At 41.1% G+C, this 135,739-nt stretch overlaps 4 protein-coding genes across 5 annotated transcripts; 1 reads left to right on the top strand and 3 right to left on the bottom strand.

Moving 5' to 3' along the window:
• Window positions 1-77,157: 77,157 nt before the first annotated feature.
• On the bottom strand, window positions 77,158-81,688 carry mrpl46 (mitochondrial ribosomal protein L46). The gene is made up of 4 exons (XM_076741730.1): window positions 81,426-81,688; window positions 80,159-80,360; window positions 79,570-79,740; window positions 77,158-77,545 (listed from the first exon to the last, which is right to left on the bottom strand). Exons 1-4 carry the CDS (start codon window positions 81,684-81,686, stop codon window positions 77,301-77,303), a joined length of 879 nt encoding a protein of 292 aa, XP_076597845.1. The 5' UTR covers window positions 81,687-81,688; the 3' UTR covers window positions 77,158-77,300.
• Window positions 81,689-82,208: 520 nt separating this feature from the next.
• mrps11 (mitochondrial ribosomal protein S11) lies at window positions 82,209-86,176 on the top strand. Its single transcript, XM_076741619.1, has 6 exons — window positions 82,209-82,379; window positions 82,574-82,672; window positions 82,833-82,931; window positions 83,805-83,934; window positions 84,855-84,920; window positions 85,609-86,176. Exons 1-6 carry the CDS (start codon window positions 82,291-82,293, stop codon window positions 85,714-85,716), a joined length of 591 nt encoding a protein of 196 aa, XP_076597734.1. The 5' UTR covers window positions 82,209-82,290; the 3' UTR covers window positions 85,717-86,176.
• An 854-nt stretch (window positions 86,177-87,030) lies between these two features.
• On the bottom strand, window positions 87,031-99,823 carry pdpr (pyruvate dehydrogenase phosphatase regulatory subunit). Its single transcript, XM_076741500.1, has 18 exons — window positions 99,724-99,823; window positions 98,770-99,043; window positions 98,350-98,483; window positions 97,769-97,850; window positions 97,239-97,402; window positions 97,001-97,122; window positions 96,545-96,662; window positions 95,450-95,599; window positions 93,946-94,138; window positions 93,657-93,781; window positions 92,898-93,053; window positions 92,314-92,447; window positions 91,828-91,976; window positions 91,638-91,750; window positions 91,149-91,243; window positions 90,820-90,909; window positions 90,499-90,681; window positions 87,031-89,828 (listed from the first exon to the last, which is right to left on the bottom strand). The coding sequence occupies exons 2-18, from the start codon at window positions 99,030-99,032 to the stop codon at window positions 89,421-89,423; spliced, it is 2,679 nt and encodes an 892-aa protein (XP_076597615.1). The 5' UTR covers window positions 99,033-99,043; window positions 99,724-99,823; the 3' UTR covers window positions 87,031-89,420.
• Window positions 99,824-102,473: 2,650 nt separating this feature from the next.
• On the bottom strand, window positions 102,474-118,252 carry pnoca (prepronociceptin a). 2 transcript variants are annotated; one of them, XR_013077726.1, is made up of 4 exons: window positions 118,125-118,252; window positions 106,557-106,690; window positions 103,652-104,725; window positions 102,474-103,515 (listed from the first exon to the last, which is right to left on the bottom strand). XR_013077726.1 is itself a non-coding variant. In XM_076741342.1 (3 exons), exons 1-3 carry the CDS (start codon window positions 118,189-118,191, stop codon window positions 104,105-104,107), a joined length of 822 nt encoding a protein of 273 aa, XP_076597457.1. In that variant the 5' UTR covers window positions 118,192-118,252; the 3' UTR covers window positions 102,474-104,104. The 2 variants fall into 2 exon arrangements, 1 of the variants encoding a protein (XP_076597457.1); XM_076741342.1 differs by having other exon boundaries at window positions 102,474-104,725.
• Window positions 118,253-135,739: the final 17,487 nt, after the last annotated feature.

Raw genomic sequence — 135,739 nt, 5'->3', positions numbered from 1 at the left:
ACTGGGTAGATATCCATAGTGGGTGAGTGGTCTCATACGTCTGACAAACTCTCTTTGTACTGGTCCAGCATAGCTTTGAGTAATACTGACACTGCAGTCAAAAATTTCCACATTCACATCCTTTCTCTGCAGGGTCTGTGCTGCTCTTTATGCTTCCCGGAGGCTAGAAAGAAAATAAAAAATGAATAACAAGTGATTTCTGGATGGCTCACAATTAGCTCATGGGCTGTGTGATTGGAGTGGAGAGCTTCCTGAAATGGTTTAAAGATGGGTTCATGAGCATAAGGTTGTGTATTCAAGTCTGTGACCTGCTGGGATAATTTGGGCTGGAAAAATGAGAACAAAATGCCCTCATCATTCACTCGTCTCTTGTCAAGGTGCTGTTAGGCTGTGTATTTAACACCTAAACGACTCATCGAGTGGGAGCTTAAAAAAACCTGTGGTCACAGTGGGCAGATCCAGGTAGAAGTGTTTTGTAGAAGTTGAAAAAGAGCTTGGTGGTCAAAGCAAGCTTCCATGAGATAATACCTAAAGTTAACTTTTAGTTGGCATTACAAGGACGAAGTACCAAGTACAAAATGGTTTTACCAAGTATGGTTTGGAGTCACCGTAATTGTTGCGTGGACTACAGGATGTTCGCTGTCAAAGCTTTTTCTAGTCTACATAGTTGTACCTGCATTAACTGATTGTTGAGGGTATTGGAAACAAGTTGTAAACACAACAGTTTGATATTATCATCTTTTAAATTGATATGGCAATCATGTTAGTGAACAGTTGCTTATTTACTAATCCAACTTTACCATTAATTTGCAGTAATTTGGCCACCTTATGAACTGCAGTCTAATATGCATGCCCTCTTTTGGTGCCCACCAACTCTTGATAGAGATATCTGACTCTTGAGCATCTGTCAATATGACTTTGTAACAGACAGCCTAGATATATACAGACAGCATTATACAGCAGTTGCATACTAGTGTGTACATGCCATTTTTAGGAGACGGCATTGTATCTACACAGTCATATGATGGAAAGGTTATTCAGAGAAGTTGGCATGGTAGCACGGTGGCCTGAAAAACCTCCTCTCCCTGTAATGTCATGCGCTTATGACACTGAGGCCCCTGACTGTGAATTGAGATACTGGTTTGATGAAACACCATTTTGTGTTTTGACGTCCATATTCTCAATATTGACAACCCATCTCATATTGTGTTTCAGTCTCTAATCTGGTTTGTATTAAACAGTGCAGAACAGAACAGTAGCATATGTGTTGCATCACCCTGCAGGGAGTGTGCGTCATGTGTAAAAGGAGTGCGTTTCTGCATGTGCACTTTTATCATATGCATGTTTTTATGTGCATAAAAACGAGGTTTGAATCTGTACCTGTAACTCCCCATCTCTCTCTGTCTCTCTTAGGATCTGGCTCATTAACACAATGCTGAATTCAGACTTAATGCTCTGATGTGTTGCGATGGAAGTCCTGTATTCATCTGCCAGAATCAGCTATCCAGTTGCTGAGATGCAGCGGTGCGATAACTGGTAGCCAAACTCCTCTGTTAGCTCCCAGCCAAATGGGCCGCATCTGCTGGCAGCCACACCGCAGACAGATAATATTCTTATTATGTACACATTCCCACTGCGGAATGATTAGATTAATGTGAGTGCATGTGTGCTGTTATTGTTGCATTAATTATTCATTGGATATTTTTACTTCTCTGTGAATATGTGTTTTATCCCTCAGGATCTCGTATTTTTCTTGGAGCAGGCATGCATGTCCGCTGCATGGCGAGCGAGGGCGAACACACAGTGAGTCATCACCACCAGCTAAGCCACACAAGTCGATGCCTGCCGACTTCTACCAACCAATTACTCACCAGGTCATCTCCATGTGAGCAGGCTGACTGAGTTGTCAGCAGTGCCACTGAGCTTGGATCGAATGTGGATGAGGAAGTGAGGAGGGTTGAGGGGCTCTTTCCATTGTGTTGGGCTGACAGACCACTGGACAGCTCGGCGGCTAGGCAGCGAACATCAGCGCCACAGCCCCTGTTCCACAGCAGCGGCAGGTCACTTCCAAGACCTTGAGAAAATAAGGGAGTCAGACTCCATTTGTTTTCCGTCTCTGTTCCCCGGGGAATCAAAGGGGAAGACATTTCCAGCCGTCCCGCCTGACTGGGTCCGACTCACTTAAGAGGTCCGTTTTCGCCTCGCTCCCTCCAAGCTTTGTTCACACATCCAGCAGACATGGCATGTGGGACAGTTGTGGTTTAGCTTGGCTAGAATAGCAAGAGGAGCAGGGGAGTGGAAGAAGCAGTGCTGGCTGGCAGGGAGGCAGCTGAGAGGACAAACAGCACTGTGGAGAAATGAGAGGAAGCATTATAAAGGCCAAAAACCCAGAATGAGCCTCTTTCTTTTTCAGAAAGCAAGGAAATTGGCTGTATGAGCGTGTTTGGGATGTGTTTGTGTGTGTGCATTTATTGTTACTGTAGTGTCACTCCTTTACATGCACCATTTTCTCTTGATTTTCTGTCTCTCAAACATCAAGCTCTATTTCTTGTAAATTTCCACTGGTGAAAAGTGAATACAATTTTGCTTTTCCTCTCAGTGAGGAAGCCAAAGTGAATTAGCAATGGGGCAAATGTCAAGCGAAAAGTGGCACTTCAATAATGATTAAGGGCATATACTCCTGGAAATTAAAGGCAGGAAGAACAACTAGAGTACTGAAAGAGACAGTGTGAGATAGCAACTTCAGAGTCGTTAGTGAGACAGGTGTAGAGGTAAGAATGTGGTTTCTGTCACCTTCACTACATTTCAGCACAGAGTGTGACAGGACGAACTAGGCGAGTGTGGGCAGCTTAGAAATTTAAAGACTCCAAAATGAAATGTCCATCACTTTTACAAGTACAACGCCTGCTGTCAAAGAATGACTGCTGTCACGTAAGCCAGGCCTGTTTAAGATTTCTTTCTCCTCCTTTTTAAAAGACATATGCTTGCATGCTATGGAGCTTCGGAGGGTTGTCTCAAATAAATGTGCATGTCAGGATGAAATATACCTTTTTGTTTCGAGTAATAAGACTCAGTGTGATGTTACATATTGTTAACATCACACTGTTGAAGACAAGGTGCCCAATCACACCTCTCACAAAGTGATACACAGCACAGCGCAATTGCTAGTTTCTGGCACATTCGCAGTTGAAAGTACTTGGTGCAGCGTTTTCCTGTTATTTAGAAGGCACATTATTCATATAGTAAGATGCTATTACACACTGCTTGTTACACACACAGGGACACACACAGCAGCACCTCCTCAGTTAAATATGGGTGCATTTGCTCATATACAGTCAAATGAAGTTCTGGAGACGGTGGAGGGCAAACCAGGCAAGGACCTGTCTCGCACAATCTACTATAAGCTTTGCCACACATGGAGTTATGTCAGGCTTCACCAGACATTCTAATAATTTTTTTCAATTCTCCATGACACCAGCTTGCCAAGAAAGGGTTAAACAGGGTTTTTTTTTGGCAAAATTTCGCGTTCCCTGTCATGCAGCACGACGTTATTTAGTAATCATTTGCTTTCTTTCTTTTGAAAGTATTTTGATAAATGATATTTGGCTTTGTTTAGACAATAAAACACAGCATTACTATCTTGCCTTATTTGTTGCAATAGTGTTGCAGTAATGCTTATTTATATTCCTCATAGGTCTCCGTTATAACACATGTCCCTCTTGACTGAAGTTGGAGGCTTGTGACAGACCCATTTTATGACAAATCACACACCAAATGCTCCTTGTTTGGTGAATACACATAGAGGCTGATAAAGAAAACCTTGGTTGACAGAGAAAGTTGATCACATCTATCGTGATACCCATGCTGTCTCATTTGGGTTTTAGGTTCTGTCAAGCCACCTCATGCAAAGAAAGCCTGGCTATGTTTAACTTGCTTCGTAGTATACCCCTATTTGTTCTGTGGGACAAAACACAAAAGTAAATGAATTGATCAATCTGATATTTTGTTCATTTCACTGAATAAAAGTTTTTGTTTTACTGGAAAAAGGTCTACTGCTCTGAAATCTCAGTATATGATTTACACTCTTTCTTCTTCTTCTTTTTTGGCTTTATATTTGATTGGACAGACAAATAGAGACAGGAAAGGGGGGTAAGATAGTGGGGATGACATGCAGCAAACATGGACCACAGTTTGGAATCATGTCCAGGCTGCTGCAGTAGGGACACAGCCTTAGTGCATGGTGTGCATGTTGTACCAGGTGAGCTATCAGAGCACCTACAAATTACATTCTATACAACACTATCCATTGATTTATTGTTATCACTGAATTACCTTGAAACACTGACCTCTAGTCTTCCAAATCCCTCAATACTCTCACTACAGAGGGTAGAGGCATATGTCCTCAGTGGAAGTCAGAACCTCAGGAGCCCTAGTAGGTGGTCCTCCTCCCATATCCTCTTGATCTCTCATTGAGCGTCGAACTTTTGTTTTCTCCATTTCCTGACATCATTATCACGCTTTCGCCATTGTTCGGCCATTCTGATGATGCCAGGAGATGAACATACACTCACTGCTATCTCCTCCCAATGGTTGCTGCATCTCAGGGAGCTTTAGTAGATTTCTTCTTCTACTTTAACTTCCCAAATCCACCACTTAAATAGCAGTGCAGCAGGTGCAGGCACACCTGGAAGATGGGAGATGAAACTGATTAGTTAAATTCACGTTACACCCAAAACACACCCATAAATAATGAAGAGACAAAATACAATCCTTTGTGCCTTGCGCCTTACTTTGCGCCCAGATAATGCGTCATTTCAAAATCAGAAAAGCAATTGGACATGCCCTAAACACACCTGCGGCATGCACTTTACACCATACACTATGGATTGTTTAGATAGGGCCCAAGGGCTAAATGAAGACTGCATATGTACATGATATCTTTAATATCTGAAGGCAAAGTCTAATGAAAAATACAGTATTATTAAATTATTATTCTGAGTATTTAAAAACTATTTAAAAAACAAAGAGCATACAAAATATTTCATTACCAAGCCCAAGATGGCTGCATATCAACAGCAGAGCCTCAGTACAAGCAAGAGAAGCAGAAGTTTGGTGTCTTGAAACAATCATGGTGCAACTCTTCTGCAACCAACCAGCATCTGCTAGTTCACCAATGGATGGATTGCCCAGAGGACCTACAAGGCAAAGGCTAATGGGCTTATGGAGTCAGGAGGTCCCTAAGTCAGAGCCTCCATGTGAAGTGACTGCTATGAAAAACTCACATTGCGAGGTTAAAGGGCACAAAGTCCCCAGCAAGTTTTCAAAGTCAGTGTTTATCCCCTCAGGTTATGTGTAGGATGTTCAGATCTAGTTCAGTGTTCACAATATGCAATATGGGCTCTGAATCTGCTGAAAGAAATCATACAACTATATATCTGTGTGGTCACCTGGCCACTACTGATAATATATATAGGCCCAGGGGCCCCTTACCTGATAATCCATCCATTAAAGAACCCTGGGGTTTTTTGATAGAGGGAGCTCACATTGGGAGCCGTCCCGGGTCCTGATGCTCTAACTCAAACACATTATCTACACAGGCTGCATGGTGATAGCAGCACATCAGAAGGACAGGAGCTGCAGCTTCAGTCCTCCATCAGTGTGTATGCAGGATGCATTTTAGGCACGGTGCAGTGTGTAGGTCACCAGTGTTTTGGCATCACTCACAGCCCAATACACTGCATAATGTGTGTGTAAAACAGAAGACAAAATAGACTTGAAACCTAAAATTTGTACCTGTGTTCACAGCCATATTGAACACTGTAACACTTGAAGTCGTGCATTATAATAATTTCTTGTGGCCAACTTATTTGCTTATTTGGATTTTAGTTGTAAATATGAATATATTATTGAACTAATAATAATAATATTAATAATGATAATATATCTGAAATCTTGTTATTTGTCCACTAACTCAAAAAAAATGTGCAGTGTTTTGGCCAATGTGCAGCTCCATCAGGACAATTTAAGCATTTATAGTGCTGCGTCTGCAGCTTCTGCACTACTATGCCACCATTAATTTACTTCATATAACAACCAGTGTTATGCTTGAGGGTTAACATTAGTTTAACATTTATTTCTTCCTCTCTTTCCTTGGTTGTGATCCTGAAATATACTGTATTTGTTACACCTAATTAAAGGTTTCTGCTGTATGCACACAGTGCCTAAGCCTCCTACTTTTCTTGATTGTTGATCATCAGAGTGAAGCACGTTCTTCTTTTTTATTGTTGCTCTCTTTGGTTTCTTGTAGTAGAGATCAAGTAATTAATGCCCAAGTTTAAGACTAAAATGTTTTCTTACACCTCCGGATTAAAGAACTATCATGTCAAGTCTAATCATGGAGGGCTGCAGGTTGCTTTATTTTGCAGGTTGCAAAATAAAGCAGTGACCTGGTTCTCTCTCAGCTAGCATCTTCAGTAGTCTGGTATCTGATACTTCTGTATACTTATATCGCAGCAGGTGGTGTCACACAACGTTCCACCACAGTTCCCTGCAATTAGCCCCCTGTGCATCGCGGTGCATGTTGGAAACATACAGCCACTGTCAAGTAGATGTTTCATCAAGTAATGGCCTGTCAGTCTAAAAATGTGAACTATTATTCGACTCAGTGGGATTTTGAGTATTTGTTTTTTTCTTTGGGAGAACTGTGTGTCTTTTCTCTGTTTTATCTCCACCAACCAGACAAGAAAGTCCTATTGGAAAATAACAAGAATGGAGAAAATATATTTAACGAAGAAGACTGGTATATATCAGACAGTCCATCATTATCCTTGTCTATATCAGCCACCGATCAATGATATGGTGCAGGCCGGTTGTATGTGTCTGTTAATGTTCAAAAAATTAGCCTGACCAGAATGAAGAGAATAAATAGAAATGACATCTTAGACATGAAAAAGTCTCGATCTTATTCATTCAGAGGTGAAATGACTTTGTGTTACCGAGATAACCAAAATTGGAATCTAATAGAGGCCTGTCATGGTGTGTTCAGACAGTACTTAACCAACAGTTTGAAGAGACATGCCACCATGTTGGAGGAGTGACAGCAAAATCAAAGACTGAAACACTAACGCCTGCCCCCTTGTACCTGTATGCTACCTGCAAAATTAAAATTACTGTCATGTAACTCTTCATCAGTGGACTGGTATTCCTCAGATGTTTCTGCCAATCTTGCCTTCATCAGGGAGGTTAGTTTTTAGTTCGAGTTTAGAAATGATTTTTATCTTAAGCCACAAGAAATGAAAGAAAGTCTTGGTAACCAGCTGAGTTTTGTGCAAAAAAAAAGCTGTATTTTGTTATCAGCGCTAATTAGCAAATGTTAGCATGCTACCACACTAAACTAGCATGGTGAACATGATAAACATTATACCAACTAAACATCACCATGTTGGCATTGTCATTGAATACATGTTAGCATCCTGATATTAGCATTTAACTAAAAGCACCACTATGCCTACATGCAACCTCACACAACTGCTAGCATGGATGTAGACTCTCATTTCAAACTACAGTGGTCATCTAGCCCTTCTTTTTGGCTGGCACACTCAAGGATTATTTGCCCTACTCTCTCAGGAAGGCAAAAAAAATAAATAAATAAAAATCAGTCATAGCTCAGAGGATGTGACAGGGGCACAGTGGTTGTGTAGTTGTGATCCATTCAATATACCAAGTTCATATCCAGGGCAATTAATAATGAATGAACATATGGGTGAGCTTTCTGCTTGAGGGCACAACATGTTGTTGGACACAGTTCCAGGCCTTGAACGTGCAGCCATCATTGTTGGTGCAACCCAAGGACATCAATATTGGATGATTCTGCAAAACCCTGGAAATTATCACTTTCTACAATATCTGTGTCTTACCTATGGTGTTGTTCAGGTTTGGAAAACATTATGGTTATGGCAAATAAACTGTGGTGAAGGTGTGATAAGGATTAGCCAGCTAGCACACTTGGTTAAGGTTAGGGAAAGATCATGGATAAGGCAAATGTGAGGTACGAGATTGTCCAACACAGACATAGCTGCATGCCAAGCTGGTAGGTTAGAGGATAGCCACCCCAAGTAAGAAGCCAGTCCACTCCCCTAACCTGCCAGAACAGAAATCTATACACTGCAGAAGGACCACATTTTTCCTTAGCACACATTTCAATTTCCAGCTTGAAAGAAGAGGTTTAATATAATACTGCCAATTTGTGAGAGCACAATTATATTTTTAGAAAAAAAAAAAAAAAAGACTAAATCCTAAACACCTCTCCCATAGATCCTGTTTTGTGTAAAAAGATGCTGTTTCCTCATTTGCACCACAGTGCCCATCCAAGAGAGATGCTTGTTCAGCAAGAAGATGAGGCAGCAACTGGAGTGCGACATGCAGACAAGCAGACAAGGTGTAATCCATAGATAAACACTGACAAGGAGCAAGCAAACAGGAAGCCTGCAGGAGTAAAAGATGGCTGTGCCTACAATACACATTGCTGCCCAGCCAAGTCAAACAAGCCAGCTGGAGGTTGCTACCACAGCTCCATTTACATTACATTTTACATTCACTGTTTGATTGACACTGAGGGGCTCCAGCAAGGATACAGTACAAGTCCACACTGTCTGAGGAGCGAGGGCACGTTTCATAGCAACAAACATAATGCATTATGAATTATTGCACATTAACATTATACAACTACTTTCCAGTCATTCATAGATAGATAGATAGATAGATAGATAGATAGATAGACATGCAAAGAAGTCTTTCAATCCTTCGACTTGCTGTGTAACTCATTGATACCTGATCAATGAGCATGTGGGTTAAACTCAGTGAAGAGAGTCCCTGTGGAGCCCAGTTGAACTCTGCTGCTGCTGGTCAAGTCCTGTTTGAGCTGCAGTGCTCATAATCCTGAACAGCAAAAGAGATGAATTTAAATAAATGATGCCAATTGCATATTCGTAGGCTGGAATCTGATGTGCTTTTAGAAGAGAAACCAGGTGAAAGATGTTATGGGCAATAATGAATTATAACATAACTCAGCTGAGCTCTGCCTGTCTTTCACTCGGTCCCTGAAAAAAAAAAGTTTTTTTTTTGTTGAGATTTTAAATAACTGATTTTTTTTTTTTCTTTTCCAAGACGGCAGCCATTTTCAATATGCACTGGCTGTGACTCTGACTGGATAAGCTAATCAGCTCTCGCCTCAGGGATTACATTCCTTATCATATCTCTGCCACCAGTCAGGTTAAGCATGCTGCCACATTGTAACTCTTTTTAATAAAGCTCCATTTTAATCAAGATTTGGGTAAAGCCACCCACTCAGTTAATTGGTTTCTATTATATTAGGAGGGATTGTATGGCAGCCAACTCAGTAGGACCGGCTTGGGCTAAAGTGCGTGCCACACTGCTGACTCACACATGAAGACCACACAACTCCAATCTGCACCATCATTGAAAAGTGCTTGGAAACAACTTTAATGCATGTCTGATAAGTGAGAGTGCTTAGGCTTTTTTTTGTTTTGTTTTGTTTTTTGTTTTTTTGGGAATGTCATTACATGGGTCATGGTGACTCTCTCGATGGCTGTTATCAGCTCGGCTGCTAATATCCAGCCCAGAAGATTGTTATAGTATTGACTGCAATCTTTCTAAGGGCGAAAATAGTTTGAGGTCCCCAACAAGTTATTCTGCAAATACAGGCTTTAGTTAATGATGAAATGAGCTCACAGATACATGCCTCAAACACTTATCTAATTTCAACACAGTATGATTGAAAGTCTAAATAAAATTTCTTCTGAAGGCTAAATGGACTTCGTACACACACACACACACACACAGATAACAAGAGAGAGAGAGAGAGAGAGAGGGGGAGAGAGAGACAGACAGACAGACAGACAAGTAGAAATATTTCACTCACAAATCTGTCAGATAACTGACATGATCAGATGAACTTTAACATGTGGAGGGGATGGACTGCACATACACTCCTTGCACAGTTATGAGGTTAAATCCATAACAACCTTTATTTCACAAATCGATATGGATATTGTTCACTCACTTGTTGTTCAACTGACATCAAGATGTCCTTTCATTAGTGAAAGGTACAAAGTTGTTATACAGGCACAGCCGGCTATGCAATCCAAGGTGCAGACTAGACACTCTGATTGCAGTGGGAATACTCGGGTCCCTGATTCTTTTATTCTAAAGTTTATAGTTTCTCATACTCTGTGTCTGTGTTTCTGTCAGCTTCTGCCTTATCGAACAAGGAATTGAACAGCCTCGTTAGGTCATTTGAACCTCTCCTGCCTGCATGCAGTGTCAAATTAAGTGACACTTTAAGGTTCCAAAACATTGCCTTTACAAGCTTTAAGACAATATGGTTAGCATTGTTTCAGTAATAGCCATTCAATATACAGTAATTGCATAATGTAATTACCTCTCTGTATCGTACTTTTCATTGTTTGTGGTGTGCAAGGGGAATTTAGAGGATTGGAAGGCTGCAGCAGTTACTGGTTACTATAAATTTATCTCATCATTATCACACTGTTTCTTGTTCCCTCTCCTAATAGTGTAACAGAGTTGTATTAAATTACGCCTACTGCCAGTGCAAATTGAATATTTCACATTTAAAGCATTCAACTGGCAAAACATGAGGCGGCTTTTATTGTGAAGCAGAGTCACAGGATGTGCAAAGTATTCGTCAGCTATATTAGCACTGACCAAGATCGTAAAGGACAGGGCGGGGCATGTGGACAGGCAAGCCAGGCAGATGCTTGGAGCCCCCGGCCACTAGGGGGGCCCGGGCCACTTATTATTATTATTGATAGGCCTGGGCTTTCAGGGACCTCTGCTGGTGCCTGGACCTCACTTTGAGAACCACTAATCTATTTTTTCAGCATTCATTTCAAATGTCCCAGAAATTGTGCATTTATGTGTGCAAAAAAACATTTCTTGTTTGGAGCCCCAAGAGATCCGAGCAACGCCACTGGTAAAGGACCAACATGAGCCGATACCAACACAACCAACTCTAACTGAACTGTTAACTGAACTGTTGGCAATCGAGTTGCATTTTGAGTAATGTAGGCAGAAGGTTTTGGCAATGAAGAAGAATGTGTGGAATATAAAAGACAGTTTCTGGTTTTAATGCTTTAATTTAAAAAAAAAGAAATATATATAGAGAGAGAGAGGGAGAGAGAGAGAGAGAGAGACAGAGACAGAGAGAGAGAGAGAGAGAGAGAGAGAGAGAGAGAGAAATATCTATAAGTCTAACAATTTTAAATCAGTCGAGCAGGCCTACTCTTTACAGGATTATAGATTTAAGGAATGTGACCAGAGCGTATGCCTTGAAAAGTGATATCTGATGTATTCTTGTGATGCTGTCTTAAAACAACAGCAGAGATGATGTATCTGGTGTTTCAGGAAAGTCACTGGCTTTAAGGGGAAAATGAGTCAGACATCTTGATAATGTAACATTCAGTAAATCAAGCTATTTCTAATTTGGACCCAAGAGGCAGAAAAACAGCACAAGAAACAAAGGGAGCTGTTAAACACAAACGGTTAATTACAATCAAAGAATAAACACTAACTACAAACCAAAGACCCAATGTACCAGAAAACACACGATCAGCCCTAAACATAAATTTCTACTACACTGTGGTGAGCAGGTAGGAAAACAACCTGGCAGCGAGACGATGCCGCCACGCTGCTTAAATACAGGGAGAATTAGTGGAGTCAGCCTCAGGTGTGCCATCTGCCCGCAGCACCACCAGGCCACACCTCCACTGCAGACACACAGAGAGAAAAAACACACACAGACAACTACACACACTGACATAACTAAATCATAATCACACACACCATAACAGATAACGCTAATGCTACAAGTCATAATAGTACAATATTTTCATTAAAGAGAGCATGAATTCTTTAAGTGTGGGTGTATCCGTGTATGTACAGGTATCACACAGAGAACCAAAAGCAGTCCATAACTCTGACACTTATTGCCCAGCACTTGTCATCATGCTATGCAGAGAAGTGGACCAACAATCCAAGCAGTGTTGGTGTCTGACTACACGTTCATTCACACAGCACCACAGGATATCCAGACTTTTCTTTTTTAACAAGGAAACATTATGGCTGTTAAGAGATTTTTTAAATAGGGCATAAAATCTGAGTTACCGTGTGCTACTTATTTGTGTCAAGCAAGTGTCAAGTTTCAACTTTTCATATCTGATGACACAGTTGTACAGGTACAAAGTGCAGTTATGCATGTACTGTGTGCTGTGGCTTGCTTGATTATGCTGTCCCTCTGAGATGTGAGGTGGGTGGAATAATCCAAACATTAAGAAGCTCCTACACAAATTAAAAGAGGCCTGTCACGGAATGCTCACTGAATAATTTCCAATGGTTAAACCAGAAGAATGGCAGCAAAGTGAAAACCTTTAATATCACTATTGTTGCATTATCTTTTTCACACAAATATATCATTTCTATGCAGTGGTACTTTCTCAACAACAGCAAAGGAAATCATTAATCCTTACAACCCCGATTTCAAGAAAGTTTGGATGCAATGCAATACATAAAGAAAACAGACTGTGATCATTGGGTAATCCTTTTTTGACATGTACTCAATTGAAAACAGCGCAAAGACAATATATTTAATGTTTTACTTCATCAGCTTCATTGATTTTTGTAAATATCTGCTTATTCTGAATTTGATGCAGCAACACTTTCAAACAATTTGGGACAGGAGCAACTAAAGACTGGGAAAGAAGTGGAACGCTCCAACATTCCACAGGTAAACAGGTTGATTGGTAACAGGTGATAGTATCATGATTGGGTACGAAAGGGGCATCCTGGAAAGGCTCAGTCACGAGCAAGGGTGGAGGGAGGTTCACCACTTTGTGAACACATGATTGTATTGGACAGATTGGGCTCAGGAACACTGTTAAACTGTTGTTGGTAAACATAGTTTGTTTGCAAATGATTGCATTCTGTTTTTATTTACCTTTTACACAGTCTGTGTTATGAGGGGTTATAAGAGTGCATGTACAAGAGCTTAGCAGGTTTACAGCAGCATAATTTCAAGCAGCATAATTGTGCCTTGCTGCACTCCCATGAAGTGGCAAGAGAGACTGAACTCACCCGATGGCTCTCAGGAAATGAGAGTTCTGCCCCGACGCTACCTGATCACTGATCACCCTCACCTTCTTTTCACAACCTGCGGCGTCCTTTGAGGCGATGAATTGTTTGCCTACAGCAGACAAATACAAGCAGCCTTTCAACACAACCTTTCAGCTGAGCATTCAGATATCATCCAGACTCTGACAGTGGACAGGGACATGACATGATCCACGATAGCAGCAGCAGCCTCAGTGAGCATTCAACACTTCCTCTTTGAGCCTCAAAATGGATTTATACTTATTCCTCAGGTTTTTGCACAACCTGTTTACAATGTCCTCCTCGCACCTTCTCAAAAATGTAACCACCATAGTAGCAAGATCTTGACCTGCTTTGTGTTGTCTGCGACAGTACATCTCTCTGCTGCTGGCAAAGTGTTTGTTGACAGTGAGATGTTGACACCATGTAGCAGGCTGAGGAAAATGCTCATTAATCTACTACATAGTAAGGCTGGACAAATTTTTGTATTTACATATTCAGGGATAGAGCGTCATGCAGTCCGTAGCACAGAGTCATCTTGGGGATGAGTGGAACTCGAGCTCCAGGGAGTAACCAAAACATCTGTAACACCGCCGACACCTCTCTGCATAAAGAGCACTCGGCTCGTCCACGCCACACATTAGTGCTGAGACACTTGAGGCATTGCTCATGGGGATAAGGAATTACCAGCAGACCTGAGGATGACAGCTGATGGAGTTTCAGACCAAGCTGTCGAAGTTTTTTTTTTTTTCTGCAGGTAAAGAAAAGTAGGTGTAGGAATAGAGTTCATAACCGTTGTTATACCTACACTATGAGCTGAGAAAGTCCATCCATGACATTTAATCTTACCTTAAAGCTGAACTAACTAATATTTCTATATTAAAAATCTGTCAAATTATGTGTAAAATGAAAGGGGTTGCTTGGAATGAACCCACAGAGAATGACCCAAATCTGCAGTTCCCCTCTGCTCTGCTGAGTGTTACAGTGCTTTAGTTAACTGTTTGAGGTTTTCTGCTCACAACTTAAGGGTTTTAGTTCTGTCTCACATCACTCATCACCACTTTCCAGAAGCAGCAGCAGGCTGCTGTTTTCAACAGAAAAGTTCTGATTAACCTACTGTAGGTCTACACAACCTGCCCAGAAGACAGACTAGGTTATTGACTTGAGCATAGTGGAGCATTTAGCTCCTAAAAATCCAGATATTTCCTTTAATAGTTGATTAGAGACCAAAAGAAATATGAAAGTGAATATTGGACTGTTTGCCAGTTGAACACAGCACGACTCCAGATGAATGCCAATGCTGCTCTGCTAGATGTGTAGGCTAAGTAGGCGATGATGTTTGCCATATCAACTATGTCAATGTGTTTGTGGGTTGTGCTTCTTGTTGCAATAACCACAAAGTGGACACAACATAAAATCAATTTTGAAGATTTAACCTAAGCAAAAACTATTCTTAAAGAACACAGTTAAATAAAACAATGTTTATCTGTAGAGCTTAGGATCGTTTATATTTTTGCTTTGCTTTTTTCAAATTGAACCCTCTCTCATACCGTATGCTGACTGATCTTCAGGCATAGTTTGTACTCCAACACACTCTCTATTGTAGCTTGAAAAGGTTGCCCCAGTTAACCTGAACAAACAGTTGGTTTTCGGCCTCATTAGCTGGCTAACTACCCATGGAGTTAATTTAGCACAGCAACTGAAGTGAATGAAAACATGGAAGTCTGCTGTCTTATTCAAGATACGCTCCATCTGCGCTCTGTGCAAGCCAGGTGTGTTTACAACAGGACTTAGCCTAACTACCTGAACACATAATATTACTGACAAGCCTATATTAGATGAAGATCAACTATTTGCGATGTATCAGTGATGATCAAAACAGACATCACAGATCTGGCCTAAAACTTCCATTTCCTCCGTAGCCGATATGAGAGGATGAGTCCTTCCTCTGATCCTCCTTTACCACTTAAAGACAGACGGAAAGGCAGAACGGAAGACAGCCGCCTGTCATGCGCTCGCGTTACTGTTTTTGGATGAAGATGTCCACAAAAAGATTTGAGCTGTGAAATTTCTTAATTCATAAGAATCGTACTAGATCGGTTTTACCTTTTGTGTTGTGGATTTTTCGGTGCCATCAAACCATCTGGTCGTGAACATGTTGGAAAGGTGATTCATGAAAAATGCCATCTGCCCCTCTGGTGCTTTAGTCAGATGGTATACTATTACTATTTCTGAAATCAGCAGTAAGCATGACAGATTCCTGAGGAACGTGTGAGTTTCCCACCACCTCCTCACTTAGAATCCTGACTTCTGCTGATGACAACTCTGACAGCCGTCACATCCACTGCAAACTCTCAAGCCGGCACAAAAAGCCAGCACACTGTGTGTTAAATATGCATTACTGGAGTAGAAGAAATCATTTCTATCACATCAGTATTATTTTAGATGTAAACAAAAGTCAGTATACACGAGCAAAGCCTCTTTTGACTCAGTGTTTTATGTTTTTAGTGGCTGAGCTGAGCATAATCAAATTGTCTCAAGCAGAATGAGAGCCACATCTGCAGTTTCTTCACTCCCCTCTCTTTTATAAGTGCTTTCCATCTTGGAAAGACAATTTTGGTGTTATAGTTTTGACTCTGAGACTGTCACTTTTCCCTTTTAGCCTGCTTGATTTGCTCCCTGTGATTAATCCATTACTTTTTCCATGGGACTCCTGTTGATAAAGTCAGTGTCCCAAGCCCAAGGCAGAGCTGCAATAACGGAGTGGTAGGCCAAGTCTTCATCACAGCAACAGTCAAGGTTCCTCCTAGGTTCTTTGATGTGGGCGGCTCTGAATAAGCAGGTGGGTGGACTGGAAATATGTTCATTAAACAGCACTGGAATGACTACAGCAACTACTTTGATGTGGAAAGGGAGAGAGGCGTACTGTAGAAAGAGTGGGACATGGGGAGGAAGATCTCCTTGATCATTAAAAAAAAGTTCATTTTGTTTTGGAGAATTTTTCTGTATTTTTAGTCATTACTTCTATGTCATATTAAACTGAATTATTTTAAATGATTTTAATGCTTTAAATAGTAGTCACAGTTTACATGGCATGTGATGTCATTGTGGGATTTTTCCCCTCTTTTAAAGCCATTCTCACATTTATCATTTCAAGTCAAGACAAAGAATAAAAAGTGATTTTCTGATATTACACACCCAGATCCCTCGGAAAAAGAAAACAAAAAACAAAAAACAAAAAAAAACTCTGACAGCACCAGTTTGCATATTTTCTCATAACTGACATTTGAGTCTTTCCCTGCACACTGGACATTGCAGTAGAATAAGGCAGGTTGGCCATGCGGTTAAACTGTGTCTTTACCAATACTGTCACAGATCAGTGTATCACAGCAAGCCATTTAACTCACACCTCATCATTTATTTAAATGTGTCAGCATTAATGTCAAATGTGAAATCATTCATTACAAAATTGACTGAACAGATTCAACAAAGCTTCAGAAGGACTGATTTTTAGATTTCAGCAGACTGGGCTAATAAAACTTCAGCCATTACCCTAACAGTAAATATGATCCTTGAGGAAAGCCTCAGAAAAGTCAGACCAAAAGGGTGGAAAGTTGAAATGTTCAGACCGGCTTGGACTATCTGAGACTGCACATTTCAGTCCACGACATGAAAAAACTGCACCCCACCATACTAAAAGCCTGCCACTATCCCACTATCCTGTCATGCATGAAAAAAAATATTGTTACCTCCTCTGCATTAAAATCTAGGCCTACACCGTATGCATGACTGAAGAATATAAAAGAATGAAGCAAGACTTCCACTGACCAACCACTACTTCCTATTTCCTTACCATCTGACCTCCATGTGTTGCCAATTTCCAGGTCCCCTGCTCTATGAAACACAGCTAGCATTCAAGCTAATAGGGTACTGGTATATGACTGAAAACTTGGAGGAAGTTGGACTATGCAGTAAGGCAGTGGGGTTCTGTGGGTTCTTCTTGGGGTTTTCGGATCATTTTAAAGACAACAGAATCACACATATTCAACACATTCAACAAATATACACTGAACAAAAATATAAACACAATACTTTTGTTTTTGCTCCCATTTTTCTTGAGCTGAACTCAAAGATCTAAAACATTTTCTATACACACAAAAAAAAACATTTCTCTCACATATTGTTCACAAATCTAGGGGGGGGGGGGGCATGCTCAATGGGTGACATGTCCAGTGAGTATGCTGGCCATGCAAGAACTGGGATGTTCTCACCTTGTGTAGGAATTGTGTACAGATCCTTGCAACATGGGGCCGTGCATTATCATGCTGCACCATGAGGTGATGGTCATGGATGAATGACACAACAATGGGCCTCAGGATCTCGTCACGGTATGTCTGTGCATTCAAAATGCCATCAATAAAATGCACCCGTGTTTGTTATCCATAACATACGCCTGCCCATACCATAACCCCACCGCCACCGTGGGCCACTCGATCCACAACATTGACATCAGCAACCCGCTCACCCACATGACGCCACACACGCTGTCTGCCATCTGCCCTGAACAGTGAAAACCGGGATTCATCCGTGAAGAGAACACCTCTCCAACGTGCCAGACGCTATCGTTATGACGACGAACTGCAGTCAGGTCAAGACCCCGATGAGGACGACGAGCATGCAGATGAGCTTCCCTGAGACGGTTTCTGACAATTTGTGCAGAAATTCTTTGGTTATGCAAACCAATTGTTGCAGCTGCTGCCCGGGTGGCTGGTCTCAGACGATCTTGGAGGTGAACATGCTGGATGTGGAGGTCCTGGGCTGGTGTGGTTACACGTGGCCTGCGGTTGTGAGGCCGGTTGGATGTACTGCCAAATTGTCTGAAACACCTTTGGAGACGGCTTAGGGTAGAGAAATGAACATTCAGTTCACAGGCAACAGCTCTGGTGGACATTCCTGCAGTCAGCACGTCAATTGCACACTCCCTCAAAACTTGCAACATCTGTGGCATTGTGCTGTGTCATAAAACTGCACATTTCAGAGCGTCCTTCCATTGTGGCCAGCCTGAGGCACACCTGTGCAATATTCATGCTGTCTAATCAGCATCTTGATATGCCACACCTGTGAGGTGGGATGGATTATCTCAGCAAAGGAGAAGTGCTCACTAACACAGATTTAGACAGATTTGTGAACAATATGTGAGAGAAATGTTTTTGTGTGTATATAGAAAATGTTTTAGATCTTTGAGTTCAGCTCATGAAAAATGGGAGCAAAAACAAAAATGTTGCATTTATATTTTTGTTCTGTGTATTTCGAAGATCTTGCAAAATAAACATGAATGCGTGCAGATCTGCAAGAAACACATTTAGCCAGTTTCATTAGCCATTTGCAAAATGATTTCCCCATTGCACATATTTTATGGAAATTAAGGCCCATCTGATGACTCTGACTGGTTCAAAAAGTTTGTCAGCGTTTGGGCCAATTGCTCTGAATAATTTCTACTGGCTGACTCCCCGTTGTTGAACCATGCATGAGATGTTGTGTGCAGTGGACTCAAGGCAAGAAACAAATGTTCAACAAAATGCTCTTAATTCAGTTGCGCATGAGAGGAGCCTTTTGACCCTTTTCTTCAGCTTTCCATCTGGAAATGAGTAACGTGTTACAGCGTTACAACTTGAACTTGTGAAATTGTGTTTATTCCTGTAAAAGCGCTGTGAATGATTCTCATGGTGGAAGTAGTAATTACCGGTTAAATAGTGTTCCCTGTAATATTTTCCATAGTGTCTGTATACTCTGCTGTGAGAGGAGGAGTGGGAGTATGGAACTGCTGTGGCAGGTTGTACTGAGTATGGTGTGTGTGCCTGAATGTCAGAGATAGCTATTTGCTTGACTTGGAGTTTCATTAATCAATGATCAAGGACACACAAAAAGGCTAGTCACTGGCAATATACTGATAGTTTGGAGGCAGGAAATCCATCTGGTTGACTTTCAAGTGGGAAGTGTCTTCTTCAACCTTTGTGAAAAGACGGTCAAGCAGAAAACAGAAAAAGTTTTCTGTTTCTGACTTTGCTCCCCAGTGGTCTATAAGACAACAATGTCTATAAAGAATATAAAACAAATCCCTATATAAAACAGCTAGTTAAGTTGAATTCAATTCAACTGAAAACTGACAGGCAGAAACAGAAACAGACGAGACAGAGAGATAGAAATGTGACTTTGACATGGAAACAGGGATGGAGACTGATAAAGACACAGACAGGGAGAGAAGGGGGTGCCTGGCAATGTCTGCATACCCTGAGCTCCAATTAGAGTAATGCAGAGCAGAGAAGGAGATGCATATATGTGTGTGTGTGTGTGTGTGTGTGTGTGTGTGTGTGTGTGAGAAAGTGTGTGTGTTAGGGGGAGATCAGGTGGAAAGGAGGTCACTCTCTCCTCACTGAGATATTTACAACCCAGCATGGATGCCCTGACCAAAAAATGGACGGTGGCATCAGCCCACAGAAAAAAAAAAAAAAAAAAACATCCTCCAGATTTGGGGCCTGCTGACTTGACAAAATGAAAAAGTCTGCGTCTGTCCCTTCCCAATGTCAGAGAGCAGCAGAGCCCGGATCCATCATCACCTGAGTGGGGGAGATAATAAGAAGCCTCATCTGCCCTTTCCCCATCCTTGAGATCATTATCATAATTCTGTATTAATCAGTGCCGCCCCCGCCACTCAGCAGCAGAGATCTAAAAATGACCCAAAACTTTGACTCTGCCTCCTCCTGCTCTCAGAGAGGGAGATGTGAAGGTTTGGGGATGGAGTAGGTGCTGAAATATCCCAAGGATTGTGATCCCACTCCTAGTATAAAAAGGGAAGCCTTTGATGTGGCAATGGAGTTGTGTTCTAATGAGGCTCGTTACGGAGCGATCTGTCCCTGCCAGACTAGAGGTGGCATCACAGAGCGGCAGCCAGCCTGCTAAAACACTCCTGCTGTTCTCGGTTTGTTCAGCCAGGCTCTATCACAGCCGGCCCAGTGCTACACTTTGTGGCTGTACATCCACACTTTCAATTATTCATCGGCCTACAGCACCTTGCAAACAGAGACTGGGATGCACATCAACTGCTGTTACCACTCAACAGCTCTCATTTTGAAACCAATGTTATGTTTAACCGTATAGTTAACCTTGCAAGTGTGAAAATGCTTGAAAATCTTTGAATCCAGTTAGGGACTTACCAGTGCGAGGCACTGTTACGTTTTACACTATTGCAGATTTTCCATTACTGCACTGTAACAGTGCATCTACTGCAAATGTTGAAGTACACGGAAAACACTATGATCTTATAAACAAGTGTTTATAAGTGAACACAGTGACAAATAATTACACAGTATACACAATTTTTATGACCCAAAGCCAAGTAATATTGAACTTAAACTAATCTCTTTTTTTAAGTTCAGGTAATAGTTTTTTGTTTTTATTGATGACGCCTGTGTATTGCACCATTTGTATAAATTATATAATAAGTGATTCAAATTTCTGTTAAAGTCAGCCATTTCAGATCATATTAAGTGACTGAGGGAGACAGAATTTTAATGCATCTTATAAATATCTAATGATCCAAGCTGTCAAACGCCTCTGTCAATGATTGAGACATGTCAGTGTTATTCATAGTTTAGTATATGACATATTTTACTCATACTGTATATGAATAGAGCAGAGATATAAGGCAGCACATCTGTCATACATGATCTCGTTCAAATTCGTCTGTATAGGCCTTTTCAGACATCTGTCTTTAAAGTGACTTTGTTGTCATTCATAAATAGGCACCTGCAGTGTAAATGTTCCTTACCGCTTTATCTAGACATGACAGAACCAATAAAGAGAGAGTCACAGAGCTCTCATAATATTTGGCATCTGATGTGAGAGAGGAAGCGACGGCATTACTGGGCACCACCCATGAGTTGGAAAGTAATTATCAGGGAAGAAAAGTGTGTTTACTCCTCTCAAAGGATCAATCAGTGATGATTTCTAATTGAAGCGGTAATTGTTGCACCTGAATGTTAAGTTTCATGATCAATTTCATCATTTTAATTATGCTGCCTTTTTCATAATGTCTGAAAGTGCGTAAGCAATGATCTTTGTTTTTCCTTTTGCCCCACATCTCGAGCAAATCCCTTTGGAAAGACTGATATTAAACTGACTGATATTAAAAGAATCTGCTCCTCAACTTAAAGGTACCAAGTGGGTCCCTGTTTTGTTTGTATCAGACACACACACAAGCATGTGGGCACAAGTCACGTCGTACAAGAAACATTATAACACACTAAAACTGTTGTTTTGACAGTAGCCGGTGGTGGTGTGTAAAGAAACATAGCAATGTTTCAATAAAGACGGTGAAGAAGGCAGCTGGCGAGCCAACATCCACTGTTTAAAATGTTTTAAAATCAGCTTTGCAGACGTTTTATGAGAGGGAGGAAGTGCATTTTTACATGAAAGTGACTTATTCAGGCAGGAGATTGACATGTTATTCCATTTATCATGTACATGTCAGAAAGGGGTCTTGTGTAAATGATCTACATATTCTCATATTCAACATAACACAAAGTGGCTGAAATTCATTCATTCATCATGTGTCACATCAAAAAAGTCTCTAACCAGTACGTATAGGTGGAGGTTTCCTGAGTGTGTGTGTTCAGTCATCAAGTGCTCCTGTCTTGTAAACTGACCACACACACTTCTTCACTGTGGAGTGATATAATTCGATGTATTCCTACTTAGGTCTAAATGACCTCAGAATTCTTCCACTGGTCAGTCAAATGAAATGAAGTATTTAACAAACTGCACAAACTTGGACATCGACATGCTGTTTACCTCTGTTGATTTTTAGTCTCTGAACTCTGCACTTTCTTATTCAGCATTGATTGGTTCTGGCTGTAAGTCAGTTTGAGCTGCAGTGCCTTGTTTTCTGTTTCTTCTCTAGCACATCAGACACCCGAAGTTAGTTTACAGTGTTTTCTACAGGCTACAGGCCAAACTGTGCTAATAACACCTCGTTACTCCAATGGACAAAACCACTGACACTGCAGTCGGGAATATGCTAACTGATCAATTCCATCGCTACATTAATTCCAAAGGTCTTTAGAGGGGTGTTGCTAGAAATTCTGCATCCCCTGACAACAGCTCAATTGGGACCTTGGAACAGTAATTGTGTGTGATGTTTTGTCCAGGGCCCCTTTCTCACACTGGGTGCCCTAAATCATTTAGCTTCCATCATCGGCAGTTTCTTGAACAGGATTGTATTACACCCACAAGAATACCTCTAACAGACTGAATAGACTGCCACTACTCTAGCATGGACATTTGTGTATGGATGGAGTACGTTATAAGCATAACATTTTGTTTCCTCCTATGGCCATGATATAGCAATGAATAAAATTTAATGCTGGAAACATGTTATTATGCAGCAGTACCTTGACCCATGCATGCATCACAGAGATGGTTTATTTGCTTGGTGTTTTATTTTTCTCTATCAATATATATGATGAATAACAGCACCAATCTCTACAATTCTGCAAAACACGCATGGCCTAATGCAATGTATGCATACGATGACTAGAATGAAGAACCTGTCACAATGCACTATGTAATTTAGTGATCCGTGATGAAATCTGATATAAAGCAATGTGACATATTCAACTAATGTCAGCGTGTATAGCAGATCCACATCTGGAGTGGAGTGCAGCAGTTTGTACTGGAGTATTCCTGACCATAATATCACTATTTCTTCTCTTCTCTGGTCCACACCTGGGATCAAAAACAGCTTTCATTCTCAACAAGTAACGGTGAGTACAGTATTGAAAATCTATACTCAAGTAAAAGTACAATTACTCCCATAAAAACTGACTCAAGTAAACGTGAAAATTCCCATTTGAGAACCCTACTCAAGTAAAAATAATAAAGCACCTGCTATATAAACTACAAGTAAGTTAATTTCCATCTGACTACATTTTCACCTACAGTAGGTGAAACACATTCAGTCTCTTGCAGAGGTTACAAGAGGAGTTTTTTTTTAAGCAGATCTCAGTGGTTCGTGGGTGGCACAGCAAGCGCTTCATTATGTAGCTGTTGTCTTTTTTAGATTTAAGTGTAACAAGTGCAGCCAGTATTGGCCAGGGACTGACATCAGGAGCTACCTCTTGTTCTGGGTTTTGCTCTGTCATGATCACATCATGGTCACAAGACAGGTGGTGCTACTTTTATCTTACCGGCAACTTGGCATCTGCAATGCATTTAAAACAGATGAGTTGTAACAAAATGGTAAATGTAGTGAAGTAAAAAGTACAAGCTCAAAATATACAGTTTGTAAAAAAGGAAGATGAAAATTTCTTGTTCCTTAAAAAAAAATAAAAATGTATTTTCAGTCAGGTGCATGATTTGTAATGCACTGCTACACACCCCCAGACTATCAGTCTGTCTCTGCATAATGCTAGCTTCTAATGTTAGACAGCTACAAAATGGCCGGCAGCTTTCTTAGTTACAGTATATGAGGCCCAATAATATTGTCCATCATATTCCCCAAGCACTAAAACAGTAAAGGATTTAACTGATGCCATGAACATGGAGATGCAAAATGCTCGTCTGCAACAGTTCTTTCAATGGTATACGAGAAGTGGTGCAGCATGGGAATGTGAAAACTATGGGCCATGGTCAGGCACAGCTCAAAAGAACAGCAAGCAGCCACTCTATGGGCCCATCACCCACAAGGACAGGCGCAGGGGTCAGGTGCAGGCTGACCCCTGGCATTGCAAACTGGTTCTAGGGATGTGGACTGTCAGAGCTGGATGTGGAGCAATTGTGGACTGCACTCCTTTAGAGTTGGGGTTATTTGCAAATATAAAACATTTCACCCCCTCTAACTATGTGGTTTGAATTCTTAAACATATTTTACAACGAGTTCATGAATAAATGAAATCAAAGAGCTTTAGTTTCTTGCACTGGGGCACCATGGCGTTCTATTGACTGAACTCTGAGCAAAATGTTTCTTATTTGAATTAAAGCAACACTCCAAAATGATGAATCAAGCTTGGACATATTAAATGATCTGACCCAATTTCTGCTTGGACTGCTTGCTGTTTACAGCATTATTTTGTTTATTCTTATGTATTGTGTTGTGTGATTAACTCACTGTCTGAGACAATAAAGGATTGTGCCTGAAAATGGGTCTTGCTATTTAGGTTAAAGGAGGCTACCTCATACAGGGCAGCATGCACGCATTTTGGGCACAAACATAATTTGCACATACATGCAAAATATAGATGTCCATTTAAATGGTGTTTATCTGAACGTTTGTGTCTGCATTATCTCTTTTTCTTCTGTTATCTCTGTGTGTATGGATATACAATATGCTGCACGCGTGTGATATTTTATTAACACTGTAAAACACATACATGTACACACTCAGCTGGAAGCTGAGAGGTGATGATATAGGTGGAAGTGAGAGGTTATAGAGGACAGGCTTTACCAGCAGGCTTATGATTACCCCGACTATCACCCCTCTAACACATGCACACACACATATCTCACTAAGTCACTCCTACATACCCATCTGTACTGAGAACACAGAAATAGATGCCAGCTCTCTGTGTGTGTTAGTGTGTGTGAACTGTTACATGTAACATACTTGAATGTATATGGACGCATTAGTCCTGATTTATACATCCCCGTCAGAGTGTTGCACAGCACATGGAGGCTCCACAGCTAACGTGAACCTCCTCAAAAATGGAACTATATGTTGGGACCACAGAGATGCCATGTGGAGAGCACAAGAATAGTGAGTGGTCTGCTTGGGTTGCTTGCAGTGACAGAGCTGTGGCAGAGGGATTGGGAGAAATCCTGTTGACATTTCGATTTAGTTACTGTCGGCTAACTATTAATATGAAGTCAGAGAGCAGCCTGTCCAAAAGTGGTAAAGTCTTACCTTGATGTGACATCTTGAGAATGGCTATCTTAGTCAAGTTTAGCAGGTGGTAGCAATGAGATATGGATTAAAAGAAAAAAAAAAATTCTGCAGCGGGATACAGCTCCAGCGTATTAAAACAAGACCAAGAGTCTACAGCCATGCTCGCGGCTCAGTGAGGTTGCACTTACATTCGGCTGTGTTTGAGGTAAATGCTGCTGTCAGCATGCTCAAAATGGCAATTTTAAGAGGCTGATATTTTACAGGTATAATGTTCGCCGCGTTCACCATCTTTGTTGAGTGTCAGCATTCCAGCATTTGCCAATTCAGACAAAACACAAAGTATAGCTGAGGCAGATACGAGTGTCATTAGCTCTGCAGGTATTTGGTCATAAACCAACATATTGGACAAATTACAATTTTGACCTAATGATGGCGCTGAATGAAAAATTAAGGCAAAGTGACCGCAGTTAAGTAGTTAAGTCAAGGGGTACATGACTGTCCATACAAAGTTTAATGGGAATCTATGCAATAGCTGTCCAGCTATTTCACTTAGAACCACAAATGTCAATATCATGAGAGCGCTTGAGGAAAAGTCAAGAGATTAAAAGATTTAGCCTAATGCTCTGGGAACTGTAAATGTCAATATACAGTTTCATGGCAATAAATCCAATAGTTTTAATAGTTAAGATATCTCAGTTTGGACCAAAGTGATGGACCGACCAACCACCTTGACATTGCCATCCCTGGAGCCACACTGTTACCATGGCTAATAATATAATATATGCCATGCAGCTGAGCAGCGATCATGGTCACATTCACCAGAATGCTGACTTAAGTGCCCCAACTCTGTGCAATAGCTGGACAGCATTTGGTTTTTCATAGAAGAGTTTTTCAGCAAACTTACCAGGACAGGCTTTTCTACAGGCGATTGAGAGGTGGCCTTTGGAAGTGAATTTTCCAGTTCTGACTAAAAACTTTGTTTTTTGTTTTTTTAAATTCTGTTTCCTGCCAGCAGGTACTTGCACTACGCCTCTCCATCGCTGGAAATTTGAACTCACTCAGTTTGTTGAGGCTGATTGGACCATAGCTGCAGGGGAGATAAAGCTGTTGCATGGGATAGTTCACAGGAAACATGGACGCTGTTGTTGGTGAGAAGTTACAGAGTAAACACTTGGTTTGCAGTGTCACTATCCATTACCTGCGAGTCATTTCTCTACATAATCCCAGACATTTTGATTAGATATTATCATCTGAGTAGCTGCAGCTTCTTTGCCTCAGAGGTGGAGACAATGAGAAAGTGGTGCAAATACATAATGTTAAATGTCTGCCCCACATTTAGCTTTACTGTGTCTTCTCTCATCAGTTGCTGAAAGTCCCATAGTTTCATCTGTGCAAGCCACAACATAGAAAAATGGCACTTTCTCTGAAATGTGCAGAACATCTTTTAACTTTTAAACTATTCAATTGACGACTGATGTGAATGGAAATTTGGTTTTGTGTGTTGGCTAGAGTAAGTCCCATCTCTAACTTTTGAAAAGTGATATTAGTCACTTTTGCTTCTCTGTATCTTGTTGCTCACTCGTCCCTGGTGAACTCCCTCTTTGAATTGGACTGCAATTTTCTTCTCTCATTCTCTAAACATTCATGCGGCCAGGTGTGTGAAAGTGATGAAGGGTTTGAACTTCTCTCTCAAGTTGTCTTTTTTATTTGTTACTCAACTACTTCCTTCTCCTTTACTGTGCCATGTGCAATACTATGAATGCCTTAGAGGAAAGACTGTCCAAAAGTATGAAGCGTCATCCCTGTCTGAACAATTATCGCATCTCACCCCACTCTACGGTGGCAGGCTCTTTACCCATTTACACATTCAAGTGTGGCCATTCAGAGCAGCTATGGATGAAAAGTGATTCATTTTGAGCATATGGACACCTTTAGGCAAACCGGACAATTTAGGCCAGCACACACACTTACACAATGGGGGACAGAGAGACGGACCATAACAGCATAACAATGTATATAGTATTTATTTGTAACTTTATTATGAAGAAGTTGGTATTGTAGCTTTTCATCAGTGTCCCTTTAGACTTTCACCATTATACTGGATGCGCTGAGCAGAATAAAAACATGTCCCTCAACAACCTTTAAGCTTTTAACCCATTCTGAATATAAAGCTGTTCTACACTCATAAATAATGCAGGATGTGTAAAGCAGATGCATTACGTAGAGCTCTATTGTTCAGACACTCTGTTTAATGAATAGGCGTCCCTAAGAGCCATTACCTGAAAGCAAAACCTTCCCCGATGTCTTCTCCTCCCATGTGCATTAGATGACCAGAGTTGTTTTGCTGGGAAGGCAGGGGCTCTGGCCTGGTTCTGACAGTCTAATGTTCATGCTCAGTAAATTGTGTTGGAATTGCTCCCTTGGGAGACATGAACGTGACAATGGTCTGTGGGTTATAAGTAGTCGTTCACAGACAATATTGTGAGTCTGCTTGCCCTTTTCCTTTGAATAAGGAATTAATTATTCATCCTGCAATGGATAAAGAGTGCAGAGGAGAGAAGAGGAGGTGTTTTTGTACACAATAGATTCCAAAACTCTTTTTAGGTGTCAGTAACGCTGAAATTAAGGCGTCAGGATAGATGGGAACAGTGGAAACATCTTTTTTTCTAAATGAAAATGTCCTTGTGTTGCTGACTAAATCTAATGCGCCAACGGAAATTAAAAAATGCTGAGTGTAAGCATTCATGCCATCATTTCCCTATTTCCTTCTCTAACAATAATCAGAATTAGATCAGTCCCACCCATCACCTGTTGGCTGTTTACGATGTGATATATTTCACCAGAAGCCCAAGATACCACCAGCAGTCCTTTGTTATTATCATTATTTATATTTCTTTTTTGTCCAGGAGTCAGACTGCAAGATCATTTATCTCTCTAAATCTGCACTATTAAAACACATCGTCATCATCATCATGCAGTGATGGCAATGCATGGAGTCACGTGTTGAAATTCTAAAATGACTGCAATTTCATTTAAATTGCACTTTCCTTATCAAGTACAAGTTAGTCATATGGGGTTGCAATAATTGTGTTGGGATGGAGGAGGCAAGATTTCACTGTTTCCTGATTTTGTTTTCCAGAGCTAGATGTGAGATAATTTCCGTTACAAATGTTTCTTTATCTCACCTATTGTCCCAAAAAAACCTTGTCTTTTACCGGAATGCATTTCACTATCGCTGAATTGTTTTGACTCTTGGAGAAAATTAGCCTACAAGAGAAGATCCAATGTTGTTTTATGAGAACGGCCAAATGCTCCATCTCCTCGTCACTAACATTGTCTTTGGTGACCAGTGTTTGGTTGTGGACAGGTCAGGTGCTGAAAACTGTGGCTGGAAACAAGGTCAATGAATGCACTGAGAGCAAAAAGTCACAGGCTGTAATACCAAAATAATTAGCCAAGCTGAAAAATCCTAAAACAGTGGAGCTTAGGGGAGCTGCAGAGTCTAATTCTCTGTGGGTTTGTCACTAAAAACGATGCACCTTTCACATTACACATAGTGTTTTTGTCCGTGGTTACTATAAAAATATTGTTTACGAGTAGCTTTAAAGGCCATTGCTCACCACTGAGGCAACTTCTGCTTAGATCACAAATTAATAAACTGCTCCATAATTATGTCCTTCATTGCCACAAGGCTGAACACAATCATGATTTGTTCGATCCTCACTCCTCCACTCAATATGTGCGCAAGCCGGAAGCAGTGAGTCGCCAACAGCGCCATCCTGGAGCACCATGGACGCCAGGAACCGCTTGCAGGAAAGGCGGGACAGCTGGCTACATGGGTGGCATTATATCAGATGTAGGATCACTGAGACCAAGGGAGGTGAAGACGGATAGACAAGACAAGGCTGAAGGGGTGGAGGAGGTGGTATTGAGTGTGTATGTGTGATAGCGGTGGTAGGTTTTCAGAGAAATTGCATGGCGAGGTGCAGGAGAGGACTATAAATACAAACCTGCTGCCAGCACAGTGGGCAACCTCCAGCCAGGTTGGAGTCGTTTCCATAGCAGTAAATGCCATTTATCTAATGTATTGGCCTATTACGACCTCTCCTTTATGTCCTCCTGCTGAGGGATCCCCTGCAGTCTCACAGCAGGGCCACCAATGCACAATTGATTGGGGAGTCGTTCTATTTCTGCGAGCAGACCCTCGCTCATGCTTCTGTCTCTTCCTCTTCCTTTATGCCACCCCTCCCTCGATCTGCCTATTCTTCTCCCTCCCTCTATCTGTTGTCCTCTGCCTTTTCCTCCTTATCTCCCTCCCTGCCTCCGTCTGTCCCTACGCCTTTTTCTGCCTCTGTCTCTTCACTCTCCGAGGACTGGCTACAGGCGCATTGTCAGGCCACTCTTGCAAAAATCAATAATATCATTCTAATTCAAACTGATATCAAAAGGCACAGGGCCAGCAAACCATTTCTCTGTAGACTTATCATAAGCCCATGTTTTTCCACGCCGTTTATTTTCTGCCGTTTGGTCCCTTCGATCTCCTCTTTAGAGGGCTCCTCTGGGCTTCACTTGCCCAGCATGTCTGAGCAGAGTTTAGATGTTACATTTGACGCTGACAAATTTGGCAGAGTAGCCGTGAGTATCCATGAGCTTCCGTTTATGAGATATCTCTTTCTGTGATAAGTACCCCAGATATTGGCATACAAAAGCACTTCTGCAACAACACAGGGAGAAGCCTGCCTTAAACGTAATTTTAATCTTTCATAAGCTAGGCCAAGAGTAAAACAAGTAATTATGAATTCTCAGAAGCCCAATTTCTTAAGAACAATGCAGGGGGGATGGGAAGCATAATGCAGGGGTGCATTAAGCACTCATATTTATTCCATTTTATGTCAGCCAGTATCACTTTCTTAATGTAATTGTTGCAAATCACCAATCTCTTTCCCCCTCTGGCTATACCAAACCACTAATGCTATCCCACACAACCCCTTAAAATGCACATCAGCATGTTTTGTCCAATCACGGAGTCATTTGTGGAGCTAAAATGCAGCCCAGTCGTATGACGAGTTGTTTAAGGCCTCGAGGCACTGTTACAGTTCAATATTAATGAGATAACTTGATGAAGATAGCATCAACACAGACATTTTGTGGTTGGATAATTCACAGTCCATATGGCTTGTAGTTGGTTTACCTTGAGCCTTTTGGAAATGCAGTAAGCTGTTAGACTGTTCGTAATGGGCAAGTCAGCAAAACAGCACTCTACTTATTCTTAAGCCAGATGTCAAACTTTTTTTTCCTTCTAAAAGCATTTTAAAGACAACAAGTGCTGATTGAGTGAGACATTTTCATATTTCTTTGGAGTTCGCCCTTTTTTCAATGCAGTGTCTGGGATTTTTTTTTTATTATTTATTTATAGGTACTACAGGCACAAGTTTTACAAAAAACACATTACTCAACCTGTTTCAAGACACTGTCCTGTATTTCTTGAAAGCAGTGAACTCTATTACACAATGATTTGCAGTTAACTGCTGCAGTCATTTAAAGAGTAGTTGTAATGTTCACAGGCAGTCACATATAATTCATGTTATGTGGGGTGGGCGCAGTAAGAGTGTGCCACCTATTTGTCATTGTTTATATGCACCAGGTCAGCCTGACAGACAGTCACTACCAGTTTGTCACACTGAGAGCACATCAGGCAAGTCTATCTGTATAAAAAGCTGTTGATAAAATGAAGATTAGATTTTGACACAGACTCCATCTGTGGAAAATGAACAGTTTGTTGGAGAACAAAACTACCACCGGTCTGATTTTGTCTTAATGTTGGTAGTTGGATTGCTGATTAATGATTGGCTGCTGACAGGCTTGCTTAATATAGCGTGTAACGGACTTTAACATGATATAATAATATGAAAAGAGGAAATGTTATGTTTGCATGCACACAAGAAATCAGGTTATTAGAAGAAATTCAATTAAGGAGTTCATATGCACTGCAGTTAGCTTGTTGCTTTACATTCAGCTGCTCAGTAATCAGATTCCTCATCTATCCTTTTACCAGATTTTTCAGCTAAGGCTGTCTCATTTTAAGTGAATTAGTGATATGAGTATGCAGTCTTTTTGTTGGAACATTTGGACTGACAGTGCAGTGAGAGGACAGGCTGTGGAGTGAGACTGCACAGCTTTTCCTGACAGTGTGCTCGTGTCTGGATTTTAAAAATGCTCTGCTGTTCAGCTTCAACAGACTGATTTTGATTTACTTATTTCAGATTTACTCAGACTTTAGATTCAATTATTTTGGATACGAGGGCACATTGCTAATGGCTCTTATTGTTATCCTACCACACCAGTGTCACCCCCTTTACTTTCTCTATTTACTTTCTCTATGTGAAGTCTATGTCCTGCACATGCACACATGTAAAAACTCTTTTAGAGCCTTAAGTGTACATATGGACAGGTTTGTTAACTGGGTTCCTCGGTTGTTTTCACTTGGCCCTGTCAGCCTTCTGCTGAGGTTGGAGTTTGGTGGAGGTCTGCTGGAATTATATGAGGTCACCAAACTACATAAAATCGCCAAGACATAACTTTTCCACCTTAAGGGGAACAACAAAGCTAACAGGAAGCCCTAGCAGACTTCAATCAAGCTCAGTCTGTACACACCTACACTGCTCTCAGAGGTCTAATCAGGCACAGTAATTAAAATGACCTGTCTGGGTGGACCATAGTTGCAAAGGCCTTTAAGAAAACCAGGTTTCTCAATTATATCAGATTACTGCAGAAAACCAAGCATTGGCAGGTTACTTCAGTGCATGTAAAAACAGTGAATGAAGCAGCCCTGTTCTTGTCATAAAAGGTGACATAAATAAAATAAATGGCAAGCTCAATCTGTTTTCCAAAAAAGATAAAAAAAAAAAAAAAATTGCAGAGTGAGAACACTGCTCATCTTATAACTAAGAGAGATGAGAGTCAGTCATGCATCTTCAGCGTGACATTACGAAACATTGCTTTGATACCCAAAAACCTCACAGTACAGACAGAACATTTGATGAGTTGGGCATACAGGAGGCATTTACACTGAGTTTAGTCAGAGAAAGTGACGACTGGGTTCATACAAACCAATCTAATAACACCAGTACTTAAAATACTTTCCTATATCTAGTATTGTTTTTAAAGACAGTCTTGCGGTGTAAATTCATGTTCATAATTATTTGCAACTGCACCAGCTCCAACATAAAATAAACCACATCAAATGCATCCTACGAAGGAAAGTTTGACCACTATGGAAATTGTTTAGTAGTTACATGTTTTTGTGTGTTTTCACTAAATTGCCTTGAAGTTAGTCAGTAAAGCAGTAGTTACTGACTATTAATAAAGAAATGGCTTTTTTAAATGTCAAAATAAAGTGTTTATTTCCACCTTGTTTGATGGAGTCCTGGATCAGCATGAGAGTAGTGAATTATTGGCATCCATATTGGTGCATCAATGAGTCACAGCATGCTTCAGGAACATTTTAAGTTTGAGATGTAGTCACCATTAATTATTCCTGACAGTAATCATAGTAGGCTCATATGTTAATGATGTTACTGTTTTTCCTCAAATGCTCGCCTGTGCCATTAGCTTGGCTGAGAAATGAAGATCATCTTTGGAATAGAAATGACCTGTGCGCACGTCTTGTAGATTACCCACAGAAAACAGCCGAGCAGCCTTTTTATCTATTGTTTTATTTTTAAAACATTATTTCCTGTATTTCTTTGACAAATTTTCTCTTCATATTCTAGGATAATTGGTGACCTGATTTTAATTTGCATCAAGTCTCTACGGGCCCCCTCTAAGGAACAGACAGGTTCTTGCTTTTTGATTTATATATTTTTTTTTCCTCACTGCTCACATTCTAGACACTTTATATGAAAACCAGTCTATTTGCTAATCTACGTGGAGCAATGTAACAGTCATTTCCACTTCAAAACTAGAATGAATATCTACACTGCACAGTTGCCCCTCTCTGGTCTTCACATGCAGTATATAACACCACCACACCTCCACTCATAGAATCTGTTACAGTACGTAACTAACATTCTATTTCGTATAGGCTTCGCCCTCTAAGGGCTGTGGCTATTGAGTTGAAGGTGAAGCTGATGTAGACAATGCCCACTGTGACACCAAGCTCCACAACATATAGCACTTCACTGGTTGACTGCTTGAAGCTGCAGTAAATGTGGGAGCAGAGCCCAGGTCCTGACAGTCTTGTATACTGTACAAGAAGACAGTGGGGGGGGGGGGGGATGTTCATGACTGTGCATACACTTGGGGACAAATCCCATAGCAACAGGTCTTAGAAGGCAAAGCCTGTACAAAATAGAATTACTTGTTTACCACTGAGTAAATGCTCCCTCATCTCACCTTTCAGCCTTCATTTAAATAAAATCATTGTGTAGGTCTTAAAAAGGTCTGTTATGGTCTTTACTGATATTCTAAGTTACACATTCAGATACAGTTACAGCATCACTATCCAGTATGCTGTGAGTGCATGACATATACTAAACTATTATAATCAATACAGTCCTTGATCTAAGTGTTGCCAAGTCTTTCAGATGTGATTTGCAAGTCAAAGAGCAAGTTTTTCCAGTCATCAATGCTACTATGGAAATTTCAATTGCATAGTAAAGACATTTCTGAATGCGACTGTATTGTTTAATTATTATCACTTTAGCTTTACAGCAAAACTTTGTACTGAATAGGCAGCGCAGGGGATCAGACTTGAAACAGCTTTAAACAGTGAAAAAGCTGCTGTCAGTATAACTTGGTTGTCAGTTTTAAGTTCAGCTGACTTTCTATGTTTAATGATAAAATAAATGAACAAATTTTACAAATTATTCAGTGCTAATTCAGTTAAATTTTAAGGCAGACAAAGCAGTGGTCATTCATATTTTTTACAGTGTAATGTAGAGTGCCCTGAATGTTCACAGCTGAAGCAATGAGCCAAATGTCAACAAATGAAGAAGGATTAACGTTGGCCTTTGACTCAGAAAACTCCTTTTCACTTCCTGTTTCCAGCCAAGAGTCAGCAGTTTCTGATAACCATTACCATGACTGTTCATTAACCTCAACCAAGTAAAAAATATTCTAATCATGACAACTAAGGTCCTCTAACCTTAATCAAGTAATTTTTGTGCCTAAACCTAACCAAATCTTGTAGCATTGTCAGATGAGAAAAAGTTACTTTTGATATTTGGAAGACCCTCACAAGTTATGTTTTTCGTGCTGATAAAAACATCAGATTAGAACAATGCTTACGTGTGGAGGGAAGCAACATGATTTATTTTGCCATTAAATTTGGAGGAGTTCTTGGTTAAGACACATGAATAAGTTGGTTGAGGTTAAGAAACAATTCTTGTCATGGTTACAAGAACTGCTTGGTTTAGGCAAACACTGCAACTATGGTGAAGAAAAATATACATATGGTCAAAAACAGGATGTGAACAGTGGTCATTGGTGTCAAAGTCATGGGCTTTGTTGATCTAATTCTCCTCTCTTTTGGGACAGGAGTTGAGGGTGGGCATGGTCACGTGGTCACGGTAATTGTGGCCTCCAGTAAATTACAAGCAGTGTCAACGTTAAAACATGACAAAACTCGATGCAAAAGCTAATTATTTTTGTTCATGAAGGCAACAGTCTGTCAGAAGGAAAAAGACTGTTGACTTATTGTGTTGTATTCAACAATGTGTAAATCACTATCTGGTACATAAAATTAATTTGTTTTTATTCAGTTCATCATTGTGGTCCCTATCACATCTGTCTGTGCATGGAGATTGCTGCTTCTCCATGGACATGGCTTTTGAATACTAAAAGGCTACCCAACAGTCCCTGCTGTAGCCAGACGAGTGTCCGTCTGTGGGCAAAACCAAAAGGACATTTCACTGCCACCAGTATTGATGTTTTATTATATAATATAGAATGATTGATTATATTATATTTTAACTAATCAAAATTTGGGTTTTGCCTGAATTCCAGGACAAAAGGACAGGATTCAGGACTCAGGACAACTGCATGTAATTTGGGACTGTCACAATTGTTTAGCCGAAGGTAAATCTCCAGTCAGTGTAAAAATACTGCAATCTATGTATTGCAGTACTTTTTATATATTGCAATACAACAATCTTTTTATATATTTGAACAAATGACAAATACTGTAGCAGCAGGATCACCCTACATTCACAAGTCCTGCTTCTAAACAATACCATACGTCTATGTGATGTAAGCGTAGATTTTTACTTTGACAGTATATAGCTACATATATACTGTACTTACACTTTATGTGTGTCAGAAAACTCCATTTCTGGCCACGTTTCAACATCCATAGGCCAGTGACCAGGGTCTGTTACTTCTTATGGATCAATGTCAGTTCTGATGGCCAACACACACTTTGTACTGTGCACAGTGCCTGCTGGATTATCTCTGCTAGCAGCCACCACACATCACTGTAATACTAAGTAAAGCAAATGCATATTTCTTCCAAGCAATTCTCTTTCATTTCGTGAACGACAGCATTAGTTTGTCTGCATTTTGATGCTCTCTTCAGGCTGGGATTAAAGTGAGGGATTAGATGTTACATTCACTCACTGTGACTTTAACTTTGTCTTACCTTCAGGTTAAAATGAAGAGCTTCCTCACGTGTTACACCAGAGATCTTTTTTCCCCACAACTTTCCCATCTATGCTATCGAGTGCACAAATGTGATATGACTAAACTATTGACACTCACATGACTTTTCAAGTAATTACCGGAAGGCCTGGTGAAGAAGTCCTGCATTTCATGGCAAGTTTCCCGCACTGCCTCTGAGGAAAACAGTTCCAAAATATTAAATACGATTTTTAGCCTCGGAAAGGCACTTACAGCAGGTCTTACGAGAAGTAGTTTGAGCTATTTGAGTTTAATGTTACAAAATTCAATTCAGCCTACAAAATATGATAAAGAACAGGCTACAGTGACGGATGTCTGTCTCTCCCAGTACTTGAGTACCCTGCCACCCCTATCAGCAATACAAAGAGCATTAACATGATAAAAGACTCCCATCTGCACAATAAAGTGTGCTACTGTGATGTCACGTTTTGATCTGCACATTACTCTGTCAAAGACCTCCAAAAGCACACATTAGATCGCAGACGCCAACTTGAAACAGCTTTATGCCATATGGGAAGACTAGTGCTATTATTTGGTATAGATTTTTAGCACTGTCCTGTCTCCTGACACGTGTTTCTTAAAGCCCTCCCTAGATCAATCATACATGTGCTAGCTACAGGTATTGCTCTGGGCCAGCGGACCTCACAGTAGCCATCTGTTTGGTTTCTTCTTAAACTCCCTGCTATCTATTTCAGTGAAATAAGCCTGTGCCCTTTACAGTGACAGTGTAATATCCATCCATGTAGAACTCTAATCATGCTTACAGATTAACACAGATGGCTTCAAGCGGTAAACAAAAAAGAACACAATCTCTTCCGTTCACTGAATAAAAAAGGATGCTGCCTTAAGAACCATCTGGCTGATTGGAGGCTGCTGCTGATGACTTAGCAATAAATGATGATAACCAATCATCCGCCAGTGTTGCATTGATTGTTTGCCTGATATCATGCTTGTCAATGAAAACATAGACTAATGAAGACGGGCTCCTCCCTGCATCACTGTTGATTTACTGAGAACAGCTTTTAAATTGGTGTGATCATTGCCTCAAAAATCATCCTGCAGCAGTTTGTCAACGCCGTTCAAATGGCAACAAATGTTTGAGGCTGCTGCCAGTCCATGGAAGCTATGTCATCTGTACAAGTAAGGGAATGGGTATGAGCCTGCAATGAGCTTTCTTTAATAGGTCCAACAACAGCCATATGCTGATTGATCTATCATCTGCAGCCTGACTGTCCTGACACCCTCCGGAGCAAAGATGCTGTTTAACCTGCAGACCTGCTGTTTAAAACCTTGAGTGGACGTAATTAGCAGCCCCGACTGCTTCTTCTTCTAGTTCACCCGTCTTCCTCCTGTTTCACCTCCCAAACATTCACTTCCTTAAACCTCCATTAAAGGATAATGCTAGCAGTATTTTATATTTTGCTATTGTCAACAAACCCCATGAATAGATCCAGGCTGTGTCCAATAATCACTCAGAAGTTGGCCCTACAGTGAGCAGTAAATTGAGATTTTGGACACCCACAAATCATTATTATTATATTGCAGCTTCACTGGCTGATGTCTCGTCCCATGACTGCTACGACGCATTGCATTATGGGATTGTTAGTAGAGTGCATGCTGTGGACTACTTTTTACATGCTATGGTGGCAATATTAGAAGGCACTAAGGCATACTACATTTCACATGAATCTAGAGACTCAGATAACACAGTGGACAGTAAATTTAGTGAACTATTAAGTAAATATGGAGTGATTTCAAGAGACGTCAAACCATCCTCCAGTACTTATCACCTTCCTTACCCTGTCACAGGTCTATTTTCAGCTGTGAATTAATGCACATTTGGTGTCCTAGTGAGTATTTATGGCAGCAGGATGCCGTACGTGGGATTGAGTCAAAATAAACTGCAGTATGTGTGTTCATGGTAATGAAAACATCACCCAGTGCAGCAGTGTGGCTCAGTGATGTAGCATTAATAGTTCTTGGACAACAGTGGCGCTTTAAGCAATGGCAACACCAAGGAGCGGCGGGGTGGTAGGGGGGCATGGCCACCCTGATACGATCACTGGTCCCCCCTCGCAAGATTGTTGTGGAACTCAAAATGTTAAATGTACTGGAATGAGTTTATGCACATCAGATAAGATAAGATAAGACTTTATTGATTCCACACCAGGGATCAAATTGAGCCATTACAGCCAGCAAGTATTACAAGAAGCCGAAACAGTGGCACTGAAGGCTCAAGACAAAAAGTATACAGGATATAAATGGAAAATCATCTATGTATATGTACATTATATACAGATTATAAAAATACTAAGTGCCATGAAAATACTACTGCCCATAAAAATACAATTGCCAATATTCTTATGAGAAAACTGCTAATATCATGTCATGTTGTATTGCACTTGAGAAATACTGTTGCACAGAAAGGACACTGAATTTCACTCTGTCACTGAGTCTATGTATTGTGCAAAATAATTAGTTTGTAAAAATACTGTTGCCAATATGGATAATAAATAGTGTCATTGCACAGTTGAGGAAAAAAATATATACAAGTTAAAAATGGCACAAGATGTAATGGTAGATAATAACAGTAACATTAAGTGTGAAATAAAAACCCAAAGTATATCAGTGTGTGATTTCTCGCCTCTGATATTGACATAGTTTTCAACTACTCTAAATTACAACGGCATATTAGAATTCCTGAAATTCATTTTCGGCTTTTGCTTTTGCTGCATCAACCAAAGACTTTCAGAGGCCCAATCTGGCCCCCCTCTGTGAAAAACATCTGGGGGTGCCACTGGATCTATAACACAGTGGGGTAAAATATATCAGGCTGTGGATGTGGATGACTGTTGTTTCTAGTATCTCTCGGGATTTGTAAGAAACTATAAATATTACCAGACATATTCTATAAGATAAGATGTCTATTCCTCTCTATTGCCAATCAGGGTAAGATAATTGTAAGTGCATCACCTACAGAAACCCATCAAAACACAAATTTAAAGATACCTTTGTCACATTACTCCCCAGACTGTTAGTTTGACAAGAGATCTCAGGAAAGTGAAGTACACAACACTACAGCTATGACAACTTAACACCAAAGGCAGTGCTAAAATTAAGAAGAAACAGACAAACAAGCAGAAAAAAAAACAGGAGGAAGCAGACTGAGACTTAAAATGAAAGGTAGGAGGGACATGAACCTTTAAGTCTTGTAAAAGTGACTCAGGCTTAAGAGTAAATGACAAAGATTCAAATAAGCTGTTTAGGAGGAACTAAGTGTCAAAACAATCACTTAATCAATTCATTGAAACCTCGGCCCTGTCTTCTGCTGCACATTGTCACCATGTGGCCCCTGCTAATCAATTACTTTGATCTAACACTTATGTCTGTCACTTTTAATACCCATAAATGTTAAGTCACTGTCGCAGCGTTCGGGGACCATGAGCCCTGACCATCTTATTATTGCTTGGATTGTGGTGGATCCATGAGTTTATTCTACTTAAGGCTGTTGGTCTGGATAAGGGATTCAGCTAGATGCTTGAAATGTGTATGTAAAAACACAGCTTGGCAAGGAGGGGCCAAAAAAAACAAGTGACATGCTCAGGGGATATTAATGCAAGCTGCAATTTAGTGTGCATGTACAGTAATTGCTGTGATTATGTGGTGATTGCGTTATGTAGATTACACACCTGTTATGGGCCCCCCCACCGGCAATTTGTATTTGACTGAGAGATTGAAATTATTGTCTGACTTTGATTCAGGTTTTGTTAAACTTTCTTTTTAACACAGTCACATGGATGGGCCTTCAGAGCCCTAAAAAAAAAATAATAAACTTTCAGCGGGGTCAGTGAATGCTTACTTCTGATTTAAAGTCTTACCATTAGAGACATCAGTAGGTATTTTATGCATCTAGCCGTTACCCAAATTCAAGTGCATTCGAGTGCAGCAAGCTGCAAATTTAAGATCACCAATGTTACAAGTAGTAAGAAATACAGGACATTAAGTAGCCTGACAATATTCCTGGGACAGATGTGCTTTAAATATATAAAGAAACAGAGCAAAGGAGAAAGGTAGTTAGGCTATTTCTTCAGTGCGTTAGAACAAGGAGGAAGATGTGGGTGGGGGTATGAGATGCAGTGTGGTGATTCATTGGTTTGCTGACCCAGTTTGGAAGAACTTCAGCATGTGTTTCAACAATTCACCCTGACAACCAACAATATGACCAGCTCCAAACTGGTCATGCTGTAGAGCTGGTTGTCAGGCTTGTGAGTGTAATAATGTCCTGTGTCTGCGTTATGATGGATGGAGCAAGGCTTTGGCACGCACACACTCACACACAAGATTATATTAACAGGTCCTTAAACAGTCAAGCAGGGAATGCCTAGAAGTCCAGTTTCAGTCAGTATCAGTGTTGCCAGTCCAATAAGAGCAGGCTTTTCAGTAATGCTGTGTGTGCTGCGGCAGAAACCGTAAGAGCTGATGGTTTATCACCTATTTGGATGTACTGGTTATCAACTCGCCCCACCAGTCGGCTGGGCCGCTGCTTTGCTCCCAGTCCATACCACACCACATTTATCACCCGCTTTTTTTGATCAAAATACTGATGTGAATGAAAGTTTAACTGGGAGGTCCTGAAATTGATGCAGTCAGCTGGAGAGAAGATGCATCACTGTGTTGGAGTTGTCTGAATTGCAAAAAAACACTCATTGTTATACAGTTGTGTTCCAGAGTGAAATTTCTTCCCTCACAAATGATCTCCGGCTCTGTACAGACACCACTTTACAGAGAGCACACAAACCAGGCACCAGCCGAGTTTCATTTTCATTGAGTTATTCGGTGAGCATTAGTTAGCCACAGCTGATGTGACCTTCGAGTGGTTTGTTGTTTTCACTGGCAAAAGGTCACTTTCAGTTCTTCCGCCTGAAGGTTCTGCACACTGCTAGTTACTAATAAGAGTCAGCAGAAATAATAGATTCAGTTAGTATTGGAGCTCACTGAATTCATGTATTTTGTCAAACAGACAATTTTTCACTTTCACAAAACTAGAGCTCATCTAGTTTCGAATGCCGGGATCAGACTACACGATGTGTTTGTCTTTGACGATAGTCACCATGTCAGATCTAATCACAGTGCCATTGTCGTGTCTTGGGCAGGTGACTGGCCAGACTACACATAGGACCCCAACCAGTCACAGCAAGTCTTATTTCATGATCAGGCACAAGTTCAGGCGCCTAATTGTCATTAACAATCGGCCGCGATGCTGATAATTGGTCAGCTACGACAAAATCCTCTCAGAATCAGCCTAGAATAGAGCAGTCTGAAGCAGGCAATCGGGCACCCAAACACAGCAATGACTTTACAGCTGATGCTTATTAAATCTATCACTGCTTTAAAATTTCCTCTTATACATTCTTTCATTAAAACCTTTTATCTCAGTGCATTTCATTTTTTAGATTTTATTTTTGTTTTAATGTGCTGTTAATTTGTTCTCTTTTATGTGAAGCACTTTGTAACATGGTTCAGCCATCTAAATGAAGTTAATGTCCTTAAGCGTAGCCCAAGTTATAAACAAATTCATGTCAAGGACCTTAAGTTGATTGATGTTTGAAAAGAAACATGCTGCATCAGGTTTCAAACTTTCTGAAAGGCACAGTTGTATATATTTACTGGAAACGCTCAATTCTCCAAGGAGCTCAGAACTACCCCCAGCGTGCTCTGTAGTGCACTTGGCTAACATTATTTGATCTGTAAAGACATAAAGAGAAGGGCATATGGAGGAGAAGAAAATAAATGAAGAGAAGAAAAAAGACAATAGGAGGAGTTGGACCAAATGAGACAAAATACAGATGTTAGCATAGTCAACAAAAAAAGAGATTGAGCATGTGAGTTCAGGGGAATTGCAGAGCGCTGTTTACACTCTCTGCCGTAAGGGTATGATGAAATATTGAAATATTGAACCAGATATTTTGCATGGCCAACAGGCTTTCATCAGTGCAGAGTCTCTTCCCTGTAATGAGGCCAGAGTTAGTCCTCCTATGGTGCAATGAAGACAGGAACACAAGAAGGATACAACTACACCAAGCATGGTGAGTCTAGTGCTGTAAGGTAGTCTGCTGGGGCTCTTTGAAGGCGAGTTCACTCCAGGGTCTTGCTGTGGACTTTATGGACGAAAGAGAAGGAACTGTTCTCTACGCTGATGAGACCTTAATGCTCATAGTAACTTGAGTTTCTTTCCAAAATGGAAACATTTTTTATCATCATTTATTCATGACTATGATCAAGCCCACTCACTAGTTTAATTCCTTCGCTTGACGTTTCCCCGCCACAGCCAAAACACCACCAAACACGCTGCTATTGTATTGAGCTGTCATGCATCTTTGGATATACTGCACCTGTCCACCCCCTTGCCCTCACCTCGTCCCACCAGGTCTGAATATGATAATGGTCATTGTGAATTTATTTGCTGAAGAAGCATTTGCAGTCAACAGTGCATAATCACATCTGATTACAGGCAGAGAGCAGAGAGGTCTGCTGGCACGGGGATGGGAGATTTGCATAATGTCCCAGAGCATGTAGCACAGGTGAAGAAGCCAGTCATTTAAAATGGACAGAGCTGCAGTTGATGCCTATGGAGTGCTGGATACTATGGTTGCAGGCTGCGTAGCAAGAAAGATGGATGACGCCTCATTAAGACCTCACCTGTTATATGCAGACTACCACAATAAATGAGCCATTTTCTGTCATTATACATATCATAATGCTTTGTCCCAATTTCCCACATAAACCCTCCCTCGTTGTGTTAGAGCTGGCTTTAGTTTAGAGTATCCCTCTTGAAAAAGAGCTACAACTGCTCACAGTAAAATAATTCCTCTCTGCTGGTCATTTTTTTGACCTGTTCACAAAGTGTTATAATTTGCCTCAATGTCAGGTGCAGTGATGGAGGGAGAGGTTTTCTGCTAGGACACATTTTACAAGCTACGGTTCAGCATTTTACATCATCACTAAAAGAGGACACAATTAGCAGTAAAGGCATAAAAAGTCACAGTAAAATTAATGCTCAAATAGCAAGTATACCTTTGGAAAAAAAATCAAAATGAGAGAGAGAGAGGCTTTTTAGTATACACACAGACTGAGTTTGTGAGTTAATCAAAATAATACCTACATAAAAAAAACCTCATTAAAATAATTCAATAGAACATAAATTAAAATTAAAGAAATGGAAAGGCTCTAAAATAAAATGTTTGCACTCTCTTTAAAGCTTGTTAGAAAGCAATGCATCCGGCCCACGTGTCGGACAAGCTGCAGCATTGAGAGCAATCAGCAATTTAACCACAGTTAAGTTTCTTTAACTAAGACAACATATCCACCCTAGAAGGGACAATGTAAGTCACCTTTTAGTACCAGCTCAGGTCACTTATCTGGATCAAATGAGTAAAAAAAGAAAACTGCTTGCCGTTGCTGGTAGCTTGGCTATTTTGTACAGGATCGTTATCCTGTGGTGTGCAAGTGACAATTCTACCGATGATCCCCTCTGACCAATCAGTGGCCTGCAGTGTTTTCACATCACAACTCCACTTGACTCATCTCACTTGGAACCTCAAATGAGGTGGTACCAAAAAAAAAAAAAAAAAAAAAACCTAGGCTATCCACAATGTCAAAACATTTCACTCATAACCACAACTGACTTCTGGTGGTGCGAAAGGAAAAGACAGAGGATCACATCAAGTCAATAAGATACATCCTCTGGGAACCGTGGATACAGCAACAACATCTTGTGTTGATCCACCCTGTAGATGCTGACTTATTTCACAGGATTAATTGTTATCCACTGGTGACACTAGAGTTAAAGTCAGGGAGTTAACCAAAGTTATTAGGATTCATCTATGGACACCGTGGATGTCTATAACTTTATAGCAATCCACTCTATCGTTATGGAGATAATTTCATTAAAAAACTAAAACACCTGCCTCATAATGGAGCTACAGGGAAGGGATCACTAAAGTCAGTAGGTTTCATCCTCTGGGGACCAGAAGGGTACAACATTTCACAGTAATCCATCTAATAGCTCATCTAACAGTCTGAACACAAGTAGTGGACCAACTGTTCCGGTTTGTGATTTTTAAGATATGCAGGAAAACTCTGTTAATGGTCTTTTGTTGAAATTTGGTGGGGTTCAGTAAATAAGATTTTTTAAAGAACAAAAGAACAGTTTGCTTATATGTGGGAAGGAGGATGAATGCAATAGAAATTAAAAGTTGAGATACCATAGGGTTTGTACTGAAAAAGTCTGACCAGAGTGCAGCATCAGCCAAATGTCAAAAGAGTGAAATAAAAGAAAAGTAAGTTAGAGGATAGTAAGGAAGAACTTCTGGTTTAATAGTACAGCAGTGATTGATGGTTTGATATCTCAGCGGAATAAAAAAAAAAAAAAAAAAAAAACAAGCATCATGGGGCCATTAGTATACAATCTTACCTTCTGTTCTTCAGCCCTGTGGCACTAACAACTTTCAGGATTTGTGAGTGCAATAAAGAGACCATAGATTCAAGGTAATTTGGTCCACAATGAGGTGAGACCCACAGCGCTCGCGGAGGGCTCGCTACAATGCCAGAGCAGTTAACCTATTCATCGGTCAAAACAAACAAGCTTCACCGTCAACTTTTATCAGCCCTTTATTTCATAACCTTGGCGCAGAAATGAGAGCCTCTCTGAGTGGTTTATAGGGAGACCGTGTTGAATGCTGGGAGATGGTAGCCCGCCTGGGCAAAAATCGCTCTGATCTACAGCAATCTATTGATCCAGCAAGCTTGTCCAATCAATACAAAAGAAGAGAAGAGGGGAAACAACATTAGAGGAGAAAATAGCCTATTTAAGGAGCCTGAAGAGTGGAGAGGGGCTGCATACACATTGTGATAGGACAGATACTGTATGTGGATCCTGCACGCACACATAGGGCTAGATGAAAGGAAATGCATTTTTCCACAGAGACCGATAGAAAAGCTCTATATTATTTCCTTGGGAGTGCCAGGAATGTAATGAGAAAGCTAGCAGAGGGGAAAAAAAAAAAAAAAAACGAAAAAAGAATCAGTAGAGAGCTGGTTGGGATGAGATATGAAATGAGGCAATGGAGCATAGCCGGCACGCTGCGATTGAGTCGTCTGAGTTAGGTGGACATTCCAAAATACGCTACTGCACCAGCTAGAACAAATCAGATCTGTCAGCTCTGCATACAGATGTCTTCATATTGGGCACCGGGACGACCAAGTGTATAAAAAGATTATAATTGTAACATCACACATTTGACCCACGCAAAAGCCAGTGCTTCCATAAACGGCCATGCGTTCTGTCAGTGGAACCATGAGCTGAAAATCACATCCCCTTCCTCTTCATTCACCATCCATTACTCTGCCTTTATCATTATTTAATTATGAAGAGACACTGAAGATGGATGAGTTATTAAATCAATGCAAAAAACACAAATAAGGAGATTTCCGTGCATCCACAGACGGGGTAATCAGGCACAGGATGGATGCAGTCATGAATGAAGCTAAACATGTGCAGCAACAAGTTACTCCATGCATGATATATTGTTTGATTGGGGATGTAAAGGGATGAACAGAGTTAAAAAGGATTTTTTTTTCTTCCAACAGGATCAAAACAAGGGGAAAAAAAAAAAAAAAAAAAAAAAAACATCCTATTGCTAAAATGTAATTTGGAAATTGTCTCAAAAGGGGCAAAAATAAATACTCTGGATGTGTAAGATAATACCATAATGGTTCCATTCATATTGCCTACACATAAAATCTTGAACAATATATTAATATTTAAAACATCAGTACTGGCACCATGGAGGGCAAGCAGATGAGATTTTTTTAATTGGTTTTTGTGTAACTTCATCCTGACAGCATTTTAAAAACCTTAACCAGACCTTATTTTGTTAATTGGCCGTAGGTGACAATTCCCTGGTTCAAATTAGAAGAGGCACGACATTGTTTAAAAGCAAGACATCTTTCTATTACCAAACACTGCCACCACTGTCACTGCAATTTCTCATCTTACAGAATTGCCACATTAAGTTTAGCAAAGAAAATGTTTAAAGTTCCTCTCCAGAAATTGATTAAACCCCTAAAAACTCATCTCTGCTCATCAGTTTTTTCTATGAAAAAAAAAAAAAAAAAATCAATTCATGCGTTACATGGCTCAGATGCACCTCTACAACTCTGCCTTCATATGGTGGATCTCCACCCCTCCACTGCTCGCCAGCAGGTTCGACTCTGCTTATCAAACACACACCTAATCAGCAGCTTCACTATCTGACAAACTTTGTCAAGGCATATAAAATGTCAGCATTTCATATGAATCATGGAAATTGGCAGGCTAACATTGGCTAACACTTTCTAGCACACTGTAGATCTGATGGATACAGTCAACATGTTGAAGGTTTGGCTCGCCAAACACTCAACTGTCACAGACAGGCAAAACACCAAATTTCAGAGTCTCTTTCAGTGTTTGGTGAAGCACACACCAAACAAGCACAGGCAGACAAAAACAGGAAGTGCAGGGCAAAACGCTTAGTCAGGGACAGAGTGCTGAGGTATTTACCGTGTTACAGGAGAACAGATGTGGTCAAAGACAGGCAGGTTCAGCAATGAGAGATTAGTCCAATCAGAAGTGCTGGAGAGTCTTGCATGGAAACAACAAACAATCTGGCAAAGAGTGAGTGTGAGAGAGCAGCTTAAATACTGGGCTAATTGGTAATGAGAATCAGGTGAGAAGCAGGTGAGTGGGCAGGTGGGCGTGGCTGGCAGGGGGAGGCAGAGTGGAAAAGTACTGGCTGCTCAGGTGAACAGAAAGGAAATGGCAGCAGGTAAGAGACTGAAGGCAATGTGACAGTTTGATAAAAGACAGAAGGTTGAATTCAGAACTAACAGCTGTATTTTTCTGCTTAAAAGGGAAAATAGGCCCAAGAATAGTTCTTTTCTTGACATTTTCTGAGTTTATTTCATTTATTTGACAAAAAGAGAGCTTGTGAAATAAAGCAAACTCACAACTCGTATACACCTCCGTGCTGAAACTACAGGTGGTATCATGTGACAGGATGGGCCTCGGCTAACTAGTTAGTGTGCTTATTTCAGTAGATATCTCTACAATACAATACATAGACGTCTGTGACATCACGTCTGAACTGTTGCTTCTTCCCATTCTGTTGATAATGTTAGTTTATTTTTTTTAAATGTTTAATTCTGGCCACATCTTTTTCATGTCATTGCAAGGTTGTTTGAAATGGACATGCATACTTCAGTGCATGTTTCCTCAGACTGGGAAAACCGTCAGGGCCTGCATACAGTTTATAGAGCAGAGGGAGGTTGCTGTACCTGACTTTGAGCTTGTCTTTGCTTTGCAGCTCAATGACTTCATGTTGTAGGTTGTCAGGAACATCAACTGGCTCCACATTAAAAGGCATCGCAAACATGTTCATTTCCTTTTGTTTACTTTTCATGTCCTGAAACCTCTCACCAAATGCCTGAAGGAGTTTTCACACTCAGCAGCATATTCAGATGTCACAGCAGGCTTTAGTTCTTGCACAGGAGTCAGTGTTTCCTCTTTCGGGTTTAAATTACTACTGCACATTACTAAATTTCACTTTCTGAAACTGGGTGTAATTGCACAAACTGACAGCCAGCAAGCTAGCTAGCTCAGACAGGGCTTGCAACTATGATTAAGACTGAGTAGTATCAACATGTTATTAGCTGGCCAGCACGTTACGTTACCTCAGCAGCTGAAGCAGCTCAGAAATACAGCTGCGAGTAGTCACTGCATCACCAAGCTTTCAGCAGCAGCTGTTTGGTGAGAACATGCAGATGAACTTGTGTGCCTGTGATCTTGTGAACACTGTGCCACTTGGTGTGACCCGGCCTTGCTGTGGTGGGGGTGGCGGAAGGTGAAAAACTCTCCTGCGTGCCTTCCTCATCAGCCACTGGCTAGACGTGAGCAATTGAAAATGCAGCTACAACTGTTGCAGGCTATTTCAACATCCCTCCAGCCAAGGCCTCATCCTCTAAAGATTTCATGTTGAAATGTTAGGTGCACATTATTAAATGCTTTATTCATAACCGTGCGTTTCAGACCTCATCCTCCTTACAGTTGAGGAAAATCATTAGTTATGTGGGAGAAGAAGAGCAGATGTGTCGCTCCTGCTGATTCACTTCCTGTTAACATGGCAGACTGTTTTCTCACTATTCCCCTGCGTTAAATGTGTTTTCGATAGTCATGCAGCTCAGCTCTTGCAAGATAAGGTGAGTTGTCCCCTTTAAAGCCTGAATAATTGAAGCTGATATATAATTAATGCGACCATGCTTAAAATCAAAACAAAGAATCCTTGCTGCACGTCACACTGATGCTGTTCACCAGAGAATCTGTGGAACTGGCACACGAAGGCAATGCACTATAAAATCCTATCCAACATGCTTTCTGTCTAGGAGGTCGTTGTCAGTTCCAATTTTTCCATATTCCTTCCTCTGGAGCGAGCAGCAATGTGTGCAAGAGACCACGTTTCTCTATCAGCAATCACATAAAGGAGTCTTTTCTGCTGGCACAAAGTCTCAGACGGCAGAGAGTTCAGGGCTGAGAAATTGTTAGAAGAATTTATTTCAAAATGAATTATTGTAAAATAAACCAAAACTCATTCTATAGAAGGAGCTTAAACTACTTTTCTGATGGATAGTGATTTCTTAAGTTCTTTGCAAAGTTGGAATAATGTGTGGAACTATGTTTATTAGACTGATAGTATATTAATCTTTTCAGAAGAAAAGACGGAGTATCCGTTGAACAGTGAACCTAAGTTTTTGCTCTCCTCCAAAAATCGATGCGTGGCATTTGAGAGAACTATTCATTTCACTACCAGCTTGGAAGGATACATATACAGATGTTTACGATGATCTTGTATTCTATGATAATCTATTCTACTTTTGTTTCATGAGGATTAGTCAGGTAGTTGCATGCGCTCACATTATTTTTCATGTACACTTTATGTACTCAGTGCATGTGCTGTTGTGTTATACAGCACACTGAATTGCTTTGAGACCAACATGGAATGACTCTGAGCACACACGGTTGGTAGAACCTTGCTCAGTGACATATTGCTGTTACTTCGTTCATATCACCTATATGATAGGAAGGCATTTTAGTTTGAAAATGGTCTCTCTTAAAAGCTCATTGAGGCATATTTGTGATATGTGACACTGGGCTAAATAGAAAATACTGACTTCACTTGACTTGACTTGACTCTCTCCCCAAACACTCGTGGTTTAACTCATTTTCCCTGCCGTCTTGGTAGCTCCACTGTCGAGCACACATTGATTTCACCCTGTCCAACAGTGTTACAGTCATTTTTCATTATTCATTAAATGTTTAAAGGCTCTAAAACCTTTGAAATTTTTACCCTCTTAGACAAAATAATACTGGGCCTGAAAGTGTCTCCCATAAAAGCTTAAATATTACATACGACTCAACAGCAATTAGCTCTCGTTCTCTGATGAGGGCCTCCATATTTAACATTGACTGGGACAGAGGAGGTGCAAAGCAGGCCATTGTATGAAGATCTCATTATGCTACTAAGAGTTTCGTTCCAACTAAATCATGCTGCTGACATGTCTAATAGGGTCCAAATAAAGTCAGCTCATTTATGAAGCAGTTAATGTGTTCATCAAAATTCTAGTTATAGGCCTCTGTTTATGGCCATTATGCTACTCAAGACAATGTTTCTCATTTTTCAACATGCTACAGGGAAAATCCTCTTCACAGCAGTTAGCTAGAGTCTGTGGAATAAAGTGAAGCCGCGGCTCTGAGCACATCTCAACACCAGTTGGGAAAAAATATTGGCGGCAACTATTTATTTGGGGGATAAGGCATTAAACACATTTGCATAATCTGAGCAGTGCTGCAGCTGGCCCGCAACAACATCAACTCATACAGCCCTAATTTCACTCTTATCATTTCTCTGCTAGAAGAGGAACAGCAAAAATCAACTATTCATCTCTTTTACATTTATTAGCATGACTGCATCCACTGAGTCTTCAGCTGCCACTGTTCATTTAGAGAGTGTGTCTTCAGGGAGAGATATCATATGTTGTTTTATGAGTGTGTTAAAAACCAGTGGCCATGAAAAACCACAGACATACTGTAAAGGCAACCTTTTAGATAAGGTGACACAAGGCCCTCAGGAGTGCTTGTGTTTGCACAGAGGTGCATTAATGCCACGAAGACATAAAACAACAATGAAAGGTGTACAGGGGCTAAAAAAAAAAAAAAAAAAAGGTGACCAAAGTCTTTTTATGTGTAAATTTATTAGTAGGTTCATTGAAAACTGCAACAAACCAGAAGAAATATGCTGCACATTTGTCAGTGAGAGAAGCACTCAGATCCCTCACTTAAGTGAAAGAAGCAATAGCGCAGTGCAGAAATCAGAATCAGAATCAGAATTCCTTTATTGATCCCCGAGGGGAAATTGCTTTTGTTGCAGGTGCTCCTTACAAGAACAAAATTAGAAAAGAAAGAAAAGAGAAAGAAGAAATATATATAAAAAGCAAATACTCTGTTACAGGTAAACGTCCTGTATTCAACATTTTACTAACTATTAATGGATTCATTAATGAGTAAGCATTACTTTTGTCTTGCAGCTGGTAAAGGTAGGCCTATTTACAACTACTTTATATGATGATCGTAGCACAGTCTATAATAGTATATCGTCATTTATTAGTTGATCATGATCTGTATTCAAAATTCATATTCTGCATAGTAACTAGAAACCAAAATAGGAAAAAATTGAATTATTAAAGTGAAGTACATTTGCTCACTACCTGTACAACACAGGTATTTGTCTGTTTATTCATATCATGTTATTCATTTATTCAGTCCATTTAATGAAAAGGCAGGTAATGTTTTCACAAAGTCTTAAAACATCAGTCACAATGAAACACAATGGTGGTGGAAAGATAAAGCAAACACACAGGAATATAGCCCTGAGATACCGTTGATGAAACAAGTGCTTATAACACATAAACAAACAGCTGCTTACTTGCATATCCAGCAGACACAGAGCAACATGAGGATCCCAAAGATTGAAGTTCTGTTTGCTGTTGGAGGCAATACTCCACTGATTTAGCATTGCACTCTAATAAAACTGTCAGTATCATGATGGACAGCTAAAAAGGATAAAACAAAACAAAAATAAAAAACCGAGATTTCATCTTTGTTATTCTAGGGGGGGCTACATGATGTGATAATCATATTTACTATTACATAATGTAATGCAACTTTGCACTCAGTTGGTGTGTGCTGATGAACAGTTCTTACAAGACTGATACAAGTCACTTCATGTCCACAGCGCTTCACACCCACTGCAACCCATCACAAAGTCATCTGCATCAGTGTCTGTCACGTAAAAAAAAACACAAGCTCAAGCCATACATTTACCACAGTGCCAGTCGGCTATCTTCATCACTAAACCTGTTTGCTCCACGTTTCTTCCTTGTGCATGATGAAAAGTGCAGTAAAGAGGTGACATAAAATAGTTTTTTATATTTAGCCCTTGTCTTTTTCTTTCTTAGATTTTGTATTGTTTCTGCATTTGCATCGTGTCTGTTTCATTTACAGCATGTTTCCATTGTTGCTTTGGTTTGGGATTTAAATGAAAATATTTTAAGAGCAGGACAGTGGGTAGGACAGGTAAAATACAGGAGGGCTGACAGCTCTGCTCCACATGGCGCTTGGTTAGAGCACCCTCAGCAGCAATGACAGTCTCAAGTCTTCTTGGAAACAGTTCTACAAGCTTGGCACACCTTTCTTTTGAAATGTGTTGGAGGAACCATTCAAGCTTAACCAGGGTCGATGGAGAAAGTCGCTGCCATTTTCACATCTCTCCAGAGATGCTCTATTGGGGTCACATCCGGACTCTGGTTGGGCCGCTCCACTCCTGTGTTTTGTTGGTGGGATGCTTTCAGACACTGTCTTTTTTAAATGCAAACCTCTGCCTCAGCCTGATAGCCTGAGCACTCTATGAAAGGTTTGCACTCAGGATTAATCTAGATTTTTCTGCATCCATCTTTCCCTCTATCTCGACTAGTTTCCCAGTCCAGTCACTGAAAATCATCCACAGAGAATGATGCTGCAGGAGGAGGAACGGTATTATAGAGGTGATGTTCCGTGCCTGGTTTCCTCCACTTGCATCTTCATTTCATCAAACTGGAGGATTTTGCTTATCATAATCTGAGAGTCATTCAGGTGCCTTTTGGCAAACTCCCAGTGGGCCTTTTAGTGAGGAATGGCTTCCGTCTGGCCACTCTAACATAAAAACCTGATTGGAGGAGTGCTGCACTGATGGTTGTCCTTCTGTAACGTTCACCCATCTCCACAAAGGAGTTCTGGATCTCATTTACAGTGATCAGTGGCATCTGGGTTACCTGTCTGATTAAGGCCCTTCATCCCCAATTGCTCCCTTTGGTCAGATCTAGGAAGACTGCTGGTGGTTCCAAACTTCCTCCTTTTGAGAATCATGGAGGCTGCCATGTTCTTGGGCATTTTCAGTGCTGCACAAATGTTCTTGTACCCTTCCCCAGATCTGTGCCTTGACACAATTATGTCTCGCATGTCTACAGCCTATTCTGTCAACCTCATCACTGGTTTTTCACCTTGACATACACCATCAACTGTGAGACCTTATATAGACAGGTGTGTGCCACAGGTGGACTCCAATCAAGTTCTAGAAGCATTTCAAGGAATGCTGACAAAAGTCAGATGCATGTCAGTATTTTCCTTGAAATAAATTAACAAAAAACTCAAAAAAAGGAACTTCATCCAGTAAGATGAGTGTGAAATATAACCTAATGTAGAAACCTTGAAAGGGTCCACTAAAATAATAAACCACTTGAAAGAGAAAATTGTTACTGTACACCAGTTGTTTCTCTTTGTCTCTCTGTTTCTGTTATTGGAAATCAAACAAAAGAATAGCCTTGTAACATGTCAAGTTAAAAGACACCAGCATGTTGTGTCACCATTTGGTGCAGCTTTGTAACATTTAAAGTACAAGATAGCTGCACTACATACAGTACATGATGGTGGACTTCACTTGTCACTACTATGATGTCATCTGCATCTTTTGGGGATTAAACAGCACACACATTTTCAGACATGTTTAATCACAGACGTGGCTTTGAGAGGAGACCTCTCTCTTCTCTCATCCTCATTTCTAGAGTCTCATGATGTCCCAGCTGTAATTTCACCAAACATTTTCTCTCCTTGTTTGATTTTTCCTCAAACAAAGGAAACTAGAGACCACCTTGCATCAGCGGTGACACCAAATCGGTGTGTATGGTACAATGGAAAACCGTGCATGCATTGTCCATTTTGCCATGATGGCACACACACACACACACACACACACACACACACACACACACACACACACACACACAGAGACTCACAAGGTGAAAACAATACCAGCCACTCTGTTGCAGCTGGTAATACAACAGCTAGGAGGTGTGATGATTTTTCCTCTTTTTAGCTCAGTTGCAAATATCAATACAGTTGGGGTCAGTTGGCAGTTATGTGAGATTTCTATGTCAACCGATTGAAGAAAATTATCGAAATGGGTTCATGTACCCTAACGGGAAGAGGGATCATCACACTCCCACTGCTCAACATTTTTCACTTATTTTAAGAAATAATATTTTTTTCAAGACTTACAATACAATTCTATCCAATCCCCCCACCCCCCACCCCAACCTCCATGCAGCTTCACACTCCATAGAGCCCCAGCCCTTAGGGCTCCGCGCTTCATCCTCATCTATCATCCTGAAGGGGGGAAAAGGGAGATTCGCGTCTCCTTAGGGCGGACGCCATTGCTGGGGCTGTCAGCCAATGGTGATTGATGGGCGGGGTTATGACAGGGCACAAAGCTCATCCATGGAGCATGTTGGCTCCTCAACACCAGCTGGCCACCGCTATTCCCTCTACACTACCTACTGTCTGGAGCAGAATATGTAGCAAGGCGGTTGAGGCGCCTATAGGAAGAGCCATGGGTGAAAGTTCTCTGTCAGCAGACCGATTCTTGTTAACAGCAGTATCGTTTCAAGGCAGCAGACATGGCAGCAGCAGGGGGAGAGTCGTGCAGACACCCACCACTGGGAGGATGACACATACAAACACAGACACTGACGCTGCTGTTGCAATACAGTAACTAAGCAACAGGAAACCTCACACACTGACCACTGACACCACATAGTAATAGAAATATGGGTTAGCATCTCACTCTCTTTCCTCTCTCTGTCTCTCCCTCTCTTTATTTTTTCTGTCAGACCCAGCAGACCTGACTCTATTCCAAACAGAGCCTCCTCTGCATCTTTCTCTTCCTCCACCTACTCCTGCTCTGCAACACTGTTATACAGCTCCTCTTTCTTCTATGTTCTGTACTTCCCTCCTCTTTCTCTGTAGTGTTCTACACCCCGTCCTCCTCCTCTACAGACACTTCCACCACCTCTTGCACTGTTTCCTCCCTCCAGCTCCTCTGGTCTTCTGTTTCCGTGGTGTGCTGCTCCTCCTTTTAATTCTGCATCTCTGTCTCATTTCTCCAGAGCAGCGTTCACATTGTCCTCCTCCTTTTTTTCACCTCTACAACGCTCTTCTCCATCCGTTCACCACCTTGTCCTCCTTCTCTACTGTGACTCCTTGTCCATCTTCACAGAATTCAACCTTCTCCTTCACTCCTCTTCCGAGACTCAGTGCCACTGCAGCAGACAGGTGTGCATTTCAAACGTTATTTGTTTCCCTGTTTTGTCATTCTACCAAGCTCCAGCGGTCATCATTAATAACCTCAGTCCCTCCGCTGCCTCTTTCTGTGTCTCCAGGCTGATGTTTCCTGCAGCCTGTTGGCAGCGCTGCCAGGCTCAGAGCCTCTGGTGCACAGAGAGATGGAGGAGTTAGATCAGTCCAGACACATAGGGAACTAAATCCAAGCTGCACACGGCAACACAAAAAGCAAAGCGGGCTCTTGGAATACTAAAGGATATGATGATGGTCTTACAAAAAATACACAGTGAATTCAAAAATATGTAGGGGTGTAACAATTAATTACATTGTCTCATATTGTTCTACAAAAGGCTGTTGAACTCATTTCTTTATGAATGTGTTGAACAATGTGTTGATTGAAAATGATCCAGTTATTGCTTCTAACATTGCTTTTGTTGTGAGTTATAAAATGCTGCTACTGGTAAACCTGACAAAACGGTTTTAATATCTAATGTCACAACATCATGTCATGCATTGGCTTAGTGGCCAGTCTCATGTCTTTTATGCATCCAGTCAGTGTGTTGCTTAAAATGTCTTTTCCATGTCGACTCTGCGCAATCATCATATGTCCATGTTCTCTTTGGTTTCCTTAACTGTCAGTAAGGTGGACGGGACGGGTTGGGTGGTGATACCCAGTTTTATTTTGCTATCCAGATCAGAGTATCCAGCTGTGTTAAAGCCCCTTTTTGCTCAAAAATGTGTTTTGCTTAATGTTTCTTCACTTGGATCTTTCAGCTTTACTGTGCAGAATGATGCATGTGCAGAGTTTCACATTGACATACTGAAGTTTTTCTGTGTTTACATTAATTCTAACTTTAAGATGAGTACCTACAAGTAATTTTGTGACATCGAAGCTAGTCTGGAATCCAGTTGGCTGTACTTTAACTTAGTGAGTGAAAAGAAGCATCACTCTTCAACACCACTCTCTTCACGCCCATTTTCCTGAGAAATGATGGAGCTAATCATGCCATCATGATTTCAGAAGAATCTCAGGTATCATCAATATCAATGCTGATCAGCTTAATACTTATGAATTAGGACCTCCATTATTTGTAGCTCATGAAAAATAAGGTGTGGAAGTGATTTTGCTGTACCTGTTATTTTAGTGTTTCAGATACATATCTTCTGATTTTCATCTTCCACCACCACTGTCTCAGGCAAAAAAGGCTGATTACAGAGCAGATACAGATTCCTTTTAGTTAGTTAATTAGTGAGTAACTATAGGTACTTGCAAATGTTGAATTAATTGGATTCAATAAGGGACTGCATGTTGAATTTTATAAAATCAAACCCCAATTCACATCCAAATCCCCAATGCACAGTGTAACTCTGCCCTGGATTTGAATATGCATGTGTGTTTATCTGTGTTGGCCCCATAATGGACTGACAGGTCATCAAGGTTGTTTTTATTTTCTCTAAACAATGTGCTCTGGGACAGTCTGGAGTCAATAGTGTGGGCTAACACCACGATTCAGTGCCAACCTTTGATTGTCTCTTTGTCTAATATCATTTCCTGTGCTGGGCAACTGTTCCCCTACGGCCACGGCAACAAATACAATCACCAGCCCTAAGTAGTTTATTTAAAGGACCATATATTCACTTGTGGCAATTCTGCACCTCCCACACAAGGACATTAGTTCCCTTTTGAGAGAGGCTTTTGTGATGCTCTGGACAACTACATCACAAAATTATCAAACTTTAAAAGGAAGGAAAAGTGCTTATCTGATTGATCATGACTGAAGCCAGACGCACATATAATGTGTTTCTCTAAATCCAACCTAATTTCCAGCTGCACTGTTTGCCTCTGGCCTTAATATTACCAAAACTCAGTAACCACACCCTGTGCACTCATATCCTGATTCACAGACACAAAGCCTGCAGTGAGATACTAAGGAAATATGTTTCTCTTTTTATCATCTGTTTTATGACAGCAGCCTTTCTTCACAGTTAATGTGTTCAAATGGGGTCATACGTTCTTACCTTCCTCCTTCCTTCCTCTTTTCTTCTATCGCTCCCTGAAGCCTTCCTCCTTTCCGACTGTTCCTTTCACTTCCTCTATTCTTCTAATTCTCCACTCCAAGCCCTCCCTTCTTTGTTTTACTTTTCATCTTCCACGTCTTCTCTCTCTTAATCCATCCCTTCCTTGCCTCCTCCCTATGCTTGCAGTCTGGTTCAGTGAGGTCATGAAGGGATCTGTGTCCCTTGGCCTCTGTGAGGCAGTGTCCGGTTGGTGTAATTATGATGGATGGAGTAATTTCCAGAGGCGCCTTTTGCCAAGAGGGTTTAGCCCACCATGCTTTCTCTTAGCTTTAATGACTTTTTAATAGAGCTCACTCCCAAACCTACATCACACAGTGCCAGTGAGAGTCACCGACAAATCACTGCTGTTAAAGCAGGTAATGGCACAGCAGGACATGGGTGGTCCAGGCTCTTTAAAAGCAACTGCCCCCTTAGGTAACAACGGCTCTCTGTAGATGTGTGTTGGCTCCCGGTTACTGGGTCCACACTCAGGACGACTCCTCGACTTTAAGACAACCTGCCCGAGGAGCTTAGGCTGACAAATCCATTAAAAGACAGTGTTTACAATTTAGCATCTGGAACTTCAGTCATTGTCATATTTGGGTATTGTACTATACAGTCCTCAGGTCCAGTAATGATGTGATTACACAAATCAATAAAGAAGTGGATGGGAGAGTAAGAGCTTAAAAACCTAAAGACCTTAATACTACAACAAATTAAATGAGAAAATACATTGTTTGTCCCTGCCAGAACAACAAATAAAAGAGCACGCCCCCTATCGGCTCCCATATAAGGTCCCATATTGTAGAAAGTTCTCATCTTTTTTGATCACAAAGCAGGTCTAGGTGCTGTATAAATACTGTGAAAATATCAAAACGCTCAATAGAGCGGAAACAGGTAGAATCATGTTTTGAGTGGAGTATCCCTTTTATTTTTATGACACTGTGATACAATACCAACACCATAAAAACAAAAACAAGACTGTGATATTCATTTTTGGTCATATCACCCATCCCAAGGGTACACAGAGGTGCTGCTGCTGCAGTGGATGGTATGAGAAAATAGTGTTTTTTTTAACATTAAAGCATGTAAACATTTTCTACTAGACACCCAAAATGAAAGTATGAAGCTGAAAATAAGTATAATATTGGACCTTTAAAAGAAGTAGGGGTGTTTCATTGTCAATAATAAACACTTGGTTAAGGTTCGGAAACAACGCTGCTGGTTTGAAAAGGGAAATGAACAGTGGACTCCATGTCAAAGGTCAACCTTGTCCATAAGTTGATGTTGTCACTGTAAAATAATGCGACCTGACTCCTTCTTTTCTTCCCATCATTATTATTGTGGCCACGAAAAGGGCTTTGTCACTCGAAGGTAAACATATGCTGTTTTGGTACAATTGCTCAAATGACAGATGCTATAATCTCTGTATATGCCATTTTCATATAATGCAACTGTTAGCTGAAGTGCCTCTGGGGCCTTGACATGCAGGATCTGTGTGTGCAGATTAGTGTATTTGACATGATTATTTGTCTGGTTTTTGAAAGTTAATGTTTTTGTACCCCAGAATTCCAAATAGCTATGAGTAACTTTCTTGTCATTAGAGTACAAACCTCAACATTACTCTATAAAACCTTATGGCTCTGAAAATCATCATCACAGTTACTGTAAAAAAAAAAAAAAAAAAAAAAACTATCATCAACATAGAATGCTTATGTCATGAACGCAGTAGCATACATGCCACCAGTACAGAGGACTGGGCTTGATATTGATTCTTATGGAATTTCTTTAATTACCTTTCATAACAGTGATTGTACTTGTATACAAGTACAATATATATATCACTGTAAATAGTAGTAGCATATACATCTTTCACATGCGTGTATTGAGCCAGAGCTGACAGATTATTTGATTGAGCAGCAGCCACAATAACCTAAGCTAAAACAGAAAAACATTTATCATCCAACACCGTCACACTGTCTTTGACAGGCAGCATGGTTCTTCCTGCTGTTGCTGTTGCTCACATCACAATGTACACTAATACTGAGATAATACTAGATCTCCTCAGACACTCTCTCACGGACCATGGGGGAGTGCAGGGCAGTCTATTCAGGAGACAATGTTCAGTGTACATATGTGAGCTTTTAGCTTTTGTCCTTGTAACAGGCAACGTGTCGGCAGTCCCAGTGCGTTACTGGGTGTCCACCTCCTCACTCCTGATAAATGCCTTCAATATAAGTATGAAAATGTCAATGTGCTGCAGTGCTGACCAAGGTTTATGTAACGAGGGCTTTTGAGACTCTGAAATTGTATAGACTGAATTAGGCTACAACATCAGCTCTTTTGCCCAAATCTCCAAGTAACCATTTACCAAAAAACTATTTACATTCCAGTCCTTCTTAAAGTTATTAATTTCACTGTAAAAGCTGGGTAGGCAGTTTCTTTTAGGTGTCATTGGGCCAAAATTTCACAATAACCTTTTAGCTTATTGTGATTCAAGTGCTCAGTAGAGAAAAGTGGACTTCTGAACCTCCTCTTGGCTCTGTTTTCAGGCTTTAGAAAATCTAGCCAGTGACAGAACACTTTGGCCAACCATTTTGCCTTAGTGGAGTGAATTGTTGCCCGCTGCAGCTTTGATTTACGTTTATTTTGTGCATATTATTATTCTTAATAATAATACATTTTTATTTGTATAACTAAAAATATACTGCAGCAATTTTTTTTTTTTTATCGCTACAGCTAAATATAACTTTGAATTACTTATGTTTTACAGTAAATTTTCAAATAAGAGCTTGTGTTCAAATAAAGTCTGTGTCTTCATTATTAGCCAATGAGCATGAGTGTCTTGTTTTGATGGTTTGAATTTGAATTTGGTGGTTTACATATATGGAGTGTGTGGAGATGGAGATCAGGTCTGTGCAGAGGAGGCTAAGGTCCTTTGGAGTGCAGGGGGCAGTCCTGAGGACCTTTTTTGACTCTCTGTTGGCACCAGAGACCACCTTCTATGGAGTGGTCTGCTGGGGGAGCAGCATCTTGACTGTTGACAGGAAGAGACTTAACAGACTGGTTAAGAAGCCAGCTCTGTCCTGGCTTGCCCCCTGGCCCAGTGGTTGTGGTGGTGGGGAAAAGCTATAATCCCTGATGGAGAACATGTCCCACCCAGTGCAGGATACTCTGACAGCACTGGGCAGCTCCATCAGTGACTGGCTGCTTCACCCACGGTGTGTGAAGGAAAGATGCTGCAGGTCCTTCTTTCCTGCTGCTGTCAGACTTTACAATCAAAACTGCTCCCAGTAGACCACACACACCTAAACTGACCACTCATCTGCAATATCAGTGTATACTTAACTGTTCAATATCAGTATTTCTTATGTGCAATAATGTGAACTGCCACCTTGATTTTACTTATTAGTGAGTTATTCATCATTTCTGGCTTTTCTATTTACTGATGCTTCTCACTATCACATTATCGTCTTTGCTGCTGTAACACTGCAAATGTTGCCACTGTGGGATTAATAAAGAATTATCTTATTTTATCTGATCTTGTCTTATCTTATCAGGAAGCAGAGAGTTCATTACTAACAAAATAAAAGGACAAAAACAGTGGAAAATTAAGAACCAAAGCTGGTGTCTGATGCAGGGTTGGGCCCATTCAACTGATAAAAGCCAATTCCAGACTTCAGTGACAGATAAGGTGAAAGTAAAAAATCATTTGCTTTTCCTCACAAACTTAAGAATAAAGATATTTATTAAATTCCTGACAAAGAAAGATAAAAAGATCTTGAATTTAAGAGCACCCACTGATGAATAGATTCTAGGTGAATGAGGTACAGAAACACAGATGAGCACACACCTCCTGAGACGTGCTCTGGAGTGACTGTATCATAAATAATACATGAGCTGAGGCAAAATTCAGAATAGGGTTGTCTAAGCCTATTTACTGTATTTGATCTGAACATTTGATAGGATATTACACTAGGTTTTGGTATTGTTATTGTTTGTTTTTTTTAACACATCAGATGTGTAAAAAACAAGAATAATGCTTCTATTTTTTGTTTGTTTGCCATTACTTTTCATGCACCTTCAGTCTGCACTCATCAATATCATATTCACTTCTACTAATAATTTCTCTGTTGTTCCTCCTCTGCCAGTCATAGAATTTCTTTCCTGCTCCAGCTTTTGTTTTTGTTCCTATTTTAGCCAGTTTCCCATTTTATGCATATGTACAGTGATATAAAAAAAAAAAAAAAAGTTTGGGCGCTGCTGGTCAAAGTTTCTGTTCCTGTGAAATGTTAAGTGAGTAAAAGATGGATTGGTCTCCAAAAGGCATAAAGTTATAGATTAAAGAAAAATGTTTCTTAAGCAAGATTTGTGTATTATTTTGGATTTTTTATACAATTTCAGCGTGAGGAAAAAAAGGAAAGGAGCATGATACAAAAGTTTGGACACCCAAGATATCTGAGCTCTCAGATATGTATGTTTGGAAAAAAGGGTGCAGAATTTCATGAAAAACACCTGTCCTACTGCTAAGCTCAGGAGTGGATCGCTCATGATTTGGGTTTGTGTTTCTGCTTGCAGCCGGTTGCAAGTGGAACTTTCCACTGGAGGGAAGAATAAATTCAAATAAATAACAGTGAAATGGGTCATCTTTAACTATATGCCAATTGAAAACCACGTCATTTTTTACTTGTTCAGCTATTCAGAGAAACACAAATTTTTGACCGACAGTACTTTTGACATGTCAGTTGTTACTGGAGATATTAAGGATTTCTCACAGCTGAAAGTGAACATTTTTACAAAAATAAAATGTGATCTTTTCCTCTTTTTAGCAGAAACACATATCACTGAGTTAACATTATTTGGCTGTTTTTTTGAATGAACAGTGTGCATACAGATGGGTAAATCCTTGTCTCTGATTGGCTATTCCTGCACAGAACATGCATGTGGTTAATTATGTGATGTTATTTCAGACTTGAGCTTAAATGTTACTCTCACACTTGACCAAATGTAGAGACAGAGGAATAATCATTACTTTCAAAATAATCGTTATTTTAACCTTTATCTGCACAAGCAAAGACTTACTATCTTCATCTCAGTGATATTTTGCCACCCCCACAACCATTCACACATTCACACTGGGGAACTGACCAGTGTAACCACAGTGTTATTTTACTTGCCACTGAGTAGCTCCATTAAAGTAGGCGTTAAGCTGCCTTCAGATGATAATAAATTTCCTCTTCGCTCACTGTGAGGTAGGGCACTGAGCATAGTGCAGACAGAGGAAAAGTGCAGTGTAAGTATACATCATCACAAGGAAACTGTTCGCCACAGACAACAGCAGCAGTTGCAGACTGTTTTATGTATGATACATTAGAGTTTATTGTAAAAGGTACTTGTGATTTGAAGCATAGCCCCTGTCACTTTTTCTGCCTGGCATAGCTTGTGCACATAAACAGCTAAGCTAACATCAGCTCTGCATTTTGCTTTGATTGTAAGCTATATGTCTATTCAGAAACCTGGTAGCCCCGTTGTGTTATGGAGTTAGAGGAACTCTAAAACACAGAGTTTTTCTTCCATCACTTCCATCCTCCCCTGCTTGCATGTTTTGCCTCTCGCCACCTCACACACAGCTGTTATCTTACTGGTCGATGTCAAAGTTGAAATAAACTGAACTTTGAGCACAGCGTTTGGTGGCAAATTCAAAGGAGTGCCACGCCAAGGGGAGCACTCCCCCAAAGGAAAACAACAGTAGCTACTGGGGAGGCGTTGTGACACATCAACGTTAAAAAACTGAGGTGTCCGTACTTTTTTAAAGAGGCAACCTTTAAAGGTGGGGCAGTCATCGGACTGCCCAAGCAGCATATCTGGGAGCAGATAGAACTAAGCATATCTTGGAACTATAGAACTATCATAAGAGAGGAAATTTCAAATGGATTGCCCTTCTGGCCTGAATTTTCAGGAGCGGCTCTGTGGTGCCCTGACTCATTTGGTTGGGGCTTGGGCCAGAGGCACTGCAGCTGCCTCTGGACCTGCTTGGACACCTCACTTTCCACAAATTCCCCAAACCCTCATCTCAGTATATTCTCTCTTTTCACATCTCACTTTTTTAAAGTTTCATCTGAACTTGTTAGATATCAAAGCATAAATCAAGACAATATTTCTGCTTAAAGAGCTTAAATATTCCCACATACTCACCCATAGCACACAGCTGTTTTGCAATAAGTGTCTTTGATTGACATCTCCTTGACTGTTTGTTGCACATTTTAGGCCGGGACAACATACAGTTGCAGGAAACTCTGCAGCCAACTCCGACCATAACTTCACCCAACTTCAATCTAAAAAGAGGTGTAATCAGCCAGAATAAGTGAAAGACATATGCAGAGCCTTTAAGCTTATAATTCCTTTAGGATTTCCCTTAAGCAGATTCACAGCCTGAAAAATGACTATGAACTACATGGACTGCCAACAGAAGTACAAAGTCAGATTCTTCATTTTATTAATATATTAACAAAAATACATTAAGATCCCAAATCTTGTCAGTGAAAATTTGCTGATGCAAAATGGCAGCTGTTAAGGCCCAAACAAAAGACTCAAATGTGGTAATTGACAGCTTGGACAGCTTATAAAGTAGTGTGTCAATCATATATCACATTTTGTGAGTACATATCATTGGCCTTTTGTTGGACTCAAAGCATTGAAACTTATTCTTCAGCTGTCAGTTAATACAGAGATTAAAAAAAAACCCTTCCATTTGGAGAGTTTCAATGTCTGTTTCCAATGTCTGTAACTTTTTCTGTAAGCTGTTATCTGCGTGTCACCGAGCTCTGAGGTCCACCAGTGTCTTCTTGATGAAAGTGTACAGGGACCTTATCCTCTTCTGTGATTGAACGCTGTGAGGTGAAAATGTCTCACTTTGCCTACAGTGCTCTTATTTTGGTGGCCTGAGTCTTGTCGAGGCTGATTTATTCAATTGTGGATCACTTAATGTCGCATCACAAAAAAGGGGTGTCCTTTGTCACGTTCTTGTTGTTGAGTTGTGCATTGTCTGCTGCAGTTCTCAGACTCGGGGAGTAAAGAGGTGGAGCTGTGGCTCGAAGTCGGACACACTTTGGGTATGATTCACCACAGAGTTAATCAGTGAATTCCAGCAGTGGTTTCAAGGGCTCATTGATGGAGTCTAGCACATCAAGTGCCCGGTCTTCTTGTCAACACTGAGTGAGATAACCTTGTGATGGTTCAGTGACTCTGCCACCAGCTTGAGTAGGGAGGTAATGTTTTCCCTGAACAGCAGCCAGATCTCTCCAGTTTTTCCCGAGTATATGTTTTTTTGTTTTTTACCCAGAAGTCAAAATATGTCAAATAAAACATTTCAGAGATGATTAAACGTATTAAACACATTTTTTATCCACCTTGTATTTTCTGATTAAACACTGCATTTTGTGTACTGATTCATTCTTTCAAATGCATTACCATTTTCACAGTAATTGTACATTTGACAATGAGGCGATGAAACAGTAAGACGAGAGACCACTTACCAACTGCTGAGTTCAGCCGCTGCTCACAGCACTGCAGTTGGATCCACTTGTTTTAGTGAAGTGGCCTTCGCTATATTTGTCTCACTGTCAGTGCACCATGCACACTTGTCTGTCTCGACTCAACGCCCAGGGTGCCAGTGTCTTAGAAGGCTTTAGGCAACAGCATGTAAAGCGTGGAAGCAGCAAAAAAATAATGATAAAATTGGAGGTTATGAAAACGCACATGAAGTGAAAAATACAAAGGGGTTTCGTCAGTGGCTGTGGTTTTTCATGGACATTTTCTGGGTGGGAGTAACAAAAATTTCTTGCTGTTTATAATATATGTCAGTTGGTTATCATGTTTTCACCATGTTATGATATATATATATCTTAATTAAATGAGCTTTATGAATGAATGAAACACTTGATATTTTATCGGTCCAGTTTTCATTCCACATCCATTATTACCTCTGTGTTTTTCAGTTCACATGCATTTTCATCGCCTCCAATTTTATCAGTTCATTTTGGTTACTTTCACCCCTCAGATCCCCCTCAGCGTCGCCTGTGTGGTCTTTCAGGAAGTAAACTCTTTGGCTGCATTTCTTTTGAGTAGTGGATGCTGAGACTCATCTGTGGATTGAATTTACACAATAAAGCTGGTGGAGAAGTAGAGTAGGTTTTTGAGCTGTCTTTTCAAAATAACCCAGATGAAGAGAGACGTTTGTGAGCTCATATCTCGGATCAATTATTTTCCACGGCTCCTGGTAACAAGGGGAACCATTACAGCGTCTGTATGTTAACAAACCATTTGCCTATTCAGCACTTAAGTCTTTATCGTTAAGCCTGTTAAGGAGTCCTGCACTCTTTAAACCCTATTCAAACTGTAAGCTGAGGCCTGTGATGCTCTAGTGTAGCTCCAAAACATACTTTTAGTTGCCAGCAAGCTAGCTTGTCAGCTAGTGTTCACTCTATTGCCTAGTTTAAAAAAATAGTAGGGGTGGTAACTGCTGTTCTCTACCAGTTCTGAGTTCTCTCTGTTTCCCTCTTGTTTGTATCCTTCTATCAGCACTCTGTTCTGCATCCTTTACACCATCCCGTCCTGGTCCTCCACCTTCTCGTGAATCTCTGTGTTGCATTGCGCTCAGCTGTAAGGTCGGAGGCTGTGTGACAGACTCAGATGTTCACTCCCATTAACCAGTTCTGGTAAATGCTGGCCTATTTTGGGGGCGTTACTGTCTCACCATTTACAAGAGTGTGTTTCTGCCTCTTCCCGCCGCCTACACTGACGCACAAATAAACCACAGCCATTAACTCATGAGTACCTTACAGTGGTGATGCGCATTAAAACGTGCAAAAGCTACCCAAACCTCACTGAGGCCAAGCAGCGCACGGCGACCCAAGACATGAAAGCAGCTGGTCAGCAAATTGTCTGAGCCCTCCACCTCCTCCCTACATCAGCCCTTCCCCTCCTCACCCCACAGTGCTGAGCATTGGACTTGTGGCCTGTAAAGAGGTTTAGGTGCAAACAAACAGCCCATTTAGTAGCATCTCTCCTCCATTTAGGCCATCATTATGGCCCTCAAGGCCCTGGCTCAGCACTGAATTATGAATTAAGTTGTCAGGAGAGCCTCTGCTTATGAGCTGAGGGGGTCATTTAAATTTAATTTGAAAAGGGATTCTGTTAAGAATGTATGCTCAGCAACCTCCTGTGGAACTTCTCCATCAGAGTGAAGAGGGGTAGGTACCGACAAGGCCAAATGAAATAAAAATGGCTGAAAAGAGCATTGACTAGCTATAATAATGCATAGTGCATGATGGGATGAAAGCTACAAGACATTGACATTACCAGAGATGGTGTTTGAAATTATTATCAAAGGCAGAATAAATGCCTTGAGTTGATCTTTTTTGTAGTCAGGCTGTTTTCTGCCGGCAGATGTCTTGCATGAGGTGTTGCTTCACCTCAGCGTTAAAAGTTCTGCTGAGCTGAAAGGAACTTTGCAGTCCCTCCAGGATCTGCATTTTGAGTGATTATTGCCATCCAAGATAAGATAGTTAACAAGAGCTTTTCAAAAGATTGTGCTAAACAACTATTTTTGTGTTCATTTTGAGATAAATTACAATAACCTCGACAAACAGCAACTCAGCTGTAAAAAAAATTGCAAGTGATGAGAGATCTTACTCAAATTAAGTTTTATAATCTCTTAGTATTTTAGGTTACTTTAGTGCTTTCTGACATGCTGTTTAGCATTGCAGTTAGGCCACTTAATAATGGTTAGTTAAAGCAGCAGCTGCCTGAGAAGAAATAAAGTCCTTTAAACTGTAGTAACAAGAATGGAGATTGATTTTGGTTTGAATTTTATGTGACTTTGGCTTTTGAAAGTACTTGTGATTTGGATTCTTTGTATCTGTTGAACTGCATTGATTGGTACAACTGGCAAGCTTTCTTAACAATTGTACGGAGGCCGAGAGCTCAACTGCAACTTAAGAGACGGAAATGGGCACAAGTAAAGGGAGAAAACATCTTCATCGCTGAGATGACACATTGGCTCTTTTTCTTAAAAATGCTGAAAACAAATACAGTGAAAAGGGCACAAAAAACAGCTAATAGAGCTAATAGAGAAATGCTGCAAGCTGCACAGAACACAACAGAATTTTTTTGGGGACAGGCTGAATTTGAGTTTATCTTTATGTTCACAGAATCCTCAAGGGATTGACTCACAACGAGTTACTCTGTTTCTCTCAGTTATCAAGTGCATCGTAAATGTCCTCTTTCATGCCATCACAGGTTTTATTCACAAAAAGTCACACCTGCCTTCTTGTGACTCTGACGACTTTCGATTAACTTGTCGACCTAGATGTGACCCTCACCCACAGAGATTAAATATATGAAGGCAAAACGTTCATAGTGATTTCTCACAAGAAAGAAGCTGGACTGCAGCAGTAGTTCAACAGGCAGACAGTATTAAAGCGGGTCTTCTACACTGGCTGCCACCATGCACGCAGTATGCAACACAATCTAACAAAGTCCCTGAGGCCTTCCGATCAAATGCGCTGCGTCTTTTATCATTGCAGAAATGTTCAGCAGCACTTTGAAGGAAAGATTCAGATGACTCCTCCGTCTGGGGAATAGTCTGCCGTGCTGTTTGCGGTCTCTGTTAACCATGGCAGCACCGTCTCACATGATCCTCGGTGCCACCATCTCGACTAACAACCTTCCGGACAAGACTTTGACTTTCCTACCTTTCTGCCAGATGTTTGGTCATGCTGCAGCAGCTGTTGTCCCTCTGATCCCAGGGGACATGGACAAGAGCTGCTGCCAAAGCAGAGCCATTCAGAAATCCCTCAGGGACCACTGATCGTCAGCAGAAAGGTCTTTGGAAGGGGACTCGCCCCTTCACAGGCCACTGCCAACAAATCATCCACACCAATCAATGAATATACTGGGTGAGAGTTCATGTGTGAAGGTTTCCTTTTTTTTCTATTTACTGATGCCTATCTAAATCACTCATCTGATTCAGATGAATCATTTGATTTTGTGTCAGCAGTTGTTCTACATTTGTAGCTCTTTGATCACAATGAAAGCAAACACCTCTGTCTCCTCTCTTTCTACATTATTATACAGTATTGAACCAGTGAACTTGTTCCAGCCTTCCTTCCATATGCTACCAGTGACCTGAAGGTGTGATGATGCTCCCGTGCAGCTGGTGGTTGGTGGTGACCCTCTAACCCCAGCAGCCAATCAGACGGCCTGTAGACTAGAAGGAGAGGAGGGGGAGTGTTGTGAGTTGGTGATGGTGATGGAGGAAGTCGGGGTCAGTAAAGGGATCATCTGTCCTGACAAGATGCCATCTTACTGCATAGTAGGATATGACCTTAACCCTCCTGCTGTCCATTCACACTCTTTCTCCTCACCCCTCCTCCAACCCCGACACCCCATTTGTCATCCATCCATCCTCCACCTCCCCTCACCCAACCCACACAACAGTCTGTTTTGGATTGACAGCTTCCAGGGAAGGGGAAAGGATCTGGGGTGATACGAAGGAGGTGGCGGATCCAGACAGTCAGAGGAGGGGAGGAGGACTCGCCCTGCAGGCCGGAGGTCTGCCTGCCAGACACAGTTTGAACGGATCTGCGTGTGTGTGTGTGTGTGTGTGTGTGTGTGTGTGTGTGTGTGTGTGTGTGTGTGTGTGTGTGTGTGTGTGTGTGTGTGTGTGCGAATGCCAGTGTGTGTGTTGGAGGGAGTCAGGCAAAGAGAGATGAAGCAGATGAGGGTTGGATGGGTAAATGGTGAGAAAGGGAGACAAAATAAGAGGAGTGAGAAATAAATACAAAGAGAAAAAAACAAGAAATTTGTGTTATAGACATATTCAGCAATCCATTGGACAAATGTATGAATGACAATATATGATAAATATCCAGTCCACACGTGTGTGTGTGTGTGTGTGTATACATACATGTATATATATGTGTGTGTGTGTGTATATATATTTATGGATGGATAGAGGGATGGAGAGAAAGAAGGCAAGAAGAACGGATAGATGGAGGTGTGGAGGACTAAAGATTCCCCCCGCAGAGTGGAGACTGGGACAGGAGGAAGCAGGAGGAGCGTCTGCCATCTCCAACTGTTCCATCCCAACAACATCGCACAAAATCTCTCGCTCCTTCCTAATACATGCAGATTCACTCAAGCTAGACTTACAGCGAGCAGGAACAGCCAAAAGTGAAATATGGAACAATTAATCTGATGATTTAATAGGTTGCTTCTACTAAAGATACAGCATCACAGTACACTAACTCTGTTGCACATAAATCATCTCTGCTAAATTCACATTCATGCATAAATTCACACATTTCCATTTTTCAATATTAAGCTTACCCATTCGAAAAAATATGCATTTTATAGGTTAGGAAATATGGTCCAGGAAAAGACACCATTTATCGCTGATGTAAGTCTGTATATGTTTTCTCTGTGGAGTGCTGGATCATTAGAGTGACGTGACCTCTGCCTCTTCATCTACTTACATGCAGTAACTTGCTTTAAACATTCAGTGTGTAGGATTTAGGTGGCTCTATTGGCAGAAATGGAATATATTCATAATTATGTTTTCATTCGTGTATAATCACCTGAAAATCAGAATCATTGTTTTTTTCATTACCTTAAAACAGTTGGAATGGCATGATTTTTCCACTAGCTAGGTAGCTCTGTGTATTTTGGCCATGAGTATGCATTTTAAAATGCAGCAGTTTAGAACATATGCAACAATGGGTGATTCAACAGAACGTCATAACTCATTATTCTGTCAAATCTCAATACATAATCATGAAACAGCGTGTCTTTTACGTCCATATATCCACTTAGAAATTAGAGAGACAAGGTGCTTCAGAACTTACCTGAGAATCATCACATTTTTAAGTTTTCTTTAGTATCAAGGCAATAGTTGTCTGTAAATAGATGTCATGCATGACTGCATCGTGAGCAAATACGGAATACAGTTAATGGCATCAATTTTGTTTTCAAAATAACCATTGATGCTACTAACCCATCTGACCAGCTGGAAGCCAGCTGGTGGTTGACCAGCCTGGTTAAGTAGCCTTCTAGCTTCTTGTTAGTGTTGCCAGGTTTGTTCGAACATATCTTTATTATCCAGACAAGAATATTGAACAAAATAAGAAAATGTCCATTCTATGACAAACCAGGCTAAAAGTTTGACCCACCCAAACTAAGGCCAGGGGTCTCCAATTGGTCACAGTCTGTAATCTCACCACTAGATGCCACTAAATCCTACACACTGGACCTTTAAAACCTGACTGTGGAACATTTGCTAAACAGCTATCACTGTGAATTTGTCTTTTCTCCCCAAAATTCTCTTGTGTAAATTGCTTTAAAATTGCTATAATTTTACTTAATTCATTAACAATGGATCAAATGACAGAGTATATGTGATTAGGAACACGTGAGACAAACTCTCCAGTAACTAGAAGAGTGCACTCAGTAGAGTGCAGATCTCCACCAGGTGTGTCTCTGGGCACGTAGGTGGGGAACAGGGAGTGCAGGGCAGGCTGTGTGTCCAGCATGAGAGCAGTGGAATGAAGGGGAGTCAATATGCAGGTTCCAAAAAAATTTAAAATGTCAGTTTCAGGATGAAGATTCCAACAAAAGAATCCACCAACACTAAAGAGCTAAAAGGAGAGTAATTATTGCACATAAATTCATCAAGCTGACACAAACACAACTTCAAATTAATACCAGTGTCACTCTGTATCTGCTTGATGACAATATGTCAGTGTTTTGTTTACAGCTTCCTCTGCTGCCCCTTGGTGTCCAAAAAAAAAGGGTATTTAAAGCCAACATTATGTTTATTTGTGACAGTTTAACATGTAGTGTAACAGAAGCACAAGCTGAGAAGAGCAAAAAAGTCAGTGAATTCGCTCATTAATGTCAGTCACACAGCACCTAGCTAAAGTCTGCCACCATTAGCCAACATTCGAGTGTATTGATGTGAGCATGGGTGCTTTGTATTGCGTACGGATTCAGCTGTATTTTCAGATATTTGTAAGATGAAGGTTTGTTATGTCTTCTTTCAATGGATTTTGGATGGATTTAATGAAGAAGTCTCATTTTAAGGTATCAGTCCAACCAAATTACAAAAATAAGCAACACATTTTGCTACTTAACAAATAACGATATCCAGCCTTTTGGTTTTACGTGCTGGTTTTGACATATCCTCATCTTAAACTTCCATAGTCACAGTAAAACAGGTAAACTCAACGACGCTGAAAACACTAAAAATATAGAAAACCCAAAGGGGTGTGTATTTTCACAATCAAAGACTTCAGACCTCACTGTGAACAGTTTTAGGGACTACTGAAGAATACAGGTACTGTGTATACCTTCGTATCTGAGACTATTCAAGTGAACATCACCATCCTGTACACATACAGTATATTTTAGACTCCTTATTCTTTAACACTCTCTTAAAGATTGTTCTAAATTTTACAATAAAGCAGGAAAGGCCTCAGTGATCACTGTCACTCAGATATCCATCATATTGCAGAGACTCACTTCTCAGCCATTTAGGCCATACTCTCCCCAAAACACCACAGGAAAATGTACTCTTCTTCCCCCGTGCCGTACTTTGGCTGCATGTGATTGGAGATGAAGATGTTTATCCAGCTAGTGGAGAGACAGAAATCACATCTCCGCCACAGGGCAGACCTTAGAGAGAGCAACGGGTCGTCGCAAAATAGAGCTCCTGCTCCTCCTCCCACCTCCTCCTCCTCCAGTCTGCCACCCCGACTGTGAGAAAGCCCCCAGCAACACAGCAGGTACTGCGTTTTGTTGCATTTTCTCTAAACACGACCACAGTTAAAGAGTCTGCACTTGTACAAATACTGTGTTCTGAGGTTAGAAAACTGGTTACTGGGGTAGACGTGGTGGGTTTTGAGGGTTTTGTACTCAGTGCTGGGGAAGTAGCCCACTCAAAAGACAGCAGCTCCTTAGCATCAAAGTACTCTTGTCTTTTTCCAGGGTTTTCAGAGCCTCATCTTCAGTCCTGGTCGAAAACATTAAAGGTCATAAAAACAGCCCAATCAGCTGTGAGCCTTGGGATCCAACACAAAATCAGAGCAGTTTTGGTTATTTCAAACGAGAACTGCCCTTATTTGTGTTTTTGTCTGTGCTTTGCTCACTGATTTGAGGTGGCCAGGGCTTGGTTGAAAAATATGGTATCACATACATCTGTGCCGCAATCAGGTTTCTGCATAAACATATATACACACATATACATATATGCATACACACACACACACACACACACATATATATGTACACTGCTCAAGAAAATAAGGGAACACTTAAATCACACATCAGATCATGATGAACAAATTATTCAAGCTGAAAATCTTTACAGGTGTACATTGTATAATTTGTTGAGAACAAAATGATTTAACAACGGTCAGTGGAAACCAAAATCATCAACCCACTGAGGGCAGGATTCAAAAACAGCTGAAAATCAAAGTAAAAAAATTGAAATCAAAGGCTGATCCAACTTGCATGAATTTCATCATGGTAACTCCTAATGTGACTCAGTAGTGTGTATGGCCCCCACGTGTCGTCTGGGCATGCTCCTGATGAATCCATGGATGGTGTCCTGGGGGATCGGTGAGCTCCTGCACAGTTTGTTGCATTACTTGGCAGCATTGGATGCACCGATACATAACGTCCCATAGGTACTCAGTTGATTTTAGGTCGGGAACGTGAAGGCCAGTCAATGGCATCAATGCTTTCGTCATCCAGAAACCGCATACACACTCTGCCCACATGAGGCCGGGCATTGTCCTGCACCAAGAGGAACCCAGGGCCCACGGCACCAGCGTAAGGTCTGACAATCGCTCTGAGGATTTCATCCTGGTACCTAACAGCACCCACTGTATAGAGCATAATGTTCACCACAGCGTCTCCAGACTCTTTGACGCCTATGACATGTCCTGAGTGTGTACCTGCTGTCATCTGTGAAGAGAATGGGGCGCCAGTGGCGGACCTGCCAATTCTGGTGTTCTCTGGCGAATGCCAATCGAGCTGCATGGTGCTGGGCCGTGAACACAGGTCCCACTAGAGTCAGGTCCTCATACCACCCTCATGGAGTCTGTTTCTGACAGTTTGGTCACGTATGGATGTGCCATGCTGGAGGAGCTGGACGGCCTGTGCAACCTGACTAGGCTGCAACTACTGCCTCATGCTACTAGCAGTGACAAGGACACTAACAGAACTCAACACTAGAGAAGAATCAGTCAGGAAGGACAAGGAGAGAGCAATTGTCTATGGCCACCACATGCAAAACACACACAGAGATAGATAGATAGATAGATAGATAGATAGATAGATAGATAGATAGGTAGATAGATAGATATTCCTGTAGATTACAGAATGATGTGCCGTTTGATTGTTTGTTTGGAGCGTGGTTGCTAGTGTAAACTGGCTGCACTGTGTAATTCTACATGAGTTTATCTTTATCTCTGTATGCACATTTACTACTGGTTGCACTCTGCTATGATGCTAAATTGGGTTTCATTGTATTGGTACTTAGCGTGTGCAATGACAATAAAACTGAATCTAATCTAATGTATTGGTAGGTGCTTAGGTAGTAGGAACACTGGTGAATGAGTGCATTTCAATGGTGCTTAACAGAAAGGCAAAACTCTCTTGGCAGACTTCTGTTTCGGTGTGTGCAGCTGTATAAAGGCGAGCCAGGATGGAGCTCAAAGTGTGCGTGCTTAGCTGACTGTCACTGAATGATTAAGGGTAAGAAATATAGTGCAGCGCTGGTAGCACTGCATGGTGGGAGGGTGGAACTAAGGAGGGTGGTGGTTAAGGCGCTTAATGTGGTCCGGCTCAGTCAGGATCCAGAAGTCTTCCTCAGAGCTGCACTGCTTTACCTGTGTGTTTGTGTGCTTTATTGTGTGTCACATAAAGAGTCTTAATAGGCTTCTTTATCAAATGTTTTAGTAAGCTGTGGTGAATAACTGGCCTGCTTATATCCCTCTCAGTCAGTCAAACATTTGCATAAAGTTATACAAAAAAAAAAATGCCGTGTGTACACACAGTTGAGGGGGTGTTCTGCTGTATTTTTTATGTGAGTGGAGATGTGGAGCTGTCCTTTAATCTTACTAAGTCAGGTTGACTCCAAACAGTGCTGCCCTGTTTTCTGCAGATGGCTCCTGTCTTCTGGAGCCAGACTTTGTTTATAACTACAGATGACACTGACAGGTCAGAGTGGGGAAGTTTGACTGTGTGCTCTGTTGTTCTGAGCCCATTTTCACTGCCCTGCCAAACTGCTGCCGACATGTGTAGACTCTATCCGTACAGTATATTCTCAGAGATATTTATAGAAGAATTCAAGTTAAAGAACATAATATCCAGCATCCACCAACGGGGTCACTGAAGAGGAGATACAGATTACCATTGGGGAGAGGCTTTTAACCCTGATAGTGCCCGACAGTGCCATAAGTGAGAGTGCTATTATTACCACAGGTCACCCTAATGGAGCTGAGCCCCTCAGCCTGGCAGTGCCTTGCTCTGTGCAATGAACTTCAAAGGATCACAAGAATAAGGTTAAAAAATTCAGCAACTGCTTTAAAATCAGTTTGAAATCCCAAGCGAGAATGAGGCCAGTGTGAATGTGACAGTGTGGCAGGGGAGTAACATTCTCTGCTCTACGTGCAACCGTTTCCAAAGCTGCAGCAGGGCTTGAGAAGCGGCCATCAGGAGCCTTGGAGGCGCCTCATCCTCGGCATTTACCGTCTCTCTTTTACCCTTTTCAGTGGCAAAAAACTGCAAGACCTTTCTGCTGACATTTGTTATCCTGGTGCTATCATGTGCTATCTAATTGGATGAAGAAGTAGACTGTGGGGCAGCCTCTGGCAGTAGGAGGAGGTGAGATACTTTACTGAAGTGAAGCCGTGATCTTGTACTTCTATCTGTGTCTACCTGTTTAGGTGCTTTGGCATCAGCAGGTCTGTACCTTTGCATGATATGTGATAGTTGATTAACATCTGTCTGAGAAAACCCTGTTCATTAGATAAACCAACAGAACTGAAAGTACACATGTACAAATCTGTGTGTGCAATCTCTGCTTGGAGACAGAAAATGAATCAATTGTTCCAGAAAATGAGAAAAACACTTGACTTAATTTCCCCACTGATTTTACACAAATTTCAGTTAACTCATCATGACGGATACCACTCAGCCTGTGAACAGTTAATGAAAACAGTATAATGTCTCCTGTGGCTCCAGAAGGAGCTTTTTAGAAAGTGACCCTGCTGATGTCACTGTGATGTCATCAGGGTTACCTCATCTTGGGCATGGAAACTAAGAGTTCATAAGAAAAAGCCTGTGTTACAAACTGAGGTACGGAGGTCAAAAGATGGGCACTTACCAGACAGGCCAAGTCAAACATAATGCTACTGAGTTGCATTATGGGAAATGTAGGATCCAGCAATCTTTTTGACAAGTGAATCTTAACGCACAATGGGGACTACAAATCTTGGCCTCTGCTGTTTAGCTTTTGACCATCCTCCTTTTCCCCCAACCTTATGAAAGTGCAATATTATATTGCTGGACTTTGCCTTGAGCTACTTGTGAGAGATCGTATTAATGGGCTCTGGCAAAGAACTCTTTTCCTTTTTAAAACCTTTTAAAGAGTACTCAAACGGCTCAGTATTGCACTTCCATAAAGTTGGGGGGACTCACAAAAGACAGATTTTGAAAGAATGGTTAACATTTAAAAACGTTATGACTGTTTTCACAGTCAACACAGTAATGACTATTAGATTGACTTTGACATTTAAAGGGGTGGAGTGCCCCTTTACCATTTATCTTCTCTGTGTTTACAGTTATTTCACACCATGAGCTGCCCAACAACTGGCCTTCTCTTGTTTTCCACTGAGCAGTTTGGGTGCAGGTTAAGTGCCTTGCTTAAGGGCACCTTGACCCTGGTAGTCCATGGAGGCTAGTGAGACATTTGGCCACATACAACTGCCTGATGGTTTCAGGATTATGACTGGCCAATTCTGCTAACCTCTAAGGCTCTTTCACTACAAACTGGGTAATGACGCTTTCATCAGACTCCCCCCGGACATGAAAGCCGCGACTGTTCCTCTTTTTGTTCCTGTGATTATACCTTGATTTGACGTCAGGTAACAGAACTGGACTGAAGGCACCAGGAGGGCAGCAGGAGGCCATTGTCTGCCAAAAGAGCAGTAAGTGGTTCTGTGCAGTTAGAAATGGCCTTTATTAGCTTGCCCTGACATTCACTTCTCACACCTCAACTGAAAGAGCGAGACTGAGAACCCTGAAATACAAAGACGGAAATATCTAATGCCAGTGTCTCCTACATTAACTCATTGTCCCAGCCGACACAAATACAGAATGCACAGGCTGATCGCTGTGAATGGGCTGGGAACATCAGAATGCTCTTACCTAAGACAAATTATCGTAGCTATTTCACAGGAACATTAGCCTGCTATGATGAATATTTTCAGAATAAGAGGAAGCCAAGTTGATCAGAAAAGCTCTCTCTGCAGTCCTCCTCTGAGGTCACCACACAGGCATAATTACACAGCCTCTCATAGTGCTCCTCTGTGACCGGTGTGCAAATACTGCCATCTATTGTTAATCAACCAGAACCTGCCTACTGCCTCAGCTCAACTGCTAACCTTGAGCAGGCCTGCCAGGCCCACAGAGTTCAGCATGGAGTGCACTCCAAACAGCAGCAACAACATTTGGTGTTCGGTTTTCAGTCCTCAGTGTGTACTCATTAACCGCTGCAGCTCTAAAAACAACGAGCAAGACACCTGTTACTCTAAGTTAATTTAACAGCTGTTTGTGCTAATAATTATCTTTGCTGGAAAGCGTCCTGATATGCACTGTATTTCTGACTGATGGCTGGTCAGGTGCTGTGGTCCAGTAGGTATAAAACCTTTAAGAAATGGTCTTAAATGGAACTAAACTTTGACTTATGAGTCAAAAGGTGTTCATCAAAACTCCTGAACAGTGTCCTCCTGAAGTGTGATTCTTCAGTGCTGACTGCAGTGAATTGTATGTGTTGGAAAATAAGAACTACAAACATGTTTGCCCCAAAATGCTCCCACTAAAGCACAGAATCAGACAAAAGCAGGCCTGCAGAGTGTCATGTCGAGGCTGGATCACATCATACACACCCTGTCATGACTAGGACGACCCATCATGCATTGGATCCAAAATGATATATGCTTCAATATTCTGAGAAATTCAAGAAGAAAGCTTAAATATATTTCCAACTATAGTTATGTTGACAAAGTCAGATATTTCATTTAGGAAATGATTCGTAAAAATAGCTTATTCTTAGGTTTGATACATCCCTCTGTGTATATTACTTGGTCGTGTAAAGTGCAGGTCAGATCTGAAGGTTCTGCTAACTTTAAAACCAAGATGGCCAAAGCTTGTCTGGAAAAACTGTTTATTTGTACAATGAAATGCATATACTGAACGACAGAACATCTTATGACACAAGATGACACATAAGAGGCGAGCATGACTTTCTGAGCATCATAAATATTGTCGTGTAAGTCAGTGTCCCTGCTCTATGTTTAGTCGTCACAGTTCGAGGAGAAATCTGTCGACCTTCATCCTATACGCTGGTTTCAGGTAGTGCTGCAGTTCACTTTTCTTCAGCCACAGAAAAGAGGCGTGTGGGGCCGTGGGAGGACCTCTGTCAGACAGAACGGCTTTGAAGAAGAACACCTTTGTTCCGACCGAGCTCTCCGTCCGAGCAGCTTTGGGCAGTTTGTACTTGTACACTCCGCAGGGGGCGTTGCTGAGGAAAGTCGCCTTGAAACCAGCTGCTACAGGAAGTGAACAGACTGTGAGTTAATTCAGCTGGAGACAAAGGGGGAGCTAAAGTGTGGACGTTCCTAAATTTAATGAAGTCGTACAATAGCATAATTAAGTGCGGTATTACTCTAATGCTCTGTTTCTCATTTTCTGCTGTGACAACAACACACTTTTCTCAATTAAGCTTTAATCTAATCTCATGTCATCTAAATAACATGCAGAGTGAGGCAGCAACATGGCCGTGTTAAACATCCAACTCCCACCGAGTCCAGCTGTATTAAAAATGGATTGACTCCTGCTCCTCTAAGACACCTTAAGAAAAAAACAAAAGCCTTCACCAACTGACACACGTTAAAGTCAAATGGAACGTCTTAATGGGGAGTGATTGATGGAGGTGGCACATTAATAGTTCATGAGCAGTATTGTGAAACAGTTTAACATACTCAGACACTGGCGTTTTATTTAAAGAGCTTAAAGGACCAGTGTGTAGGATTTAGTGGGATCCATTAGCAGAAATGGAATATAATTATTCATGCTGATGTTTCCATTAGTGTATAATCACCTGAAAGTAAGAAGACTTGTTCTTGTACTTTCATTACCTTAAAATGAGCTGGTGGGAAATGAGGGAGGCCAGTTTTACAGTTAATGGTAAATATCCAGGTTTTGTCAGCGGCGTCTCCAAACTCCCATTCTGGCCTTGGCTTACTGTTGCCATGAGCTGACACCAGTGGAGGTCTAAGTGGGTGTGACAACCGCGACCGGGTATGATCGGTTGAACGCTGTGTATTCACACGAATTGCTGTTTGGAGGTTTAAGGATGGTTTGACCCTCTTGTCGCAGTTAATATGGATGACTGTGCTGGAAGTACCACTCAGCTTATCTTAGATAAGATCACATTAAACTTAAATGATCCAGAGGATAAAACTGGGTCATTGCAGCAAAAGAGATTAGGATGTAGATACAGTAATAATGCAGCAAATGGAGTGTGTGACAATAATACAACCTGTAAAGTACTTGATATCTTGCTGTAAGCTATGGTTTTGAGGTTAATTGAAATATATTAAGAGCAATTTCCACACGCCCTCGTCACTCTTCATTATCCTGTTTGTTTCTTTGTTGTCTACACTGTGTTTACAGGTAATATTCTCCTAAAGAGATGCTAGAATTGACCATAAACTAAAGACAAGGCAGTAAAAAACAGTAGTGACTCTTGTTATTTTCTGATGTCAGGCTTTGCTATATTTTACAGTTTACATGCAAAGCTATGAACTTCAGAGTAACATGATTACTGATTGCAGGATGTTTGATTTTCAGAAGTAGGAAAATACTTCTATATTTAGGGAGAACTGACATATATATCAGATATATATCAGGAGAACTGTAGGTGACTCATGCCAATATCAATACCTCTGGGATAAAAGCATGGATTACTGTGCTTTATAGTAGAGATAATGTTGGCAACTATAGCACATGTAGTTAAAAAACAGCATACAGACCTCCCTGACAGGTGAAACAGTTTGCTCTGTATTACTGAATACACTGACCACTGTGTTTCATGATGGCAGCCTGGCTCTTGTGATGTAAACTGCACATCGGTTTGCTGGTATGTCTATGCAAACTTGAGGTTTTATTAAAGGCCCTATATGTAGGATTAGAAAACTTAAAACCTCCTCTTGGAGGCTCCTAGTGGTCGTATAAAAAAAGGCACCGTCGCAGGAGGCATTGAAGATGATAGTATAATCACACAGTGTAAAAACACTGCACACAGGGACTTCTGACATCAGCCAGTGTTTTTGATAGACTTCAAACTAAGTGAATTAAGAAGCTGCATTAAACATTAAAAGAACTGGACAAAAAAAAACGGTTTCAGTGGAGTTTTCGTGCCTCGTGACTCAACATAACTCAAGGTAAAACATCTGAATGCTAATGCTGAGGTATAAAAATGGTGAAAGATTGAATGTCAGCACAAACTATCAGCAGCTTCATTTGCACACAACCAGTATCAACCTTTAAAAACTCATGTTTGTGTTACCTGGCAGGGAAGCGAGGGCTCTCTCGGCCGTCTGCCGCAGCGTTTCTCCTTCCTGCCACTGAGTCTGAGGCAGCAGCCACAGCTTCTCGCCGCTGACCTGCTGTTCGGCCAGAAGAAGCAGCGAGTCGTCCAGGCAGCGTTCCAGTGAGGTCAGGTCCTTATCAACATCAGCTAAACAACAGAAAGGACCGTCAGCCCCTTCACAACAGCTCTGTCTCTCTGTGGCTGTCAAGCAAAATCTACACAAACTTTGGAAATGTCACAGGGAATAAAATGCAAATTGGGAGTGCTGGAGCGAATGGATTTTCTGAATGTCAGAAAAACATTAGAATCCTGCACTTCAAAGTAATGCAAGTCTCTTTCCTCCCTGGTAATTTACTTTGAACCCAGACGTACAAGACACCTTCAGATGATCCAATTTTCTTTTCCATTCTGTTTTACTTGATTGATGATTGAAGCAAGACAAAAGGCTGAATGCTCTATTTCATCAGGTGCATTTGTGATATTTACCCATATTTTCATACAGTGTATATTCTGCTTTACTTGTTCACCCCACAGGCCACACATTTTGTCCATTTCCCATGCTGACCTCTGACCCTCGGCGCTGGCTGGAAGCTCTTCAGGTTCTGCTCCCAGGAGTCTTCCAGGTCCTGAGCCAAAACGATCTCCTGGTCCCTGTGGCCGTCCTCTTCGTCTGAGTCATAGTCGTGTGCCTGCTTACGATGCATTCTCTCAGCGTCCTCCAGCAGCCGCAGCTCGTGGTCTGACAGCAAGCTTTTCTCCAGCTCCATCTGAAATGGTGTCAGAGCAGGTCTGCATCTCAAACCTCTGTTTACCGCCCTGATTTGGAAATTGTTGGTGGGTGTCATCGATGATGGTGATGAAACAATGTGACGGCGATCTACCTCAAATCCCTCTGCAGCTTAACAACATTCTACAGCCTATGTCATAATATGTGAAATATGCTGCATAAAATGTGAAGAAGAAGCACAACAAAATAAGAGAAAGCATATCATAAACATTTAAAAAGTACTTGTGTATATGTATGTGTGTATATATACATATATATACATATATATATATATATCACAATGAACTGTTGAAAACAGATTTTTTTTGTCAGTCATTTGGGCAATAATTATAGTAATATTTTAATTCAGATATGAATCTGATAAAAATCATCAAATAGTAATGAATTACTGCCCAGGCTTAACTCATGTTGTATATCAAATAAACAAATAACATGACGTGCAACACTTCCCTGGAGAGTGAAAGAAATGAGACATTTCCATATTGATTATTGCACAAATTATTTCAAAATATGACTTGATTATATAATCTGATTATAATCATAAATAATAAAAAGGGTAAACACCATTTCATATTTTAGTAGGCTTTAGTGATAAACTACATGCAGATGCCAAGTATTAAAAAGAAATCAGGTGTCACAGTGGATTCTGTGACCCATTAGAACTGGTTTGGAATTATATTTATCACTAAAGGATTTTATTATGGACAAATATATGTTGAAAATTGTTGACAAAATTGGTGCCTCATAGTGTGGTTTACAAATATTGTTAGCTGTTCACTGTTAAGCATAAACTGAGGACACGTATTGGCTGATGGTGGCCAGTGGTGTTCAGGTCTGTTCTAGAGGACGTCATCTGTCAACCCATCAGTCTTTAGCGTCACATAACGTGACGGGACACATATTTCACAGAGTAACACGAGCCTCAACATAGGGAATGTGGGCTGGTTTGCCTTAAAATGGTCCTCTGTTGTACGGCAAAGACAACAAACTGTTTTGCTGCTCTCTACATGACTGTTTACGCATCTTAAATGGTTATCAAACTCACCTGCTGCATCATCTGTCTGAACTCCTGCTCTATCGGGCTGCACTCCATGGAAATGGCCGGAAGCCTTCGCAGACACACCGCTGCCATCAAAGTCCACGGAGAACTCGCTGTTCCCGTAACACTTTTGGTCTGCAAAGTCGCATGACAAACAGAAGTGCTGGAAAACGGACGGAACCCCGTGGTCCCGACCGCTGTTCTGCTAAAACAAGACAAAAACTGTAAGAGAGACCGACTCGCCATCCTTGTACAGGGCGCAGCCATCTTCTTCTGCTACATTCAATGTATATCAAAAAAATTGAGACGATGCACCTACTTATGACATGAAAGCTTTCAAACACGTTTTTCCTTAGGTCATAATAGAATGCAAGATAAAAACAATATTAATGTCCAATGTGAAGTGTTCTCTTTTTGTTTCTCTAAAGAATGAGTCAGACTGATAGTTGCTTGAAGGCTTCACGCAAGTGTTCACCACCTTCCGTTTATTTTTACGAGGGTTTACGAAGTACCTGAAGGCAGCATGTTTCTACTTCTACCCACAATTCTGTGCTGAAAAGCGAACGGTCTATTCAGGCGTAACTGCGGGGGGATTATATTAATACACTTTATAAATATTTTTTCTATATGTCGTTGTACGCACAACAGAAATATATTTAGATATTACTTACAATGATATATATGGAATCAATTCAATAATCTATGTGAAAGTCATATTTGTAATGGTAATAATAATGCTTTTTTGACCCTCCATCCCTCAAAAAATAAAGTTAGCATTGGTCTGGTCTGGATTTGCAGCTCTCTCAATGTCACGCTAGTAGTGTGTCAAATAGTTAACTTGACAGCGAAATTGTTTTTAAACCTATTAAATATGTATAAATTAAATTGTGTATTAGTTAGTTCTGTGAGCAATCTGTGCCGACAGCTGTCTGCATCCCTAAATGCAACTGGAAGCTCTCTGTAAGTGTTTTATGTGTATGTTTTACTAGCATCCTTGTTAGCTAACGGCTAGTTCTGATAGTCACTTTACTGCATGTTGTGTTATGTTATACGTAATTTCCAGATGACAGTGGCGGTGATCATAGCAGAGCATAGCTTTTAGCTAAGAGATCCTGGTTTATGACGATGGTGTTGATAAATTTTGATGCGCATAGATGTGGAAGCAGAGGGTTGCAGCGAACATTGTGTACCAGTGCCGTCAGACCTCAGGGGACCGCAGCATTCCGCTATGGGAAAAGCTCCGGAGACTTCAGGTCAGACCACGCCACACAACACCTGAACGTGTACATGAAGGATTCTGGATTAGTGCTAGTCTTTTCCATTTAACTTATATGTTTACTCACCAAATAGAAACTCAACTCACCGCAGTATAATAATGTTGATGAGATATTTACTCTACTTTTAACCCCTCAGCCTTTTCTCTCCGCTGTGTGGCGAGGACAGTTCGCTGTCATGGGGTGGAAGGAAGTTTGAGGAGTTACCAATCGCTCACATTAAAGCCACATACAACAAGTAAGTGGGAACTGTTAGTAGAGCTACACAGTGAATACTCATGTGTTGTCCTGACTCTGAGATGGAAAATGCATTTAGCAGTATTGAAACCTCTTTCCAACAAGGTTTAAATTTGTGAAAGTATCAATAATAGATTCGAGAAACTCACTGAGCTAATTTTGTTCTTCAAACCATTTAGGTTTGGTTAAATCAGTGCTCTTAAATGGGAACAGTGGGAAAAATGTGGAGTGCAAATAGAACTGAACAGGCTGTTTTTACAGTCAGACGTATCGACCTGTCAGACACCGTCAGCTGCTTCCTGATGGTCTGAATCACGACGGTTTGTACCTTTGTGCCACAGAAAAGCCTAATTAGACAATGCAGGGAAAAGCTTTTTGTGATGTTGTTAAAGATCTTGTCAAAGACTCGTATATAAGAGAGATGCTCCATATGTGAAATGATTCCAACAACTCTACCTCAGTGTTGTGCTTTTTCAAGACACACATGAATCCTGCTGTTGGAGAGCAGACAGTAGCTCCAATCTGTCACTTCAAGTAGGAACAGATGTAAGTAATAAAAGAGAAAATAGATGATGAGGTTGCTATTGATGATCCAGTGGAGTCTAGTGGGAGTCTAAGTGATTTGTAGGACTCCTGATCCAGAAGACGCTGGTGAATGAAAGCAACTACAGAACATCTTGCTGACATTTCCTTTAGCTGTGCTACAGACTGTATTAGCTGCTAAGGTGATACAGTGAAACCACTCATGGGGAGCATATAACTTGTCATCAGTGTAACAGTGTGTGAAATACATATATTTTGACCATTCAAAAAAAATGAACATGCCCATCAGTTGTGAGTCAGTGACCCAGGAAATTGTCCTGTCCTGTACCAGCACACACATCCAGCTGACAGACAGCACAGGACAGTCAATGGTCAGGACGTCCTGCGGGACAGAAGGCTTCAGGAATGTCAAGAAGTCGACGCCGGTCGCTGCTCAGACGGCGGGCATCTCTGCTGCCGCGGTAAGTTCCCACTTGTTACATGTCATCACTTACTGTGCTGCTCAGCAACACTGGAACACTGATTTCCAGGCCTCCCTGTTATCCAAGCAGGACGGGCATTTGTTTGATAGAAACGAATATTAGTGAAGGCCACATCCGGCTCTTACACTCTGTGGAACAACATGTAATTTATGAATATGAAATGTTTGTTGTAGCTAAGCTGCCCCCTCTAAGGACTGTGACAGAGTGCAGCAGTTGGTGTTAAGTGCTCATTTAGACGTTATATTAGCCTGATTTATGAAGACTGCTGGCTAACAGGGTTAAGGTCAAACTGATCTGCAGTAAACACGCTGGAGAAATTAAGTGTTTTATCATCGTGCTACTGTGGTCTTTTATCACACGGGCAGATATGTGAGATTATTCTGACCTCTGATCTGTTGTTTTTAGACATTGTAGAGCAGAAAATGAAAATATGGTAACCACATTTAGGAGCTGTTTTATCTTTTGTTTTGCGAGTGACTGGAAGCCCAGATGGAAAATGGGAAAAAAACAAACAAAGTGATGCTGGTCAGCCATCATGGCAACTTATTATATTGTACAGACAACTAAAATAATCAGTAACTCCAGTTCTACTTCACGAGGCTCAAGGTGTCTGTGACTAGAGACCAAAACCAAAAGATATTCAGTTTGCTGTTACGCGCATTATTTAAAACTGATGTCTTAATAGAGTTCATAAAGTGCATCAGAGTTAACTGACAAAGTGTTGAGTATTGTTGACAATTTACGGTTTGAATGACATTGATTCAGAGTGTCGCTGTTTTGACCTTTGACCTCTGGATCGTTCATCCCTCCTCACGCTGAAACATATGTAGCTGTTGTGAAGAAAGTCGGCTGCACACGTAGACATCAGTCTTGTGTCGTGTGTCTCTTTGTCTGCACAGAAAGCCAAAACAAAGGGAATCACGTTTGTGCGTGTTGTGGTCAAAGGTCTTGGTCCTGGACGTCTGGTGAGTACAAGCAGAAAATATATTCCTGTTGGGCATTATTGACAGTCTGTCAGTAGCCTCCCAGAAAGTCTTAAAACATACAAAATTTTATTTTTCAGTCATTAGAAATCTTGCATGTCGTTGCTGCTACAAGTACATTCTTTTCAGAACTGATTAATCTGTTGATTATCTTTTCATTTTGTCTATAAAATGTTGGAAAATAGAGAAAATTCCAGCTTGTTTTGTCCGACCAATAGTCCAAAACCCAGAAGTGCTCTTTTAACAGCAAAGTAAAACAGATTAAAGCAGCAAGTCATCACATTTGAAAACCTGGGACAAGCAAATCTGCTCTGCTTAAGATATCCATATCAAAAACTGACAGCATGCACTTTTTTCATGGTTATTTCATCAGCAAAGGTGGCCTCATATTTCAGTTACAGTCCAGTGAATGAAGGTTTGCAGTGTATTAAGGAGCACATCCAGATCATAGCATGAGGCTGAAATGTGTTTTGTGTCCTGCACTGCTGACCCAGTTCTGTATTGATGTAACAGTGGGAGTGCGACTCAAATAAAGCTGCTGCTGCATGAAGAAAAAAGAACGCATGTCCGTCTTTTTATGATGAGGATCATTTAAGGCTGTAAGAGACAGACATATTGATCTGCTCCTATCAGATTTGTTAATCGAGGAATATATTTTTCTGTCACGCAGTCTGCAATCAAAGGCCTGACGATGGGAGGCCTGAAGGTTGTATCCATCACTGACAACACCCCCGTGCCACACAATGGATGCCGCCCACGCAAGGCCAGAAGGATGTGACCTCCACGAAGCAGAATGCAGAGCAACAGGAGGAAGCTGCTGTGTTGTCATATGCTAATTAAGTGTGTGTGGGGGGGGGGTTGTATAACTTTCCTGACTCTGAACTGACCTTACGTAATTCATTTGTGGAAATAATTACAGATGGTGTTATTAATGAGCGGAAAACAGGTGTCTCAGTCCTCTGCTGCAACTGTAGACACAAGAATAAATCTGGAGTCTCATTGCAGCCACTCTGATGTTCATTATTAGGCTGATGTTTGCAGAAACAGGCTGATGTGTGGGAAGAGAGGCAGAACACGGTTTCACAGCTTCAGCGCCGTACACACTTCTACTGGGACTCTGCTGGTAGCCATGGAGACTGAACCTTTGGATTTGGCCATGTTAGAGCCTTAAAACATCACACATCCTGTTGAACAAATGAAGCAAATTCAGCCTTCTTGTATGAACAGAGTTCTTCCTTATATTTTATTTGAAGTGCATCAGACAGCCAAACATCTGTTTAACATGATATAAATACACAGGTGTAAAGCTCTGAAGAAAAAGCTGGCATTTACAGATCAGTCAGGTACAGGTGGAGTTCAAATGGAAACATGATGCGAGAGACAAACATGCACCAAACGTTGATCCAGTGTGGAGCGTCACCATGTTTGACATCTAGTGATCGTCACAACAACTTTACACAATTCTAATGATGTTCAGGTCTGACCATTAGCTGTTTTTTTGCCTCTAACTTCTCTGATGATGTACATTATGTTTGATATTCAGTGACCTTTTTTAACTATAGAAAGCATGTGACCATGGTAGTAGGAAGCAGGCTGGCCTTGTTTAGTGCAAATACTCGGGGCTTTCCCTTCAGTTGCTCACTCACAGCAGTGAAGTCGGACAGTTGAAAACAGCTGAAGTGACCCACATGGTCGAGTGACGAGTGTCAACAGGGCCTGTGTGTTTCAGTCACAGAGGCCAGGGGTGTCCTCACAGCTACATTAATTGTTATTAATGGAGCCTTTATTATATATATATATAAAAAAAAAAAAGATATGAGAAAGCTGAACAGCAGATTATGAATGATAAAATGTGTTTTTGTATAATGAAGCCCCAGAAGTTAATTGCACAAAGCCAAAGCAGAGCACCACAGTGCTGGAAGGTCAGGTCACAGCACCGAGGCTGAACGACACAGACTCAGAGTGATTCACATGCAAACGCTTCATTAAATATCAGAGCCTTTTTACAAACAACACACAAACTAGCCCTTTATAAGCAACGTCTGACTCCCTGCTACAGCATTGTTTTTTTCTTTTTTTTCAATAAAGTTTTATTGTCGCACTTTTGAGACGGGCTCCTGCTGACGGAGTGTAACTGTACGTCATTTGAAGTGGAAAGAACGTGATGGAAAACTAATCAAAAGCAAGTCAGATGAAAACAAGCATGAAGATTTGCCGAGGCTTTTCATTTTTCTGTTTTGTGTGCAACTGTAAACACAATTTTCTCCCCTTTCAGAGGTAAAAAAAAAAGGGCTTCAGTAAACTGAGCAAATACTTTTAAAGGACCAATTTCAGAATATCAATTAGAGGTCTGGACAAGGAGTTACGCTGTAAATAAGCATTCTGTTACTCAGCAGATCAGAATTCTCAGTCTGTCTATTCAAGGGTCTGTCAATCACTGCGGGCTCCTGCAGCGAGCTCCCCGCCGTGTCTGTCCTTTCCTTTACATTCCAGCATGTTCCTCCTCAAGCACACTTAATCACTCATTACACTTCTAAATGAAATAAGATTGTAAAGCAATCTGCATCCACGTATGACAACTGTGACTGCAGTCAACATTCAAGAAAATCATCTGAAAATGAAAATATGAGGAGAAGCCCCTCAGGATCTGCACTCAGGAGTGATATAATGGCCGTAACATCACAGATAGCTATTCTAGAGCTGCAACGATCAGTCATTCGAATGAATGGATTTGCTGCTCTTCTTTGTCATTTACAGCAGTAAATGAAGAGAGGGGTTTGGGCTGTCGGTTGGACAAAAGAAGCAATCTGAAGATGTCACTTTGGACATTTTTCAAAATGTCTTAGACTAAACGATTCCTCTAATTTGCTCTGCACCTACAATCCTAACCCATAATCTTGTTGTAATTTCGTGTACACCTCACAGTCTGTAAGGCATTCAGTGTGTGTGACAGCTGTGATTTTAGCATCATTTAGCCAGTCAAGCTAACTTAAGGTTCCCTCCACAGTACTCACACACAAAGGAAACACTCAAGTGTCAAATGTTTGCCCAGTACGACGTGACTGGCTGGATGAATTCAACTGTTATCTGAACATTGTTCTTCACAGCAGCTCCAGGCCTCTCCCTGACTTTACACTTGTGAAGGCAGCGAGAGATGAAAGGACCAAATTACTTTAAAGATGTATACAAATGTACATGTAGCAAAACATCAAGCTGGCATTTACATGAAGGGAATAACTCTGGAAGGACAACTGGAAGAATGAAACGACTCCCCAAAACTCAAATCATACGACTGACTGACGAGAAAATGTGCAGGACTGAAAATAGAGATTTTATAGACACTAGCTACAGAAAAACACATGGCTTTATTACAAATCGCAGTGAAGAAACAGCGTAACTCTGGATCAGACAAAAATCTAATCACCAATCTACGATATAGTGGACTCTTACAACTGTGGTCACAGCTTTCCCATTCTGCCTTCCTTCATCTATGGGCCAGCTGACATGAGCCACACGTTCAGCGACACATCAGCAAAGCAAAACTTGAGCATCAAAAGAGCAATGCTGCTTCAAAATGACCATAGAACATAAATAACAGGCTGGATTATTTTACCAAGGATACATTACAAGCTCGACACGCAGCAGAATGACACCAGGAGCGCTGAAAGTTGGTAGATGAAGACATTAATGAGGGACAGAGGTCCTTTTGTTTGACTCTGAAGGTTTTAGGAGAGTCTGGGAGGCCTTTTTAACACGACTGGACGAGGAGTGAATGTGCAGCACAAAGGACAACATTTTACTAATGAAGGCTTCCCAATTCTTTTCCATGGCTTGTCCAGCCATGCTCCCTGACGGGGAAGGATATCTAATGATAGGATATCCCTTCATTGTTAATGATAATGCTGTGGGGATGAGAGTGAGCAGTACCTCGATTAGGCCACATCGCATCACTCGACTGACTGTAGACATTTGCTCAACAGCACTGAATGTCTTTTCTTTCAGACTCTTCCAGACTGTGCAGCCCTGCAATGTTACACTGACAGGAACGCTACCGGAGAAGATTGTCGGTCAAGATCCCTTCTGGATGGGTTAAAGTGAACAAAGTGAAAGAGTCCTCAACACATATTGTTGATGTTGCCTTGACAAAGGCACTTAACCGCAGGCTGTCGCAGTAAACCAGCCTCTGAGACTGTGTGGACTGTGTTTGAGCGAGGGCTGAAGAAGAACTGCACAATTTGATGACACAGCTGCCCTGTATTTAATACAGTTGGAGCTTTTGGTGCCTCTTAAATATTGCACTTTGAAAGAGGGAGATGCAACGTGGAAGTCAAATATTAGAGGGACAAGGAGTGATTGTGCATCCAGCCCTCAGGTTAGGTGCTAGAAAAGGGGCCGTAGGTTGGCACTGAGAGGTAAGTGCTGGAGTGGATTTGGTGAACTGAAGGAGTGTCAACTGAGGCAAGCGCCTTCCACTGCTCTGCATCACTTCCCCTGGAGGTTGCTGAGCTCCATGTCTTCCTTGCGGCGTTTTTGCTGGGTGAAGAGGGAGCTGAAGGGGTAGAGTTTGGCTTTGGCTGGGTAGCGCTGGCCAGCAATGTCCACCTCATAGTCCCCACGGTTGATGAAGTCTGGGGTGATGGGTGTGGGGAGCCCCTCTGGGCTTGGCGGTGGAGACACAAAGCCAAGGCAGACGTGGCGCTCCAGAGTGTAGCTGTAGGCGCTGCTGGTGGTCGTCCCAGCTAACTGACCGTTACAGTAGATGGGCTCGCCCCACCATGGCCACAGGTCCAGCTCTGTGTCGTGATCCTCTAGAACCAGCATGACGAACCGCCGAGACACGCCATCCTGACGCTGCTGCAGCAAGGCCTCGCGACCAAGGAAGTCTGTGTCCTGATGGAGGCGCAGAGAAGCCAGGAGAACGTGGCAGAAAATAGAAGAAACAGGAAAAAGGGAAGAGGAATGTGGGGAATGAAAAAAGGGCAGACAAAAGAGAGATAAAGGACAGAGCAGCATTAGATGTGATGGGATGTGGCTCTGTTGGGAGCAGCAGGAAACAATTTTTCATTTCATACATTTCTTCAATAAACTTCACAATAAAGGCATCGATTCTGCTGATGACTTCTCATCTGAAAGCAATCTGCGAAACCAATTTTACACTGTGAGGTGAACTCATCAATGCCGTACTGATGTTATTACTGTGTGCAGCCGACAGCACACCTGATGCTCCGCTGTTTTTAAAATATGAGGCCGATGGTGTACAGTGCCACCTGTTGTGCCTGCAGGTGCAGCTTGGTGATCAGCAAAAACTATAACAGATGTTTAAAGCTTCAGCAAAGCAGATGTCATTCTACCTTTCAGTATTCTCTCATCTTCCAACTGCTTAGAAGCAAAAAAAATAAAAACCTAAAGCAAGAGCCTCAAAAAAGCTTGATGTAAACCTCCTCACTGAAGTGAGCTTGATAACAGCAAGGAGTTGCTGTTTCGTAACCAAAAACCAGAAATCAGAATCCACACTGATGTCACAGTTTGATGTGGGTACACAGCTGAACTTTCAACACACCTTGTCAAACTTAACCCTGAACTCTCGTCCACACTCCAGCGGGGTGGTGAAGGTGTCGAGGTCCTGACCCCAGAAGGCAAAGAATTTCTCTATGCGCAGGCTGCGCAGCGCGTAGTACCCTGCATTACGAATCCCGTACTTCTGACCGACTGACATCACCTCGTTGTACACGTGCAGAGCGTACTGTGGAGAGCAGAGGGGAACGCTGAAGTTACACTTCATCAACAGAATGCAGCACGTCCTAAAAGCTGACTTTACCCACCACCCTGTGGGATGGTGACATGGTGCATGTTTTTTGTATGTGTGCAGGTGTGAACCCACCTCTATGGGTATGTAGAGCATGAAACCGGGTTCCCCAGTGTGAGTCATACTCATCACTCTGATCCCATTGGCATAGCCGACACTCATTTCCTGTATACACACATACATGCATGGTCAGTGTGTGGATAACAATCAGGTATAAACAGTTACTTGTGCAACACTTCAACTACTTCAACCACAGATACAAAAACTACAGTACAGCTTCTGCTGCTACTACTTGAGCTACTTGAATAATTAATAATATCACTCCTCCTTCTGCTATCACCACTATCATTATTATTATTATTATTACTCTATTAATATTATTGAAACTGGCCTTTGTTTCCTACCTTACAGAACATGGAGGGGAAGTGGTCAGGTGTCATGGAAACATATGACAGCTCTGCCAAAACGTCCATTGCACGAGGTCCAATCAGGTTTAAAGCTGTGGGTGAAGGACCAGAGTTATGAACACTTGATCTTCTGATACATACTGTACAATGCCATGTGTAAGTTTTGGGATGGAGACAGAGACAGATGGTGTATTATCTTGCACAGAAAAATCGGAATGAAGGCAAAGTGTTACTCACACTTTAAAGCGGTATGTTAATTACATTTACAAATCCAAATTATATTTTAGACAGTGATTAACCATCCTCTTGGTCCCCATAGTATCTGATATTGCTAACACAAAACCCAAAATGAGGCCACTTAAATAACTGGGTTAAGAGAGGAGAGTGGACGAGGGATACCACTGGTTTGCTTTCACCCTTTAATACTGTGTGGGCACTAGATGGCGACATCACTGCAGGACCTTAGCAACAGTGCATGGCACTTACCAGTGTACTTCCAGCTGACATCCTCTAGGTGGAGGTGTGGGTCATTGGGCATGTATTTCTTAATCCAGGACCAACAGTGGACCTGCTGGTCTGTTGGAGAGATGATGAAGAAGCTGGAGAGGGAACATGTGGGTTCTTTTAAATGCTCACGGTCAACTGCATGTCGTTTTACCGTCAATGCGTCACAAACCTGTTCTTGCTGAGTCGGACCACGCTGCAGTCGTTCTCATAGCCTCCCCTCTCATTCAGCATGCCGGTGTGGACGATATGTCCGACAGGAACATCCAGGTCGTTTGCACACAGATGCTGCAGCAGGTCCAAGGCCTGGTCCTTGGTAGACTGGGACATCAGGACAGACCAGAGGTGGCCTCACTTTAACACCATGGATGCATTATTCATTGGCTCATTGATTCAGAAAGAAAAGACAGAATGAATAACTGCCGCGTCAGTGGCTCCACCTTAACAAAGAATTGCATAATGTGCCATTTCACAAACACTTTTCCATGTTCTGGCACAGATAAATGTGGAACTGGTGGAAAACACATGCTGACTCACTGGGTGTGACCAGACGAGAAATTTATGTTTGGAAGCCTGAACTCACAGAGCGCAGCGCAGCAGTAGTTTTCTCATCAGCTGCTTAAACCTCGTAAGTTGTCTATTGTGCATCACGACTTACAGTCAGTTCAAACTTGGTGAAGGAGGACATGTCGATGACACAGACGGCCTCTTTGCAGCATTTCACTTCTGCGCCAACAATGTCAAACCAGTCGGGCTTGTAGAAGGTTTTACTCTGGTCCAGAGACAGAAGATCTACACACACACAACCATGCAGAGATAATATACCATGTGTGTATATTATAGGTTATAGGCTGAAACTTATAATGCCCTACTTTCTGCTAAGAAAACTCAACCCAAAAATTAAACTGCTATTTAAATCCCTTCAAACCTGTGCAAAATTTTATAGAGAAAACTTGCAACAATCCAACCTCAGAAAAATGCAACACAACTGTGAAATGACCTGCTGCTGTCTTTAGTTCCAGCATACTCTCAGTTCATCACAGGAAACAGCATTATTAACCTAATGTAAGGTTTCATAAAAGTCATTCTCAGTCGCCTGACATGAACACCATCAGGTCTACAGGATCGCACTGACCCCGGCCCTGAAAACCCTGTTCTTCATCAGGTTTGAAAAGTCATTTGAATTCTTACTGAAGATAAACATAAAGACAATGCAGTGTGTTGCTGGGGAGTAATCTATACCTTTCCCTGGAGGAACAAAGTATTTGGGCCTTTCAAAACCATGTTTCTCCATCCATCGAGCTCCCTGGGTGTCCAGGCGATCGTACAGAGGGCTGGTCCGCAGCTGACGCCCGGTCTGGAAGTCCCACCGAGGAACCTTTAGTTCAAATAGCAGAGCTGGAAGCAAACACACACAGACACAAACACATTGGAGGGAAAAAATCTAAATTAATATAAATATAAATAAATTTGTAACTAATCAGCTGTTAATTGTGGTGGTGGTGCTGCTTGTCTTCAGAGAACAGCTCAATTATACGGTGTATAATTTTTTTATTACCTTCACCAAAGAGATCAGTTCTATGTCTCTAATGGAGGAGATGAGGACAAAATCTGCAATCCTCTCTCATGCAAAATGAATTGCAGTTCAATACAAACTGTGTTGAGGTTTATGTAGTGTGAGGTGGTTAAACCATGTGAGTAATTTCTCAAGTTATAGTATTTGAATTACAAAGTTCCTAAGACATGTTTTTTTAGCTGAGGTGCACAAGAAATAAAGTAGAACAAACAGGAGGATTTTATCATTTGTCCGCTCGTTTTGTCTGACCAGGATTACTAAATCCTTATAAAATAACACTTTATCTTATCTTCGGCTGAACTTAAACATGCATTTTTGGTATGGACAAGAGGAACAATTACAGAGACCAATAAATGCACAGGATTGTTTCAAGATGTTTTAAGATGCACCAAACATAGAAACTGTAACAAAAGTTCCCTACTTACGCACAACTTCCATTACTCTGTGTCTCAGGAAGGTTCGGCTGCTCTGCAGGTTACCAAAGCGTTTGATGTCCAGTGGCCAGACGTTGGCAGTGGGGTAGCCATAGGTCATCCACTCTGCCAGGTACCTGGACACCAAATGCCACAACATGCCATGTGTGCTTCATTGTAAGGCAATCGAAACATATTCTACTCATATACTACTACGCTGATGACAGAAATGAATAAACTGTGGATGAATTATTCAATGTCTCAAAGATACTTATACAAATACACTTAAACATATGCTTACTTGCCGGCTCCTCCAGCGAAGGCCAGGCCAGAGGAGTTCATCCCTGCCAGCACATAGTAGCCAGAGACACCCGGCGTCTCCCCCATCAGACAGCGCATATCAGGGGTGAACGACTCCGGACAGTTGACCAGCTGATGGATCTCAGCTGACTCAAGAGCTGGCATTCTCCTCAGCAAGGCACTCAGCATTGGCTCTGGAGGTAGAAGAAGCCACAATCTCTATTAAGAATTCTCTCAAAAAGGTGCCAGGCCCACATCAATATACTGTATTCTCAAATCAGACATCAAATTTCATATAATCAGCATGAACAGACTACAACACAATCAGATCAACTATTCACACTCTCAGTATTTGTCCATATTTAAAGCATCATTTACAAGAAACCTCACTGCTTCCTGCCACCAAAACGGGGCGGCTACTTGTCCTCCTGCTCTTATATGCTGTTTTCCACTCATTACTGAACTTTCCATTCACACCCTCCAGCTCTATAATAACAGATCTTGACAGGAGGTGGCTGATGATATACTGCTGTCCAAACGACAACCTGTCACACTGCATAACGAGTCTCAGATTACTAGCATGAGGCCAAGGCTGAAAGACAGGTGTGTGTGTGTGTGTGTGTGTGTGTGTGTGTGTGTGTGTGTGTGTGTGTTTGAGAGAGAGAGGTATACTTTGAACTAAATTGTTTAAGGCTGAGGTCCAATTAACAGCATGAAAGAAACATATGAAAAGCTGGACCAGTGCACCTATCCTAAAAAGATGGTCTCCCAAGATACTCGAACTGACCATTCAATCATTGAAGGAAAAATATATAATAATAATAATATTTAAAAGATACTTATACTAACAAATGGAACACCATTACTTTAGCCTTGCCAAGAATCAAAAATGCAATGGAAAGAAATCTGGGTTCATCAGTACAGAAATGATATTGGGAGGTGTAAACAAGCTGTCAAAACTCACATGATGATTAGCAACAATGCAACTCTACTCCTAACAGGGCCAAAACATGCAAGTTTATGCAAAAACAGAGATGCTCAACCTTACTATAAAACCATGACCTGATCCTTCACAAAAAGTAGTCTGCCTGTTTCCAGGCCCACATAACGTGACACCTCCATTACACTCAGTTTATCCAACGTGCTGCCACGGTACAATCATCTAAAACACCTAAAAACACCCACGCTGTTTAACCACAGTGCTCTCTGGACTCTTTGGGATGAAACTGCAATTGTTTCAGTAAATTGCTTCACTCACAAAGTACAATTGAGACACCCGTCCATTATGCAAAACAATGCACACCTTCTGTCTGCGCTACATTACTGACAGTGACTGCAGTGACTAATGTGTCCACCTTATCTACAGCAAATTTGACTCTGTGCAACTGCTGAATGCAAGTTAAAAATGGTAAGTCTAGGCAGAGTATTGCAATTTCACTCAGAGCAGCTGACACCAAAACCTGTCATCAGACAATTGATCACAACTAGAGATCCTGCTCCATTACCAAAGTGGTCCCAGTCCTCCTGCATGTTCTGGATCTCCAGCTGGTTGCGACCCTCTGTGAAGATGGGTTTGGGGTTCTTCTCAAAGCCCCCTGACAGAAGGCCTCCCTGCCATGGCCGTGCATATATCCTGCCGTCCATATCGACCACCACTGGAGACAAGACACAGGCTCAGTTAGATCACCTCTTCTGGGCTTGACCGTAGCCAGCCTGTGACCTGGGGGTGATTTGTCTGGAGCAGCCAGTTCAGTACACGAAACACAGGAACATACAAACAAATAAATGACGAGCTAAAATGTTACATTGAATCTGTAACTAATACTTGAAATAAACTTAATAAAGACAATAAAAAGATAAAACATTCACTAACACTGATATCTCTTTGTTTCAGATGGGTGATTAAGATTTTAATGCCGTTCAGGCTGCTTTTGTCTTTCACTGTGATACCAGGAGATAAAAAGAAAAACTCAGGAGAGTCTCAATAAGAAGATAGAGAAAACAACAGATGAAAGACAGAGGAGGAATTTAGCTTGTGTTTGTTGCCCTCACTTCACAATACCAGCAGTCTTCACCTCAAAGGTGATCAGCAGCACCCAGATATTTCCATGATGTAACCATGTCCACACTCCGATTGTGTAAGATGCTTTCATTGGCTGCATCTCCATTGTAACTAAACCCATCAATCATTTTTGTCCAGGTTTGACAGTCCTGATGCTGTTTTCAGTGACTTATGTACCTGGCAATGATCAAAATGAAAGAGCATCCAGTCTCTTGGTCCCCTCTACAAAAGAAAGACTTGAATTCAATAAATAATGCACAACTTTCTCAACTCTCCCTCTCTCTCTCTCTCTCTCTCTCTCTCTCTGTGTCTCACACACACACACACACAGCCTGCAGAGTCACAAGAATCAAGGAAAGTTGGCGGGGAGATGCTTGTTGCAGTAATATACTGTGCAACTCTCTCAGCCAATCTGCCAAAATCTGTAGGTTTCTCTCTAATACAGAAATTATATTTAGCATCAGTAAAAGTGATTGGAATTTAAACTGTGCTTGCAGCAAGACAAAGGGAATTTTCTTGTGTGTTCAATTTGCGAGACCTGGAGTGTTAAGTGGAAGTGGCTCCTGGAGGGGTTTGGTGAGGAGGTAGAAGTGTTCACAGCCATGAAGAGGAACAGACACCTTCATCTCACTCGCCTGGCCCAGCTCATAAGCCCACTACAGCAAGAGAGAAGGAACAAATATATCACACACTCTGTTCTGAACACAGGTGTACCGACTGTGCCAACGGACCAAATAAGATTAGCTATTTAGTGTCAGGACACAAAATCAAAACTGGGGATGAATGGTCACCTCAGATACCCCTATTAGACTGACAACTGGCTCCACTAACATCATAAGACATCTAATTCCCTGTTGGAGACACTGCAACATATCCTGTGAGAGCACCCAATTTTGTTAGTGACACTGAGTTTAACTACTGTTTAATGTAGGTGAGGATCAGACCAAGATTTATGCTGAAACAACGCAGAAAAAAATCCCAGTCTGAGGATTACCTGTCCAGCACAGTTGACGAAATATTCACACTCAATGGAGCCACGGTCGGTCTCCACCGCCATCACTTGACCCTTCTCTACGAGAACCTGTTGAACACTGGTTCGCTCCAGGATCTGAACCCCTGGATAAGACGAAATGCCATTTAAGAGGGGGGGGGGATTAAAACAATGGTCAGAATTAAAGTACTGCTTCCAGTCAAGTCCAATCAAAGGCAAGTTGTGTGTTTGAGTCTCTTACCATGTCCAGCAGCAGCCACAGCCAGGGCGTGGTTAAGATCAGGCGGAGACACCACAGCATCTCCAGGCAGGTGGAGCGCTCCCACTAGGTCATGAATGTTAACAAGAGGGTGGAGTTTGGCCACCTCTTTAGGCTTAATGATGTTGCAGCTGATGCCCATTACCCTAAGAATTGAGTGAAAAGGTTAAAATGACAGCCTGATACTAAGACAGATATTTTAATTAGAAGGCTCTGTAAAACTAACCAAGTTCCACACCTCTGAATCATTTGAATATCTGAACAAATTAGAGATGTGGGAAGTGTAACATCAAGACCTCAATTAAATGAAGAACTTGTGGCTGGACTTAAACATTGGGGGATCACTCAAGGGCCTTGTGCAACTTGACAGAGTTTGAGCAGTTTTGCAAAGAAGTCTGAGGAAGGTTTCTGTGCCTCCTTGTGCAAAGCTGCCTCATCCACATAGATTCAAAGCAGCCAATGCTGCCACGGACATCTCTACTAAATACTGACATGAGGTTTTGGGGTCTTACTTCAGTCGGGATGCCAGGCGCTTCAGAGAGATGAAGCGATCCTGATTTTGGGCCAGACACAGAGATCCCGTCTTCACATATCCTAAAAACACAGAGACAAGCACACCAAACCACATATTATGTGACTCAGCAGTTCTCAAACCATGAACACAGAGTAAAGCAAAAATGATAATAACTCAAATCAAAGTCACTGTAGGGGAATTATCACTGTAGCTTCAGAAAAGGCCAAAACATACAGAGAGTGTTCTGATGATATCTTGGACTTCAACAGGAAGTAGCCAGTAGAGATGCCACATGTTTTGGCTGCTTTACTACACAAATTACTGCAATGGAATACAACGCTATGAGTAAACAGTGACTGTTTACTGCACATACTCTACAGCTCTTTCAGAAATAAAAGTACAAATTGTAGTAAAATACATACCAAATAGTTCAATAAAAATCAATGACAGGTGTTCATATTATGTAATCTGTTAGCAGTAAAAATTATAACATTATTCATATCGTAAACCCCTGTCTTTGTGAAAAGCAGCAGAATAAGTGAAATATGAGAGAAAGCTAAACATGTCAAAGTGTCTGACCTGTTTTGACCCCAGTCTCCTCCTCCAGCTGCTGGTAAAGACTTTTGGAGTAGTTCACCATTTGACACTCAATGGAAATAGGCTTTGCCACACTGATAATGCCAGCACACAGTCTGGTTGTTCCTGCGCCAAGTCTGCCAACAGCACAACAAGACGGGCAACACAGTATTACCAGAGCAATCTCCAATACACTTCTGTTTTTACTTGATCCTCTTCTGATTGCTAATGCAGAATTTGTCCTTATTCATTCCCCCACAGGGATGTCACAGGTCAAGGTTGGTGACTGAACACAAATTGCTGAGCTAAAGGGGATTCAGTGTCTTTCACAAGGCCAATATAGCAAGTCAACACTTCACAATATACCATCCAACCACCTCCAGAACTTCAAATTACCAGCAAAGGAAATGACATTTGTCTCACCTGCCCTGCTCCAGCAGCACGATATCAGTCCAGCCCAGTTTGGCGAGGTGGTAGGCTACTGATGTCCCCATGATTCCTCCTCCACAGATCACCACACGGGCTTCTTTGGGCAGTGGGAGCAGCTGGGAGTCTCCACTGACAGTCATACAGTGGGGGGAGGTCCAGAGGCCCCTGCAGGCCAGTCTGTACCCGGTCTGGGGAAGCAGCAGCCTCGGGAGCAGGACAGGGGACAGAGCCCTGGAGCTCCGCACACAGCTACACATAGCTGTGCTTTCTGCAACCACAAACAAACGCAGAGCCTCGTTTACTGCTCATGTATTCGAGAATTCAAGGTTATTATTAGTTAGGTTAAAATGTCAACACTGCACACTATCTAATTTCTATAAGGTCACACGAAGATACAGTTAATGCAGTCGTAGTTTGGAGAGTAAGTTACGAATGCTATTTATGAAGTTGCATTTAGCTCAACGAACACAGTTTGGTATTAAATGCAGCAATCAGCACTTTGCAACGAAGACGGGGCCTTGGAAGACAGCAAGGTTAACTTACAATAGTCCCTCAGCTATCGTAATTATACCACAGATAACTGGCTACATAATTGTGTTAGCTTGTTTTAAGCATCGCTGCATTTATCCCTTTAGCAGCACTGCTAGCTTCAGCTTACAGGACGTTAGTACCTTTGTTAACGATCTTGTAACTTAATCTTAGAGGTACAGAGCTGTAGCTGACCTGTATATTGGTTAAGTGTCGTAAAGTTTCTTTACATTTTGTGTTTTCTGAGCTGCTAGGGTTAACGTAAAGTTAGCGTTAGTGGCACTGGTAGCTAGCTTTCGTAGCTTAGCTATCGAAAAACAGCGAACTAATGTTGATTATTTATCCATATAACTAAACGTTAACCGTGTTGACTTTTTCCTCTCGCGCTTCCTTCATTGTTTATAACGACATAAAACTCACCGAATCAGCCAGGTCCAGACGTTGTGGTACTTAGAGGACAGAAGTGAACACCATTGAGTGATATGACAGAAAGTCTTGTTTGGGTACAGCAGCACTCACTATCAAGGTCAAACTGACTTCAATCACTGCTGCCACTTCCGGTCGAAACCTTCAAAATCATGTCCCTCTTACTGTGCAGCTTTTTGTTGTAATGTAGTAATCAGTCAACAAATTGTCAATTAGTGACCGTGTAATAAATCTACTGGCCGAGTTCAAATTAGAGTGACTTAACTATCCTGACTTGATTTCAATAAAGAATCAATAAAGAACTCTATCTTAACTTAAATAAGTTAAGGTCGCATATTTAGGGGGAAGTTGAAAATAATATATCATGCAGTCATCACTCTCCTGAAGCTGTAATAACATTACAAAGATAAGACATTAAAGTTAAAGAGAAGAAGTATAAAGGAATCCCACACACTGGTTGATATGCAGAGTCACATCAACATAGATTAAACTAACACAATTTTTTGTCGCCTGCAATTTATTTATTTGTTTATTGTGTTGAGGTGATAACAGTACAGTACAAATACAATACTTCCAAAGTAGAACTGGAATACTTCAAAACAACAGTGACAGTAGTAACACTGGGTTGGGTAGAGCATGCGGTATTTGTAGTATGTGCAGCTCAGCATAGATACATAGTGACCACTGAGGGGTGCCAGAAGTCAGCTGACGCTGGTGTTTGTGTCTGTACTGACTGCATCAAAGTGAGTTCTGCTGGAATCTACATCAGTACTCACAAAAAGAATAAATACAGCACGTTATTGGAAGTAATGATAAGTCATAGTGTATTTCTGTCAAGATTATATTTGTAACACATTTTCAGTGGTTATTTAATGTAGTTTTAAAAAAGGCACAAATTTCTCATAAAGTCTTTATAAAGGGTTTATTAGACTTTAGACTTTAGACAAACTTTATTGTAAGAAATTTCTATTGCAGCAGGTTCAGCACAAGGTAGAAAATAGTTCAAAAGTTTATATATATATATGTGTGTACAGTATATGTATATGTCTAAATGAAGAGTATGTGGTGAAAATATTTACAATTATCGTAGAGAATGCTAAAATAAACGGCAGAGTAATTTTGTATATACAGCGTATAGATAAACAGTATGAAAATAAACAGTGTGTACAGTAACAGTAGAATATGGGTTAAGTTAAAAAAAAATAGCAGCAGGGATGTGCAGTAAGTGAAAAACAGTGAAAAGCGCAAGGGGGCGCAGAGAAGCTGCGAGAAAAGAGGCTCAAAAGCCTACAAGTGGGCGCAGCAAAATGTGCCAAAATCACAAACCTGTTTGCTGCCACAAGTTCGACTGCAGCAGCGGGGCCGTCGACTTCAAGGGCAGAAGCAGTCCCTGGCGCAAAGACTGTCAGAGAGGCACACAGCTCTAATGTGCAACAGAGTCGTAAAACAGAGGAAGGAGAGGAAGCTATTCAGGTTGATTCGGAGGAGGAGGAGGAGGAGGAGGAGGAGAGAGAGAGAGAGAGAGAGAGAGAGAGATCACCCAGCAGGGACAGATTGAGGAGGTCAGAATAGCTACTGTCAGCCCGGTAAGAAGTAGCCGAAATGTTAGCAGAATGAAGAGGGACTTTTCATGTAGGGAGGGCAGAGGACTGTGTGTGTGTGCGTGTGCGTGCGTGCGTGTGCGCGTGCCAGAGTGCGTGTGCGTGCGTGCATGTCACTCTCGGTTGGCATGCATTTGAGCGTTTGTCTGCAACCTGCACCAGTAGCAGAGACCATTTCTCTCAAATCATGCTCCAATATTTGAGAGAAATGGTCTTTTGTGTATATAGAAAATGTTTTAGATCTTTGAGTTCAGCTCATGGAAAATGGGAGCAAAAACAAAGTGTTGATTTCATATTTTTGTTCAGTGTATTTTTTAAAGTGTACCTTAACTGATCCCTGCTCTCTTTCTTTCGTTTGTCTGCCTGTCTCTGTATATCTCTCTCTCTCTCTCTCTCTCTCTCTCTCTCTCTATGTTTTTCATACTTAAAGGTGCTTCTTTGAGGAGCTCTTTATTTTACATGGATGTTTGGTCTTACTGTAGGCCCAATTGTCTTATTTGTGTTTGTAAATTTCATTAAACACTAATCTAAAAACATCTCTAGCAGTGTTTGTTTGACAACCACTTTCACTTCAAGATGGGAATTGTGGCATCTCTCCCAAGATGAAAGTCTCTGTGAGTAGTGAAAGAATATATATATTTTTTAGCATGGTTACTCACTTCCTTGTATTCTACTGTGCTTTATTTTAATTTTTAAAACAACACAATGTGCACATATATCCTCTGGTATGTCGTGTGCCTCCGCATATTGTATAAATAATCATGGTGGGCCGCCATGGCCAAAAATACCAGGACCATTTTTTGGTCCCAGTCCAGCCCTGTTAAGAACCTATTATCAAAAATTTATTAACATCTACCTCTGCTGATTACTGACCTAATGGCTTATTAGAAAGTGAGAAATCCATAAGGATTCATTTAAGCACTACCAACATTTACAGCTACTTTATTACCTGATAGAAACTCCTGCCAAAGGAATATTACAACCACCTGGCAAACCTAATGTTGCTCTGCTCAATGATTTATAAAAAAAAAATAATAATAAAAAAAAAAAAATAAGGAGAGATTGAAGTAACCCACTGCCAGGACGACACACTGAGAAGAAAACAGCTCAAGACACAGAATCAGTTGCTGGATGACAAGCCACCAAGGAAGTAGTAAACTATTTTTATTGACATGTTTAAATTAAGCTATTTACAAGTTTTCATTGTGGGCAACAAAGACATTTCACACCATTAGAATCTGAATAAAAAAAATAATGGTTTTACATAAGTGAACACAGGAGCCAGTCAGAGATGATGCTATCTCGTACATCACATTAGTAGACAGATCAGTAGCACATATGCATGAATATTGAATGCTGTGTAGTCTTTCACTTTGCCAGTGCACCAGACTGAAGGAGAGATCTCATTAAACCTGCCATGGTAGCCCTGTCTCAGGTGTGTTTTGGCACAGTGATAAATCAACTTTTAGTTGTGTTTTCACACATTTTCATTTACTTACTACGATTCACATACAGTATACTTTACATTACTGCTGACATCACCCTAATCATAATGCCAGAACATGAAAAAACACTGGTTTTGTCCTTTAAAAGAGACTGAATGGTTTTGCCACAAGATGGTAGTATAATAAAGAGAGTGGTCCTGCTAAACTTGATAATAGAGGTTCTTACAGATTCTAAGGTCCTACCCAAAGCCAGGGGCCTCCACATAAGAAGATTTAGCACTATTTACCTGTGCATAAATGAAGGGCTAAAATATATGGTGTGATACAGGTGGTCGAAAAAACAATAATGATGTCAACGGTAATCTAGCAGATTACTTTAAATAGCATATTATATGATATATTTTACTGCGAATCACTGTGGGACAAGAAGAAATCCCCAAAGTGAGAGCTTTCTTCAAAGCTACTGAAGATAAGTGCTTGGGCCAAGCCCTCAGGAGGCATGCCAGGCTTTGAATCTAAATTGACCGAGTGGCCTGACTGTGTAGTTAAAATGTCATGTAGCCCAAAAAGATTTTGTGAAATATAATGTGAAAGAAGCAGCTATAAAATGTCCTAACCCCCCAACAAATGATTAGTTTTACTTTCAGAATTTAATCCATTCCATTCAATAACATTTGGAAAGTCTAGAGGAGCCATGCAATGAAATCATTTTATCCCCATCAAGTTAGGAGAGGGCTAAACTGGAAGTTAGCCAGCTCGTCCAGTGGAAGTCTCTGGTGCGTGTGCTCTGTGGACACTGTGGCCCAAACAGTATGAGCAGCATGCAATAATCCACGTTATTTCTTTACAACAGGAAGTGGCTTTCTTGAGGGGCACTGAACAGGAGGTCTGAATGACTGTGGGTGCCCACAGCTGGACAGGGCACCTGGAAGATGCCAGGAACTATAGAGCCTCACAATGAGTGAGCGTGAGCTGTTTAAGGGGCCCAAATGTTCAACTCCACTCCACTGGAGTTGAAAATGTTTACAATACGGTCTGGTAACTAAAGGCAAATTGTTTGCATCATAACTAAAAGGGTTAGGGGTCAGGGTTAGAAACTGGGAGTCTTATGTCTTGAGACTATGAGGGCTCCAATGGGAGTCTTAGAATGATGGTTTTAGTTTTACTTTTGAATCTATGTTGATCCGTTGTATCTTTACTTTTGTTCAATAGGTCAACTTTGGTGACACCAGTTAAAGTTTGACATGTTGGTGATTGAAATACAAAAACAAGATCAGAGAAAACACACCAGGATATTGTTTTATGTCAGTGGATTAAAGGTGCACTCTGCTAAATTTCGTTCTGTTGGGTGAGGTCCTCTGACACGCTGTTGAACTCAGTGGCCCGAGTGCTCATCCCCAGGTACTGCTTCAGGAACTCACTGAAACGTTTTTGGTTGTTCCACTTGCGGGCTGACTTCCGAATGCCGATGAAGCCACCATACCTCTTCTGGTAAGATCTTCCTGGAGACATCAGCTTCCTGTAGCCGTGCCTCCCTTTGACGAAGCCGCCAAACCTCTTGGAGACACTAAGCCCTACATCATCCTGTCCTCTTACTGCCACGTCAGCAGCCCTTTCTTCCTGTCCTGCCTCCTCGTCATACTCATCCTCAAGAGAGAGGGCATTCTGGGAACTGTAGGCATTGTTCTGCTGGCTGCCCTTGCCACCCAGATCCTTTGTGTCCACCCCGAATGCCCTTGTAACGTGATCGAACCTCTGCAATGCGATGGGCAGCAACAGACCTCCCTCCACCGGCTCCTCGTCCTGTTCAGGAAACAGGGCCTCCACCTCCTCCTGAGATCTTTTCCGCACACTACCACTGAGGGAGGAAATTGGCAATGACAGCACCTTACGACAGAAGTCCTGGTAGAAAGCTGGGGAGACGTTGCCTTCGCACTCATTGAGACACACCTGACAGACACAAAGACAAGAGGTCCTATTTTCAGTCATTTCAGGTGAGTTCATTCATATCATAAAATGGACAGACCTCAGCGTGGACAGTTTTTAGCCTCACTACAGACGACAGAATAGGTCGGCTGTGTTTGCTGGTTACTTGGTTGCTCCGCTGCTTCAATCAGAATGGGTTCACTACTATTGGATGAATTGCCATGAAATTTTGCAAACACATTCATGTTCCCGTCAAGATAATTTGCACTGACTTTGGTGATCCCTTGACTGTGCAGCTAGCGCCACCATCAGGTCAAAATTTTGGCCAATACTCTTGATTATGACCAAATACCTGCAAAACTAATGACTTTTGCATCAGCCTCATGCATACCTTGCAATTGATGCTAATTAGCAAATTTTAGCATGTGAACACAGTAAACTGAGATGGTGAAAATTAGGCCGGCTAAACATTAGCATGTTAATTTAATTCTGAGCATGTTAGAGTAGCACAGAGTCACTAGCCTGGCTATAGACTCTTAGATTTGTTACTGTGGGTGATCTACTGTTGGTAGGTATACTTCAGTGTGTGAAAGAGTAACTGGGACATTTTTTTTTAATGCTTACTCAATCACAGATGAAATTGGATTGACATAAGGGTACAGTAGAGACCTGCTCGAGATGAAAAGTGCCATGAGATAACTTGTTGTTGTGATTTGGCACTATGTAAGTGAAACTGAATTGAATTGAAAGTAGAAAAACACATACGTTGTGTGTTTTGGGTGGACTGACCCTTTAAAACAAATACCTCCAAATACCTAAAATTAGCTGCATCATTCACAGACTGCTGTTAATTACTACTATTATCAATGTAATGATCTGTATCTGTCAGAATAAGACTGAGGGTTGTTACTTTGCTTGAAATACCACATTGCTTTGAACACATCATCCAGTGTTTCCATGGAGCAGATTAATCATATATGCTCTGGTCCCTTTTTGATTCACAAGGAAAACACGTTCTAGCTAGGGAGGACAAATGGAAATAAGGCAGAGGAGAAAATTGAAATAGTTCAAAGTTTTATGTTTGAAGGCATGTGCACTTAAAGGTCTTTTACTGTGTTCCTGCCAAAATGTCTGAAAAGCAGCTATGTCATTAGGAGAAACCACCACCAGGCATAACCACTGAGAGGAGAAACACACGTCTAACCCCAGGAACCAATTAGCTACAACAAATTAAACTCAAATGCCAAAGAGTAATTTGTTGAGTCAGAGACAGTGAAGATGAGGCAGGGAAGATGGGATGAATTGAGGAAGGTGGAGTGAGGGGTGTCTTAAATTAAGAGAGGCCCGTAGTGAGATTTGGTTTGTGTGAGTTTCTGTGTTTGTGTGAGGTGTTAGTCTGGTTTTTGTCTGGACGGACGATTTGCTAACTAATATTTCAGAGCATGATTTGTTTTCACTTTTTTCACCCACAAGTTTACCACTTGTGACAAAATACACAAGAGAAACAAGAGCAGACAGATTGACCTCTTGTAGGAAAAGCACAGGTGTTACTGATAACATTAACAATGGCTGTTTTTTCAAGTGTCCCATTAAGCCATGACAGTGTGTGCCAGCATGCATTATTATTTACACCTGTGATGTTACTGACTGACATGCCAAAACTCCATGGAAAGGTTCTATTAAAGCACAAAGAACTGCATGTAAATTTTAATTGGACGTCCTGTTTGTCTGTAGCCTTTCACCGCTGTATTGTGTGGGGGCTCCACTTGTGCAATCTGCAGTGTGTGTGTGTGTGTGTGTGTGTGTGTGTGTGTGTGTGTGTGTGTGTGTGTGTGTGTGTGTTTGGATTGCTCACCATAGTGTTGAAACTGAGCTGTTTGGGCAGGATGTTGCTGCAGGACAGGCAGTCTGCCTGGCAGTCACTCTGTCCAGGATCACACAGACAGAGCAGCAGCAGAGCCACCACAGTCTTCATGGTCCCACCGTTTGCTGCACGACACGGGACAGAGCAAATAGACATGTTCAGTCCAACAAATTCCTACATCCTACTCAACAAACTGTCAATACATCCTACCTGGTGTATGGTTTCTCTTTGCTTTCTACAGTCTTGTTGGGATGTCTCAGCTTTCACTAAGCACTGACGCAGGTTATTGTGACAAATGTGTCAAAGGTTGATTGAGGTAATGTAGAATTACTGTACATGACACTACATGACACTGAAATGAAAAGAAAAGTTCTATATGAAATACAAATCTGAATACTCTTTCTAGTTCGCGAGCGCCTGCTGTGTCATTTGGCACAGCTGGTCAGTAACGAGCGGAATGAGGCTGCTGTTAAGCCACAATGTTATTTTCTATTTCTACATGTGTCAAATATACATTCACATTGTATAAATTAGACAGCTTTGGAGATGACAAAGGTTTTCTGTTTTCATTTGTGTAAGCTAACAGATCCTAACTGAAAATAAACAGTTTTTAAACTGACATTTTGGATTGTCATAGCAGGAAAAGCTCAGGTGGCACCATTAAAAACAGCTGCATTCCATTTATCTGAGCCACTTCCAGGGCGTTCTTGGTATGGTGCATTCTGGCTCACTGTTGTGGCTTCCTGGGACATTTGATGGAACTGAGCCATCATTAAAATGCTTCACCTGTGCCTCTCCTGCGAACAGTCGAGCTGCCTGCCATAAAAAAAAGGTTTATTGATTTCAATCTTTTCATTGTACTCAAACTAAGAAAGTTAGCAAGCATATTTGTGTAGAATGTTCTCTTAAAGCTTGTCACATGGTTCCGTGGTTGCAATGACTCCCACACGCAAACACAGAATTTCTAGTCAAAATAAAGTGAAGAACTATTTGCCATATAATATGCAGAAGCATAACACACAGCTAGTCATATTTTATATGAGTGGTAATATACAAACTAAGCCATTTTTTGTATCAGCAGTATACTGTGTCCAACAGACTTTTATGTGTTTGAAGTGTCTGTGTCCTCTACTGTGAAATAAAGTTAGTTCATTATGACACAAACTTTGCCCAGTCACTCATTAGTATGCTATGTCATGTATAGAACCAGGTGAGTGTCTGCATTTATAGGCATGTAGGTCTCTGACACTGTGATTGGAAGAGGAGGGACATAGAGGACAATAAGAGAGTAGAAATGACATGAGTGAGTTGAAGGGGACAGCGAGTGAGGCGAAAGGACAGTTGGAGGGACAGAGAGCACAGCAGATATAAAATGTGACAAGGAAAGACTTTGAGAATGAAAAAAGATGGAAGGGAAATTGTTTGACCTTATTCTGGTAGGAACAGCCCAGTCTGGTGTGTCTGACGTCAGAAACACAACCAGAGTTTTCATCTCATTAAACAAACTCGTTAACTCCTTTAATTGATGCCTCAATTAATGCCTCTGGCAATGAACTGAGTCATTGTTTGTTGCTGACAAGCACACACACTAAAACTCACATGCACAAAACACCGAGACACACAAGAGTATGCAGCACTCACATACGCATACACACAAATACATGCTTTCTCACACATACCAGACGTACAAACCGTGCATGTCCATTGTACAGTACCCTGGTAGACACACTCAAATGTAAACTCACACACACACACACACCGTCTCACTGCTGTTTGAGCTGTAGGTTGTCATTATCTATTAAACTGATGCGGCAGAAAGTAAAATTCATTTGTCTTCAGTCAAATCCTACTTCATAATGTATTAGAATTTATTCAGAATAATTAAAAACTGATAAACGTATATTTGCACTACAGTGCTTTCCAATCTTTAACTACCCATAAAATAGTAGCTCTGCAAAATGAATCAAAATGAATCTGTCTTCTAGTGTGCAAACAGTCAAATCAAAGTGTGTGTCGAGTCTGTCTTTAGTCTGAGGGGAAAGCTAAAGGATTTGTCAGTGAAGGGCAAAGGAGCAGTGCAGCCATTTAAGGCAGGAATATTGTAGGACAGCTTAGGGTGGGACTAGGCTGGCAGATGGCAGTTGATTTAGACAAACAGCTTGAGTATGTTCATTTGACCAAAATGCATCTCATTCTCCATCTTCCTGTCACTGACTTTGTGCTGACTTCCAAAAATTAGCTGCCATCATTTAAGATAATGCATGAAGGAGACATCTTCACATCTTGTCATCTACTACATATTGACTGAAATGTGTCCAGGAGATGCACACACATACACACATACATGTCTTATCCTTCATTTAGAAATGGTTCAGATAATAAAAGTGGAACACATGTTTACCCTCTGTCAAACCATTAGGTCACATACTCTTACTCAACATTTACAGCCATGCTTGCAGCTCTGTGAGTTTTATGTTGACCATGTTCACCATCTTTGTTCAGTGTGTTAGCGCTACACATGCTAATTAAAACACAAAGTACAGCTGAGGCTGATGGGAATGATGGTTACAAACCAAAGGTATTGCAGGCAAAAAAATTGACAAATCGCAAACGTTTTTGAGCAGGACACCAATGTATGTACCAAAGTTCGGAACTGTCATATCCAACGCTGTTTCTCAGGTCATGCTTTCATTGTTTCATCCATTCAGTGTTTCCTGTTTTATTTTGTTGCTTACCTCTCTTTGTCTCTTTTCATTGCAGATAATTCACTTCCTGCCTTTGTGTTCAGCTGTTTGTTTGCCACACCCTGATTGGTTTCACCTGTTATCCGTCCCTCTCCAGAGTATTTAGAGTGTGTTTTCCCCTCAGTCTGTGCAGCTCATCTTTGCACTGTGTGTTAAGTTGTCCAAACCTTTCCTAGTGTTTTCAGACCTTTGCTTTATTTTTCCTTGGCCTTGCCTGTTTTTGAACTTTTGATTCTTGCCTGCTCCCCTCACTTGACTGCACCAGCTCCTTCTTTGAAGTCTGCGTTTGAGTTCAGTCTATTGTCCACGACAATGTTATCCTGCTTGCACAAGTGTGACAAGGGCAATCCAGCCAACAGTTGTTGAGTCAGCAAACCACAAATCTCAACCTCATGATGAAATAAAATATCAGGGGATCACCAAAGTGTTAAGGATTCGTCATCTGGGGACCATGAACGTCTGCACCAAAATCCATTCAATAATTGTTGAGATATTTCAGTCTGGATCAAATCGGTGGACCAACCAAACAGAGTCACATTGCCATCCCCAAAGCCGTGCTGCTGGTGTTGCTAAAAACCAATAGCATTTAAAGCTAACATTCAGTATTGCTAAGTGTCACATTATATGTTTAATATGTATTCTTACTGCAAGGGTTCAGGCAGGCCAGGACAATCGTCTACCCCCCATGAGGATTTTCTTTTTCATAATCTTAACTTTGTCAAACATGAATAAACATGAGCCACTGAATCTGTTTTGACAGTTGTGTTTTGACAGTTTAAGCAGCAGCCTGAATCCTACTTGAGGGTGAACGCAGGGAGCAGTCAACTCTTGTGACCAAGCTGAGTAATGGCACTTCCTAACTATTTCTTTGCTGCCGAGAACAATTCAGTTCTGATGTCTTAACAAGTACATACCACCGGAGCACATACAGCCTGGCTCACTGAGGACACTACAGACGTGTGTACGTGCAGACACGCACACACAGGTACGCACTCCTTTGAAAGAAGTCCTTATCTGTTTTTCTCTTGTCTCTGAAGTACTGTGGATAAAAGCTCTGTAAAAATGAACTGGACTTCGCAATGAGGTCTTATGCTGACGTCTGCCAGGTTCTCTTAGGAGCCCTTAAAACCCAATTACTCTGCTTTTAATTGACTGATTAACCACCAAATAAACCAGTTAATTAAATCATTAGCCTGGCGCTGTGCTGAGGCGCCTCTGATTGAGATCTTCCAGTCCAGTCGATGATGAATAAAGACCGTCTTTCATATGAAAGGAACCCCTGTCCATGGAATAAAATATGATAGTATTTGACTCAACCTGTTACCGTGTCCACATGACCTGACGCTGTGCCATTTGACCTTTTCTGCTTGAAAAACATCGAGTCCAAGTTAGAATTCAAGATTACCAAAGGAGCAGTGAACACAGAGAAGCATGTGGTGTCATTCATGTCACTGAGTGGGAACATCAGCACAGGGTCTGTAGTCTGTCTCCCTGGAAAGAATCTATAATTCTGAGTTCAGCAGGTTCTTCCTAGTTCAACAGAAAAAAGTGCAAAACATCATGAAGCAGACATATTCAAGTTGTTGATCCAAAATTATTCTTTGTCAAGCATGAATAAATGCTGTTGACTAAGGCTGTAAATTCTGGTCTGATTCATGGTCATGGTCCCGTCATCACACAGCTCACGACTCAAAGTACAAAATTCTCAACCTGTCTCACACTGTTATCAACTGTTTCCGCCATTATTTTCCTCTATTATTGCCATTTTCTCATCAAGAGCAGGGAGTACAAAATAAATTACTCCCAGCCTCGAAGAGCGACTTAAAGCCGGATTATTCACGCATGGTCGAATGGGGGAGCAGTGGGCATCCGTCTTGCAATTCTTCTGTATATCTAAAAGCTGCACTCCAGATTATTACGTAACTTAAATGTAATAGCCAGAATATTGTCAATTTCACATCAGCACACCATGTGCCTGGCCTGTAACTTTTCTCACTGAGTGGCTGGTTTCTATACAGGCTAAAGCTGGTCCACACATTCGGACATAATGTACTTACACTTGTGCAAGAACAGCAAAAAAGCAGATATTGCTTCTTTTTTTTATTTAATGGGAATTTTCTATGTAGGAATGTTTGATTGCCTTGTGGTCACTTCATTTGACAGACAAGTGTCTAATTCATATTCTGTAGTATGTTTTAGTGTTAGTAGGTGTTTAGGTGAGGTAGTAGGTTTTTTTCCCTCATTGTTGAAGTTTAATGTATTGAAAGAAAATGAAATAGTGACTGACATGATTCGTGATTAAAAGATTTTTTTAAGTACAAACACACAATTATGGTCCACAACAGCTTAATGACCAAATAAAGTGCAGCTTTAAATTTGATAGCTTTAAATGAAACTGAAGAACAATAACTTCCAACCCTTAAAGGAGAGAGGAGCAGCATATTAAAGGAAACAAATCGAACATCGGAATAATTAGTGTATTCATGATGTTGGCTTTGTTAGTTGATGAATCAGTTTGACAGGTAATTAAATGTTATTTAGTCTTCTGCCTGAAGCCAGCTGGCAGACTAATTTATCTGTCAGAGAAGTCACTTTGATTGACAGCTTGTCCCAGGCCCACTCAAAACACATTGTGCTCTTTGTTTTAATATTGATAGCTAACAGGAAAAATGGTAGAGTGGTCATTGTTGACGCATTCCAGGACAGAAGATATATATTACCAATCAGGTTGATTGAAAATATCCAATCTATATATTAACCATCTCCGTCACTACCTACGCACTCGACCTACCTACTGATTTTTCTGCCATTACCTCTGTCCTCCTCTAACATTTACTTTCTGCCTCTCACTCTCACCCACTCATGCTCTTTTTCCTCCTCCTTCCTGTCACACACTTTCTCACTCTCACTCTTTCTCTTTCACATATAAAATGTGACAAAACTACTACTACCACTGGTGAACGTCCACGAGAGGCTTAGTTGTAGAAACGTCTCACTATTCACGTCACAGAAACTAAATGCTGCACAGAATCCAGTAAATCATTTCTCATAAAAATAGGAAACAGTTTCACTTTGTTTGTTTTTTGACACTACAGCGGCATCTGCTTTACTTAGTGTCAGTGCTGATAATCACCTTCATTGGCTGACACTAAAACCTTGAAGGCTAAATCCTATATTAAATTAAAAAGGTGATCTATGAAACACTTTGCAGCAGTGATTAATATATTCATTATCGTGTTTATCTACTGTAAGAAAGCATTAAAAAAATGTCCAAGCAGTCACAGTACAACAGCACTACTGCTACTACCAGCAAAAGGCACTGTTTCTTCGATCCTGCTCCTCGTCTCCTGGTCCACGTCATGTCAGCTCACAGATGTGTCTGCACAGTGGACATTGTGACCTATATCTCAAGCCAGAAGAAAACCTTTAGAGGAAGAAACGTTTTGTGCTTTTACAAGATGCTCTCAGTCAGTCGCACGGTGCGTGACGTGGCAGTCGATTACATGCTGAAGCCATTACAGGCAGACGCACTATAGTAAATCAATTTCCCTTCTCAATGCATCTAATCACCTAAGGTCGATTAATGGTTGGGAGGAGTGCTCACACTTACGCAGGGGTCATATCAGACTCCTTTCATATTGTTTCTTTGCTGTTTTTGTTGTTTATGTTCTGAGATGAGGCGATGCCCTGTAATTTATTTATTAATTTATTTGTTTATTAAGTTTGCATTTCTGTTTCACCTGCACAAATTTGACATTTGTTTGTCCTGTGTTTTTGCCCCATGTATTGGCTAGTTATTACTATTGAACTAATGTAAATGACACACATGGTGTTAGGATATTTAGAAAAAGCACTGAGGCAGGCAAGCATTTTCTAGCTCATAGCCAATAGGCCTTTGTAGAGCACAGGTGTAACTAATACCAATACTAATGGTTGCATTCCCTTCAGGGCTGACTGGCTCGATGACACGCTGAAATGGAAGGCATAAATAACACTATTACGTCTGAGCTTTTTCTGCTTTGACAAGTCGAAACAAGATAAATCGCTGAATTATTGCCATAGGAGGAAGTTGTTTTGTTTGTTGATGAGCTTTTCTCCAGTCCAATGAGAGATTGCAGTGGCATGACACTAACATGTAAAGTCAGGTAAGATCGTTGCACAGCGCTGTGGAGCACAACAAAATATTTAAGCCACGTCTTTCTTTGGCACAACAGTCAGAGGGCTCCTCGTTGTTGTATGACAGCATAGCCTAAGATACCAAAAGACTCGCTCAAAAGTCCACAAACAGTGATGTCTGCCAAATCATTCTTCTAATTGTCAGTTTGTGCAAAACATATATTATGAGATAGCTGAATCAATTGTATTACTGTTAATATGCTTTTTAGCTGTAAGTGCCATCAGTGGTTGCTTTGCAGCAACCCAGCTAAGAATTACAACTAAGAGGCTAATATGAATGTTTAACTTGGTTGCACATTATTAGCTTGGCGGTAGTGTCTCCTTGAGACATAGACTCTAATGTCACATTTTGCTAGTTTCTGGGAAAGTTTTACAAATCGTCTGGGTTTAAAATTCCATAATGAAAAAGAAATCATTCATTTAGTCTCTTTTATGATGGCCACCTATGGGAAAAATGCTTTGTTGCAGTACAGGCAGCAAACCTCGCTTGCAGCCAGCTTTCTTAATACATCCTTGAATCAAACACTGAGAGTAAGTAATATTGTCTGACACTTATCATGGCTTCCAGTTTGGCCTCCAAATACATCTGCTTCAATTCCTATAATATTACAAGAAAACAAATCAAGAAGCCTGAAGACATGTCAGAGCCTTTCTGCTCTCATATTTCTCCCGTGCCACAGAACTATCGTGTAATCAACAACAGCAAAAGAAAATGCAGAACCCTGCTCTGAGGAGCACGGAGACATAAAGAAACGGATGGGCAGAGAGCCTGCTGTGTTAGGAACATTGTATCCTTGGATTAACTCCAGAGCTGTACACACCAGCACTATGCCGTGTGACCTGTGATCCAGCACCCCTTATTCTCCCTCCATTTTTAAAGAAGTTTATCCATAAAGCTAATAACATTTGCTGTGCTGGTGCGGAAACCAGTGAATTCACTGATACTGAAGAAAATAGATTTTTCGGCCATGAGACATAAGAAATGAGGCTGCAACTTAGCAAAGTGCTCTGGATGTTTGGTGTGGTTTTTTTTTTTTTTTTTGACAAATATAATAGTAAGATGTAAGATAAATAAGATAATTGTTTATTAATCCCGCAACCAGGTGGAAAGTGTGATAGTTAGAAGCATCAGTAAATGAAAAAGCAAGGAATGCTAAATATGTAAACAACATAATAACAGGCAATAATTTAATTTAACATTATTGCACATAGGAAATATTGATAATACACAGTTTACTATACACTGAACCTGCACAAGAGTGAATTTCTCAGTTTAGGTGTGTGTGGTCTACTGAAACCAGTTTTGATTGTACACTCTTAATAGCAGCAGGAATGAAGGCAGTATCTCTCCTTCACACACTGTGGGTGAAGCAGCCTTTCACTGAAGGTGCTGCCCAGTGCTGACAGAGTGTCCTGCATGGGGTGGAGCATGTTCTCCATCAGGGCTGATTTGGATAAAGTTTCTGGAGCTAACAATACGTGTGTGGATTTGTCTTTTTTCTGGGCCTCTGTGTTGATGCTGTTTGGATATTTGTAAGTGGAATCTCTTGTTTCTGTCTCACTAACTGCCAGTTCAACAGTCTACCCCAAATTAAGTACCGTTGCTGTTGGATGGCATACAATTTCCATTGTGGCACTATGACTTAATCAGGTAACGGTGATATCGATTTGCATTTTGACAACCACATATAAAGTGCCTTAACCTGATGCATTCAGCTGTTTCAGCTGTGTGTGTAGGTGGACTGAATGATGGCAAGTGGGATATTTTAAGTCCAGAACTAATCAGAAATGGCACTCTTTCCTTAAAACACAACTTGTCTTGTTCTTCAGAGAGGCATTTGATAGTCCTCTTCAAGTCTGATAAAGAGAAAGAGGACCTTGCACTTTGTCTTTGAGGAATCAAATCTCAAGAGCTGTAATAGATATTTCAAACATCTTCTGTTTGAAATTCTGTTATGGTAGGTGTTGAAATCTCGTCTCTCTCTCTCAGTCCCATATGTCATCGTCACCTTGGCCATGTAGCCACAGGAACACAATGAAATTGCCCCAAAACAACAGCACAAAATATTCTCACCTTTAGCTGATGTGTTTCAGGATGGTTTTACAATCCAGCTAATGTAGGCTTATAAACACATGTATCTTGTTGTCATATTCACAATTCTATTTCTAAATGAATATTTATCTAAAAATCAGCTACATATCACAGATGTAATATTTGCAGAAATTCTGCCTCAAATTTCAAACAGAAACTTTTATTAAACATACTACATCCATTCAGACTCCGTCACTCTGGCTTCTGTCCCCTCCACACAGCCCCACTGAAGACACTGCTCGCCTTGTTTCACCCAGGTAATGCAGAAATGTTAGACCATGGTACAAATCTAATAAGTGGTTAAAAATAAATTAATTCATTAAAAAAGCTATCCAAATCTGTTCTGCAGTCACAGGAATGCTTTAAGTATTTGCTGAAAGGTGTGAGAAAGCAGCCTGTAGCTTTCTCTTAAGCAGCTGAAAATGACATTGTTTCAGCTCCAGCACTATCTGTAGATCTACATCAGCCTCTCTTTGTTGCTCACATAATTAGAATCAGTTACCATCAGTGGTTGTTCAAATGGCCTTTTGGTGATAGCTTAGTTAAAATAATCCGTTTTGAACAGTGCCTTTGTTGATGGAGTTTGTTTCAAGGTCAAATGAAGAGTGAGCCCCGGGCTAAACAAAAACCCTTTGTTAATTATTCAGTGTAAAATAAAAGGTGACACCCAATCTTTAGGTTTATTAACTTCAGAAACATTTCCTGACAGCTTAAAAAAAACAACTTAATAATGATTTCTACACCTTAAAGCCTGAGGGCATCAGGAAAATAATATTAATAGGTCCACTACTACAGAAATGCTGCTAATACTGCTAATGATAATTCTACAAAAGTGGTGAATGAAAATAATAAATCTAATTATCATCTTGTCTCGTTGCATAATCTTAATTCTAAATCATCACACGGAAGCAGTTTATACATTCATCTAAAGGTTGTATAACAATGTGATTTATTATATATTTCATGTAGGATGACTACCTGAATCAATCACATTTAGCCTTATATAAACCATTAATCCAACCTTGGAAGAATAAGAGAGATTTTGGAGGAAGGGGATCTGCAGTGTCACTATGGGCCAGATGTGGCCAAATGTTTTATATGTGATCAATAAAATCCACTTTGTAACTCCATTACTGTCTTCCCTCCCACAATGTACTGGGCATCCTTCGTTTTTGTTTTTTTTTTGTTTGTTCATTTGTTTTTTTGTTTGTTTGTTTGTTTTGTCTCAGTGTCACAGAGATTTATTCATATCTATTTTCAGTGAAAAGCTATATTTTAGTACCTCTAGATTTCAAGGTAGGTGTACGTCAACATTCAGTAATTGAAATCAAACTGAAGCCAGTCTACAGCTACTTATTTCTCTCTGCTCACATCACCTGTTTTTGTCATAAATTGAACCCTTAGAAATTGTTTTGTTGAACACTGAATAAACAACGTATTTCAAGCTATGAAAACCTAAAATAACCTAATAATAAAGTGAGCCAGAGAAAATCTGACCCTGATTAACCAATGTGCACTCACCAGAATTACCTTTCATTAATCTATGTCTTAGGCTACAGAGTAAACACAAACACACAGCAGCTTTCTGTGAAGACTCCCCTTTCATTCACGGAACCCACTAGAGCGCAGCGCTAAATCGGGCCTTAATGATTGATGACTAATCAGGACAAATGATTTATGACCTTTCCCTCTTTACTAAATACCAGCGCACTGACAAAACAAACTGCATGTGCAGTCCTCAGATGGAGTGCCTTCACCTCGTGCTCTCTGTAGTGTGGCCATCCCTCCTGCCTTATGCTTTCAAGCCACTCATCCACATGGTATTTACCCTTCGGGAAGCTGTCGTTATTAGTCTGTAACTGCTCCTTTCAGAGGTGATTCATTGACTCTCCGAGTGACAGAATCAGTGGTTTGTTAACAAGAGTGGCCTGGGACATTATCCTCACTCATTCCGTCTGTCACTGAGGTCAACACAAGAGGAAGCTTAAATTCTTTGATCAGCATCATTACAGCAGCCGTGAGCAGCTCAAGGGTCAGAGGGTCACAGCATCGTGACAGCGGCTGCAACACTTAACATGGGAGCTTACAGCAGGCATGTAGTAGATCCTAGAAAAGTGATGGAGACAAAGACTGAATGCGGGGAAATAAAGTGCTACTTTTAACATGGCTGAAGAAAAGCTTAAAAACATGTCGGCAGTTTCCTTTTTCCTCCCTTCTCTCCAATCGTTTCAGTTAAATTTTGGTTGAATTAAAAGGGAATGCACATTTAAACTGGACTGACACTGCTACATAAGAAGCAACTGGTAAGAAGAAAAAGGGAATGAACAATTATATCCTCACTTTTTGGAAAGCGTGACTCCAAGAGAGCTTTTTTGTAATATACTTTATATGGTCTTTCTTTCCTGCCTGTCAATCAAATGTAATGAAATGTCACTAATTACTTATACGGCAAAAATGCAATATGCAAAGGAATCTGTATCAAAGGTCAGAGGTCAAGCCATTTCTGTTCCTCCTCCATCTCCCTCCTTCTCCCCAGGGTCTTCTTACCTGTGTTGGGGTGAGATTGCAGGCGCCTGTAGGGATCCGTTGGGTGCAGGTTGAGGTTTGTCAGCATACGTTTCCTTCCCTCTGTCTCAGCGTGGTTTCTCTGGCTACGTGGAGGCTGTTGGCAGCTGCTCTTATAGAGACCCACCCCTCCCCTTCAACTTCCTCCTCGGATTCTCTCTCTCTTTCAAAACTCCCTCTTTCATCACAGAGTGATAAAGAGGGAGGGAAGGAGATCAGAGAGAAGGAGGGAGGAGAAAGAAGATGGAGGGAGAGCAGGGACAGAGCATGAGGTAGGGAGAGAGGGAGGGTGGCAAAGGGGGAGAAAAATAAATGGCGAAAGGAAGGAGGAAAAAAAAGAGGGAGGAAGGGAGGAGGAAAAATGAGAGTAAGGGAGATGAGAGGTTGGAGAAAAGAGGAAGGGTGAAAGATGTAGAGGTGGAAAATGAAAAAAATGAAAATGGAGAAGAAGAAGGAGGGAATGGGAAATTTAAGGAAAATGGAGGGATGAAGGAAGGCATCTATCTATCTATCTATCTACAGCCCAAATTAGTCAAATGAGCAATAATAAAATAATTGTGTCTCAGCTTGAAATGAATTCTTATCAAATATTAGATTGTATATGTTATTGATTATTGATTATGCTAAAATTGTTAGAGACTTCAAAAATGGATCTGCACTGGGTTTAACCAATACAGTTGATGAGTAGACATGTCCTGCATGTTGGTTTATCAAAGAGACTGTTCTTTATTTTATTTCAATGCGCTCTTTGCACTATTTGCATTAATTACTGCAGTCTAGCTGCTGCCTAAAACATAGGTTGCCAGTGAATTCCACAATTAGCGCTGGTACTTTTGTGATTAAGAAATTAAGTATATCTTAAAGCAGGGGTGGGGAACCTCTGGCTTCCAGTCCGATTGTGGCCCTCAAAACCTTTTCGCTCCAAGGCAATTAATAAATACAAAAAAGCAACTCAGACATACCTAAAAATTTCCTACATAGCAATTACCTCTTCAGTGTTTCAAGAAAATAAAAGGAAACAGTTGACCAACAGGTCCTTCTGAGCGGTCAATGAACACAACACACACGTAGTAGTTGATATCATGTCAATGCATCATGGCATCTGTCAATAACAGAAAAGTAGATGCGATTTCCAAGAGACCTGGACAATAATTTTTTGTTGAAATAAAAGGCAAACCAATCTGTCTTAGTTACCGTGTCAGGGCGAGGTTGCACTGATGAAAAAGGCCAATTAAGAGGATCATTACAGCTTGAAACATGCTAAACTGGATGAGCTGCAAGGACAAATGCACTTGGATAAAGTTTCTGCTCTTTGGTGGAGTCTTCAGACAGAATGACCCAAACCTGGAAAACCAGCTGCAAGTAGCACCATCATCATCATCATCATCATCATCATCATCATCATCATCATCATCATCATCATGTCTACGATCTGACATCAGACGCCTCGCCAAAGAGAAGCAGCTCCAGCCTTCACAGAGTGTGATATATGTGTTCATTAATTTTGAACGGCTCTTAAATGATGTTATAAAAACTGAAATGGCCCTCGATATGAAAGATGTTCCCCGCCCCTGATCGAAAGGCACAAAAGTGACTACATTTATGTCATTGTGTTTTTTATTATGCACCTTAACTACAGATGAGTTTTTACTAAAAGTATTAGTTCTCTGAACAAATCATTTTGGTTATGAATGAAATTGTGACCGTGAAACTGTGAATTTGAGCATTATCCTATGCTCAAGAATGCTCATAAAATCTGCAAAAAAGTTACATCATCTTGAACTTATTCACCGGTCAGATTGTTTTATTTGGAGTCCTGAGACTGAGACCGGGTTGAGACTTCAGCTATGCTATATAAAGACACTTGTGGCATTAAAAAACTGTTAAAGAAGGCTACTAAGTCCATTTCTCAGCCAATTATTCCTTCTGGCTATATATTATCAGTTATTACTCTCCATGGCAAGATATTCAACCTGCATATACTGTTACCTTCTTGTAAAAAAAAAAAAAAATCAAAGAAAGAAAGTCTCATTTATGTGCAGCATTCTGTTGAGGAGAGGTTGGAGGACATCTGGCTGTCACTCCTCCACCATGTTGTGGGAGTGACAGTCAGATGTCCTCCAACCTCTCCTCAGGCAGTGGCAGGACTGTATTACTGTCATCCTGCTCACAAACAAAAATCAGCACTGGAAACAAAAGAATCACGACGAGCGTGACTTCCAGAGTTTCTTAATATGCGTGTGTCCGGTCTTCATTAACAGGAGGATGCATTCTGTTTCACTCTGATTAGGGTTACTTTACTCTGGCCATGCCTTTGCTGTGATGCAGGATGAAACTCAAGATAAAAGTTACTATAACAATAAAAAAAAAAGTTTGAGGTAAAAGGAGGCACAACTTGTCCTGAAAGCATTTAAATTTCACAGTAAATACTGGATCACAATGGAATGAGACAGTTGAGAGTATAAATACATACTTAATACCATGAATAATAAGCCTCACAGCAAGGAGGTCGCTGGTTCGATCCCCGGGTCGGGCAGGGCCTTTCTGTGTGAAGTTTGCATGTTCTTCTCGTGCATGTGTGGGTTCTCTCCGGGCACTCCAGCTTCCTCCCATGGACCAAAAACATGCTCATTAGGTTAATTGGTGACTAAAAATTGTCCATAGGTGTGAGTGTGAGTGTGAATGGTTGTCTGTCTCTATATGTTGCCCTGCAATCGGCTGCCGACCGGTTCAGGGTGTACCCCGCCTCTCGCCCATTGACAGCTGGGATAGGCTCCAGCCCCCCGCAACCCCGAAAGGGATACGCGGGTTTAGAAGATGAATGAATGAATGAATTAATAATAATAATAATAATAATAATAATAATAATAATAATAATAATAATAATAATAATAATAATAATAAAAATCCCAATTCAAATCTCTTGTCAGTCACCTTGTTGCTGCTCTCCTTTTTGGAAAGATTTGCCCGGGAAAATGCAATCTGTGTTTCTTTAATTACTTTTTCATCAGTCACATTATTACAGAGTATTCATTACTCATAAATAAGACCATACCCACTTTTGAACTAAGCCTTCATTTTGACAAATATGTAAATATCTGCCAAAGTACTGAAAATAGCCTCAGTGGTAGCTCCATGATGATTTGCCATGATGACACACACACACACACACACACACACACACACACACACAAACACATATAGATTCACAAGGTGAAAACCAGCTACATGATCGCAGCTGGTAATGAAACAACTGTAAGAATACACACTACAAGTTGATCCCACTGGAGATGAATGTTTACTTGTTTGCTTTGGCCTCTGTTTTTACATACTTGTTCATATTTTTACAAATATATTTTACTTTTACATTCTTAACATATTCATTGCACTATTCACAATACATACACAAGTCTCCATGCATTGGTACATTGTACAGCCCTGAGATATTATACTATATCATACTATATATTACAATTTTTTCATATCTTTTTCCTTGAATCTAACATGCTGCTTAACAAGTGTGGTTGAGTTGTTTGTCATCACCCTCACTAAACTATCCATCTTGTCAGCAGTACTAATCTACTCCTATTGAAAATCCCAGATCCAATCCCAGGTCCTACTCTCTCTATTTTGTACCTCTACTCTGTTGTCATACCACACACACGCACACGCGCACACACACACACACACACACACACACACACACACACACACACATATATACATTGTATATCTTGAAACCTTACATCAATTTATTCAAACAGAACACTATTATATACAGTGTTGTAGTTTTGAATCCAGCATCAGCATCGGTTCCTGAGCCAGCCCAAGCTCTCTAAGAAGACGACGAAAAACTCCCCAAAATCCTCAGTCTGTTAGGAAATTGGAAAGAAACCTCAGAAGAGGGAGGACCCTCCTTCAGTGTCTTCTTCCTGTGCGTGTGTGTGTGTGTGTGTGTGTGTGTGTGTGTGTGTGTGTGTGTGTGTGTGTGTGTGCGGCTGTAGGCATGTTACCTGAAGACAGTGCACTGTTGACTTGATTGTGCCCTTGGATGAAGTCCATTGTAGTAAAGGGCTCATGTCCATCCAGCAATGAATAAAAGAGTGAGCCCGGGTGCCAAACAGTGGTGGGAAGGACCCAGTATGCCTGATAATCAAACTATTCTGGAGGGAAGTATTCAGGCGTACCCAGCAGACACATCAACAGAGGAACGGAAGATGGACAGAGAGATGCAGAGAAAAGAAGGAAAAGGATGAGCTTTGTTCAAACATGAAAGCCATTATTAAAAGATTGACAAATGAGTGAGGAGCAGAGCCACGCATCCCAGGGAGCCCAGCTACTTCAGGCCAGCAGCCTTAACTTCCCACCTGATGAAGAGCCACCTCCGTCACCTGGTGAGCAGCGAGCTGGACCCCTACAGTTTGCATATCGAACAGGCAATGGTGTGAAGGATGCAGTCATCTACCTGCTCTATTGATCTCTTTCCCACTTGGAGAACACTGGGAGCAGGGTGAGGGTCATGTTTTATGATTTCTCCCGTGCTTTCAACACAATCCAACCATCACTGCTGAGGAAGAAGCTAGAAGGAGCTGGAGTAGACTGCCACCTGGCTGCATGGACCATCGACTACCTCACCAGCAGACCACAGTATGTGAGGCTCTGTGACTGTGTGTCTCATGTGGTGGTTTGTAGCACGGGGGTGCCACAGGGGACAGTGCTCTCTCCTTTCTCTTCACCCTCTACACATCTGACTTCAGACACAACACTGACAGCTGCCACATCCAGAAGTTCTCTGATGATACGGCCATTGTTGGACGCAAAGGAACTGGAATACAGGGAAGTCATCACCAACTTTGTCAAATGGTGTGGACTGAACCACCTGCACATAAACACCAGCAAGACGAAGGAGATGGTGATTGATTTCCAAAGGAGGGTACCACAGTCTACACCAGTGAACATCCAGGGTTTGGATGTTGAGATCATGGGGGATTACAAATACCTTGGTGTTCACCTCAACAACAAACTTGACTGGACAAACAACACAGATGTCCTGTACAGGAGGGGTCAAAGTCGTCTGCACCGCTAAGAAGACTGAAGTCCTTTGGAGTATGTAGGACACTTAAAACTTTTTATGACTCTGTGGTGACATCTGCAGTTTCCTATGCAGTGCTCTGCTGGAGCTGTGGAAGCTCTGAGGGGGACAAAAAAAAAAAGACTGAACAAACTGGTCAGGAGAGCTGGCTCTGTCCTGGACTGCCCTTTGGACACCATCGAGGAGGTGGGTGAGAGGAGGATGCTAGCCAAGCTGACATTGATCATTGACAACCCATCCCACCCCCTGCATGAGAAAGTGGGGGCCCTAAGCAGCAACTTCATCAGCAGAGTGCTGCATCCACTGCGTAAGAAGGAATGCTACCGCAGGTCCTTCATTCTACCTGTGATCAGACTGTTCAACACTAGTATTGTCTACTGTAACACTGTGTTAACACACCTACTGTTTTGCACTACTGTGGGATTCTATGTTTTCATCATCTTGTAATTACATCCATCCATGTTTTCTTCAATAATACATTTTTATCTTTTTGTATCAAGTCTTTACATATAAATATTTTCTTTAATACACTGTGGGACATATTTTTTATCTAAGGTGCAATAGTGAAAAACACAGTACTTAAACCATGTGTAAGTCCAAATCCATGTGCATGTCGATTTCTCGATTCTCAACTCTCATGACATGATGACAGTGTAAAATATGGCAATGATATACCAATAAATCAGCACCATGTGATTTTTGAACTCAGATTTTCATGTAAAGGTCCAGTCTGACCAGCATTGAAAATAAAAGACTTTTGAAGGAAAACCTGTTAATTTCAATGGAATAAATGCAATTAGTGGATTTGTCAGTGGCAGTAAAGTAAATCTACACTAATCTTTTGCATGAAGTTCAACTTTGGTGAACTTGACACATTGGTGCTATGGACTAAATAGGTTTACAGACCAATTATCTCACAGCTGTAAACCCTCCGTCCTGTTTGCATCTGAGCTAACAAGCTTTCCAGCAAGCTAGCTAACACAGAGAGCTATTGCAACCACAAGCGTGACTGACTTTTACATGTTCTTGGCTGACTATCGTGTTAGCCGTTAGCTTTCTAGTTATAGTAGTTCATATAGCTGTTCAACAAATTTCAAAAAGCTGACACACAAAGCTGAAACATTCTCCATCCAGCTTCCATAGCTTTGCATCATCTCCATCAAGGGATCCTCTGCTGGAATGAAGGAATATCAGGAGGTCCAATGAGAGGACTGTTTCTTTTTTTCAGTACTAACTCCTGGTCCTGAATGTACCAGTCCAGCAGGCAAGCAGCCGATTGTCCAGCTGATCCTGGGAGAGCTGCAGTTCTCAGCATGAAGGCCACCTCGACAGTAATGTGAAACACATTCCCATTGCAAAGCTGAAGAAAACTGATGCATATATAAAAAGGGGTTAGAACATGAAAATCCAACAGTTTTTAGGAGACGTAGTTAATACATGAGCAGTATGTGTTTGCTCATTCAAAGTAGCATAGTGAAAGAAATGTTTAACATTCAGGTTTTAGTTTGATTTTCAGCAGTTACTCTTCAGCATCAGATCAAGTTACTCACCACTGTTTCCCCCCTGCCTCACTGGGAAAGTGCTTGGTGTTCACCTGCAAGACAGAAATAGAAATTATTTGGTTGGTACTTCCTGAGCATCAGTGATTGTTATAATGTGTGTGTGAGCATGTGTTCGTAAAACCTGCAGGTAAATGGTCTGATTTGCGGAAGCCATCGTACACTGAGCCGTGGCCTCCTTCAGTCAAGAGACAGAGGTGATAGCTGGTACGAAAACAGCTAAAAACAGAGACAAGTTTTTTTTAACTCCTCTCAGTGATGTTTAACTTCTTTTTTTTTTTAATTCCTGAGATAAACATGAAATAACATGGCATCTAAATCAATTCATTAAAAAGTCCTTTTGTTTCCCATTATTAGCTTGCCCTGTTTCCTGAGGAGGACGTTTCATAGAATCTCTGCTCCTTTGCTGATACGCTGCTGGCTGACGTCACCTCCATTGACCTCACATCCTCCATTTCAAGGCATGATTCAGTGATGCTGGGCTGGCAGATAGAGGACTCAGCCACAACTCTTCAGGTGCCTCACCATCATCACTGGCCTTTCTTCTCTTCATCTCCATCGAGGAGGTGAAGATGGTGTTGTTGATGCTACACTTTCTCTTCTTTTCAGGTGCTCTTTCTAAAGAACCAAGAATATGCAAATTAACAGTCTTTCAGTGTTTTTTTTGTTTGTTTGTTTGTTTTTTCTCCAGATGCGATCATGTGTATTAGTTCATCCTGTGTGTGATCTTTTGCCTCCCACCATAATAATGCATTAGGACTCACAGTCCCACCACAATTATTTGTATTTTTGACTCTCTATTAGTCTCAACTGTGAAACACAGTTAAACACATACACAACTTAATACAGTGTACAGGGGGGGAAGTAGTTTATGAGAGAAAATAATGTTAGAGTATGTTTTTTTTTTTGTTGTTTGTTTTTTTTACAAATTACAAATGATCTGTGTGGTATTCATTTTCATTAGGTCTCATTGCCTTCAATAACTTAGAAGTGCTATTGCTAACATTCAGTCATTAAACGTTGCACCCCTCCAAAACTCAATGTCACTGTTGAACTGGTCGACTCTCTGTCAAAGTATGGACCTTTCAATCTTTAATAACATTGCTGTGATATTTGTATATCTTGAACATACACAGGAGAAATGTCTGTTCTGTTCTGACGGCTGATGGTTGCTTACTTATTTTTTTCTGACAGTTATTGAAAGTTTTTATTTTTACATTTCCATTGACATTCAGTTCACATGTCCATTAACATCAGTGAGCAGTGAGTGAACAGCAGCTGCATGACAGCACCTTGGCTTACACATACACACTTCACACAGAGAGAGAGAAAAAGGGAGGTTTGCACAGCTGTCCTTGTTAGGACATCATATTGAATTCCATTCATGGTGGACAGCCTAACCCAAACCCTAACCTTCCTGACTTAACCTCACTTCACACCTTGTCTCTAACCATAATTAACCAGGACTTCAGAAATTATGATTTGCCTCATTCGGACTGGGCTTTGGTCCCCATGAGTTCCTGCTGTAATCAGTGTCTCCAGGAACACAATTTGCCATGATGACACACAGAATCACAAGGTGAAAACAACACCAGCTGTGCTGTCGCATCTGGTGACCAGCGGCTGGTTCTTAGCAACACTGTGTCAAGACATTATATTACCTGCACAACTGTTAAGGAATCTAAGCTGATCACAGACAAGCGTGACTGCCATCCACCACAATTTCAAAGAGCCTCCAGGACTACCTTACCTAGACTGTAGAATTCTGCTAGAGGCATGAACACCTTTCCTCCAAAAGATATTTCCTCATTTAGGTTCTGATTATGGTGGTGGAGACCATCTAAGTCCAAAATTATAACATCATTCCCATTCCTATGTCTTCTGATTCTACAGTGTATGTTGTATTTTGTACATAAAGCCAGTTACCAAAGGCAGAATGAATTATTCAGGGGAGGGGACAGTCGATTTTAGAGGAGATGAGGCAACCTTAAATCAGTTTTGCCAAGTGGTCATTCCCCATAAGGATTCATGTCAACCTGGTGGGTTAGTTTACTATTTCTGGAGTATTTCCTGTCTCAGGTTGTGTGCATCATGTTTGGTTTCCTTAAGTCAACAGAGGTTTTGTGAGATAGGATCTAAAAACTGCAGGAGGGTCTGTCTCTTCAGTCCACATAGACACACATACACGCTCACAAGCAAACTAGCTCTGCTTCCCTGACGGACAGGCCGATGGATATTTCTTATTGTTTTAAAAGAAGAAAGAGTGACATTTTGGGGAGGAAGAATGGACTTATTCACTTTCTTGCCAAGAGTTAGATGAGAAGGTTAATACCACTCTTATGTCTATCCAATAGAGATACATAGACTGGAGCAAGGAGACAATTCACTTTGGTTTGCACAAGGACTGGTAACAGGATGAAACAGCTAGCCTGGCTCTGTGTAAACGTACAAGTCAAGAAATTGCTTGGAGAGTAGAAAAGAAGTGCCGCACACTCTGGCTCCATATGCATTTCTTTTATTTGATGATGTTTCTTCAAGATCAAAATTCGCAATCCATCCGGAGGCCTGAAGATGTGTATTACTTTTTACTTCTACTGTCAAGTTTACTTCCAGTCATCAGCACCTCACAACAACCTTTGCTGTATGCTATTTCTCTTCTGAAGAAACAGAGTGGCACATAAGCTCCATCAAACCATAACATTTGTTGTTTTGTATGCATGAAACTGATGAGATGAAACATAGCAGTTAGTGAGCATGGAAGGCAGACTTTCATACCTTTGAACAGAGCAGGCTAGCTGTTCCCCCTGACTCCTCCAGTCTTCGTGCTAAGCTAACTGTCTTTTGGCTCCAGCTTCATATTTCATAAACAGACTGTATAAGAGCAGACAGTAGCATCAGTCTTCTCATCTAAACCCCATAAAGTGGAACCATTCCTTTAGGTTAATTGTTCTTTTTCCTGTAGTCCAAACATTATTGCCACCAAACCAATGAACTGTTGTTCAGACAGACAGACTGTTGCAGCAGTAAAGACAGCCAGCTGGAGGTCAATAGACCATTATTGTGTTTTTGTCTGTTCTAGTAAGTGGTTCATTAGTAGATAGCCATCAGAGGAGAGACTGCAGTTTGGTCAAGTAATCCAAAAGACTGTCCCATAATCACGTCACAGGTTTTTCTGTCCACCCTCACTGTCCACACAACACAAGTCATATTATACCTCAAAGCACCAAACAAACAATAGTAAAATGAAACTTGAAGTTCTATTGCTGTACTCACATAATTACATTTTGAGGTAATCGCTACGAAGTGAACAAAACATTTTCTCTGGCTGGTCTTAAAATGATGATGAACGATGTTGTAATTAACACTGATGGGCACTTGGTGGAAGCTTGGATGTCAGAAAAGTCCCAGAAATAATTTAAAAACTCGACTCGACTCGACTCGACTCGACTCAGCTCTGCTCAGATCAAATATGGAATCAGCTCGCACACTAATGAAATTAATAAAAACAGATAATAATGACAGCAGACACAGTCATCTGATGCATATCTCCTTCACTGTAAAAACAAATTTGTTGGCTCAACTTAAAAAAAACAAGTTACCCGGCTGCCTTAAAATTGTGAGTTAATAGAGCTGAGGATGTCTAGTTCTTTAAACATACATGTAAGTTACAGTGTTTCCTCTAGGATTTTTTTCAGCGGGGCAGGCTGTCCGGGGAGCCGTGGGGGTGTAAACAAATGACACTTGACTGCAGATTTTACTTTTACAACCTATTTATTGACTGGCCAGTTGAAAATTGCTTTTTAAAGGCTGAATGTAGAAATAAAAGATTAAAAAAAATAAACAAAACAATAAAATTAAATACATTAAAATAAAAACAACAAATAATAATTTCTTGATGGGGCTGTAGAGTCAGTGGCAAAGTTTGCACCCAGTCATATGTATATGTAGCCAAAATATATGTCTATATATCCTAACAATGCATGGAAGGGGAGTATAAATAACGTCAAAACAAAAACAAACGACCAAACAACGACCAAAAATGCCAAGGGTCCAAGTAAACAATACCACTGGTGAAATTCCAACCTGCAAGTTAAAAGGTCTCCATTCAGAAGGGGGAGCTCTAGCCACTGTACCACTACTTCATTTCACACCCCAGAGACTAAACCAGTCAAAATCAACAATGAGATAGAAGTATTAAAAAAAATAATAAATAAAAATGAAACGATGCATGGAAGAGGAATTTAAAATAACAATGAAGTTAATTTATGGGATATTTTCTGCGTATCACCCAAAATAACCTACGAGAAACTACAAGGTAAGTTAGGACAAACTTTGCCACAAAGCAGATCTGTGCTGAACTGATTTGGTCTGTTTGTCTTGATCAGCGATTGGGTGCAGACAGTTCAAATTCAGTGGCTGAGAAAAAAGAAGGATGGAGATCATTATCCTACTAGAAAAACGCCGTTTTGTATGCAAAATGCTCCTGTTTTACGCGCGTTTCGATGCACAAAACGGCGTTTTTCACGCGCGTTCTTGGAGGACGTCATTACGGCGTAAAAAGCGGCGTTTTTTGCGCGTTTTTTTTCGCCGTAATGAAGTTGAAACGTGACTGAATGTGGTGTATTTCTGGCAGACTTGGCTTGCCATAGCTCGCCAGTGATTAACGTTGTGAAGCTGGAGACATGCGGCGGTGGTGTATTTGCGACAAGTGGCGGCTAGGATTTAAGAATGGCGGCCCGCCTCTCCTAAATGAATGTAGAGGAAACACTGATTAGTTGCTACCACTCAGCATAATAAATTAAACTGACTGATTTGAAAGTGACACAGTTGGATCAACTTGATATTTTAAGTTTAGTCAATATTTTTTGTGAAGTTGTGTGAACTAAATGCCTAGCTGAGGTGACATTAGTCCAACCAACAAACATGTATTTCTATTCTATTTCTACAACAAGGAAATTTAAGTTGTTCCAACTAAGCCCATTAGTTGAATCAACATAAAATTTTTAAGGCAGCCAGGTAACTTTTTCAGTAGAAGTTGATCTCACTAACAATCTTAAGTTTGATCAATACCTTCAAATGGCATTATTTGTCAGGTCAATTAAATTGCTCATTTTCTAAAATGACTTGGAATACATAAAGAATTCACTTCTCTTTTTTTTTTTTTAACCACAAAAATATAAATTCATAATACTATATAAATGGAATTAATAGCATAACAGTTTGTCATAGGTGCTTTTAACAGTTGCACTCCAAAAGTGGTGAACATTTTTCAGAAGTATCTGAACCTTAAAACTTAATCTTTCAAGTTGGCCCAATGATTTAGATACTTTTAGTTGGACAGACTAAGGAAAATGAGTTGATGTAACAAAAAAAACAAATTCATTTTAACAGTTCAAAGTTACATTTGCCTCCATCTTCAGAGTCCAGGCTGAATGGAGGTAACAAACTTCGGTGGCATCAGACGTTCACCCAGACAGTAATGACTTATTTGCCTCGCCTCATTGAGTGCCCACCCCTGATTACACATTCTGGTGTTTTGGCAATGTGAAAAGAGACACAACATGCTAAATGAGCATTTAGGATGTATTGTGGAGCCCACCTCTACTTGCTGATTGCTAATTGAGCCAAACAAGAGAACAGAGAAAAGTTGGGTTTCTACACGTACGACCATGTGAAAACAGGGAGATTTAAGGAAATGGCGAGTGTGTATAAAACACAACACAAGGACTGAGAAACAATGAGATACATCGCTTTGTCTGATCTCAATGTCTGATCCATGAAGCTGATTGTCCTCCACCAAATGAATCAATGTCATTAATTAAATACTCATTAAGACTTTTCCTGTGGGAAATGGCTGATAGCTAAACAGTAAATTAGACAGAACCACAACAGATGCTAATTTTAGCCTGCTTCAGAACTCTCTTTCTCTTCTTTGCAGCGGTTGAAATTACCTGCAAAATTATGTTCATCATCCTCCTTCGTTAATCAAATCGTAACCCTGCGTCTGTTGCCGTTGCTGGCATGATACAGTGACTTTTTTGCTTTGCACAATTGAACCATCGTCCATGTCCACGCAATTAGCGCATCACATCCACCAGTCGCTGCTTATTTTTATTTTCGTCACCATGCTCCATCAGAAGTCAGTGGGGGTCTTAGGGGCCTTGCTCAAGCTCAGTTCAGCTCCTAGTTTTGATTTTATGGCTTGCAAATTTACTGTCCTGGCTCAATGTCAGAGTTTTTTCTACCTGAAGCAGGCAGCTGGTTTCAGTGGGAAAAAAAAAAAAAGTTCTGATAAACCTATTGCATGCTGCCTGGGCTGCGCCTATCAGCAGACAAAATGTTTGACTAGTTGGTGGCCACAGTGAAGCATTTACAGCCAAAATGCCAGACTTGTCTCCAAAAGAAATCTGCTTCTCTCTCTCTGTTGGATCTGTGAATATGAAAGTTTCATCATATCAAAAACGTGTCAGTGTTTTGTTTATAGCTTGTTTCCATGGCCTGCAGGGAACAAATGAAATCAGTGAATGCAAATTTTAGTAGAAACCATCAAACATCCTTATCAAGATGCACTAGAAATGACTGTAAATGAGAACATGGAGGGTGGCATAGAGAGAGAGAGGGTTAGAGCAGAGGAGGGGGAGAGCTTGCGAGATACTGTACTAACATTGGCTGCTCACTCCTGACAGGGCATTGTTAGCTGGCCAGCAGCAAGAGGAGGGACCCACAAACACTCCACAAGCAGCAAACAATCTTATTTTAAAAAAAACTTGAATGAGCAACTGAGATTATTGGGCTCCTGGTTTGGTCAAGTAACTAAGCTTTTCATTTTTCACCTGCCAGAAAGTTAAAGGACAACTGTGTAGATTTAGTGGCATTTAATGGTGAGGCTGCAGATTGAAACCAAATAAAAACCTCTCGCCTCATCCACTCCTTCCAAGCATGCAGGAGAATGTACAGTGGCCTCAAAATTCATGAAAAATACAAAAGCTGCTCTCTAGCCAGTGTTTGGTTTGTCCATTCTGGGCTACATAACAGGGCAACATGACAGAGGACCCACTCCCTCTGTGGAAGTAAAAAGCTCATTCTAAGGTAACAAAACACAGCAAACATGTTTTCAGGTGATTCTACACCAATGAAAACATCGAATATGAATATTCTAATACATTTCTGCCAATAGATCCCCCTAAATCCTACACACTGGACCTTTAGAGACAGCAACTATTGTAACATCCATCCTCGTGCTCTGGTCCATTTGCTGCTGCATATCCCCCCCTTTTTTAGCCTTTAGTCACACACTAGTAAGGAAGTTCCAAACAACAGCTCCACTGGGCAAGAGGACACTTCCAAACATATGCTGAAGAAATGGCACACATATAAATCATACGTATTGTTTTGCATTCTGTTATTTTCTTGTTTAATTACTTAATTAGATCACATTTTGGCTTTTTTTTTAATGCACTTTTTTAATGGCATTATCATTATTATTAATTATATCTATGCTGATGTTTATTCGTCTTTTTTCTCCTTCACTCTCCTTTCCTCTTCCTCTTGCTCTGGTCCAGTCGTTGGGAGGACAGAGGCAGGTTGCAGGTTTGTTGAAAAGAGATAACAGGTCTTATCTTCTCCCCGCCAGACGCTGAGAGGTCTGATCCAATCGAGACCTGGTTAAAAGAATTCATCGACTTTTACACCCAAGCCTCAATATGAAGTAGGTTTGGGGGAAAACAAAGATGTCAGTGGGGGGTGCGGGTCCTTTTTGTTAAATTCCATGTCATCTTGAAGGAGCATTGCAGTGATTTCAGCTGAAGATGTTTTTGGAACAGGTGGGCGTTCCAGAGTGAGCAAAGTTTTAAGAACATCCAAACATTAACATGAATTATGTGCTTTTGGAAGCACAGAGTAGTTGAATGGCAAGTTCCTTAAAGTTGGCCCTGAAATAGCACTCCGAACTAGATGTGACAGAGCTTCCTAAACCAATAAAGTACAGATGGCACGAAGTACAGTACGCAGCTGTTGTTCCTAAGTGCTGGATAATTCTTTCATATTCGTCTTGAACTTTTCCTCTCCGGGCCCTGTGCTTGCTCAATTGCTTGCGTGGGGGTGTTGCTAGCCACCAGACCATATATGAAAACCTCTCTATGGACCAAATGCCACAGATGTGATTCATTCAGAAGGCATCAGACCATGTCATTTTCTTACCAACCAACGTGTCAAAAAGGTCACTGTGACTGCCCCTTCCTCTCCACAGCTGACTGCTGTCATTTTTTCCCATCTAATTGAACCACTGTCTATGAAGGTTAATGGTCATCCTCCCATTACTTGCATCGTCATATCTGATGATGTTGCGCAAGTGTTTGTTTGCAGCAGACACACGACAGCTTCTGTTTGTATTACTTATAGTGTGCTGTCATTATGAGAAAAACAAGATCCTTGCATACGTAAGTCCACTTTTGAGTAAATGAAATTGTGTGAAATGTTTCCAAATTTACTGCTGCCTTTTAGATTAGATTAGATTTTCATACATAATCTTTATCAACGCAGTCAAAGGATATTTGCAGTATTTAATAATTTACAGCAAATATGTAATGATTTACAAAATTTGGGAAACTTTTCATTCATAGGCTTCACTTTTCAAAAATCTGTTTGCTAAGTGAGTGTTGCTACCCCTGTCAGTGTAATGATAATGATAGCAGATTTACCACTCAAAACTCAATTCGTCATAATTATTTAAAACGAGTCCTTGGCTTCAGACAGAGGCAGCCAAAAGCAGCTTGTCATTTCTAGCTGGCAGCTGTCAATTTTGTCAGCTCAAATGACAACTGTCATCGGCAGATTTGATCAGCAACCTAGGTAATGAAGCTAACATTAGCACCCTGAGTTGATTAAAAATGCTGTCTCTTACTGTTAAATCTTTACAGCTAAGCTTACAGCTGACTGCATAACATTGTGCTAAAAGACAGAGATGTCCAAGGCAAAACAATGAGGCGTAAAGCTTCCTTTCAAGTGATACCTGCTCTGCTGTCACTGATCAGATAAATCAAGATATTAGATCACAAAAGATCTGTACTCATTGAATGTATGAGGAAATAAGAGCGGAGAGGAGGGAATCTGGGGGGAAAATGGCAGCAAAATGAGCTCTACGATGACGACAGAAGGGATTACAGCTGGTTTTTGTTGCTCTTTCCGCCATCTCCTGCTTCATTAAACAGTGGACGTTGAGACTAGAGCCAATTAGGCTTTCATCCCACCTCCACAAAGATGTCTGATTTATCAGCCCCTAAAAACCACACCATGATGGCCACATCAGCTAGAACTCGTGAGCAAATGATTGAATAAATATATTTCTCCATCACTGTCTTGTGAGTTTAATGATGACAGAGAGCTGGTGTGGCACTGTCAATTCAATGCAATTTCCATTATTTATGGCCAGGAGTCATCAGCTGGTCAATGGCGAGAGCGTCAATAATCTAGGTCTCAGTTGTTCAATTGACAGAGGACAAAAACAAGATGAATAAAAGAAGGAGGAGGATCAGACAGAGAAAGGAAAGGAATTTAGCAAGCAAGATAAATGGGCCACAATGACACATCTGGGATTTCTACGTCAAATGGACTGATGTGTCGCCCCCCCCCCAGCGCACAGACTTCCTTATCTGGATTGAGACCGATCAGTGATAGAGCTGAAGGTCTCTATTAATAGGCTGAGGTGGGGTGGGGTGGCAGGTTGATCAGCAGCAACGGGTCGAAACATGGGGAAAGCAACTACGACAGGGGTCACAAGATGAATTTGGAGGCCAATAAGGACCAAAAGGAGATAAGTTCTTCATCTTAAATAAGAGAAATGGTTAACTGCAATTCATTTTCTATCAAAGGGTAGAGATACTCAACAAAACATTGTAAATATAAACATGATATACTCAACAGATTTAATTGAAAATCTTCATGTGCATGAACATACTGCTGTTTGTACATGTTCTGTTTTTTCTTCTGCAATGGTTCCATACTGGGAAGTCAGCTGTAGAAGAAATTGCAATTCTAATATCAGCAGCAGTGTTGAGAAAAAAATCTAACAAAAATACTAATTTTTAATGCTAAAGTGTGTTAATGTGTAGAAAGTGTTAAAACTTGTTTGTTCACAGGATACAAGTTAGACAACATGCAGGCGGAGGGAGAGTGAAGGATGTGACAATGTCATGAAGGATTACATGGAGAGATAAGTCAGGCAGTCCATCATCAAATGCCTTCAAAACAAAGCTTTTATTAACGTGAACTCTCAATGTCAAAACATTGTAGGCTGGAAAAGGTAACCTTTTACCTCATTATTATGCAAACATGCATCTTGCTATGGGTTAAATACACCAGCCATGAAGGTAAGTGCCCAGTCAGTCTAAGTCTCCTCTCTGTCTGTAACAAAGGTGTTAAATGTCCAAACCAGTGACGTGACCAGGCATTGTTGACTGGGTTGGCCCAAATGCGGGACTGATTTATGCAGAAGCGGCATGAAATGTATGTGGACATGCACGCACGCACACACACACACACACACACACACACACACACACACACACACACACACACACACACACACACACGTCAGGATGCTAAAGTTAAAAAAAAATACAGCGTAAAATAGAGAGAGAAGTCTTGTTTATTGTGTGCTGTGGAGAGGTGTGGGGCTTTCTTTCCTGTGCTTCCTTTTGTGGCAGAGGCTGGGCGTGGTTCTCCAGGTGGCTGGGAGCTGGCTCCTACTCAGCTGGGACTCATCATAATCAGCACAGTATAAAGACTGTGGACTGTTGAAGACTCGTCTCCAGATTGTTTCTGCTACTTATTGTCGGCCAGTTACAAGTGTTACGGGTGTTTGTTATTGAGTGTTATTTTCTCCAGTGTCTCATCACCTCTTGCCTCCACCTGCCTCAAGCCTCAACCCTCTACCTCCACCACCTTGC

The sequence above is a fragment of the Chaetodon auriga genome, chromosome 1, assembly GCF_051107435.1.
Source record: "Chaetodon auriga isolate fChaAug3 chromosome 1, fChaAug3.hap1, whole genome shotgun sequence".
NCBI classification, from domain to species: domain Eukaryota; kingdom Metazoa; phylum Chordata; class Actinopteri; order Chaetodontiformes; family Chaetodontidae; genus Chaetodon; species Chaetodon auriga.
Note: the sequence above shows the minus strand (reverse complement) of the source record. Positions and strands in the feature narration are given on the sequence as shown.

What these genes read in the sequence shown, in the direction of transcription:
- pnoca (XM_076741342.1), bottom strand. Translation starts at nt 118,191, where the DNA reads ATGCTGACAAACCTCAACCTGCACCCAACGGATCCCTACAGGCGCCTG. An exon ending in GCAATCTCACCCCAACACAG is followed by an intron (nt 106,691 to 118,124) that starts GTAAGAAGACCC and finishes CGTGTCGTGCAG; the next exon opens with CAAACGGTGGGACCATGAAG. An exon ending in AGCTCAGTTTCAACACTATG is followed by an intron (nt 104,726 to 106,556) that starts GTGAGCAATCCA and finishes TGTGTCTGTCAG; the next exon opens with GTGTGTCTCAATGAGTGCGA.
- pdpr (XM_076741500.1), bottom strand. Translation starts at nt 99,032, where the DNA reads ATGTGTAGCTGTGTGCGGAGCTCCAGGGCTCTGTCCCCTGTCCTGCTC. An exon ending in GTGCTGCTGGAGCAGGGCAG is followed by an intron (nt 98,484 to 98,769) that starts GTGAGACAAATG and finishes TGCTGTTGGCAG; the next exon opens with ACTTGGCGCAGGAACAACCA. An exon ending in GGAGGACTGGGACCACTTTG is followed by an intron (nt 94,139 to 95,449) that starts GTAATGGAGCAG and finishes TTCTACCTCCAG; the next exon opens with AGCCAATGCTGAGTGCCTTG.
- mrpl46 (XM_076741730.1), bottom strand. Translation starts at nt 81,686, where the DNA reads ATGGCTGCGCCCTGTACAAGGATGGCGAGTCGGTCTCTCTTACAGTTT. An exon ending in GCCAGCGCCGAGGGTCAGAG is followed by an intron (nt 79,741 to 80,158) that starts GTCAGCATGGGA and finishes TCTGTTGTTTAG; the next exon opens with CTGATGTTGATAAGGACCTG. An exon ending in AGCCCTCGCTTCCCTGCCAG is followed by an intron (nt 77,546 to 79,569) that starts GTAACACAAACA and finishes TTCCTGTAGCAG; the next exon opens with CTGGTTTCAAGGCGACTTTC.
- mrps11 (XM_076741619.1), top strand. Translation starts at nt 82,291, where the DNA reads ATGTATAAATTAAATTGTGTATTAGTTAGTTCTGTGAGCAATCTGTGC. An exon ending in AAAAGCTCCGGAGACTTCAG is followed by an intron (nt 82,673 to 82,832) that starts GTCAGACCACGC and finishes TTAACCCCTCAG; the next exon opens with CCTTTTCTCTCCGCTGTGTG. An exon ending in CGGGCATCTCTGCTGCCGCG is followed by an intron (nt 83,935 to 84,854) that starts GTAAGTTCCCAC and finishes TTGTCTGCACAG; the next exon opens with AAAGCCAAAACAAAGGGAAT.